General features: G+C 40.8%; 3 protein-coding genes across 7 annotated transcripts; 2 read left to right on the forward strand and 1 right to left on the reverse strand.

Moving 5' to 3' along the window:
* Positions 1-15647: 15647 nt before the first annotated feature.
* Positions 15648-75171, forward strand: larp1 (La ribonucleoprotein 1, translational regulator). Of its 3 annotated transcripts, none has more exons than XM_071904889.2 (21): positions 15648-16268; positions 38044-38108; positions 40032-40097; positions 46183-46254; positions 50165-50315; positions 52403-52537; positions 54318-54467; positions 57421-57583; positions 58321-58465; positions 59082-59256; positions 59728-59909; positions 60344-60439; positions 61062-61388; positions 63614-63737; positions 64983-65188; positions 66194-66300; positions 67030-67187; positions 68192-68336; positions 69801-69910; positions 70247-70374; positions 71455-75171. In XM_071904889.2, exons 1-21 carry the CDS (start codon positions 15857-15859, stop codon positions 71665-71667), a joined length of 3330 nt encoding a protein of 1109 aa, XP_071760990.2. In that variant the 5' UTR covers positions 15648-15856; the 3' UTR covers positions 71668-75171. The 3 variants fall into 3 exon arrangements, with proteins under 3 accessions (XP_071760990.2, XP_071760991.2, XP_071760992.2); XM_071904890.2 differs by having other exon boundaries at positions 59728-59894; XM_071904891.2 differs by lacking the exon at positions 46183-46254.
* A 732-nt stretch (positions 75172-75903) lies between these two features.
* faxdc2 (fatty acid hydroxylase domain containing 2) lies at positions 75904-94362 on the reverse strand. The gene is made up of 9 exons (XM_071904899.2): positions 94311-94362; positions 92822-92859; positions 89021-89118; positions 87504-87607; positions 85729-85850; positions 80416-80621; positions 79362-79467; positions 78564-78730; positions 75904-78199 (listed from the first exon to the last, which is right to left on the reverse strand). Exons 1-9 carry the CDS (start codon positions 94333-94335, stop codon positions 78043-78045), a joined length of 1023 nt encoding a protein of 340 aa, XP_071761000.1. The 5' UTR covers positions 94336-94362; the 3' UTR covers positions 75904-78042.
* A 5140-nt stretch (positions 94363-99502) lies between these two features.
* Positions 99503-121362, forward strand: macroh2a1 (macroH2A.1 histone). 3 transcript variants are annotated; one of them, XM_078286438.1, is made up of 9 exons: positions 99503-99587; positions 102066-102271; positions 104045-104151; positions 105549-105740; positions 107826-107933; positions 110619-110718; positions 114265-114354; positions 118289-118463; positions 119648-121362. In XM_078286438.1, exons 2-9 carry the CDS (start codon positions 102100-102102, stop codon positions 119811-119813), a joined length of 1110 nt encoding a protein of 369 aa, XP_078142564.1. In that variant the 5' UTR covers positions 99503-99587; positions 102066-102099; the 3' UTR covers positions 119814-121362. The 3 variants fall into 3 exon arrangements, with proteins under 3 accessions (XP_078142564.1, XP_071760993.1, XP_071760994.1); XM_071904892.2 differs by lacking the exon at positions 110619-110718 and adding an exon at positions 112448-112538; XM_071904893.2 differs by lacking the exon at positions 110619-110718 and adding an exon at positions 112448-112526.
* Positions 121363-126708: the final 5346 nt, after the last annotated feature.

The following is a 126708-nucleotide window of genomic DNA, read 5'->3' on the forward strand; positions in this document are numbered from 1 at the left end:
AGGTATGCAGCTCTGCCGATATGCAAGGACACATAAAACTGCCAGATTGATGGGTTTGCCGTTACGTTTTCTCCATACGAGAGACGTTTCCTGGAATCAAGTCGTCATCATGCTGCACCAAATGTCTCATTACTTGTGTAGGTTTATCTGAGTTGAGGTTATTTGTGGCATGGCGTAGACTGCTTGCTTTTTATTCAGTTTGTTTCCATTATTTTGCTTGCAGCTCAGTTTGTTTAGGCTATATTTGACTCATACCGGTGAGTCAAATATAAACAAGTGCTGCAAGCATACCAGCTATGTAAGAAATTAGTTTTGGTGTCATATAAACCGTGTGGGCTGGACATTGTTTACATGCATGACATAAATAAATCAAATCAAATAAACAATGTCTTATTTTGACTAATTATTATGGAATCTTACAAATCCAGGCTTATTACAATAAAAGTCTTATTTGTCTCCGTTGATAGTAATAGGCCTATGTTGAAATAGACAGTTGAAACTTTCAAACCAAGACATCCCACATTTGCTGCAAAGAAACAGTCAGCCTACTGAAGCCTGAAATGTTACAATTATATATTTGGCCACTAGATGGGGGCGAAGCGCTGTGTGTGTATTTCTTAGATTGATGGCCCATATTCATCAAGTTATGTTGTTATCAGTAGCCCATACTTGGGCAGTGAAGATAGGGTGAATTAAGGGTGATTGGGACAGATGAAGATGATATATAGATGAAGATATCGCTGCTATCATGTGAAAACTTGTAACACAAATTTTGGAGTAACTCCATTTTTTCATTTGAAGGATTAGCCTATGGGTTGGCGCGTGTATGAAGCCTTTTCAAAATCCATTGGATAAACTCAAAACGAAATGGTCGTCAAGCTAAAAACAAGGTGATCACTACCATGTAACTGTCTCTGAGCTTTTAACGTGAGACTCTTAGGCAGCACTCTTCTGATCGTTCCAGTTGTCACTTCTAAAATTGCACTTTTTTTAGACTTGCTTTTACTTGATGGTCTATAGGCTGTCCTCTTTTATTCTTTTTTTTTTTTTTTTTAAATATTGTTCACTTTTTTATCTATTGTTTACACTTTTTTATCTATTGTTTTTTTTTTACTTTTTAATCTATAGGCTATAGATTATTAGTAGTAGTAAGCCAGTGGTCACCAATACGAAGGAAGGCCAAGATTTTGGAGGTTTTACAACCAAACATTAACCTGCTGATTTCATTAATTAAGACAACTTTAATCAGAGAGGGGAAACTAATGAGTGAAATTATTATTTGTTTGGAACAAAATATTGTCTTTCTTTGGCCATTGATGGCACATCATTGGACACCACTGGCTTAAACAGACAGGTTCAAGTTCAAGTTCAAGAAAGCTTCAATAGATCCGCCCCACCATAACTACAATCTCTAAGCTTTTTTGTCCAGCACTACAGGCCTACTGTCTCCCCTCAACTGGCCAAAGTGGACTGCATTGTATCCAAAATTAAACACACAATAACTCAAAATAAAGGAATTTTAATATTTGAGGTTTATTTTCATAGGCTACATCTGGCAACAACTTAAAGTTCTCAAGTACAGAGAAAAAGGCAAGAAACAGACATGAAGTCTCTCTCTCTCTCTCTCTCTCTCTCTCTCTCTATCTATCTCTCTCTGTCTCTCTCTCATTCAAGTTCAAATTCAAATCTCCTTTATTGGCATGACAGAAAGGATCTATGTTGCCAAAGCATTTGAAAAGGATAAAGTCAAATAAATAATGGATAATAGACAAACAATTCTACATATCAACAATATCATGTAAAAAAGCATAGTAGCATATAAAAGCAATTCGATACATTCAATATAATAGAAGTCAGTGTGTAACAATATAGGAGATTGAGAGGGATGAGGGAGCATTTCTTACAACAAGACAACATTTACAAAATCATTCTTAATATTTACATTTTCTCCTGTATTTGGTGACATTTAGATACAAACTTTGCAGCAAGATTGATAGTTGTTTTTTTTTTCCTTTTTCCCAATAAAAGCTTGAGTGTGAGTGTGCATACACACGCATGTACAGTATGTGTTCATTCATGTGTGCATACATTAGTGCGTGTGCCAGTATATGTGTAGTATAGTCATTCTGAGTTATTTTCTGGGAAGTGAGGTTGGGCCACCCAGCAGCACTATCAGCAATTATCATGTATGGCACACCCCATCCTGATAGACAAACCTGCTCTCACTGGGAGGGACTGACAACAGCCACAGCCCACAGTGTAGTTTAGTTTAGTTAGGGACAGTTTTTGAAACACATGTTAAAAGCCTTATATCATGTCAAAATTATCAAGCATAACACAAAAGATCTACTTCCATTGAAGTCATTGGTGCTAAAACAATATAAGGTTTGTATTGGCAGTGTTTTCCCACAGATTCTTCCCAGCAAGCATTTGACAGGCAGGAGTAGCCTACAGGAGGCAGCCAAGTTCAACGTCAACCCAAACAAGCACAACATTTTTACAATATGATGTTAGGCCACGGTAAAGAGTTGAGCTGAGCTGAGTCGATAGATTTAAGATGAGCTGAGTTTAGGTTAGGTTATCTTAGCATGGGTTAGCCTTCACTTTGCTTAGCTTAATTAATTTAGTATAGTTTAGGACAGCAAGCATTTGATGGACGGTGATAATGTCAATCCAAACAAGAGCAAAATATATACACATCAACATCTATTCAACGTCAAAATGTTTGCTGGTTTGGGTTACCTGTCAGGATGACAGGAAAGTGTGAATGTAATAAACATTTTTTATATATTTCGAGGAATTGCTTTGTAGTGGGCCTGTCTGATGTTATTGTGGGCTGCCACAAAGAAGTCTATATACAGAATGGCATACACTGTGCCAAGAAGCATCCTGTAGCCTGCTGACTCATGGCACTGTTTCATCCACTGTAACATGCTGAGTCATAGCACAGTTGCATGCACTATAGCCTTGGTCTATGATATGGTTTTAAATTAAGTAAGAAAAAAGCTCACTCAACTCTGTAGACTAGGCTGCTTGGCTGGACTGTATTTCGCAGGTGCTAGATCATCAGCAACGATGCAAATATGTAGAAAAAGTGGTCTGCACTCTGACTGTGACTTTGATAAATAACTATTTAATTTATTGCATGGACATTTCGAGCAGAGCTCTTCCACAGTGTGCTCAATGTCAACATAAAAAATCAACATGCAGGTGGCAGTAATTAAAGAAAACCAAAAAACTACTTAATGGTTTTAACAGATATTGTTTTGCAGTCAACCTGTGGTGAGGTTGGCATAAAAATCTTTCATCATCATCAAGTGCCCCAGGGAACAAAAAAACTGAAATCTAATTCATACTCTAGAAAAAAAAATAAAAAAAAACATTAGAACTTGTAGAGTTTTTAGCTGTAATACTGGTCCCATTTTGCATTTTTTTAAATTGAAAATTCCTGCCTATTATTTATAGTAAGGATATTTGTTGGGTAAACTGATTTTTAGGGTTATGGTTGTTGTTTTAGCGTTACATTATAGCTGATTTCAGACCTGCACACAGAAAACACAATACTGGTTGCTTGTTAGGTTTGCTATCAAGGAATTTAAGCGCAGGGTCCTAAACCCCAAAGTCTCTGTTAAAACTCATTCTAATCAGGTAGAACAGGATCTTGTTCCCACAATCCTTCATTCAACACTTTCTCTCTATACAGTATATACACTGTATATGTGACTCACTGTTTGGAGGAGAGAGCTGTTTTTCAATATATATTTTTATACAAATAAAAGTTTTACTGGTACACTTCCCCCCTTTCCAAGTACAGTAGAACCCTGAATATGAGGCCTTCTACTCATGATGGTGTTGAGGAGTACGCCTATTGCTTAAAGGGTTTTGATAAGCACACTGGGCAAGATTGTGCATGCTGTGGTAATGTTGGTGCTTATTGAAAAAGAGGAAAGAGTATGTAGGAGTCAGGTCACTGAGTTCTGTCGCAACCACAAGCGTTGTCCCGGAATGGCTGCAACCGCAACAACACAGTCAAAGCAGTTCAGTTGGTGATGATTTCATTTTTTCAGATAAATTCTGTTCTTGCTTGGCCCACTCAACAGGGAGGTCAGAGGTCAGCTATAGAACAGTATCCTTACAGCTGGCTGAGTATTGCAACACTTCTGTGAAAAATACACTTTAAATACATTTTATTTGATATTTCACATGGATCACAAGAAGAATAACAACTGTCTTTGTAACAGGATCCCAATAAAAATGAATAATAAGGTTATGGGAAGTTGTGGCTGTGGCTCTGACCCTTGCACTTCTTGCTATTGGTTGCTTGTACTGCAAAGCTGGTGATAGGAGTTGAAGCTAATTCTACTGTTACACTCGTAAGTTGCTCTGGATAAAAGCGTCAGCTAAATGACTAACATAAAATGTTCTGAAAAATACATTTATTTTCATGAACATGATGTGGAAAGGTATACAGACAGCTATGTTCCCTAAATTGCCACTAGGGGGCGCATGTAGTTGCCACATGGTGGCTCACTGCCTGTTTGAATCCTCTTGAATTATTGCACATGGTTCTAGTAAGAGAAGGAGGAAACTTTATTGACACAGACAGAACTTGTCAGTTTCTCAAGCACAGTATGTATATGTTAAACAGGTGTACACAACACATAAAGAATAAAGAGTTTCTTTCCAAAACGCCCTAAATCCATTTTTGAATTAAAAAAAAAAAATCATTAAAATCATTACTAGAAGTTCATCATTCAATATCTCCAAAATGTAGACAGTATTTTGTCAACCAAGGATTAGGATTAGGATTAGGATTCATTTTGTGTTATTTATCATTTTGCAAGACTAGGTGTAACTTTTTTTAAACCATGGGTATCTCCTTTTGGAAAGAAACTCCAGTCTCTCATAATGTTGCCGCCTCTGTATTTAAGTGACTGAGTGCTCAAGATGAAGTCGGGTCAATTATGTTCTCCTGTCGATGATGACCATGAGGAAAACAGACACCAATATATACAAAACACAATCATATCTTCAGAATATTAACTTATTTATTTATCATTTAGATTTCCTTTAAAATATCCTGTTTTACTGTAACTTGCATCAGTCTGATGCTAAACTATATTGTATGAATAAAGGCATATGTTAGGTACAAAAGTTAAATAAAATCTATTTCACCATATTTTCTCTTTTTGGATAAGCACCCCTGTCCTACATGAATTAATATGTATCAATTAGTAATAGGTACCAATAATATGTAATATGTACCATTTACTGTTTTTCACCTCCCTTTTATGACTCTTTACTTGCTTTTATCTTTCTTACTTTATCAGAGCTTTTGCTGTTGATATTGTGTTATACTAATCCTTTGCAGAACACTTTGTAAATTTGTTTTGAAAAGTGCTATATAGATAAAGATTGTTATTATTAAATTATTATAGTAATTCCAAACATTAAAAATAATTCAACTCAATGTTTGAAAAGGTTATTTGACACTGACATTTGTTTCCAGTCAACTCTGAATAAATGAGCCAGCAGCCTCCTAATGCCAGGGGTTGAAATGAGCAAAAGCCACCAGCCAGATAATAAACAGATTTACCAATTAGGAACTCCAGGCTGTGCCTGGTATGTCTTGAAATTCTTCAACAACCTTGGCAAGTAGCCAGCTTGTGTCCAATCAGTTGCTTTTGAGTTGTTGTTTTGTTTTATTTATTTATTTATTTTTAATTCTACGTTATGAAATTAGGCTGGTTGAATACACGTTTTAAGAGACTCTGAGGAAGGCTTGGGGGCTGAAAACGTTCTGTCTGTCATGAGATTAAATTAAAATTTTAATTATTTTGTCAAGTGCAATCTCATTCTGCATGAGGATGGCACACAGACTAGTCAGAGTGCAGTGGCTTATTTACAAGTTGTTTACAAGTTATGTTTCTACTTGATATATACTTGCTAGGTTTATGAAAACCTAAATGTAACGCCCTGCCTGTCTCTCCCAGACCAGGTCCACAAAGGCCGGAGCTCGCCTTGCTTACGGAGCAATTCCACCGTTTAACGGCTTTCAATTGTGATTTGCTGACCAGTTGCTGACTTGAGTTTTTATCTCTGCGGCCCATTGCCGTTTCACTGGTGATTACACTGCTAAAGAGCTCCAGAGGGCTGGACAATGCCAGAGAGCTTTACATGTCACCAATGTCATCGCCTGCAAAGAATAGGATCCTGCCATTGATCGGAATATCAGAGTGTTTACAGCGAGGGGCCACGAAGGGGTAGGGAGGGTAAGGGTGTGTGTGTGTGTGTGTGTGTGTGTGTGTGTGTGTGTGTGTGTGCGTGTGTGTGTGTGTGTGTGTGTGTGTGTGTGTGTGTGTGTTGTGTGTGTGCGTATGTGTGTGTGTGTGTGTGTGTGTGTGTGTGTGTGTGTGTGCGCCTACATGCCTACAATACCTACATGAGACTATGATTGTGAATGCAAAGGCTTTGGTGGGTGTGGGTGTAGAGATTATGTGGTCTGAGGGTGTGTGACAGGCGCTACAGATTTAAAACACAGTGGTGAGAGGAGGGTTTCTGTTGGCAAGCAAACAATGATTGTGTTGGTGAAACAACTCTCCGCTTAAACATTCAGACATGTTTGGGTATCCGAAAAGAGAGAGAGAGACAGAGAGAGAGAGAGAGAGAGAGAGAGAGAGATTAATTCAGTTAAAAACACTCCTGCAGGTTGGCACTGAATATCCAAAATATCCAATATAGCAAACAATGATTGTGTTGCTGCTTAAACATTCAGCGATGTTTGAGTATCCAAAGAGAGAGAAAGAGAGAGAGAGAGAGACATTAATTCAGTTAAAAACACTCCAGGTTGGCTATTGGTTGGATATTCAGGTTGGCACTGAATATCCAAAGACACTACAAGTCAAACAACAGACTCACAACGCAGTCTGTCATCAAACTAAAACCATTATTACACACTTGTAAGTGGTTTTGCCACAGACATGCACTTGTATTCATGTCTACCTAAATGTAGCTAAAAGATAGAAGTGAAATGCACGTCTTAAGGCTTGTCCACAATAAGAGTTTCATTCCAAAATTAGATATCCACTATTTGGAAAAAACTCTCTCTATGGTGACATTTTGGCGCTAATTAGTCATTGCTGTGGTGTTTTTGCGCTGCACCTCCCAGGCAGTCAAACGGTGTGTCCAGTACTGTGACGTCTTCTTCGTTGGATTTTCTGTAAGAAATGTAAAATGCATCACTTCCTGTGCGGCAGAGGATTTTTCCCAGGAAAAAGCTACCAGACACCGGGTGTTTAGTACAGCAAATGTGAAAGCTGTCATAACTGGATATAGGTTAAATCACTACTGTGTTATATCAATTAGTGATAGAAAGTAGCAAAACAGACAATTATTTATATGAAAATGTTTTAGATTATTACGTTAAAGTTGTGATCTATCTTAAAACTCATCTTAAAATAGTTTTGAGGGCAGAATGGTGTTTTTGATAAATATTGACATTATAGGTGAACTTCAGGTGGCACTTTTTTCCCCAAAAAAATGTATATATAGGGTTTTGGAATGAAAGAGCGAAAAAGCAAATGAATGAAAAGTGCTGTGTAGATGAATGTGTTTTTACCCTCCACAGCATCCCTGCTACTGAGCACAGGACCAACAACATCTTCAGCACCTCCCTCTGAACCCAAGTCCCTCGAGCCTAATCCCTAAATGAGTAAACTGATCCAGTGGGATTGCCTCGAGGAAAGAGAGACATTTGTTCTTTGTGTGTTTGTGTGTTTGTGTGTGTGTGTGTGTGTGTGTGTGTGTGTGTGTGTGTGTGTGTGTGTGTGTGTGTGTGTTACAGTGTCACAGAGGCCAGGCCGCATGTCTGTCTATCAGCCAGCTGTGTGTTGGTGTTGATGTTGTTATGGATAGAGCCAAACAACACAGAGAGAGAGAGAGAGAGAGAGAGAGACATAGGCACAAAGAAAGAAAGATGTCTAACAGAAGGATTAGGTTGTATTGTCACCACTGGCCTGCCACCTGTGTTGTGGCTTGTTTTTCATCTGCAACAAACACCCCCATCCCAGGCACCTCTTACTTCTGACCAGTGATAGAAAGAGTACTAAAATATCCTAGTAGAGGTACTGTTACTTTGCTGATGTTTTACTTGTGTACAAATGTACTGAAGTAAAAAGTAGCTAATTAAAAGTTACTGTGTTATTTTTTTTAGAAAAGAGAACGTTGTTAGCTGTGATCTTTTCCATGCAATCTTCAAACTAGATTCTCTTAATTAAAGAAAATCTGGAAATTACAAAATAAAGTGCACAAACAAAGAAAAGTCAGATTCCTCTTCTCACTGCGAATGGCTCCACAATTTGGCCAATTTATGTTGGTCCAGCTTCTGTTGCTGATGGAAAGCCACAAAATCTGTCCTCTGTAATGGATGTGATCTAAAATGTAGCTATAAGGACAATACTTCAGTAAAAAACATTCTTAAGTAAAAGTAAAATTACTGACTTTAAAAAATACTGAAAAAACGCAGTACACAAAAGTACAGAAAGTACACAAAAAAGCCACTCAGTTACAGTAATGTGAGTAAATGTAATTAGTTACTTCCACCCTTGCTTCCGACTATACACCATCAGTATTTCACCATCCATATATGACATTTAGGGGTAGAATCTCCCGAACATGACAAATTCACCAGACACAGACAACATCTACCAGCTTTCATCTGGTTGCTTCTGCTAATTCCCCACCCATATGTTTTCTCAAGGTATGTTTGGGCAGGAATATGACATTTGAGTATTTGCTTTTCTCAGCAGGAAGGCGGTGGGGCTCGACGGCCACGTGAGCGTCTGACTAACAACCAGAGGCATTACACCAGTCAGTGGAGGGCTGCTGGTCCAGTCTTGTCCACCACACCCCAAGCAGCGCCTCCTGCATTAATGATGATTAGGGGTAATTTTGACTGTGGTTTTTTATTTGGCGGGTTTTGGTTCCAGTTTTAATGCAGGCTGCAGCACCTTGGAGGAGTTGGCAGGGGTGTAACATTATTTTATTTCCTTTTCTTTCTATATTTCTTTATTTCTTCACTTATTTTAATTTCTAATTCCATAGCCTTTCATGTAGTGAACCACCACTGATACCTATAGGCCAATGCTGCTATTGGATCAAACACAGGCCCCATTGAAAACACATTCCTCTATGCCTTGTTAGCTATAATCTCACTTCTTCGTTTTTTTGGTTTGTTTTTGTTTTTTTTGACTTTGCTTGTCAAAATTAGACGTCTGTCCAGAAAAATGTACTCATGACAGACTCCCTTGACAAGTGTTTTTTTTTAACATGAAATCAAGAGTGGGCCTAGATCCATCATAAAACATTGTGTCAGTTTAAGAAGAAGACAAAAAAGCCACAAAAGAGAAAAGAAACCCTCACCGCCCCATGGGACTATAGGATACTCTTTACAACTTTAATGTGGTTTAACATTACGAGAGATACTTCAGAATCTCAGTAGCTGAAAGCCTAAATGTAGTATGGTGGTATGTACTGACATACCACCACCTACTTAAAATGATGTCTGGCATAAATGTAAAACTTATTATTGATTATTGTTTAAGTTGACTGTCTGCTATCTTGAGCCCTTTGTTTTCAAAATAATAACAATATAGAGGACGTAACCATGTGTGTTATAATAAAAGGCAATTTTTATCAGCCAATCATTTTCTTTGCCGCTGGACTATGTTTATGTTTATTAATAAGGATCCTCATTAGCTGTACACATGGGTGTCAGCTATTCTTCCTGGGGTCCCATTAAAACACAATATACATCGGCTCATTGGCCAGCAGGAGACTGTGATGAAACTGTTTGATTCCTAGGTGTAAATGCATGTAAACCGGGTGATGCTGCAAAAGAGCATGTGCGCACAGCAAACCTTCCTTGGATAAATGAAGGTTTAAAAAAAAAACTGTTCAAACAAACTTAAAGGGGAACGGAACGCTACTTAATTTAAACAATCATATGTGTTATTTGTAATATCCAGCATAGCCCAATCAATAGTTGGGAAAATAACCAACGCTCTCCCAAAGCCAGAAAACAGACAGGTAACTAAACCCTTGAACTAGGAGCTGCTCCATAGAATATGAATGGGACTCTGGTTTTGTGAATGCGCAGAATGTTTGTTTGTGGGTTTTATGCTTAATGGAGTTTTATTTTACAGAAGTCTGGTCAGTTCTGAACCAGAAAATGCGGCCTAATCCCCAGAAAATCCACCAGGGTGTTCTGCTAGTCGCTCTTAACAGCTTTCCCTAATGCATCCTCAAGATATGAATCAATATGTGTCAGTATTTATTAATACTGACTGTTAAGTATGCTGAAATATATATATATATAATATACAGTTAGTGTGTTGGACATGCAATTTTTTATATGAATTTAAAAATTTTATTGACACTCTTTCTGCCAAGCTTTTTTTATTGCCACACAGGGTATAGAGTTCACTCAGTTCAGGTAAAAAAACAAAAAAGCTCTGGTATTTACAGCACATTGCAAATGTCAGAGCAACAGTGAATCTAAACCATGTAAAATGTAATGATACCAGCACAAATAACATGAACATTACACAGAATCACATACATATAATATCTGTTTAATCCACCTAACAACTGCAGTTCTTTTTAGACTTTCCCCCAGCATTGAAAGGAATTATTACATTAAATTAAAAGAAGTTAAGGCACATTAGATTCATTAAAAACAACATTCTGCCATTTCCAATCACTTACATGTTTTAGTTTTACATTTAACTTGCTCTCTCACTGTGTTGTTGCAGAGATTGAACCTTTGACATTTTAATCACCCGGCACTTCCTCTATCCACTAGGCCACTCTTCCACCGAGTCATGTGCCTCTAAAACCATAACACATTATATATCTAAAACAATAAAATCAATTGTGCAGGCAAGGTGCCATTACAAACGTGGGCTGGCTTCTGTTTTACTGGCTGTGGGCCGCATTTCAGAGGCTGATGGCTCCGCCCCTCAAGGTGGCACACCAGTGCACAGGTATGAGGAAGAGTTGTAAAAGGGGTGTGTGTGTGTGTGGGGGGGGTGGGGGGGGGGGGGTGGGAGGGGTTCATGGGTTATGTGTCAGAAACATAAAGAAAAACGTTTTTACTTTCCTTCTTTGATTTTCTTTCTTTCTCTTTTACTTTCTTTCTTTCTTTCTTTCTTTCTCTTTCTTTCTTTCTTTCTCTTTCTTTCTTTTTCTGACTTTTTTCTCTCTTTCTCAGCTTCTCCTTACATCTACTGTACATTTTGTGTCCTTCAGACTGACACACCCCTTTCGTTCAAACACAGAGGAATAAGTTTCTCATGCTGCACCCTAAATAATAATGCAGCTTTTTACAGTAATCTTTTTTTTTCAATTCATCATCATTCATCCTTTTTTTTCCCAATTCATCCTCAAGATACAAATCAATATTTATGTGTCAGTATTTATTGAGTTAAGCATGCTGATATATATATATATGTATATATATATATATATATATATTACAGTTAGTGTGTTGGACATGCTATTTTTCAAATATACATTTAAACAGGTAGGAATAAGAGGAACAAGTTTCTCACACTACATCCTTAATAATAATGAAGCCTTTTACAGTATGCTATGTTACTTCATGTCGCAGTCACTGCTCAGAGCATATTTCAGTGTTTAGTCATAAACTCTCAGGAAAATCCTGCAGGCTATGTGCGTCAGGGAGCGAGTTGTGTTGCAGCGCATGTGATGTTTCTTAGGACAGAGGTCTTTTTATCATGAGGAAGTCAAGGTCACATCTGGTGTAGTTCTCATGGACTCCCAACCTATAAACTATGACACTGCTGGGGTTTTTTTTGGTTTTTTTCAAAAATGTCATATGCAAATTTATTGTGAAACAGAGCCCCATGGTTTTCAATCTCAGAGATGATTTGTTTATTTTCATGTGGTCTGCTTATACCAAGCCCCTCAATGAGATATCTGTGGTGATTTGTGCTAGAAGGGCAAATGTTATTTAGTTTAGAAGTGGTTCATGATGTGATGTTCACTTCAGCTCAGTAACAGGCAGGGTTAAAGCAAACAAGACACACATATCAATCAAATCTATTTATATTCATATCTATCACACAGCAACTTTGTCAGAGTTAATTCAACTCAGACTGTAAAAATCAACACTATGCCAGTATTTGTGTAAATCCACACCCATCAGAATTAACTTAACACTTTTAGACAGTTTTGAACAGTGGCCCCAGTGTCATATCAGCTGTATGAGCAGATAAAGACTCTCCAATCAACACTTGTCCACTCCAAATAATTGTCACTGAAAAATCAACACTTATTAATACAGAATTTGCTGTGTGTGTTGAAACATGAATTGAATTGAATGTCCTTTAGGGCTATTCAGATTACGTAACTCTAGGCCCTGTGCAACCCATTTAAAACCCTTTGCACAATTTCAAAAGGTGCACAGTTGTCGTCCTGGAAAAAAAAAATGTTTTTTGTGTTTGTTGAAAAGTTGATTCATTAGAGGCAGAGTGGTTTCATCTGACAGCGGCAGCAGTATGGATGCATTCCTTTCAAGTTTGCCTGCCTGTAGCAGGCAACCTGGTACAGTACAGTATGTGCAGTACTGCAGCTTACAGTCTCTGTTCATACATGCGAAAGGCCATAGGGTCAACATGAAAATATGGAAATGTGATAAATGACTGTAGATGGGTGAAACCTTGTGGCTTCAGGCCAGTTGACTTTAATAATAGACTGGACAATTGGGGTTAGCCTACACCATGGGTCACATAAAGTTGGTAGGCCATATTCTGCATCAGTTTGCAAAGTTTTGTGCCTCTATCATATAATATTTCATGGGGATTTTGGGACAGTGACAAAAGCAATGGAACCTCGAACTGTAAATGGACAGTCTGATTCATCTGAAGCATTTTTCACCTAATTGTCTCCTTCTCTCAAGCAAAACTACACTTTCTCATTACTCCTTCCCTCTCTCTCTCTCTCGCTCTCTCTCTCCCCCTCACACTCACACACACACACACACACACACACACACACACACACACACACACACAGTATCAAATGGCACACGCAATTTCGACTTGAACTCCTATGACTATTATATAATCAATAACATAAAAAGGCCATTTAAGGTCACTCACACTCACGACCCCACGCGTGGATTTTAAAAAACATATGGCCGGGTGAATATTTTGTCCCATATATGTTGAATCTATAAGGTTTCACAACAGCCTATAGCTAAAACGGTCCGGAAAACGGTATAATTGGAGCATGAGGACACACGTGCTACTCCGGTATGGACACGTGTGTTTTTTGAATGTAGGAATGGTGAATCGGGGCATTGGGTGGATTATTTTTTCCCCTTTTCATGTATTGTAAAATTTAACACAAAACACAAAAGTGTAAATAGATAAATAACACGTCATGTGCTTAGGATATATGCAGTATACAAGCAGTTACACAAAAACCCGATGATTTGTACGGGGATTTTAATGTCTTCACGGTTTTGCTGTGATTACAGACGCGTTGCATTCAGAGGGCGAGACCAACGTCATCAAAAACTGCATGCTGCCTTCAGGTGCTGTAGGAAATATTGGTATTACGATTTGGTCTCCAAAAAAAAAATAGCAGAAGGCACACCCAAAGAAGTGCAGACTACTGGCGTGATAAACTATAGAAAAACAACTAGTCACACTCGTCCTTATATTTGCTGTGACATTTATTTTCTGTAGCCTACATAAAATTATGTGTAATGTATGTGTGTAACATAGGCTAAATCACGGTGCGAACTACAGGGGAGCCAGGGGGAGCTTGGCTCCCCTTAATAAGACATGAGCTCCCCTGAAAACATGATTTGTGAAATTTTGGGGGTCTCTAAAATATTGACAATATGCTATTTTTGCCATGCATTTTTATTTTTCTGTATCTTCATCATCATGGATCATGCGTAAAATTAGGCTATTATTGATGTATGATTCATGCATGAGGGTGATTCATCACTAATTCACTTTAATAAAGATACCGGCATGCATGCTATTCTTGCCATCACCATCGAAGCGTGGCGGCGCAATATCAAACTTCACTCACTTTAACTCAAAGATCAGAAAAAAGAAAACAAATTCTTAGTCCCACTCAGCCTGGCCTATTTTTGTTGGTATTTACAATGCTCATGCATGTGTGTGTTGTTTTAGGCTGGTGTGTTGATACGTGACCCTCGCATTTGATGTCTTAATTGTACCGAGAAATGATTGTGCTCATCTGTATGTGATGGGTAACTTCAACCGTTGTTGATGAGGACTCGATCCCTTGTAGGCAGCCTGGCGTGCTCTGTTTTTGATTTAATGCTCATACATTTGTGTGTTTATAGGCTGTTTTGCTATTTGACCTATCCGTGTCTTATTTGTGCCGATAAACTATAGAATATAGTACATCACTCTGCAGAGTATACTGTGCCCTGCTTTAGTCGGCCGTGTTGTATCATACTGTGATGTTTGGTTTTGATACCCGTGTGGAGGTTTGATGTGGTCATTAACTGATTATTATATATCAGATGTGCTGACATAAAGCAAGTAGGCCTACATGCTTGCAGCTATGGATATTTCTTTGCAACAGTCAGCCCTGTCTTTGAGGCACGCGCAAGCGCCCCCCGGTAAAAAAAAAAAAGTGAGCTCCCCCGAAAGCCATGGTATAGTTCGCACACTGGGCTAAATGTCACAGTAAACTTAAGGAGTGAGTCACTCATTATTTTTCTATAATTACGAGTCGATTGTGAAATGTCTTGTATGTGAAATGTCTTCTCATTCCCTCCGCCAAGGTGTGTTGGTCTGTCAAGTCATATGTCCAAGAGATAATGGTCTCATATGCATGTATCTATGTCTGAATGTATCTATGTCTGAATGTATCTGTGTCTGAATGTATCTGTGTCTGAATGATTTTCCTCCTTGAGGACAAATAAAGCTGTAATATAATTGTATCTAATTGCACATAAACGACCTGGCAAAGTGGTTAATATGACTAGGAAATTCAGGTTTTCTGATAATCAAGTTGCTGTGATGTTATATTTAGAGGGCGGTGAGAATTGAAGCTGTATAAACAACTCTATTTTGTTATTATATGTTATTATTTGGCATTCTATGTAGATAATAAGTTGAGGATACATCAGCTGTAAAAACATTTATATTGCTACAGAAGATACATGACAACTTTGGCCTACAGATTAATTGATGCATTAATAATATGCCTACTGCAGAGTTCCTCTTTGTTCTGCTGCTGCAGCACAAAGTAGTGCCCCTTCATGTGTTTGTGCTGCTTGATTTCTAAAACAAAAAACTAAACTAGATTTAAACTAGCTGAAAAAAATAAAATAGTTGCTTTGGTTAACGTTATATTTTGCTATTGTTTCCAACCATAAGCACATGAATGCGCCCTACGAGTCATATTTTATGACTTCGCGAGTCGGAATTCGGCGCTTACAAAGAAGCACTTGAAAGCAGCAGCAGCCCGAATGCGCGCACCCCATTTACGTGGTTACTCCCCCCTACACCGTACGTGCGCGCACCCTTCTATCGCGTGGTGGGGATCATCCATATTGCTGCTAGTGGTGGAGATAAGGTTGTAATTTTGAGAGGCTCTCGGACTCGTTTTTTATATGTTTTAAGTCAACATTCACCACTCTGCGTCTTAGACTGAAGCCCATTTGGTCTAGGGGTGGAGTGGAGAAGCGACAGAGACCAGCCGACTCCGAGGAATACTTCACATTTCGTCCCTTGAATTGAAGGCGAATTTGGGGGGGTAATCCTGAGGAAAAGAAGGGGAAATGGCCACTCAGGTGGAGGCTCTCCTGCCCGGCAACCCGCTTGTCAAACAAGAGGAGCACGGCCATGCGAGCAGCAAGATGATCCGCGGAGAGGAGGGCTTGGACCCGGCGGAGAAGCAGGCGGGTGTCGCCGACGAGGGGACCGACGCCAAGGGAGACGGCAACCCGGGGCAGGGAGGGCTGGCCGGCGGCAAGGAGCAAACCACCAAGCAGGCGAAGGAAGAGAGCAACAGCCAGGCGAAGGACAGTCTGGAGCAGGGGGTTTCTAACAACAACAACAGGCAGCAAGCCGAGGAGGGCGTTAAAGGCAGCAAAAAGGAGTTTACTGAAGCTCCCCCGCCCAAGGTGAACCCATGGACTAGGAAAATGAATGCGGTGACCGTGGTCAGCGTGAATGGACAGGCACACCATGGTTTGTACCCTTATATATCCCTATACACATTTATTTTTTTTAGTCTAGTTGTCAGTGATGTGTTGCTGTCCGTCCACCCGAGCCACAGGATGAGCCAGCAGCTGTCAGGAGTCAGATATGGTTTGGACAACAAGCCTGGTCGCCCTCTTGTTGCTCCCTGCCTCCGTCTATAGCTGGTTATATTTAGAGTAAAGGCCCCCATGCTATTCCTGGACCCGAGGGTGGAGAGCGGACTGGGTGGCTAAATAGGATTGGCTTGCAAGAACAAAAAAATCCCCCAAAAACATAATTTATCAGTCCTTTCCTTGTACATGGGAAGCCTGTTCTGCACGTTTTAATGACACGTTGTATTGTCATGCAGCGGTAAAAGTTGCTGGGTTTGTGTCAGTAGACTAGACGGGCTGCTGTTTGAGTTCAAGCTGAAGCTATCCGGGGTGGATTTACATGCATTAAGTTTTGGTGTGGCAACATCGCTGGCACGTCGTTGTATTTGCCTGTGTATATATATATTTTAGTCTTTTCGGCAGTATCTCTGCCTATGCTGGCTGTTGAGATTGGACTCTAAATTAGAGTCATAACGTTACCCCATGTCTTTACTCCAACAGCAGCTAGCAGTCCGGTTGTTTAGCCTGGTCTCCATGTCCACCCTCCATGTGTCCCATGTCCTGCCACCCAGTCAACCTTGCCCTCCCCCATTTGCATCCCCTTTCCAGATATTTAACCCCGTGTTTACGCTTTACACGCGTTGTTGGTGTAGGTTTCCACAATCATACGAGGCATTAGCGAGACTTTGGCCCGCGGCATGAACTGTATTAACTAGAAAAGACACAGGCTGTCTGTCTGTCTGTTTAGCTGCTTAGCTAGCTAACAATAGCACCGAGTCTCTTCTTGGCCTAGTCCGACGCCAAGCCCTTCCCCTTTAGCTGGCTAGCTTAGCTTTAGCTGCCACAAACGACTCCCAGTTACTTTGTACCAAAGTACACTGTCAGCTTTTACACTTTGCCGTTCCATTGCCAGGACTGAATCATGCAATCATCAAGCATCGGTCTGTTTAATGTTAAAAAATGAACACGTTTGTTATGGAACATCACGTGTTCTCTCCACGTGTTCCCCGAGAGAAAAGCATGGGCGCTGCTATCTTCACCAGATCTGTGCGACCTGTGGTCAGATCTTATATAATTTTGGACTGTCTGGCACGGAAAATGCGAGTCTTCGAGCCATAATCTGGTTGTCATGCCGTGTATTGTTTGTTAGCGCAGACCCAGCGCCTATCAAGTTAGCTAACGTTAGCCTGGAAGCTAGCTGGCTAGCCAGTGTGAGAGTCATCATGGCTTCCGCATGATCACTCACTCTTACTGATGCTCGTTTATGTTAGCCTCTCCAGATGATCCGAGCCAATAATCATATAATATGTTTTATTATGAACATATATTGTTGTCATCTCAAAGGAGAGACTGATGCCAAAATTAAAGCCATGTTAATTGATCCTGTATGTGATTATGAATGATGCAGAGGGAGGAGACACTCTCTCTCCTCTGTGTCAAGGCAACGTGGTTTCTTGTCTCTCTGCCATGTGTTTTGCCCTGATGTTGCTGTACATGCTGACACACCGGCTTGTGTGCAGGTACACAGGCAGGTCACTGTGGTATTGACCCCACCACACCATATTTGTGGTGTTTTTTTGTTTGTGTGTGCCAATGCGTGTGTAAACAATGCAGCTAATGCCTCCCCCTCCCCCACTCTGCACAGCCTGTACTCTGAAGTCTGGACCACTGGGCGGATGGATGGCTCCCAGTGTTGTCACATCAGCAAGTAACTTGGCCGATAGCCACAGGTTGTGATAACTAGGCAGTATTGCCCACTTTCCCTGCAGGGATGATTAAAGTCTCGTCTTATCTTACTGTCCTCGCACAATCTTTGAGGATAATAGGAACAGAAGTGTATTACAAATTGCCCTTGGTCTTCATAACGTCAGTCTTAGCATTTTTCGTTGTGATGGCAAATTAAGGCGCACTGTATAACCTTAAAGGGGAAATCCAACCTAATGCAGTGAAACACTTTAAAAAACAGCTATGGCGATGTGCTTTGCATTTCTGGGCCCATTTTGTTGTGGATAACTGACCAAACGTAGAAGATCATTGAAACATTTCCAGCACAGCTACAGTGAAAGTTAGGTTAGGTGGCTTTGGTGTCAGTCCCTCAGACTCACCATTTTGCACCACTATTCAACAATCATAAAGGGAGAAATCCATCGTAGAAGAGGCAGAGAGACCAATTTCTCTATCGACGGTAGCCTCAATAGACCAGAATGCAATGCAGCCACAAGACATGTTGAGTTTTGAGTAAGGGGCGACTCTTTTTCTCTACTGGGAAAACTCTTGTTCTCATGTGTAACCCACAGCTGAATTTAACAAGTTCATGCCTGTTCTCTGGGGGTTGTTTGAAGGCATCATGGGAAATGTGGACAAGCAGGTTGAGGGAAAGTAAGTACACCAAAAAAGTAAATCACAACACTTCATCACAAAGTAACCCCCAGAATGCACTGAACATCAGATTGATGATATATAGCAGTGTATCTGAAGGTGGATTTTTCCTTTTTAAATTTAATCTCATCTTAATCCCTCTCAGCTGGAACAAGGATCTGCTGATGGGACAAAATGTTTAATGATGGCAAGGAACAGAGGCATATTAAAATGCTGCTGTCTGTTTGTTGCCAAAATTGCCCTTGGTGTTACAGTGGCAGTCTTACCATGTTTGTCGTGATGCCAAAATATGGCAAACTGTATAGCCTTGGCTTAAGAGTCTTGCAGCCCTATGACGTCTCAGTGTTTCACAGGTTGTGACATTGTGTTAGTAGCATGTACTTGTTGTCATAGTCGTCAATCTTATGTGTCTGATGTGTCTTGCCTTATATCATGCAATCCCAACTGCAAACGAAATGACAAAGGCTATGATTTTACAGAAAAGGGCCACCCAGTGAACACCCATCATCACCCACTCTTGTTAGATATGAGAGGGGCAGTGACATAACTGGGGCTCTCCCAGCGCTGTTGTTGAGCCGAGAATACCAGACCAGTTTGATTTTATTACGAGGAAATCATGTTAATCTTGTAGTGTGAGCACAGCGGTAGACTAGAGTAAAGCGTGACAACACTGAAAGACACAAAGCTGTAAAGTGAGTTGGTGTTGGTCAGGGTGTCCTCAGCAATGCTCTATTCCTAGAAAGTCTGGCAGGATTGCTTAGTTGTTAGAAAGACTGTCCAGTAACCAAAAGGTCACAAGTTCAATCCCTTCACGAGCCGGTGTGCGTATGTAAACAGCCATGTGCACTCGCAGTGTGTCCTTGAGCAAGATTCTGACCTCCTACCTGCCGAGTTGTAAGTTGCGTCAGCTGAATGTCTAAAAATGTATTTCAGAGGCCCGGCACTAAACTTGCAAGATACGACGTGAAGACCTCTGTGGAAATAAGTTATGTGACTTTAATTTACCCTGTTGGGTTTACTGTTCTTTAAGGCAGGAACCTCACTTTTACGCCCACCGGCCACAGTGGCAGGTACGGTGTATCCCAGAATTCACCAGCAACTTTTAACTTTTGTTGCAGTAAACTGGGTTTTTAGAATGGAACTGGATAGCTGAAGGGTTGTTAGTTCCCCACCCAAATAGCTGGTAGTGTGGTGTAAACATGCCACCTCAGCCCAATAGAAAATCAGTAATAAATGGCGATAGACATGTAGCGATACCATCTGCAGGGTATTTGGCTGCGTTCTTCATACCTTGCCCATAAGCTCCTATTGAAACTCTGGTATGTGAAGACAATTTGCCCCAGGCTGGTCTTTAAAAAATAGTAGCCACAGGCTTAGTGGAGCTGTAAATTTCCAACCCTGACTGTACTGTAGGAGTTTGTGTGAGATTTAGGCCTACATTTTAGGCATTTGGCTGACACACTACTCCATTGTTGGTAGCTGTTGGAATTCTCCTGTTAAATTTTGCAGAAGCGGAGATGTATTGTGTTCGTTGCATCCATTTATGTGTATGTGTCTTTTGTGTTTTTTTCCGCATGTCTGTCCGCTGTGATAGCTTTGCAAGCATTAAATGTAGAGCTGTGAAACAAAAACCAGATTGTGAAGTGGGGCACTAGGGCAAAAATGAATACATGACATTGACCTGATTGATATTGGCAGCCATGCAGGGCGTTGTAGTCCTCTGACTGTCCTGCTGATACATGTAAGTAAAACTAAATTGGATTCAGCAGAGGTTTTCAGTGTATTTTGAATACATATGGCCCCAAATCTGAATACTTTTCCCAAGCATTTAGGCTCAATTCCCCTGAACAACTTCAATTCCTGATTGTGTTTTGGCCCCTGAGAAAGCTGGTAAACTGACCATAAATGTTAGTGGTGGTGTTGCCATTGCCAGCCTCTTTCTGGTAGGTTACCACAGAACAAGAGTACTAGTATGTTAAAGGCTGTTTCTGAGGGCAAGACTGAGTTTCAAAACTTTTTGTCCCAGGCTGAAAAACATTGTACTTTTCAGAGCTGTCAGTGGATTGGATGTCTGTTCTTCAAGGTCGCAGGTGATATGGTGAAATCTCTGTGAGAAATGTCCAAGCTGCTGTCTTATAGAAGAACAGAGCAAACATAGCTTTACAGTTTCAGTACACTGGTATGTTTTTCACAACTCTTAACACCACAGACACTAAATGATGAAACATTTTCCTAAAAGAAAGCAATGTACAAGTGCTTTATCCTGGGAGTGTCACCAGTGCAAATCATTTAGGGTGTTTTTGTTTTTGTTTTAGCTGTCATGTAATCATCTCAGCGTGTGACCCACACAACCAAAACACCGTCCCTAACAAAACTGGTGAAAGTCTGTGGCTGATGGTCAGAAGTAGTTTCAGGTAGTTTGCCTGTTACTCCCTCAGTGGGTTTTGGAAAGTGCCAGGTGGTTAATTTAACATGGATTTGGCAGTTGGTGCGCTCTGGGCAGAGCCAGCTGATCCTCAGAGCAGTTTTTGAGTTTTGGGACTAGCTAAACCAAATTTACTTCAAATGAGAAAATTGAGGTAAACATGTTCCAATTGATCGGACGCCAGGGTGCAAAATTAACTCTAGCCACCGGCCAAATGTGGCCACAGTGGCTGGTGGACAACAAGTTGGTGTTCTGCCCTGTCTTGTACCCACTGCTGTTGGCTGATAGTCACTCTACGTAAGAGGAGTAGAGTGAATTCTGAGCTGAAAGTTTGTTTTGACTAGTGTTTGCTATAAGAATCTAAACTTAATGTGTCAAAAATTTTAACAAAACTTGGAGAAGGTTGTCACTGCTGTTGTAAGACATCAGCGTTACATTGACTGTGTAACCAAACCACCACTTCTTGACAAACAAGTGTGCTAGCGCTTATAGCTGCTGGGTGGAGGGTATGCATGATTTGAGTTAATGAAACTACATTGATTTTAAAAAACTCCACCTGTTAACACCAAAGTGCTGTGGCAGCACAGTGTCAGAACTAAGAGAATTGCTGACCAAAATATTTAATTCATACGTTGGCTTAGCCACTAGAGTTAGAAAATCACTCAGCTACTTCCTGGTCTGTGGATGTTCAGTCACCATCCTCCAGTTGGTTGATGTTGTGTGACTTCTACCATACTGCCTGGTGTGTGAGCGCACACTGGATTTCCCCTATGAATTCCCTTAAGGTTCTGCGGTGCCTAAACGCTGCATACCGAAATTCCTCCAGGAAGCGCACATTGCAAAAATAAAAACTACACACAAATGCACAAATGAACAAACACACAGAGCCCGGCTTTTATAGAGGTGTTCGTCCAGAACACCTAATAATCCTTCACAAATTGTGGGTTCTCTTTGTCTTTGACAAAACGAGGCCGTAACAATTTGATCTTTGATCTCCACTGGTGACACAGGTTTCCAAAATGTATTCAGGAATATGTAGATATTGACTTGGGTTAAGTATAGGCTAATGTTGGTATTGAAAAAAGTACCTTTCTTGTTTGGGCATCTGAATGTTGTCTGAATGTATTTAGAGAAGCAGATGAGACATACAAATGTAATAGAGAGAATAATCTACTCTTATCACCTACTCACGTACATTTGTTCAGTAAAGAGAGGCATCATAAAAGTATTTTAGAGCTGGTATTCAATTGGAGGTATCAGAACTCATACCCAGCCCCAGCACAGGCTATTTTAAATTCCTTTTCTATTTAAATCAGTAAGTGGATGCCAGGGTTGTGCAAAGAATGTAGGCTGACATGTAAGGCTATCCTGTAGGATGTCTTGTTGTGACTCTTGGTCAAGGAATCAGGTCAGGAATGACAGGCAGGTTCGGCCTGAAACATTAGCATTCCTTTAGCGTGTGCAGGAACCTTCACAAACTGCAAAACTGCAGGAACCTTACAAAGTGCAAATTGAGCCCCCCTCTGTTTTAACTAAATGTGGCTAGAAAGAGAAAGGGGGGAGGACCTCATGACTGCCGCTGAATGAAAAAGCCCCTGTCTCACACATGTAAAAAAAAAAAAAAAAAAAAAAAAAACTTATACCATATGTTATTCAATTTAAACAATAGCCTTTTGTTTGTGAAACTTTTGGCACACGAAGGGCCACTATAAACTTAAAATTCCATAATAAAAATGAATACTACCAAAATGTGATTTTCACTCTGCAGCAACACTATGATGTCTTACTTTTTTTTTTAAACATGACAACATCCTCAAAAGAGCTCTGTACACATGGTAATCCTCACCAGCACAGCTTGAAGTTGTGAATGTGAAGGTCCCTGATTTATGTGATGTTTTGAAGCTGCCGGGCATTACCTGAAGCTTTCAGTCCTACAGCTTGGTTTCACAGATTTGGGGGTGGCACTTTAAAAATTAGCATGGACACCTGTTTGTCTCCCCCTCCATTCATTCTCTCCCTGTGAATCCTTTCCTCCTTGTTGTTGCTGTGAAGAGGCAGACCCCCCACCCTTGACGATCAGACACCGCGGCTGTTTGTAGCCCAGTTTTACGAGGTGTTGGGACCCGGCCGAGGTCACGAACCTGGAAGGAGTGCTGATGCGTGAAGGGCTAAAGTGGGTCCACTGTTGCAGGACAGACTGTCACCGCCGCCACTTTGTGAATGGGTGTTACTGTGTCGATGTGAGCCCAGCTGGTTGATCAGTCTGTGGAAATGAGGTTGTGTCTTCATGTTGGCAGGTTAAGGCGGTGTGCTGATGCCACTCTTCTGTTTGACAGAAACCCCTTTCACACATGAAACCTGCAAGATTACCATGTTAAGTTTTCCAGCAGCGCTAGTGGTTTCCCCTGTTCACACTACTAGCTAATATCTGTAAAATTTCCGCGTAGAATCCGTTGACACATGACATGGCGGTCCCGCATAGGTGAGGCAAGGTCGGATGTTGTGTGTAGGGTACGTGACAGAAGACGTCAAATGGCGGATGAGGAGCTCCTTTGGCCGTGTGCCAAATTTCTCCTTTTATTGTGTGCTTATTAATCTGCTTCTCTGCTTGGATGTAGCTCCCTTGTCTCAGAGTCCATCCCATTTCCAGACATTAAAAAAAAAAAAATTGCTCACTTAGATGGTTTTCAAACTTTCAACTCTCCTGGAGAATGAAATGAATGAAATGCCCTGCTCAAGTCTCTTGTGAGCGCGCTCGAGCCAGAAATCTCGCATCTTTTGTTCATAGTAGCATCGCAGGAAGGAAGATTTCCGTAATTTTTTGTTATCCGATAGCCTTTTTTGTGTCATTCTATCGGTTGTTTATTTAACATTCATTCGTGCCACAGAGGCAACTTTCGGGGTTTGGTTCTAACTTAGAAAATCTATGAAAGCAATCTGTCCATGGCCAAAAGATAAGATGCGATAAGATGCAACTGTAATGATCCCCTTGGGGAAATAAGGTCACTGCAGTTGCAGAAGTAATAGGATACAGCAGGAGGAAGTATATGCACACAAATAGAATATAAAACAAGCAATAAAAACAGTAAAAAATAAACACAACAAAAAAACAAGGCAATAAAATAGAATGTAAACAGAAGTTGTGGTGTTGCACAAGTGCATGCTGGTGAAAATTTAAACATTAAATGGACTGTAGTGGGTGGAGGTAGGGGCAGTTGTTGCATATAGACGATACTAGCAAACACTATTGCTCACTCAAACATGGATTACAAAATTAGCAATATGTAAAAAGTAGTAGTATGTACATAGTATGAAATTGTGGAACCATTATGAAAATATAATTTATATATGCAGTAGATAAAAATAAGGGATATATGTGGAAACTGAAGAAACAGTTATCTGAATTTGCAACAGCATCATATTCACATTAACAAGTCTACAGATAGCCATGTATGTATATAAAGTGTTGTGGCGTGTAGATTAGTGTTACAGAAACTTTACACCTTATCAGATATATAAAAGAAAACGACTACAAAATAGATGGAACCAGTGGAAATGCTAGTTAGCAGCCTGGTGTCCTTTGTAGTCTCTCTCTCTCTCTCTCTTCCCATGTCACACACCCTCTTCACACACATGCACTCAGCTGTTTTAGATGAGCCCTTGTCTTAAGTCTTCAAGTTTGAGCTGCTTTATCTGTCTCAGGGTTGTGTCTGGACTCGGTGATAGCGGCTCGTCCCTGTGTGAACGCTCAGGGTGTGGACCGTGAGCGTCAGACTGCGCCTGATTGTTAGTTGGTGTGTAAAAAGTTTGAGTAAGCTCTTGTAGCCAAAGGCCTCGATAATCAAGTCAAGTGGAATTTGTTTACAAAACGATTTTGAGGAAACAGGTTTGTCACAAAGTGTGTTACCAAGCAATGTAGCCCATAAAAGAGAACAAACGCATCACACATTTTACATATTTGCTTAGCGAGTGTACGTGTGTGTGTGTGTGTGTGTGTGTGTGTGTGTGTGTGTGTGTGTGTGTGTGTGTGTGTGTGTGTGTGTGTGTGAGACACTGGCAAACACTGGGACAGTTGGGAAAAGCAGAGAGAGAATGATAGACTAGCTATGGTAGCTCAAAGGTCTGTTAAGTAGGAAAGAAAAGGAAGAAGTGGCTGGTATGGTGGGAGTTGAAGTAGGTAGTAAGCTGTACAAGATAAATGGTTTTTGAGCCTGACCTTAAATACTTATCCTGTTACATAATGGAGGATATTTGAGAGTGAATTCAGAGTAGGCTTGCACAAAATTAAAAACGCATGCCACTAGAAAGCCATGTAGAACAGGAAAGTAGCCTAATGTTTGTGTTGCAACATTTACAGTGGATTGTTCTGGATGAATGGGAAAAGGTTTTTGAACGACAGAATCCGGTAGTGTGTGTGATCCCTCGTCTTTGCCCCCGAGGGCACGGCAAGAATTTACTCAAGACCAGTTGTTTAGGCTGCGTTCACACTGCAGCTGACAGTGTCCCAAATTTTGTTTTGTTTTTTTTAGCCCTCATAAGTAGTGACACAGATCTGATGTTTTCTAAATGGTGTGAAAAGCAAAAAATGACGGCAATAAATGTAATTAATTGGAGTGCTGTCCTGGATTCTTAGTTGTTACACATTTTTTGAGGATTCAGCGCCCACATAAATGACTGAAAGATCCAAGTGAGGGTTGAGCGTGTTTTTTTGGTAAATTGTTTTGAAAAGCAAAAAATAAGTCAAATTTTTTTTTGAACGCTGATCTGGACCGCATTGATATTTGGTATGAAATTGGATCCCGAGCAATACAACTTGTATTTGAACACTTAAATCATTGCCAGGACATTCACGATCAATAGAAAATTAATCAATTATAATTTTGATACAGCTTCACAAATGCGCATATTTGCTTGCTTTTCTCCGTTTCATGTCATTATAAAATTAATACTTTGGGGTTTTATTGACTGCTGGTAAGCAATTTTAAGACTTCCCTGGTAACTTGTGATGGGCATGTGTCATTTTATAGACTAAATGATTAGGCGATGAATCAAAAAAAAAAAAAAATAGATTCATTCATAATGAAAATAATTGTTAGTTGCAGCCCTAGTTAGCATGGAGGACAACGAGACATAACAATGGGAAAGAAAGCCGACTAGATGTATTTGGGGAGATGCCACAATTCAGTCAAAACTGAAAGGTGCATGCTGTAACTGTGTTGGTACAAAAACCGATGTGACGTCTTTTGTTAGTTACTCTGCGCACGCTTGTCTTTTCAACATCACTGTCAGTTCACATTGGTATGGGTTACATCCTAGAATAGATATGAACAGTCATCCAAAAAAAAACGTATACAAGCGGCATTTTGGAACTGAGCGTGGAGGCCTGCGGTGTGAACATGACCGTAGTCTGAACTGCCCTTGTCAGGCTAGATTTGACCAATCTTGTAGTGTGACCTAGGCTTAATGTGTGTACATGTTTGTATTCCTGTGTGTGTTACTGTGGCTCAGTGTGGGCAGAGCGATGCCTCCCTTTCTCAGTCGCTCAGCCCTCTGCTGTCTGAGCGTTTTACTCTGCAGGAGGTGATGTCACCAGACTGATCATGTGACATCCAGGGAGAGTCTTCGACGTGTGTGTGTGTGTGTGTGTGTGTGTGTGTGTGTGTGTGTGTGTGTGTGTGTGTGTGTGTGTGTGTGGCAGCCAGACAGGCAGGCCGTCTGCCGGCGTACGCTCTCTGACTGCCGTTTCCTCCATATTTGGTTCTTGCAGACGGGCCTCCCTCCTCTCCCATCATGCTGCTCTGCTACTCTGCTGCTGCTGCTGCTCTGTGGATATAATCTGTCATCCAGGGACAGCTAGTAGATTACTGTTCATTATGATTCACCCTGATTACTTTACTTTTCTTGATATTTCACCCTGCAGCCCTGAATTTTCAACTGTAAGAAATAGATGATCGTTTTTAAGATGCTTATTACTCCTCCTCATCCAGTTCCTATTTCCCAGTAATGAATGCTTACAAAGACAAAATGAGATATCTTGGCTGTCTTGAATGCCTTTTGGGGAGCTGTGTCAACTTAATAAGCGCTTGTCATGTCTTGTAAACTAAGCTTTCAAACAGGTTCTGACAGTTAGGCTCATTTTTCATCTCTCTTGTTCAGAAAGAAATTAAATTCCATCTCGGTCAAGACCAGTTACCATTTATGTCGCCATTTGTCACAGCTAAGCTTTAGGACACGGTGGATTTGCCACAATTGTGCTTGTGCATATGTTTGCATTTATTGGTGTGTAAAATCAGTTGTGTGTGTGTGTGTGCGCCAGATGCATTCACACCTGTACGTTTATTGTGTGACAGGGTTCTGTAGTGCTACTATTTTAGTGGCGTACACTTCTAAAAATAAATTCATTCTACCGAGGAAAATTTTTAAAACGTAGCACACTTGAGAGGTGCTGCCAAGTTGAACATGTGCTCTAAAGGGATGGGCATTTTCAATTATATTTGCAAGACTCTGAGATGTCTTTCCTCTGCTTCTGCATTTTTCAGTTGGCGCATATGTAGTCTTTGGAAAACCTGTCACTGTAGAGCGCTGCATTGTACTGAGGCTCTGGCTCACCAAGACGTTTTGTTTAATATTGGCTTGGGCAGGAAACTCTTTTTCCACTGACCACAGTGGCTGGGAAATCCCAAAATTCACCACCCACTTGGACTAATTTACCAGCCAACTAGATCTTTAGAATACATGATGGCCTTCAGGCAATGGTACGTGACGTAACCATAACCATAACCTAACTATAACCATGTACTGGTTTCCCGCTCTACCAGTGTGTTTATGTAAGACCTCAGAGCCTATGGGGCACAAGGTTTATTTATAGTCTTAAACAGCGATACCCTGTGGGGTTTTGAGCAGGTTTTGTCAGAGATGTGTGCTGTAGCACCCATGGGAATTTGGCTTTGGACTCCACCTGAGGTGCGTGTTCTATAATGTGTGTGTGAGAGAGAGAGGGGGGGGGGTGAGTGTGTGTTGGGGTGGGGGTTGAGCAATTAGAAATTACAGTAAGTGGAAAGGGAGAGAGAGGCAGGCTGAGAGACAGCCAGTGGAACAATGAGCCAAATTAAGCTTATGTTCCTGCATGTTGGGGTAATTTACAATTACAATCCCTGTGGTTGCTTGTTTGTTTTAATCAAAATTTGAAATGCGTCAGTAGCGTGTTTTGAACTTATTCTGTGGCAATGTAAGAATGATCATATTGTGGCTGTAAAACCTCATGAATTGAGAGAGAGAGATGGAAAGATAATGGTTAATGGAAATTGGTGGGAAAAAGCGGGGGTTGGTGGTGGCTAATGCTAATGGTAGCCTCTGGCAGTCTGATGTGCACAGCAAGCTGCAACAACCGGCTCTGACTGCTGCAAGGAAAGGAGGGGATGAGACAGAGGTAGGGCATGAATAAGCAGAGGAGGGAGAGGGAATGAAGAGAATGATGAAGCAAAAGTGAAACGACAATGAATGGAGAGAGGATGGGGGAGGGATCAACTGAAATAGGAGAGGGTGAGGCAGAAGAGTTTGAGAGTGAGAGGGGAGTCACTGCATGACTAATGTATAGTGGGAAAAAACAGTGATCAAAAGTGAAGAATAAGAAGGGGAAAACAGAATGCAGACTTTTCCATAGGTTGGCAGCAGGGTTGTGGAGGTGTTAGGTTGTCTATGAAACCTACTGTTGAGTAATAACTTGTGAAGCGTACTATATTACTCTATTCAAATTTTTAACAGTTGTTTTAAACAAATTCCTGTGTGTAGATATCTAACTAGGTAATATTTTGGCTGCATTTCATTTGGCAAGCTCAGTATCTCATTTGTGCTCATGCACTGAGTCTCACTCCATTATAAGCTAATGAGGCTAGCATTTGCTAACTTTCCACTGCAGCATTAGCTGACTGTTAGGCCTATATTCCCATTGGATTAGCACTTCTTTGGTGAAGCAAATGAAACATACAGCTAATTACAGATGGCCTCCTCAATATATTGTGTAGGCTACATTTGTAACAGTACATTTTGGAGTGACCAGCACAATTTAAGGGCACCAATTTGTTGACCAAGACACCGTGCTGTGTCATATGTGCAATGAATTGTGGTCATTGTAGTTCACAAACACACTTTCATAGCTTGACAGCATTCAGTCACTTTGGCCCCCATCTCAGACCCCACAGATTTGATTTTGACTAAACTTGGGAAGGTGATGCATCTCACCACTGCGTTTTGGTATTTTCAACATTACACTGGTTGACCATTGGGGTTGATACAATTGTAGGTGCTGATTGGCCCAGATGGGGACTCTATCATTCGTGGGGGGCGTCATGTTTACCGTTGCCTTCTTTGAAAACTGCATCCATCAGAAACACCAAGTTTGACCGCTAGCTTAGTGCATCACAGCACCCAAAATAAATAGAAAACAAGTCTACTTGGCCGGTTGGTAATTTACCTGGCAGGCAGCCTGAATTTTGTCTCTATATGAGAAACAGTAGAACAGGAGGTTGAGTGGGAGAGCATCTGGGCAGAGTGATGCAGCCCTGCAGCCGCATGTTGACAACCCCCTGCATGTGGAACTGGTTCAATGCAGCTTTATTTCTCTTTCATCCTCTCTGTCATTCATCCTCCTGCCCTCTTCTCTCCCCTCCTTCTCTTTCTCCCCTTGATCTCTTTCTTTATTTGCTACTTATCTGTGTGTCTCTTGTCACATGACCTTTAATCCTCTTTGATTCACTCATTCACTTCCATGCTCAACACAGGTGAATTCTCATTTTCTTAAACACACCTGTCCTTGAATTTGAGAATATAACGCTCTTATCAGTGCTCTTGTACAGTCAAGCACATAGAGCTTCGATAACACCCCGCCTTTCACTCTAACCTGTCAAGTCAGACTGTTCTCAAGGTGCTTTCACACTTGGAGAAAGTGAATAATGGGCTGGAAAAGCCACTTGGGCCCTATTATATAAAATGGTAGGGATGGGTGTAGTAGTGTTGACTCATTTTGTTTGGGATATTTTTATTATTCCTATGGATAACTTACCAAATGTAGACAGAGTTACCTATCACTGTCACTATTGCTGCCCCTACACATAAAACCAACAGCTGGATGCAACAAGTTCACGCCTGTTCTCTGGAAAGGCATTGTGGGAAATGTAGGAAATTGCTAACTGAAGTAGAGGTAAGCGAGGAAGGTTGGGTGAAAGTGGGTACACCACTTAGTAAATTACAACACTTCATCGCAAAATAACCTCTGGAATGCACTGAACATCACAGATTGATTATTGTGTAAAAGTATCTGAGGGTGGAATCTTTCTTTAATGTAATAAACTGTCAAAATGAAAGAAAAACTTATAAGCAGCATCCAATATTAACATCTGCCAAGCACCAAAATAATCGCTTGTTGTCGGCCATCTTGCCTTGGTTTCCTGGTGAAAAGAAGCTGACTTCGAAGTGAGCATGTTGTTTGAATGCACAGATAGTATAGCAGACATCCTGGCCCTGGGCTGCCCCCCCCCCCCCCACCCAAACTTTAAACTGTCATCTGATTTGCACCGAACACTGAACAACACTGTGAGGAGTGTGAGTGATGCATACATGCCCATAGTGGAGGAACCATAGCTGATAGCCATGCTCAGCTGTTATCTGATCAACTCCAACACCCAACTTCGCCAAACCTTCTGCTTTTGAGCAGACAAGGACCACTGAACGTTGGCCTGTCACCTGCCAAGGTAGACACACTAACCAGCCACAGTCAAAATTTAGCAACATTTGGCTGCTGGCTGGTGGATTTGTAACCAGGTTAGTGGACTGATTTTCTTTAAAAAAAATAAAATAAAATAAAAAAAATGTCAGTTGCTTAAAATTTACTAGCCATCATCACTGTTTAACCAGCCAGTTTGATTTAAAGAATTCTTTAAGAGATTATTAAAAAATAAAGTGTTCTGTTCCATCACCACACGGCCTTCTTGGTAGGAAAGTAATAGGTCATTGTTATAAATTAGGCTAACACGTGATTATAATCAAATGACAGCCAATGAGCTGTGTATATGATGAAGCACCATATTGGTAGGAAATGCATGTGACATCATGGGAATACTATGAATAGAAAGGAACTACCAAGTGATGGTGTTTTAACTGCTTGTAGGGCAGACAAACTTCTCAGCCACAGCCAATACTTACCGTAATTGGTCTGGTAATGTAGTGACGAAAAGTAACTCAAATGCGGGATGTCCAAAATTAGACACATGTATATGTTGACAATTCCACATTCTTTTAAATATGTAGTAGTGGGTGCAATTAGTCTGTTTTGGGGCTGAATCCCAATGCTCAGACTATAAAGACCTCAATCACACCCTTTTTTTGTTTTAGCTGATAGGCCCTTTTGGTTTTGTCCGTTTACTATTTTGTTTTATCAGGACCCCAGCCCTCGGTTTACATTCATCATTGAGATACATTGCCATGTATTAATGTTGATGTCAGAACTTCCCGTTATTGTTGTAGTGATAGCAGCGCTCTGAAGGTCATTTTTTGCAACACATTAGACATTCACACATTCACAATCAGTATTGCAGATATTGGTCTATTTTTAGCAAGGTTTTGGGGAATTGAGATATTTGTCTTTGTAGTTAATGTGTAATCCATTCCCTAGTCTCGAGCACAGAAAGTACAGGTGTACAGGTTGGGCCATCAAATACATCCAGCTAGTAATGTGTGGATTTTACAGGGAAAAAGTAAAACTAAATATAATTCAGTAGAGTGTTTGCAGGCCTAAAGCCCTCAAAGCTTTAATTAATGATGTGAATTGCCAGAGACATTTAATCATGATACTTGGGCCATGATATAATACTTTTGCGATTCTTAATGTTATCTGCTCGCATCTAATATTTGATACTGAAATAACTTCAAATTTAATACTTTTGTCTCACTTGACTTCAGTAAAAGCTGATGTAATCATACTTAAAGGTAAGAGGACGTCAAAATGAATAAAGCTTACAAGTAAAAGTTCTGAATCTAGTTACCATTCTAATACCAAATGAAATTAAATGGCAACTAAGGAGAGTAAGAGAAGGCATTCTTTCAGTTATCAGACGGAACTAACACAATAACACGGAGGAAACAATATTTTACTGTGCAGTTTTCCCCCCTGACTCTCAAGCTCCGTCAAACTCTTCTGTCACGAAGACAAGGCAGTAAGACTCAGTAAAGCCTAAGTTAGCATGTCAGCAGTCATCCCATTTCCTCCTATAGGCATTCAAAAAAGCCAAGGAGGAATTCGGAGCGGCGACGCCAACAACTCTCTCCGTTCATTATGTCAGGATGCGTTCATGTTCAAGTCGTCTGACAGCCAATACCTCCGACTGTCGAACGAACGCCGGGGCATTTCAGTGCCTCATTGGAAAGGTCAGGGTTTCATTCATGACGGTCGCATTAAAGAGCTGCAAGCTGGTGTGTGTGTGTGTGTGTGTGTGTGTTCATGCAAGCAACACAGTCTTGAAACATGCTATGTCATGGTCTGTAAGCAGCAGCGCAACATATTTCAAAGTAACCACATTTCAGATTAGTGTTGATGACACTGAAAGTGTTCATACTAAGCAGGAAAGAGTGGATAAATACTTCAGGAATTCACGCTGATTCCTTGACAGAATTCAGCACAACAAGGTTTCTAGATCAGATTGCTGAGAGGACACCGGAGGGAAAACTATGATGCAGGATTTTCATCTTGTTCTTTGAAATGTGTGTGTTATGACTGAACTGGGACTAAATCTTAACACGGTCTTGTGGTGTTACACCCCTGAGTGTAAAAAGAAGCTGAGCAAATGCTTAATCACCGTTTTGCCTGCAATATTAGGTGACAAGTCACTGGAGATATTACAAGAGTTATTGAATATTTTAGAATGAGACGGTTAGATTATGTAATGATATTGAGAGAAATGAAAACTTAAATGATCCCTGTGGGGAAATGAAAGGACATCATTGTCTGTTGCTCTTTTATCTAAAAGAAAAAGACCCTTAGACACCACCTCTATACTAATGTGTTGTGTTACAGTGGTTCAGCACACTGCCATGTTTTAACGCTAGCTGGTAAATCTGTCTACTAGCCACTTACGCACAAAATTAGTTGTTTAGTGGTTTGTCTTCTGCTCTAAGAATCAATTTGGCTGTTAAAATAGTGAAATTGGCAGATGAACCAGCCGCTGAACTCAGGAAAAAGCCTGAACAAAGGCTGCAACAGCAGATTTCCAGGGCAGCTAATGCTGGAGGGTCACTGTTCCTAAAATCCTAGAGAGGTATGTACGCTGGAAAGTGGAAACTGAAAATTTTCTATCAAACTTAAATTTCCCTTTTAGCATGATCCTGAGTTGAATTTGACTAAATAAAGTCTTGAATTTGCGCGAGATGGGAAGCTTTGGTACTCAGTTCCAGGAATCTTGTTTGTTCCCATCCGTTGTTAGTGATTTTTGGCTGAATGGCTGGTTCACGTGATGCTATCAGCCATGATTAGGATAAGCAGCAGACTGTGGAAGCAACGTTATGCCTACTGGGTCTGAGATGTTGAGTTACCATTACTGCTCGAATCAGCAGGTTTCACCACCAGAGTTTAAGAAGCTTACATTTAACAGCAAATTGTATGTAAGTAAAGACGTTGAGCAGCCAATTTCACAAAGCCAAGAGACATTTCAATGGTGCATGAGTTCCCAATGGCCTCTATATAGAAATGTTCTATCGACCATTTAAAAAGTAGGTGTGTTGGTGTGTAATGTGTTACTTTTTAAGCCGTCGATACGTTTCTGCACCATGAACCAAGACAATTTGCTTCTACAAGAGTGAGTGAGACAAGATGTGCTAAACTGTTTTCACGGTTTAGAGTCTCAATGGCCAACTACAGCCTGGTTGTTTCTGGACTAACTAAAAAACAAAATCTGTTTTAAATCCAGTCCAAAGGCCTGAGCTTCTGGTGCTGTCATCAAGTGACACTGTATGGAGACACTTCATTTAAAGTTAATGGAAGGCTGACTTTGTGGACTTCTCTTGAGCCTTTACGTCCGAATGAGATTTCAGTCCTAGTCGTGTCAACAGGTCTGAACATGTCGCCTAAATCTACACCCAGGGGAGTGTCCCGGTGTCCAGTAAAGCACTCTCAAGGAATAGCTTACCTAGCTTTAGGAGATTGTTGTTGATGGTCAAAAATCCAAGGCCAGTTAAGCTTGAATTAAGAAACAATTCTTCTATTCCAGCCAAACTTTCTAGATGAGGGTGCACAGAAACGGCCCTTTTCTGTTGTTTACTGAGCAGTATCTAAGTAAAGAAAAAGTTCTATCTTGAAAATGTAACCTTTGCTATCAATCTCTTACACCATAGCTGTGAATTTTCACTCCCTCAACTCCCTCAATCCCCTTCTCATATTCAGAAAGAAGCACTGTGTCTACTCTGTCACCATCTGAGGAAAAATCTCTTGTTTTGTTTTGGGATGTAAATGGAGAAATACACGTGTTTGCCAAGGACTTTTGGTCAAAATTCACAACCCTTTCTGACATGGACGATGGCTAATATTTGCACTTTAACAATGTGTTTGGAAATTGTTTTTTACAACTTAGTTGTTGCTTGCCAAACCACAAATGTGCTGCAGGGCAGTACATAATTTGTACTCATTTTAAATGATCATCCAGAGCAGATTATCAAGTTTATGTGGAACAGCCTGATTGGTTCAAACTTTGTCAGACACTTGTGATAGATAGCTAGGGCACACACCACATACTCACTACATTGTGGGCTCAAGTTGCATGACCATTGTTGTGTCTCCTAGTCTCGCAGTCACTTTGAACTCTATACTGTTGAATAGAGAAGAAATGCCCTAAAAACCGTCTTTATAAAAAGTCTTGCAGCCCAAATGCCGCAACTGAAAGCATGTCTTTTCAGTTTCAGTTGTGCAAATGGGGCGAATCTATGGCGTTTCAATTAGGGGGGATAGGAAGCTCTTGTCTATTGCAGCCTCACTTTATGATTTAGGTTGATAGGACAGGTGTATTTTTACATAAAGATCTTGCCTAATGCAGCTTTATTTGTGTTTTCCTCTCAACTTTGAGACGTATAGATGATTAAACCTTGCAAAGCCATTTTAACTATGACCACAAGCCTGTAAAGTCATGCACTAAAAGTATACATGCTTGCTTTAGTGCTTTGTGTAAAACGCCTGATATTCATTCAACAACAATGCTTCTTTTTGCCTTAGCATACTTTACTGCGTGGTTATGTCGTCATTTACTCTGCAAACATGACTCCAGTTGGTCACGGTTTTTGCTTGCTTAAAGGAACAAGGAAACATGAAGCCGCTGTACACCAACAGTATGCACGGCCACTAAATCTCCCTCATTAGCCCGTGTTCTTTCTCTGGTTTTCTCGACAGGTCTGGAAAAGTATGGAAAATGAACGCAATCATTTCCAGGCTTTAGAAAGTTCAAGAATCACACAATACAAGTATTGAAAAAACTGAAGTCCAAATACACACATGACGTTGTATTTTATGTAGTTGCAGACCAAATGTCATTTCACATATTGTGATAGTTGTTGTTGTGAAGAATAGTCCTCAGCTAATATTGTGCCTGTATGTCCCAGTTCACAGTCTAATCACCCAACCTCTGTCAGAATACATTATTTTGAACACCAACTGAAATCTTCAAATCCAGGCAAGGCATTCAGGTCTAAATAAAGTATGGCATTTTGAAACGGTAAATGTGTATGAAACCTACACATACAGTCTCTCTGGGTCTCTTGTAAGAAACAAAGCCCGGTCATTAGAAAACATCCCTAACTGAGCTGAATTGACTGATCATGCTTACAAAACAGACGGCAAAGTGGCATTTGCAGAATGTAGATCATGGCCTGACCTTTTTTTCTCAAGAATTCAAAGAATTGTACCACCACATAAGCTGATGAAGAAACTCTGACGTAGGAGCACAGTGCGGTCGTGTCCCGCTCCAGATTTACAATTTAAGTTCTGTGTGTGTGTGTGTGTGTACACATCAAAATCACTGGCCAAGTACAATAAATAAAGAGAGAATTGTCTTGATATTAGTGCAGAGAGATTATCGACAACCAGCAAAGTTTCACACCACATGATACACATACAGTTCTAACATGCTATACAAGACATGATATGGATAGTAAACTATCATATCACTCGGCACATACAAGTCTACATTTAGTACAGGTGTGCATATGAGTGAAGGGTTCAGCAATAAGATTTTCTGGTCCTGGGACATCGGGTGATCCCTATTGTTGATCCCAGGCATAGCTATAGGCATTCAAAGCATACCTATACTTTGGGCAGTCATCTGAGCAAATAGCATGCTCCTGTCTTGAATAAATTAATATCTCTGTCCAGTCCCTGAATAAGTACATATGCACATATCTGTATTGAAGACCTAGCACTCTCCCAGTCTTGGTTTTGTTAGTGGCTGTAGTCCACTGGGGCTTTCCCTCCCCTCTCTGTTACGCTCTCTGTATCTCTGGTTTTGTCCCTCGGCATGATCACCCTTAAGGAGATTACCAAGATTTGCTCTTGGTGCCAACGGCTTGGCGAAGGCACTGTGAGCCCCTTCAGCTCTCCCTTTTATAACTGCGTCCGGTGTGACGCTGCCGCCCAAGACGGCAAGGGGCAAGATTTCTGACACACGAGCCAGGCCCGCATGATGTTGTGAGCCTCGCTGGTCCGGTGGTATTGTAGTGAATATTCATGACCAGGTGCACACGTCAGGTTTTCGTCAGGTTTTCAGGTTAGTCGTCAGGCCAAATTATGCTCAACATAAAAATGCCAGTAGCAGACGGGAATAATAATTCTGTATAATCAATCATATTCATTAATGGACTTACATCTGAAACTGAAACTCGTGCACTTTTGAGGTACAAATGTTCCCAAAGCTCCTAGTTCCTGTCGAATCTCTTCTTCCTTGTTCTTCTTGGTCCAGACTGATTACTTTCTCTTAATGAGTCTGCTGGCAGTGACTGCCGGTTGGCTGCGTTGACGTGTGTCTGAGTTTGAGAGAGTTTTGGAGATTTTCTTCATCTGTTTCTCAGGTTGTCTCTTTGCCAGCCATGGTGTTAACTTTGGTCGGTGCACTTGACCCAGTAAAGCATTGTTTACAGTCTCTGTTTCCTCCTGTTGAATCAATGTGCAGCAATTCTGATTTTGTGTTCTAGTGGCATGCATGTTTGTTTGATACGGTCTATTGAAATTGATCTTAGTTGCTGTTGTTCCCAATTCTAAGTATGACTAGGCAGAATAATGATGATATTGGATCCTTGTTGCTGCTGGCTGTTATTTAGGCCAAGCTTTAGTTTGTTTTATTTTCAAATAATACCACAGCAGAATATTAAGTGAAGGAGACCTGGGGAAAGAAAATGTAGTGGAAGAGAGCCAAACAAACCCAAATGGCTTATTGAGAGCCTGCCCTCCCCAGATAGAAGAGACAAATAATGAAAAAGTAAATGAAAACAATAGAAACAGGCAAATTAAGTTGAGACAAAGAAGTCAATATGTAAGCAAGCAAGAGACAAAGACAAAACCAAAATGAAGAGAGAAAAAAAGCTGCTTTTTGTGCAGTATGCCTCTACTTTTGTTGTCATGTTATTGATCTGTCCATGTTGTTGGGGTGCCTGCACCTGAGTAGCAGACTGTCCATATGCTTTCCCCCCACATTTTTCAGTTTTTTTGGGACAAAACTCCTACTATTACTGTTTTCCTGCTTTTTTACACATCGCCGTCGCTTCCTTGTTTTTCTAGGTTTCGGCTATCGTCATGTATTCAGAACCTGTTGTAATGTTGACCGTCTTTAAATTGTTTCCACAGAGTCTACCGGCCCCACCAAGGTGGTGAGAGCGGGCAACCCACCCAGAGCCAGACGTGGAGGAAAGGTAATGTCGTGTGTGTGTGTGTGTGTGTGTGTGTGTGCGCATGCGCTTCCGTCTTGTCCATCTATTCGCCTGTGTGAAAATGCAAGTGTGTGTGCACCTGTATATACATTAGGGGTGGGTGATATGGCCAAAAATATTATCACAATATATGTTTTCATGTTGATTGATAATGATCACAATGTACATTTAATAATTGTCCATTTAAAGTTTGAAGAGTATTATAAATCTTGAAGAAACCAGAAAGTTCATAAGTTTACATAAATGACTTACTATCAGAGCCAGCTGGTGGAAATCCATGCAAACATTTAGCAGTGCCAACATGGCTTCACATTCAAATTGCCCCAACAAGGCAATGCAAACTAACCTATAACTTCTTATATCAGTCAACAAAAAAAGGCATACAAATAAATCAAAGGGAGGAAATGAACTGCTACAGTGTTACTCCTGTTACATCTAAACGCCTCGGTTTTAAACATCTCATGTTTGTTGGGGTAAAATACTGAAGACAGAAAAAAACCAGAAGGCACTCAAAGAGTGCAAACTTCCGACAACACTGTACAATTCTCCAACTTGCTGTTACACCCAAAGGCATCATTTCTTTCACTTCAATTTGAAGTTGAATTGATTTCTTGACCCGGCAAACATACCCTAAGGACTTGGGATCAAGTCTCTATCTCCATTGGTTTCACACAGTAGTGTGTGAACATACTGTATGTATTTGTGTGTGTAAGCACACATTTTCATGCAGGGCTTATGTTTGGCTGAGTCACGGCTCCTAACACTTCATCACTAATCTAAAGTTTCCCCCATTCTAGTTCAGTTGTAACAGGACTTTGATCCCTTTCCATAGGTTGTAAAAGGACAAACTGAGCCAAATGTAGACCTGCAATATCACTGCACTCAACTTAAATCAACATCTTGACTATTTTTAACTACTGTGGGCATTCTGAATGGCTAAATTGCTTCAATACTGCGAATATGCCATTATGCTATGAATATAAATTGTGCAAATTAACATGGTACTACACAATTATAGACAGTAAATTGTGCAGCCCAGTCCAAACAGAGAATCTCCCTTAGTTTGACAGCTCAGTGTGGGCATGCATGATCTTTGCACTGATGTTTATCTGTCATGCCTCAAGCTGTGTGTAGAAGGACATGCTTCCTGGAATGCAAATGTGAGTTCCTGGTAAGCCAATGGCACGGCAGATAAAGCGTACAAACTCTCCCTGAAGCGTTTCATTCACAACTTCCCACAGTTTATGGCAGATAATTGGCCGTAGTATTCTAGGTATGGGACCACACCTTGGTGTGATGAAATGAAACTTTAACGATCCCCTTGGGTAAAGTGCATTGGTGCAGAATCAAAGTCAAAAATCAACAAATCAAGAAAAAAGCAGACAGTAGGGTGTTGATAGCAATGCACTAGGTAAAAACAATAAATAAAGATAAAAAGGATAAGTAGCTTTCTTGGCTTGCTACCAAGAATTTTAGATTTGAGGTTTGGTTTCAGCAGAAATGTGCAAGGCACTTTTTCCATAGAAAGAGAATTGAAAAACTTCATTTCACTGGCTAAAGCAATGCAGAATAAAAAAAAAAACAACACATTGTAGCACAGACCAGCCTTCCTCAGAAGAGTGGCTTCCTTTTTCTACACTCTTTTGTATGTTTTTGTCACCTTTTCGTCTCCTGCTGAACAAGTTCCCACTGTTTTTTTATGTGCAGTTAATTTTTCACAGTGGGCTCTAATACATAGCCTCAGTTTTGACCCTATACACCCTCATTTTTGGTGTGATCCTAGAGAGACTCACCTGTCTCTGTGCAAAACCCACTCCACTGGAAATGATATCACCTAAGCTTCTCCACATGCCTGGGAAAATCCTGTTAATTCTGTTTCTGTTTGTTTTTTGATTTTTCATTCAGGTTGGAGATTTTGGCGATGCCAACAACTGGCCGACCCCGGGGGAGATCGCTACTAAAGACATGCAGGTGGGTGTTGTTTTTCTCAAGTTTTTCCATTTATTTAAATACGGAGTCTGTATGAGAAACAGGTTGAGTCACAGGTTGGTAGACGGGTAGGCTGACTGGTAAATGAGAGGTTGCCAGTTCTTTCCTTGGTTGCCAGGTTCTTTCTAGCCAACACCCTCCTGGTATCTGTGGTGTCTGCAGCTCTGCCACATTGCCCTTCAGCAAGGCACTGACCCCCAAACTGCTCCATAGCTGCTGCACTGGAGGCAACCTGACCTGTAAACCTTGTGTAAATTGGCTGAATTGAAATTGAGGAAACCCTTATACATATTTAACCTTTTTTTCCACTTTTTGGGGAAGCAAATGAAAAACAAATTGCAAGAGTCCAAAGCTACTCTCACAAACACACAGTTTAACACACACACATACAGAGTGTACACAGACTTGCATCCCTACACAGGTAGATAGACAAGACAATTCCACATTCTCTCTCTCTCTCTCTCTCTCTCTCTCTCTCTCTCTCTCTCTCTCTCTCTCACTCACTCACTCACTCACTCACTCACTCACTCACACACACACACACACACAGCTGGATCTTTGCAGTAGCTATTAACACCATTTTTGGTTTGTTTTGAAGGTGCAGCAGTACGTTCTGGCTGCAGAAAAACACTACCGTCATATCATTCTAACCACACTCCTGGCTTCTAGCCGAGCTTAACAGATTCTTGGGAAGGGCGATATTTTATTGATCGCTATAGGGAAATTCTGACCACAGGAAGGTCAGAGGTCAGGTCAGCTACAGAGCAGCTACCTGGAGCTGGTAGGGATTCAGTGTCTTGCTCAAAGACACTTCTTCAGCGGGGCGGATGCTTGCCGACACGGGGGCTTGAACCCGAGTCCTTCCATTTTCGTTGCTCCTTCACTGCATTGACTAGAATTCCCACTGTTTTTAATTGCACTAGAACTCCCATTTCTAATGTAGCCTTGGGTGATAAACAGACTTCGCTCTCAGTTTTGTTACTCTGAGACGGGGAAGGTTTTGTAGATTCACACACCAACTTAAAAGTAGTACAGCGAGTTTTTGGGAGATTGGCCCGTTCAACTTCCGAACGTCCTGTGACTGGAAAACTCGACCTCTGTGACATTCAAAGTCTGTCCTTGTCAAAATGCCATGGAGTAAGACTGCTCTATGGGCGCTGTGGTAGGTATTTGTCCCAGGCATATGTGAAATAACCTGTTCCTAATTAAGCTGTGTGTGATACGACTCTCACATGCTCTCAATTCATAAAATTACTGAACAGAAAACATCTGTTGATAAAGGGAGAGTAAATTCAAGGCCCTTGCAGACTGCACAACAGCAAAAGTTAGGCTAACTTTTACTAATGCAAAAAATGTTTGCTTATTTGCTTGGTGAAGTTTAGCTCAGTTTTTGCCTTTGTTAGTTCACGATCCAGTTCACACACCTTGGTGGAACTGCACACTTGTGACAGAATCGGTTTCCTTCTGTAGTACCCTGGTCGTAATCAAATACTGTCAAATGGAAAAGGTTGAGAAGCTAATTTGATGTAGGTGACAACTCAAAGGGCGTGGCGTTTGTCCTGAACCCACTTACTGAATCGAGCAAAGGCAGGTCAGTTTGTATCTAAGCACCTTCTATCACTATCCCTGCTGAGTGGTGTAGATACCAAATGCCGCTTTTATATATTAAAATCTTCACTGGCCAATCGGAAAGACCAGTTCAGCTTCATATAGGGTTGGGCGATAAGTCAGTGTTATCGTTTATCGTCTTTCAGGGGAATCATATTGTGAAGATTTTGGGATATTGTGACACAATTCCTCTGTCTAAATTGATGATAACAAGCACATTTTATTTCAAATGAGGTATGGTAGGAATAGTATTAGAAAATGTCAGTTTTGTTAGACATCATGTTTGTCACTTCTACCACTGAGAGGCGTGGATACTAAATGCCACTGATTGAATTTAAGTGTAATTAAATCCAATAATTCTTATTTTCAATTTCTCACCAATTAGAAATACTGTTTCAGCTTAGAGGGAATATGATAGGAGTAAAACTTCAGCTTCCTCCCTGCTAGACTTGGCTGTAGGGGATGTGCAGTTTGCTACAATAGGTATTTTAGTGGTTGTGGGTGTAATTACACAGCAGCTACACAGCAGCTACACAGCACGCCCAGACACACCAGTTGACGTCTGGTGCTACTGGCTGGTCTTTGTGTCCTCGGGCTGCTTTTTCTTTTTTTAGGGTTAGGGTTAGTTCAGGCTCGCCACCATGGCAGGGCTTCTTGGACACTGTGGAGACAAAACAAAGATGGCCGACCTCACAGCAGGGAGCTGAGGATTTAAAAAACAACCAACTGGGTGTTTCTTTTTCTCTTAAAAGGAGAGTCAAAATTGGAAAATCAGGCACCACCCACCAAAAAAAAAAAGAAATCATTAAGTCTTCATTAGTATACCAAGTTAACTGTATCAGAAACAGGCATCAGCTCAGGATTGGTCAGACTGAAACAAAACCCACTTGCATGTCTTTAGTGCAGTGTGTGTGGCTAAAAGGATTTTCCAGATGCAAACCCACAACAAATTCCGGCTGAAATTACGGAAAGTTTAATTTGTACAGGATCCGTATTATCAGGGGACCTGTGTCCGTAGGTAATTTGCACTGGAATTTTTACTTTATAAATTACAGACATGGCAGATTTACATGGGATTAAAATCACGCTGATGTCCACATTTATTGCAAATCACTGGACTAGAGCTGCAAATAACAATTATTTTAATTATCGATCATTTTTTTGATTAATCATTTAGTCTATAAAATGTAAAAAAAATAATGACAAATGCCAATCACAAGCTACCAGATCCCAAAGTGATGTCTGAAAATTGCTTAATTAGTCTGACCAGCAGCCAGAAACCCCCAAGAGTATTCATTTTATTAGCCTTGCTGACTCGAGATAGTCCACGTTGGTATGAAGCGTGCACTTGCCTGATTTCCATACAAAAATGAGGTAAAAAGTGAAAAAAATAAGGTTAAGAAGTGTGTGGTTGGTCCCACATTGGACTACAACGAGGCTGTAGTCACTTTTTAACCTTATTTTGGTATGGAAATTGGGCAAGTGCACGCTTCATATCAACGTGTGGACTATTATTTGGATTGTAAACTACGAGAGCATCGCATCAGAATTGAATTTTGAAATGCGTTAACGGCATTTCCGAATCTTGAGTCAGCAGGGCTATCATTTTCTAATGATATCAAACGGAGAAAAACATTTGTGAGGCTGTAACCAGCAAATGTTTTTACTTGATAAATGACTAAAACGATGAATCACCTATCGGACTTATAATAGCTTAATTTTCTGTAGATTGATTAATTAATCAATTAATTAATTGTTTTAGCACTTCACCGGACGTCCCCAGGCAATATCAGTTCCATGTGAACAGAGCAGGGGAGAATCTTCTCGGTGCCTGTCACCTACAGTACAATTATCCGAGGCATTAAGTAACACACATATCTGAAGACTGGTCAGTAACAGCACATGCAGACACAAATTTAGATTTCCACCTTTGATCACCTACTACTGTCACACACAAGCTGAACTCCAGCCTAGGCCAGCTCAGCTCAGGTGTCCATTGAACCGCTAGCTATGCGTCCAACATACCCCCCCCCCCCCCCCCCCCCCACACAGGATGAGTCTAATTTGTGCCCTCTTACAGTAGCAGCAGTAAGCCGTCACCCCCTCGGAGCAGGCCCGGGGCAGGTGGCTGCTTCTATTTCTGAAGCCCTGGAGCTAGATGGACGATAGTGTGTCACCCCTCCCCCTTATTTTAGACAGCCAGGTCTGAGCGAAACATGAGGGAACGCGCATGTTCCCGCGCTCCTGCCAAGAAGCCCGAGGAGGAAAATGTGGGTCACGTCATCAGAGCCAGGAATAACCGGTGGGTCCGGTAGCAGGAGCTGAGGGTGGGAGGGGCCGGGGTTTGGGAGACTGGGCCAAGGCCTGGGAAGGGATGTCCTTTTAGGGATCCCCTATGATAACAGCACCCCTGGATCCGTGCTGCGGCTATTCTTAGGGGGGTTGGAGTATGCCGTCCACCACGTAACATTTAAAGCTGTAAATCAGTCACTTAATTCCACAAATTACGCACACTGTGAATTGAATACTGAAATATGATAGTGGAGAGGTTTTTTGATTGCAGGGTTTAGCTTTTTTTTTTTGCTTTAGAGTATGTCACTGTGGTAATGGCTAAGTTTAAACTTGAGATTTTGATGCAATAAAAGTTCCTGTTGTCTGGATTTTACAGTTTTGATACTCTTAACACGTACTATAAGTCTGTCTTACAATTGAATTTGGTGTCATTTGTCCCATTTCAGAATTAGTTTCTCTACACTACCAGTCAAAAGTTTGGACCCACCTGATTGAATGTACTGTGTTCCTCATTCTCTTAAAGCCGTTTTTATCTAAAGGCTTCTGCTTAAACGCTTGAATTTTTTTTAGACAAATATAAATAGTGAAGTTGATCCTATGTATGAATTTCTTTCCAAAGCCTTTGCCTTTCCATCAAGGCAAAGGGCGGCTACTTTAAAGAATCTAAAATATAAGAGAGTTTTGATTTGTTTAACACTTTTTTGGTCACTGCATAAATCCATTTGTTATTTCATAGTTTTGATCTCTACCATTATTCTAAAATTTGAAAAACAGTAAAAATAAAGAAAAATATGTGTCCAAACTTTCGACTGGTAGTGTATGTATATTGTCTTATATCTTAGACAATTTCCTATTTGCAGCTCTTTGACCTCAGTTGTTTCGTCTGCTTTGTGTACAGATGAGTTGTGGTACCGCACCGTAACCGTCATCACTCACCCCCCGACACAAATTCTCTTTAAAAATACCCTGAAGAGTATCAACACAAACACACAAAGTGGACCATTTTTCTTCGTTTGTGTCAAATGAATCTGCGTGGAATCCGTCCCAAAGTTTTCTGAAATCCTGTTGATACAACGGTGGCAGTTATCCACTTGGCTAATTCAATATTTTCTTTTCTCCCTGGGGAATGAAGATAGATTCTCAGTGTAGTGTTCAGTGTTTGATGTTTGCTGGTTCGTACTACAGCTGTATTAGTCCCTCCATGTTGCATCTGTATTAGCACTGCCTTATTTTTCAAACTGTTCCTTTTTTAGAGGTGGAGCAGCAGTGTAGCAACAGTGTCATAAAAGCGTGACCCCCCTGCAACGGCTTCATCAGTGCCTTCCTGTGGCGGGTGACGGCACATTTGGCAGAATGAATCAGCACTCTTCTGATCTCACTATCATTGCCTTCATTTTTTTTTCCAGCCGTTACACCACATACCATTATTGATTCAGAAAAAAACTGCTTTGAACAGTCATCTACTTAAGTGGTTGTCCTCTATCATTTCACACATCTCTGTCTGTCCTTGCTGAAAATAATCCACTATTCTTCCCATCCGTGCAGAATCCAAACCAAAAAAAGTCATTTGCGGCTGTCTTGATATTATGACACAACATTAGCCGTTTAGATGATATTAGATATACTTTATTAATCCCAGAGGGTAACTCAGCAGACTGTAGAGACAGCAGATGCTTTTCACCCATCCACAGCTTGGCATTTTCAGTGTGTTTGATGGCAACCGGAAGAGGCATAATGCCCTGATGTTGTTGAAGCAGAGCAATAAACCACAGAAGAGGTTTTAAAGGGGCAATAAGTAGGAGTTTTTTCTGTCCCATAGAAAAGAAAAATAACCATAATATAACTGAGGGGGTTTGATAGGGTTATTGATCAATACCAATGACTCAACGATTACTTGGCCAGGTGTTGAGATTCCTGGCTTTTAAAACTCACTTTCTGATACTGTGAACTCAGTATCTAATTCAGTTTTTTGACCTAAATCTCCCCACCCATTGGAATTCAAGAAGAATTTCAAGAAACTCCCAAAAGATTACTTAATGCCCCTTTTAAATTTAGCGTGAGGGCACGCTGTTGAATACATGTATGATTGTGTTTGTGGTGTATGTGTGTGTACATCTCCATCCATCTCATTGCCTTCTCTAAACTGCCCTTCCCTCCCTCTGTTCAGATCGAGGTAGTGACACGGACCGTGTCCTGCCCACCGACTGTCAGGCAGGTCAGAGACTCTCGGAGATTCGCCGTAAGTTTCACCTGCAGCACAGCAAAACCTGCCAACCTGCCTACCTGTGTTCATTCAGTCACTGTGGTGTATCTGAAAGCTCATATTGCCTTCTAGTTACAGTCAGTGCTTATGCAATATTCTGAAGTTTAATACAAGTCAGATCCCAGGAAAATGAACTAATTGCAGTAGTGTTGTCATGATAAATAAAGAATTCTGACTTTGATACCAATGCTACGATTAATATCTAAAAATGTGATACTTCTACAATACCATGGCAGACAAGAAAAAACATCAAGCAATGTCACAGAACAACAGTCACTGAGTTGCTTTGCTAAGTTGCTTGTGTTGCCACACTTGGACAGCTGCGTAGCAACTTCTGCACAGGAGTTTTGATGTTAGTTGGGTGTCAGTCAGTAAACAAATTGGTTCCATATTTCACTCCTGGCACCGGCTTTGTCAACCAGTTTAGGTGGACTGGGATTCAGATCAAGAGGTTTTGGACCTCTTTTCAGCTTTTTGACTCAGTTGCATATCTGTCTTTTCCAATCATCCTCCTCCTAACTATTCCAGTCCACATGCCAACTGCATGTATACGCTGACATGGATTTTCAGATTGCAAAACACATTTGGTGAAAGTAACAAATTTTTCTAAAATTCAATATTGAATTCAATCTTTTGCAATGGTATCAAAGTAGTTTCAAAATTTCAGTTATTGTGACCACACTAAATTGCATAAAATTCCACACTTGCCTACAGATGTTGGTGTTTCACTGCAGACTGAATGTGTTAGGCTAGTGGTGTTGTCTATTTCTACTGCACACTGTTTAGAAGGTAGTTCGAGCTTTCTGACGCAGCTCCTGTGATGGCAGGTAGAAGGTGAAGTTTCCCTGGATGCTGATGGTTAAGAATAAGATCGGGATTGAGGAAATCTGATCCCGAATCAGCGCTCCAGGGCAACTTGTGATAGCTGCAGACATGGAGGAATGGTGTGGATTTTTTGGAATGAAATGGAATGGTTTATGATGTTTAACCTCTGAATCAAAACCTGGATGCTTGGTCTTCATTAACTTGATTCAACCTCACAGGGATGATGTTTTCAGGGTTCTATTGCCTTTCATTTGTTTTCTCCAACAGGGTTTTCCAACTCAATAGCCATTCATTTCTAATGGGAGAAAACTTTTCCTACTTTTCTCCAACTTTTTTCTGTTTCCTGATCACATCCCTGATTGCAGAAGCTCAGCACTGGTGCATCTCTTGTGAATTATAATACAATATATGCTCATATGCCTCATATAGCAATAATTTACAAGTTAAGCATTTAGCTTATCCAGAGTAACCCGCATGTGTGTACAGTAGAATAAGATTACATTCCCAGATTGCTAACCTTACCAGCAACTAGGGTTTGACCAGTATACTTTTTTAAAGGTCGATACTGATGTTTTTGGAATTAAACTGCTGATAGCCAATGTTGAATATCTTTAAATTTGGCCATTTTCATGCCATAAATATATAAGGATTCAGAATTCCCCCCCAAAATTTTACCCCTGCAAGGTGGAAAAGCTTCTGAAACAGCATTTAGACTGTGGGACACTAAAACTCTACGCTGAATTTAATTATTTTTACGGTCAGCACGTAAAAGCCATTTAATAGCAGGGAAACTGTTGCATTATGTACTGCCTGTAAATGGAAAATTTACAGAAAACTGTATTGAAAAAGATGTGAGTAAATAAAATGACTGTTTTTATGTAGCTGTGGTCAAGGAGGAACCTCCATCATACCTTAGGTGGAAAACATGACTTGCCGATATCTGATATTTAATTAAGAGGCAATATTGGTCCAATATATAACAGATATATCAGTCTAACCCTACAAGCAACCAGTAGTAAGGAGTGCAAGGGTCAAAGCCACAGCGGCCAGTTGATAATACGAACCCATATTGGTGAGTTAGATCTTCCAATCTTTTTCCATCAACTTTCTATGAGACCATTTCTCACCCAGTCTAAACTATGAAGGATGCGTTTGCAAGGATTTCAAATGTTTTCTCTCCAGCTACCTAAAAATGAATGAACTCCTGCCTGTGTGGATCCTTCTAAAGCACAGCAGCGTTGCTTGTACCCCTGTTGTTGTTTGGTGCATTTGGTGAGACTCACTGTTGTTGATGTTGTTGAGAACTACAGCGCATGTTTGAAGCGGGTCTGCTAGTGTAGAAAGTTTGATTAGATTAGGTTGGGGATAAAATACCTTGAAGCCAGAGCATGTTGAGGTGTGTGTTTGTGTGCAAACAGAATGGTTTGGGGCATGAAACGTGGCCTGCCTCCAGTTATATTACTAACTCAACTTTAGACAAGTGCTTTGCATGTTTCTTATGCAAACCCCCCCCCCCCAGAGTGTCAAACTTTGCAGATATGTGTGCTGCTGATAGCTGAGCCGCCGTAACACACAGGACCGGCTGAATTCTGTTTGATTTGAATAAACTCAAATATCAGCTCTGTGAACAAAGATAACCCAAAAGGCACCGCGGCGTGTACAGTGAACTCCCCCCTGTCCGTTATTGTGTTAGCTCAGCCTTGGGGCTCGGCTGGAAGGGATGGGTTTTGTTCCTGTTGCTCTGCTCCAGTCAGTCATTATAATGAGACTGAGCCAAAGAGAGGCTTAATGAAAGTCCCGAGCCACCTGCAGAATATAGATTGTCCCTGTTGCTTATTTTGACCCCCAGGATGTTTTATCTACAGTTTCAACCTGAAAGGAAAAAAAATACAACTCCTGCTGAGTTTGATTCTGTTTATATGGGCAACTTTAACGAGCTGTTATTCACAGTTGACCTGATTTAGTCAGCCATATTGCTTTTTCAGAATATATATATACAGTATATAGTGCATTTTACGCAGTTCATGCTAACTAAGGATTTTCCCCCCCGACGATAGCAGTTATGAATACTAAACTTCTATATCTGCTAGTACTGGTACTGAACTTGTTGGTAGAATATATAGGTGAACGTTTGCAATACAAGCTCCACCAATTAGGGTGTAGGATGTACAAATATATTTTTTTTTTCCACTACTGATGCGGATTCCATGTACTAAACTGAAAAGTGTTACTGGACTGGCAATACTGGACGCTGATCATATATTGGTGGAATATGTAGCTGAGTGTATGCAGGGCAGTCACAAATACCATACAAATACAGTAATATACAGTATATGCTAATACCCATTCCTATTACTAAGTTTCAAGTATTGGCCAATGCTGATAACTGATCTTATTCAGGTAGAATAAATAGCTGGGTGTATGTGATGCATTCCCCAAGAAAGCCCCATTTGCACTAATAATAATTTTAATAGTAACAATATTATTACCTGGGGATGTCCAGTAATTTGTAATAATTGCACAGACATCAATGATTTTCATCCTGTGTGACTCTGCCAGGTCTGTCATTTTGTAAAGTAAAATAACCTCCTGTGTTTTGGTGAAGACAGAGGTCACCTGATAATACTAATCCTGTGCTAATAAAACATCCTGTAAATTCAGCCATAATTTGTTTTTGGCGCACACTTTCCTGTTTTTCTTCCATTAGACACATGATTTCTATCTTCCTCCTGTCATGAAAAATAAAGGCAGCAGTATACTGTAGAGGGAAAGGTTTTGAATGCATTTTCGGTGATAAACTTCAAGTTGTGCTTTGCTAAATCAGGGGATGACAGTCTTGAACTGATGCAATTGTGTCCGGTTCAGCTGTGATTTCTGCAAATTTCATTATCCAGTGAGAATGTGCTTCAGTTTGGGGGGTTAATTCGTTAATTATTTGAGGTCCCCACATAATGCTAATCCTGCAGGAATTGGGCTTAAGCCTTTTAATAGGCCTTTGCTGTGTGAATCTAAGCTGCCTTTCCTAAATGTGTGTTTCTGTATGATCCTGCTCCTTCTCCAGGGCCCGAAGAGGACGGTAGCGAAGAAGGAGTTGAAGGAGAAGAGGGAGAGCAACGAGGAGAGCAAGGAGAACCTGAAGGCCAAGTCGGACGACTCCGGAGAGGAGAAGAACGGCGATGAGGACTCCCAGAAGAACGGACAGAAGAAGAAAGGTGAATATTGACTTACGTTTGGCGTTGATACAGGATCTGATGAAACTACTATTTGTGCAACAGTTAAGCCTCACAGTATACCATGGTAAAACATCACGTATTAAGGTGGGAAACAAACTTCAGGGATGTGATTTTTTGTTTTGTTTTCTTTAGCATTTCAGATTTTTTAGACTTACATCTCAATCAGTTGTAATAGGAGATTAGTTTTACTGTTTTTTCTCCTACTTTTTTGTGTTTCCAATCATTTTTGTCCTCAACCTGCAATGTTAGTGGATTAACTTTTTTTTTTTTTTTTTTTTTTTTTTTATGATACTTGCTGAAGTGGCAGTTGAAGTAGTTTTTAAAATTTCCAATCTTAGCAGCCAGAAACCAAATTTACCAGCCTGTCAGCTGCTCAAACTCTTTGTGTTCACTTTTCACAGAAAGGAAACTCTGTCCATAATTTTGGGGTTTTCCTATTCTTATCATCTCTGTGTCTGGGTTTTCCCTGACTAGGATATTTGGTCAGAAAAAACTCCAGGTCTTATTAAAGTCTTTGTGTTATGAGTGTTTGAAGATAGTGTGATATTAGCATTATTTTGTGTCCCCTTGTGTCATCTTAAAGAGATGCATTGCTACTTTGAATTTTAGTCTTTTAGCTGTCAATGGAAGGTTAAGCTAGCTTGTTGCTAGTGGTACCATTGGTTTCAATGAGTAAAGCTAATACGGCATTTTAAGGGTAGCTGACAAATGCTCAAAATATTTCCCCTATTTTTTGTGACAAATCTATGGTAAAGAAAACTGACTAAAATAAAAAATGTCAGTGCCACTTAAACTCTGTTGTAAAAGAAATCAACAACCCTCAGGAAGAGGTAAATGGAGGATGTGAGGATGACACAATGTGTGAAGCTTAAAGTGCCGTCAAGATGTTTGCACTTGAAGTTGAACACGCCTTCCTTTTTAAACTCGAGCCCAAAGCAAATGAGCATGATAGCTGGTAGCTGTTTTGGCAGCAATAAAAGGTTTAAATTACAGCCAGCCAGTCAGTCAGTCAGTGAGTCAGTGAGTGTTTTCTGACCTTCATTGACCTCAGTGAACGGGGGAACTTCCTGCCATTTTCTGATACTACTTTTCCTTTTTCTTACTTTCATTCTGTCTCTGTCTCTCGCTCTCTCTCTCTCTCTCTCTCTCTCTCTCTCTCTCTCTCTCTCTTTGTCCTTTTACCTACACAGTCAGCAGATAGAAGCAGGGCCACGTCACTTTAAACTAGCCGTGGCTTCCTCTGTCCCATGTGTCCGCTATCTGTCACGCACACACACACACACACACACACACACACACACTCCTACACACACAGACATTGTTTCAGACAGCAGATCACTGACGCAGCCTGCTGGCCAGCAAAGGAACTGCAGCAGACAGAATGCTGTTTTACTTACAAGAACTTAACAGTAATGATCACAAGGTTTCTTAAGTATGTTTGTGATTTATTATTATTTAGTCTAACAGTTGGTGTTTGATGTCCATTTGTGTCACATTGTTCTACTCACTTTGCAGTAAATGTTTGAGTAGGTACTGACCTTTTGAATCCGGATCTTATGAAACGTCTTTCCCCTGCCAAGTGGAATGCTGTTGCCAGAACCGCATGGAAAACAAACTTTTACATCAAGTGTATTATCTATTTTTATCATCCTTTATTTAGACGGGGAAGGGAAGGTACCTCATGCGGGACTATCACTGCAAACACATACTTCATCGTCAAGCTTTGGTTTCCAAAGATACCAAATATGTCATGCTGAATTACACGGAAATGTGTAGGAAATGGTGCACAAACATCTAGATTGTTCTCCATTTGTTGTAATGGTGCAGCCATAAAAAAATGGCATCTTGGGTTTGAATATTTCATCCAATATAAGCAGCTATAGCTTCAGTGAAGTGTTGGAACGAGCAGATACAGAATATTGTCGTACAGTTTGGGGAAAAACATTTTTTCTAACTTTGAAGCTACTAAAGAGGAAATTTAAGGGGACACTCAGGGGGTTAAAAAGTGAATAAATTACCCAATTAATTCCTGTTCTCCCTCTCTAACTCTGTTCCCCTCCCAACAGGCAACAAGCACAAGTGGGTTCCTCTGATGATCGAGGTGAAGTCGGAGGGTCCCAGGGAGCGCTCCGCCTCCAGGAACAACAGCAGGCAGAACGAAAACCCCCGCATGCCCCCCAACGCCAGGAACGACCTCAGAGGTGAGTCTGTGATGTCATCACCCAGGGCCGGCGACCACATCCCAACCCCACCATCAGTTTGAGCCACTTTTGGGCCGTGTGTGTTCAGCTTACTTAGGTGGCAGACAAGACATGTTAGGTGCCACAGACAATGCAAAGAGCGCCACAAAGTTTTGGGAAAGTATTTGGAAAATCAACCTTGTTCGTTTTTCGGTGATTGACATCTAACCTGACACTATCTGACTAGGGATGGGACAATAACCGGTAAAAAAACAATAATGGTTATGAAACCGCCTCTAATTTTCTTTACCGCGACCGCTGCAATAACTGCAGCTCTTGTCTGTCATCATTGATGTTTAATTTTCCCAAAAAGTTTTTACAAGCTAAACCAGCATTTTATAATTTTGTTTGACATGATGAGAAAACCCCACCCAACTGGTATTGCATGCACTTAGCACACTGCAGACCAAACCTGTTTTCTTAGACCACTGTGATGATGTTGTAAGACCAGATCAAACATCCCGTCGACACACTGACCAGTCATGCTGTAGAAGTGATGAGTTTCTCATGTCTCTTCTCTGACTAAACATCAATGGAGAGAACTTACACACCTCTGATCTCAGCAATGAAACAAAACATACACACATACACACGCCTTCTTATATATTAGCCTGATCACTTTGTGCTTTGCTTTGGCTTTACATGGTCAGAATGTCCTTTACTCTAGAGGTGGCTGAACAATAAGCTTCATACACACATTGATTTACTCACTACCTCAACAAAAATGTCTTGGCCAGACCTTTCTTCAAAGCCAGATGTGAAAATGTGACATTTTTACAGGAGTAAAACCTACAACCTACTGGTGCTTCTTTCTTTGTGGGATGAATTCCCTAGTAGTCAAACAAGTCACAAAAAATGCGTCCAAAAAGTCTAGAAACTCATTGCTTGCCCTTGAGAAAGACTGTATATTATTAAGGATCAGCAGCCTATATAGTCAGTCATGCACTTAGGTTAGGTTAGGAGGAGCACAATGTGTGATAGCAGATGTTGATTTTGTATTATGTGTCAATATTTCTGTGTTGTTAGTTAGGTGATGTATTGCAGCATATTACTGAAGTCAGTTGGTAGTGTTTAGTCATGAGTGTTCAGACTTGCATGACTCAGCAGCAGGATGTGGAGTGGTAAGTGTTCTGTGTAAAACGGTGTGTGCGATTTTACTCATCTGCTACTTGATACTTGATACTTGCTGCTTTGATATTTCATCAGATCATTTCACATCAGTTTTCGAGATGAAGAGATACACGGTGTAAATGGCCTAGTTTGTCACATTCATTGAGGAAATGAAATGTGCAAGCTGGTCATGACGGTGTAAACTGAGTCAGATTCAAAACTGGCTTAGTACAAAGTAAACTTGATATGGGTTTTGTTCTAGTTATCCAGTCTGGTTACCTGTTGGGGCTCATTTATTGATTTAAAATGATTCTATTATAAGGTAAAGTAATTTACAAGCTTCCAATTACAAATAGTCCAGCAGAATTGTCTGCAGTAACCAAGGAGGAATGTATTTTTGTCACAAGGTGCTGTGAGTTAATTTGATGAGAAATCAGCAAAATCGACCCACCTGTTATTTAGAAACAATTATAGAGAATTTGGTGCAGAGCAAAGCCATTAATCAACATATAAGAATGTTTTATCGCAACTTGGTTTGTATAAAACACTGTTTCATTTTGGCTTTGTTCTGCTAGTCCAATCTGGGAACTTGTTTGTGCTAATAGGAAGGTTGTTGTTGGTTTATTTCCAGACTGGCACAGTCAGAAGTACGAGCGCGAGTGGCGCGACGACCATGACGAAGTGTCCAGTGTGAAGAGCGAGGGGGCGCCGTTCCGTGGAGGGTTCAGAGGCCGCGGCCGTGGAAGAGGAAGAGGCCGAGGACGGGGCAGAGGTGGCAGAGGTATGTGTTCATCTGCGCACGCACACACACACACACACACACACACACACACACACACACAGAGCTGTGTAAAGAAAACATTAGCAAAACACTTAAGAATACAATTTTACCACCAGTTTTCTGTCCTCTAAAAATGTCCAAAAAAAAACAATAGAACCTTCTTTTCTTGGGCTTTTTTTATGCGGTCATCAGCCATTTTTTGCATAAAACAATACTGGCATGCGAAAGTGCCCACAAGGCCTTCACCCCAGTGCTGCTTGTGTGCCAGTGGATGTGGCCATGAGGAACAGTTCAGTGTTATGTATTCTGCCTTTTATTAAAAAATAAAACGATTAAAAAGGCAAAAAGTTGGGACTGGAATCAGCCCTTTTATTTCAAGTACAATAAATGTGCTGGAATTTGTTGTGGTGGCATTAGTGGGGGGCAACATCGACAATTCACATGCAGATATACATACACACAGGAACACATGGTATAAGGACAACAGGATCATATGCAGTGCAAGACACTGAACACTATAAGCACAAGTACGTATATAACACAAACACTAAGCTGTTTTTAAATTTAGCGCACTGCAGACCAAACCTGTTTTCTTAGACTGTGATGATGTTGTAAGACCAGATCAAACATCCCGTCGACGCACTGACCAGTCATGCTGTAGAAGTGATGAGTTTCTCATGTCTCTTCTCTGACAAAAATCAATGGAGAGAGCTTACACACCTCTGATCTCAGCATTGAAACAAAAAAAACATACACACACACACTCACACACTCACACACACATGCCTTCTTATATATTAGCCTGATCACTTTGTGCTTTGCTTTGGCCTCTACATGGACAGAATTTCCTTTACTTTAGAGGTGGCCAAACAATAAGCTTCATACACACATTGATTTACTCACTACCTCAACAAAGATGTCTTGGCCAGACCTTTCTTCAAAGCCAGATGTGAAAATGTGACCTTTTTTCTGGAGTAAAAAAAACAAAACTATAAAATTATTTTGATGGAGGACAAGAGCATGGTGCCATCTGTCTAACTGTTGGTGCTGCTTTCTTTGTGGGATGAATTCCCTAGTAGTCAAGTCACAAAAAACACATCCAAAAAGTCTAGAAACTCACCATCACGCTGCACATTGCTTGCCTTTGAGAAAGACTTTGTATATTGTTATGGATCAGCAATATTACCAACCTATATAGTCAACATAAAATGGAAAATGTGTAGGAACTTTGTTTCCTCTGACAAATCTGCTTCAAATAGCATTTTTAAGTCATTTGTATGTATTTATTTTTTACCCTACTAGGGGTTTGCTACCCAAGACAATACAGGGAATACTAGAAAGTTTTTGCAGTAACAAGGTTCTTTAAATCGCTTCCCTCTTTTTGTGTTTGTCGTACCTGACACTTTGTGACTTGTCCTGATGTGATGAACTCAAAGCAGGTTAAAACAAACACAGATTTTTTACCATTGAGCTTACTATTTGACCCAGGTCCGGTATGAAACCCGCCTCGCTCTAACTCTGGCCGGGCCGCACCGGCTTTGCCTTGACACTGGGTGGTTGGTGAACCCTGATCCGGCCCCCACTAAGGCTATAGTAAAAACAAAACCGTGGAATAACAACCGGAGTGTGTTGGTATGAGGCAAGGCCTTGGATCGCTGCGGGCCCGGGATCCAGGAGGAGAGGGGAGGCGGGCTTCCCTGAGGCCTGTTGGTTTTGGCAGGCCCTCCCTCTCTCTCTTTCCCTGTTGCTCTCATATATTCTTACTCTTTTCAGACATAAATTATCTTTTTCTCACTTTCTCCCTCCTCCTCTCTCTCTCTGTTCTCTCTCCGTCTCTCCTTGTTTTCTGCCTTCTCCTTCCCAACGCCCCTCCCCAGACTGCGGTAGAGAAAACTCTGGCACCCTTTCGTTTTTGGAGAAAGAGGGAAGAAAAGATGAGAAAGGAAAAAGAGAAAAACATGGAGAGAAAGAAAGAATGAGATATAGAAATTAGATGAGTAGATTGATCGATGGAAAGAGAGGTAGAGAGAATAAAAGTTGGAGAAAGTAAAAGAGAGAAAGGAGCAAAGTTGAACCCCACCCCCTCTCTTCTCTCCTCCCTCACTTTCCTCCCCCCCCCCCCCCCCACCCCACAGTGATATAAGCTTGGCGTTCTTCTCTGTCAGTATATCTTTTTTTTTGTGTGTTTTTGTTCAGTTTTTCGGCCCTCCCCTCTTCCCCAGAACACACTGTAACTTTCAGCAGCCTAAGAATCAGCACCAGGGGACGTTTTGTAGTTAATGCTGGGCAGATGAACTTTGTCTTTGTGTGTTTACTTTGCCTACTCAGCCTGCTACAGTTCAGCCCACACATGTGTTCATACATACTTGAACACACACACACACACACACACACACACACACACACACACACACACGGTTGTACTACTATACTTATGAGGACCTTCATTGACTACATTCACTCCCTAGCCCCACTTTTTAAATAGTTTTTATAATTAATTAATCTAATAATACTATTTTTTTTTATGTGAACGACTTCCATAGCTTCTCATCAGTGCAGTCAGGGTCCAAAGAATAACATGCATACTCAAAATGTTGTGTTTTCATTTTGTATGTACTATTTATACTTTTTAAATACTGTACAACTCATACTTGTATAATTATTTCTTCATATGCTGCCTCAGAAACTGACCTATTTAACTCATTTGTTGCCAAGTGCTGAAGGCCTCCATTATGGCCACCAGAGGGAACATCATGTCATCTGAAAGCCCTCTGTAGGCTGCATGGCATCTTTGAAAAAGGCATCACACTTTAATGGGCAACATACAGTCAAGCATGAAAGTTAAATATTTCAGAAAACTAATCTGATTTGGAGTTGAGGACCTCTGCTCTATATAAGGTTTCTCTGCTATTCTCTGTCTGTCCATCTAACTGACTGTTTCTGTCCTGTCAAGGCCACTACGACTACCACTACGGCTACAAGGCCTACGATATGAAAGATGGCGCCTACGGCCAGAAGTTCAACAGCACGGTGACCTATTACTACGACAACATGAGCAGCAACGACCTGTACTCCGTCGATCAGGACCTGCTCAAGGACTACATCAAGAGACAGATGTAAGTTCAGTGTCCTTAAAACAACAACTGGACAAATTGAAAAATCACACTGCTCACACTGCAGTTTTGTATCAGTGGTCATTTAGACCTCGACCTGGTTGTAGTGCAGGTTTGCAGTTTGGCTGCTGAAGACGTTGTGTGTGTTGGAACGGTAGTCATTGGCACCTAAGTGAAGAAGCGCAACAGTTTCCGTGTGCGCCAGCGCTCTCTTCGGGTTAAGTCTGTATGAAATTACCCAGAGGCTTTGATCTGTTGTTTGAAATCCTGTCAAATGCGGTCTGTTATTGATTAGGGGTTCCTTGGAAAGTATTTGGTTACTTAAAAACCAATATCTGTTTCCAATGTGAACAGTTTCCCTAATGTTTTGACTAAATGTTTTGTATCTCAGTCTGTGTTGTCCCATCTCTTCCTGTTTTCATCGTCCCTCTCTAAATGTGTCCATAGTGACGACTGTTGTTTTTGACTCAAACAAGAACCTGTTCACAGCAACAGCTGAAAATATTAGAGGATAGCGGACAGGCCGCTCCCGTTTTGTTTTAAATGAGACACTAGGAAAGCTTAGAATAAGACCAATCAAGCAAGACACAGGACAAAGTTCTGGCAGGCTTCAATCCCTGGACCAGCAGCGGTACATCTGGTTCCTGAGGCAGGAGTCTGGGCCACGACTCGACTCCATGTCTGGGCACCACAAAAGCTGATTCGTCAATATATTTTGTTCCCTCTCTGCCCCCCTGTAGTGAGTACTACTTCAGCCTGGACAACCTGGAGCGTGACTTCTTCCTGCGGAGGAAGATGGACCAGGAAGGCTTCCTGCCCATCGGACTCATCGCCAGCTTCCACAGGGTCCAGGCCCTCACCACCGACGTCAACATCATTCTGGATGTAAATGGCTTGTTTTCATTGTCTCAGAGATTCACCTTGTAAAAGTCAAGGGGTGATTGATGCGTTCATGACCAATGAACTGGGAGATTTATCCTCTCCAAGTTAAGAAGGATAATCAAAGAGAGTCTGATGTGATTAGTAGAGTCTGATAAGAAGTCTCACAATGCTGATGTTTTCTACCCCAAGTTAATGGAATACACTAAGATTTGGGGAAATTGGCCCATTGGTCAACTTAACTGATGAAAACATAACATTTGTCCCCCCCATACGTTGTTCGGTCTGGTGCTCCATGGTAACACAGGAGCATAAACTATGTTGAGTGATAGTAGGCAAATAACAGTATCTCAAAAGTGAGAAAATGAGAACTTGTTGCAGCTGTAAAACTAAGATAAGTAATCATAAATGATATGCAGCTAAATGCAACAGATTTAAGTTGACCATCCCCCAAAAAGTTGGTGTATTCCTTTTAAGCCTCTCATAGCAATACTATCTTCTTAGAAGCTTGGAGACATTCCTAATCCCACTTATAATGAACGCACTATTATCGTGAATGTTTCACTAATCACTAAATGTCACTTGACATCGGCGTCATCTTTTCCTTTTCCTCCTCTTCCAGGCTTTGAAGGACAGCAAGGAGGTGGAGGTGATAGACATGAAGATCCGCCGTAAGGTGGATCCAGAGAAATGGCCGCTGCCGGGCCTGAGCGTGCCTGACCACGCCCAGACCGACTTCTCCCAGCTCATCAACTGCCCCGAGTTTGTCCCGAGGCAGATGATCGAGCAAGCCACAGGTAAACACTCAGTTAAGCACTCAGATCTGCTAGTTGAACTAGGGATGGAACAATTAGAAAGCAAATCATCTAATTGCTGGATCATGTATTGGTTCGATTGCCAGAAAAAAAGTACTGAATTTCCATGGTTTATATATTAATATTTTTTCAGCTCACATATTTTATAATTATTGAACTTTTAAATAAAAAAAAAAAACAAACATCAAGTCATCTGTCCCAAAGTTTTATTGGGGCTGCATTCGGGTAAATTTGAAATTGTAGTTACATTTCATCTGACAGCAACACTGTTGTCCAATCTCATCCTCGATGGCTTAGCAGTCATGCATCATAATAAGTCTCACTCTTGACCTATGTTGCATGTCACCCCCTTCACTCTCCCTCATCTTTCCTGCCTCTCTCCGCTGTACGTTAATAATGCCTGAGAAATAATAATTTGAAAAATAAATGTATGTTTGTCTGTGTGTGCTGCAGGTTCCTCCAGGTCCTCCACACCGGTGAAACACCACACCAAGATGGACTCGGATATCTCCAACCTGAAGACCATGCCCAAGGGCCTGTCCGCCAGCCTCCCAGACCTGGACTCAGAGTCCTGGATCGAGGTCAAGAAGAGACCCAGGCCCTCCCCAGCCAGACCCAAGGTCAGTGGAGAGGAGGTGAAGTTCAGAAGGAAAGACAAGTATTTCAGGAAGAGAGTCGACAGGCATGATGAGCCTTAGTAACGTCTGCAGCTCTGTTTGTAGTTCTGAAGTCGTTAACTGTGAATGTACATGACCTGAATGAGACCATATATGATTTCCCTTATCCCCTTGATTGATTATGATACTCACATGATTACTTCGGTGTATTAAGTTATCCCTCTCACCTTCAGTCCAGCCTGTTCACCATGCGCCAGTCCGATGCACCATCCTTTTCTTTTAACTTTTTTTGTTTTTATGTTTGTTTTGTCCTTTTTCTCTCTCTGCCTCTTCATTTGGCCTTCTCTTCATCTTGTTCTTTACTTTCCACCTCGTTATCCATTCCTCCATCTGTCCTGTTTCCATATCCTCCTCCTCCCTCCTCTGTGGCCGGTGTTGGTTGACTGATGTAGACCCCCTCGTTGCAGCAGAAAGAGAAGGAAGACTTGATTCGCTCCCCGGTGCCCCAGTCCGGCCCCTCGCCCTCCCCCGCTGCCTCGGGCAATAAGGTGTGTAAGAAAATGTGTAGGAACCTGGTAAAGCCATTCGTATTACTCATGCTCTTCCCACTACTTCTTAAATATTATTCTCTCCAAAACCAAAACTTTGGACTCCCAACTACTTCTACATACTTTCTAGCTAGAGACCCTATTCCAACTTATTTATCAGGCACTTTTGAGTATGTATTTTTATGGATGTATTTAGTCTTTTGAAACACTTTATACATTAAGATATTTATATTACATTCTTATATTTCCAAATTAGTCATAGTACGGCTGCTGCACTCAGACTGTTTGGTGCGGTATCCAGTTATTAGATCATATGAGTTGATAAGGATGGGGTCGCACACGATAGATAGTTATTTTGTTAAGCACTTATTTTATTTCATAATGGACAGAATGTTTTTGGTCCTCCGGCCTTCATCAGTGTCTAATAGTAACTAAAGGCAAAAGATTAGTTACGATCTATCGTGTGCGACCCCATCCTTATCAACTCAAATTTTCCCAATTTAAATGAATAACAGAGAGTGACTAAGTGACATCTGGTGGTCAAAAAGGTAAACGTGTTTGATTGATTCACTTTTTCTAATGATTTCTGAACTCTTCTTGTTCTGATTTTCACCCTGATCAGGACGGAGCGGAGCAGGACGAGCCGGAGGAGCTCGACTTCATGTTCGACGAGGAGATGGAGCAGATGGACGGACGCCGCAACACCTTCACCGACTGGTCGGACGAGGAGACGGACGGCGAGATCGACGACCACGACGTCAACAAGATCCTGATCGTGACACAGACGCCGCCGTACCTGAGGAAGCACCCGGGGGGCGACCGCACAGGACAGCACGTGTCCCGCTCCAAACTGACCAGCGAGCTGGTCAAGGTGATCAACGACGGGCTCTTCTACTACGAACAGGACCTGTGGGACGACACCTACGAGCCCGAGTACGCCACCATCAAGGTGAGGTCATTTTACATGGGTGAACGTTGAATGGTAGTTACTTCTTAACATTGAGGTATGGTCATTTTACATTTGTGAACTAATAGTGATTTCAACGTTACTGAGGCAGCAGGGTGGCCCTTCGACCGGAGGACGCGGGTTCAAGCCCCTGTGTCCGCAAGCGTCCTCCCTGCTGATCCCCACTCCCCCACTTGTATTATTATAATCTGGATGAAGTTAGAGTCAGTCTGATTTATTTAACTTGTTTAAATTGAAGCCTTCAAGTCCGACCTAAACTGTAATAACTCTGTATAGTGACTCTGTCTTACACATGGTTATGACCCTATGGTATTCTGGTCAAGGGAGGACAACGAGACACAACAATGGAAAGAAAGTCCTATAGCAGCTTAATTGGTATTTGGGGAGATGCTCAAAACTTGAAGGCAGATACTATAACCAATATGTGTTCGAAATGAGCAGGAGAAGTATAGGTACATAAGTGGATGTGACGTATTTTGTTGTTACTCTGCGCACGCGTCTATTCGATATCACTGTCAGTTCATATCAGTATCAGTTACCGGTTACACCTTAGAATAGATATGAACAGTCAGATCAGTCAGAATTGGATATGAGCAGCAATTTGGAATTGAGCATTAAGGCTTGAACAAAGTCCTGTTGCGTTCTTTCTTGTTCCTATTGTATCAATCATGTGTAGTGTAACTGTGTTGTAATGTGTCAGCACCAATTAGTCAAATTCTTTCTGCAACTCTTATAATTGGTGGAAAAGACCTTCTGACAATAGTTATCCATCCAATACAGTTACCGGTGTTTCCCTTCCCATTGAAATGGAGCTAGAACTCGACTTAAAAGAATTTCATTGGTATTGTTTTCGGTTCAGGGTTTTACTGTCACCTGGTGTAAATGCTGCTTCAGAGGCCTTTCCTTACCTGCCTAGAAACACATCTGAGGGCAACACTGAGTCACCTAACACAACATTTACAGGTATATAACTCAAGGTAGCCTCTTCTGACAGCTTCCACGTTATGTTCACTGTCATATTGGAGGTGTTTCTGTCCAAGGCTGGATGATGTGTAGATATATTATTCTTTAGTTAGAGCTGTTTCTGGATATGGCAAACCCCACAGAACAGAAAGCTCCTGTCCAGGAGAGGGGATCTTTTTTTTTTGTTTTTGTTGTCACCGCTGCCCATTGTGGTATTGTTGCGCTCTTTGTGGGACCTTCACGTGCTCGCAGGCACACATCCAGCGGCGTGTGGAACAGAGGGCGCTCGTTTATAAATAAACCCCACGGACAAGGCCTCGGCCTGTGGGGTCTGACACACGGACTTCTGGGGGGAACAAAGATGGACGCTCAAAGATCCCAGGACACTTGGCTCAATGTGGAGGATAGTGTGAGTTTAACTTGATTAGCTTGGTGAAATAATCAAAAGTTGGGTGATTTGTACCCTACGCTTGTTCTGTATTAATAGTTAATGTGTTAGTTCACCACTACCAGGGGTTTTGAACAGCTGGTTACCAGCTAGTGTTGGCTTTGAGGAAAGTTCAGGGCTCTGGTGGACTGTTTGGTTAGTCTCTTCATATAACCCTGTGTTGAGTTAGTTTGTAGTTGGTCTACTCGGTGTAGAGAGCCTAACACTAGGGAAATCAACATGAAGGTGAAAAAGGTGTTTTTGATAGCTATGTTTTGCTGCTGTATCTCAGCCTCCAAACTCTTCCAGAAAAGGTCTGTTATGGATAAATCTGTGTTTACATTTCTGTTCTTTTCCCTGTTGTTTTTACTTTGTTTTTTGATTGAAAAAGGTTTATTTTATACATTTTGGGTACATGCACTAAAGATCTGATTCTGTTAGTCAAATCAGGGTTCAATCTAATGTAATTTTAGTATTACATTTTGTTTTAACAAATTTCTTTGAGAAACAAAGCCTTTTGTTTTGGATTGTACAGTGAAATTCTGTTAAATGAATCATTTTTTCCGAATCATGTGTTTCTAAATAGCCGATAAACCCTCCATATCCACCTGCACTGTTCTCAAGCAAGTTCATGTTGCCACAATGCACTTTGCAGCCATATTGCATATTAGCTTGCATTGTCACTGAAGCATTTTACCCCTCAGCCTAATTACAATAACAAGCCACGGAACAACTTTCCTATCCAATTCGATTTCTGGTAAGGAAGAGGTTTTCCCACCTACCGTCTCATTAATGCCGGATGTCGTTGGTTTTGCAGCAAGAGGTGGAGAACTTCAAGAAGGTCCACCTGATCAGCCGCGAGCAGTTTGACTGCCTGACCCCCGAACCTCCTGTCGACCCCAACCAGGAAGTCCCCCCAGGTCCCCCACCCCCCAAGCAGAGTAAGGACACACACATACACACACACGTACATACAAACACAGGGACACATGCATTTTTCTAATATATACTCACTGGACAACATAATAAGACCATGTGATCTTTCCATGAAATAAACTGATGAACAGGTGAATCCAGGTAAAAACTATGATGTCACTGATTCAGTGTGCTTCAGTGGTGAAGGGATAGATGCTGATGAAGGGCAGGAGAGGAGTGAAAGATCAACTTTTAGGCCTTAAGACAGTCGAGGCAATGATTATGCCATAAAAGCTGTAACTCTAAGAAGGTTGTATTCATATTTTTGTATGCTCATTGTACACTTAATTGTCCACATTAGCTCACATACGCAAAACACACACACAGACAACCACAAGTACACCACACTCAGCGACTAATGGGAACTGGCCTTTCTGTCTCTATTGCTGAAGTGGAAACAGCTCTTCACACATTAGCAGATCATCTATTATGAGTCCTGTGACTCAGAGCTCACACGGCTCAGTAATGAAAAAATGACTGTTGTGAAGCTGTTGGACTATTGAAGTTGTGACATCAGATTGACCCTTTCAATGACTCTGTTTGAAGAGTTTTATTCTAGGATGACTTGCCTTTGATTTCGAAAATATTTTAGTTGATGCCTATTCCTACAAAATCATTCCTGGGCTGAAAGCAAAGCACATTATGAGTTACTATTAAAGTTACAAAGTATCTTAAGATTTGAAATGTTGACTATTGAATTTCAGGTAGCATTTATTGAATGAATGAATGAATGAATTTATTTGATGATTAAAAACACATATAGGCTAACTGCATTGCAGTCATTACATACATTAAAAATCACCGAGGATGAAAACACAATAAAGCCCGAAGGCTTATTTCCATTGCGGTCCTCCAGTATAACACAAGATAAAAGCAAAACAACAAGACAGCAAGCGAAGACAATACAATCAACATATAAATAGCAGGCGGCGGGGTAGCTATGTCAACATACTCATGTTTTCTTGGTCATAAAAAGTTAGAATTAAAATTGAATATGCTACATGGTATTTTGTAACCATTTCTTTAAGGCCACTTGTTCCCCGAAAGACTTCTTCCCCAAAAGTCTTATGTAGCCTTTTGCAATGAAAACTAACATTTTTCTTATTAAGGGTTTAGCCAATCATCTGTTGGCAGCATTTGTGCCTCTACCCTATAACGGGTAAATATAATTTTACTGCGCCGTAACAATTCTCTTGTCTCTTTGTCCTCAGTTCCCACAGACGCCTTGGCGAACAAACTCTTTGGGGCCCCGGAGCCTTCCACAATAGCGCGCTCGCTCCCAACTACCGTGCCTGACTCACCCAACTACCGCAGTGCCCGGACGCCCCGTACGCCTCGCACCCCGCACCGGAAGGATCCCACCATGACGCCGCGCTTCTACCCGGTGGTGAAGGAAAGTCGGCCCGTCGATGCCAAGGTAAGATGGCGGCCGTGTTGGGGTGCGTTTCTTTGGTCCGAACCATAGTGGAAAAGCAAACCATGGCTTGTAAACAGAAGGCACATGGACTTATACATAGCTCATTTGTTGGACAGAATTTAGGTGACCTCTCATCCTGTGATATTAGAGATTTTGGCGACGGGGAGAGTTGAAGTAAATCCGATTCCCGTCATGTAATTTTAGCTAAGCATGATGGACTTTAACAGTAATTTACCTTCTCTGGTATTCAGACCAGTTACTAAAACATGAAGAAATTGCTGAATATGAGCATCAGTCCAGATTGCAGTTTGCCCTCGCTTCATTTTGTTATGCTAGGCCTTCCAAGCATGAGGAACTGCTGGCTTTCACATGTCAACATCCACAAAACCTTGCATTTCCTGTAGTTATCGTTTCCTGTAGTTGGTTTGGATTACATTCTCACTCCTAAAGAACTCCACCGCAGTTGGCTTGGAAGAGGGCTGAGTTGGATGGCATTAGTCTCACCTGAACTTCAGAGTAAATGCTCCAGAGTTAAAAAAAAAAACTAAAAAAAAACACTCACAATGCTTGGTGTGAACGCACCCTTATTCACTCAGGTTGGCTTCTACTCTGGGTGGATCCAAGATTTATGTTTGTCGAGTTCACTCTTGTTCAGTCATGAATGTCAAGAGTTACTTCTCTTGCTTCAGGGAAGGATAGTATACATTTGCCAAAAAATGAATTAAAGTCGACACATTGTAAGGGTCCTGTTGCAACTTATTAGCACCAAGTGTTGAGCAAACTACTACTTCATTCTTCATTCTTGTGGTTTACCATTTGGTCTGATACCTGCCTAAAATGTAGGAAGGGATGTTTAATCAGCTATTCTGCTTACCAAGGATAAAAACCATACCACAAACATACAACCATACGCTCTGTCCTGTCACCTGCAACAGGGACCAGGACCATTTAATTCTTGTTAACCCCCCTGTTAAACACTGCAATTCTCTCTCCGTACCCTTCCAGACCCCCAGGAAAAGGAAGACCCGGCACAGCTCCAACCCGCCCATGGAGTGCCACGTCGGCTGGGTGATGGACTCCAGAGAGCATCGCTCCCGCACCGCCTCTGTCAGGTGAGAGGCCATGACCTCCAGACTTGATATTTGGTTTACCATCAGCAAGGGGATATATAGATCAAATACGTTTTAGACAAAGACTACTTTCAGTTGTATATGGTTTTCAGAATCATTTTAGAGCTGCACCAGGCAAGACTTCCCCCCCGAATTGCCTGTAGATCCCCCCTATTTATCCAAATGAAATTCTGGTGTCGGGTATGGTCACTGGTGGGAAGTCTTCTCGGCCGGGAAGTGGATGAATCAAAACATAAGAGCAAAAACAGCAATGAGCAACAGTAGTGAGTAACGCTCCGTCCAGAGAAAGCTGGACTCACCAACGTTAGATCTTTTCCTCTCTCGTCTCTTTGGTTTCCTTTGGTATAAAGCAGCACAGACCGGCCGGGTTGGTAAACATGAGCGGTCTGTGTGCAGTTTACTGACGTCACATTACAGGATTTATGGGTATTGGAAGTTCAAATTTTTAAAAACCATTACCTCTTGCTGCCACTTGGAGTCGCCAACGTGTGAAGTTGCCTAGTGCAGCTTTAATTCCCCAGTGCAATGAATGTATAGGATTTTTTTCTTGGACATATTGACAGCTTGCAGAGTTTCCCGGTACATCCAATGATTAAAGACCTCACATACAGTGCGGTATCACTCTAGATATATTCCTTCAACATGGAAGTAGTTGTAATATTGTAAGTGGCTCTAATGACTCTTCCCTCTCCGTCTTCTGCCCCTCTCCAGCTCCAACGCCAGCCCGTCGGAGGGAACCCCTGCCCTGGGTAACATCGGCTGCACGCCCCAGTCCCTCCCCAAGTTCCAGCACCCATCCCACGAGCTGCTCAAGGAGAACGGCTTTACGCAACACGTTTACCACAAGTACCGCCGGCGCTGCCTAAACGGTATAGTCAACATTGATATGTGACTTTTTCTTTTTTTTTCTTTTTCTTTTTTTATGGCAAGCAAAGTACCTCTTAACAGGGTCCCACTGGTATTGGAGTTTCTGGAGAATCATGGAATTCAGACAGGGAAAGTCTGGAAATCTGTTAAAAAACGGGAAAAATCAAGAAATTTTACAAGAATATACTAGAATGTATTTTACGACTTGTTTCACACATTTATTGCATTAGATGAACCGGTTTTCAGCTGGCTTTAGCACAGCAAGCCTCAGCATAGTGGAAACCAGACTGATCAACTTTTCTGAGCTGAAAAATAACGTTAACAAACCAGGAAGGAATTCAATTTTTAGGTCATGGAAGCACTCAGACTTAGTTATGGAAAGTCATGGGATTTTATACCAGATTTGGCTGCTCTACGGACATATAGTTAATGCCACTTGTTCATTAATAACACATGAATTGTCACATCTGAAAACAAGGAAAAGTAAGTCCTCAAATCTTGGTAATCTTATTTCATTCTGTGTTCTGGAGGTAATTTTCACAAGTTTGAAATTATTGAGGCATAGTTTTGGGATAAAAATGCCAGCGGTTGGATGTTGGAGGTTTATTGCTCTTGGCAGTGTACATTATGAAAAATGAAAATCTACCAAAGTAAAAATATCACCAGAAGTTCTTTTTCATTGACTTGAAACAAATGTTGCTTTTTTATGTCAGACGCAGAATTCAGACACTATCATGTACTGTATTGAGGAATTTATTTTCAGTATTCTTTTTTTTCCTACAGATAAAACACAAAACCTTACGCTAAGTACGCTATAAAACGAGAAGGAAATATAGAAAAATAACAAAGAGCCCAACTATATTTTACTCTCCAGCAAACCGCTTACCATTTTAAAACCTCTTAGCTGCCACACTCTCTTAGACTTGCAGCACACACTCAACAGGTGTCCAACTCTTATCATTGTTCCCAACTGACCTCTCATCTCCATCCTCTTGACCAATCGCAGAGCGAAAGCGGCTGGGAATCGGCCAATCGCAGGAGATGAACACGCTGTTCCGCTTCTGGTCATTTTTCCTGAGGGATCACTTCAACAGGAAGATGTACGAGGAATTTAGACAGCTGGTGGTGGAGGACGGGAAGGAAGGATACAGGTAAGGAACCTGGACTGGAATGGTTGTATATTCTTTTAACATGAGTATATACAGGCAATATGTTGTAGGCAGTGTATGTGGCAATGTCTCAGATTGGCAAGTGTTGGGAAAAATCTGTAAAAAGTCGGTAAGAGGGATGGAAATTATTACTGGGTGATGTACTAGTCTAAATTGAAACACTTATTTTGGGTAAAAAATACATTGTCATCCATTGCCTAGGTTGTCCAGGAATCCCTGTTTTTGCAGTACACAATGCAGTGAACATAAGACTTGTCAGTTCCATCTGTTTTTGGTGTCTATTGATTTTAAGGCAATTAATTAATCGGTTGGGTAACTTCAAATTAGTCGGCACTGAAATAAATTGACCTGCCCTTCCCTAGGTAGGATAACATAATGGCGTACAATGAACAATTAATGTTATGAAAAAGTGTTTGTCATAATTGGTTGCAAAATGGTACAGCTGCATTCCTCAGTGTCGCCTGTGTATCATCCATCACACTAAGATATTCTTTGCTGCAGCTTCTTCTCTGGTTTTGGTACAGCTTATTGTTTCATCTATCCAAACCAAGACAGTTTTTTTCATAATTTTCTCCCACCGCTCATCTTAAAATTATTTAAAAAAGGCTTAAGACCCGTGGTGGCAGGCATCCGCCCTGCTGAAGTGTCCTTGAGCAAGACACTGAATCCCTACCAGCTCCATGCTGTTCTTTAGCTGACAGTGACCTCTGACCTCTCTTGGAGGCAAGAGGAAAGGGAATTTCCCCAAAGAGACCAGTACAATATCACATTATTGTTATTATTAAGCAATAATGTGGCTGTGGAAGCTTGCAAAACAAGATTTGGGTCAAAAATTGCATCTGTTTTCTCCTTCTTGGAGCTCCAGATGGGTTGATTGTATCTGGGCAGTTCAGACAGTGTCAGATAAGTTGACAATAACAAAAAAAGAATACTAAATTATACTTATGCACATTATAATGCACTTTGTGGTAAATCCCCCTCAACCATTAAATTGTAAGTCTAAAACAAATGCCATCTAAAACAAATGCCAAATTATTTGCAAATACCACTTGATCACTGTCTTAATTTGTGCTAAAACGTATTTTGATTACAGTTTTGAGTAGTTTTAGTCCAGTTGGCTCTCTGCTAGTGTCCTTTGGCACCAGAGTTTAGTACAGACAAGGGACTGGACCAAGAAATGAAGATCCTTTTAATCTCAGTAATAGCAATTGACTTAAGTTATGTACATTTTTCCACTTATTCTCTCAGCAGCAGAGTCTCTGTTGTTGGTTCAAATCCAAGCAACATTGCCCGAGGCTTCATCCTGCTCTCTGTTTCCATTTCCCAAACAATTTGTTTTCCAGTGTTTAATTATCTCTTCTCTCTGTGTGTGTGTGTGTGTGTGTGTGTGTGTGTGTGTGTGTGTGTGTGTGTGTGTGTGTGTGTGTGTGTGTGTGTGTGTTTCAGGTACGGTTTGGAGTGCCTGTTCAGGTACTACAGCTACGGCCTGGAGAGGAAGTTCAGGCCAGACATCTTCAAGGACTTCCAGGAGGAGACCGTCAAAGACTACGAAGCTGGTGAGACAACCTTTTCTCACCTTTTCCTTGCCTAAAACCTCAGAATGAGTTTCACTGGGTTTTTCCTCGTTCAGAGAAATAGGTTCATATAGTCTTCAATGTGTTTTAGAGTCTTCAACCCCACCTAACCCTTTACAACATCCAACCCACTGGTGATGGTACCATCAAATCTGCTATAAAGGACTGAGAAAATACTGCTGGTCTTATCATATGTGTTTGACAGCCTATTTAGTTCCTTTTGAAGCAGTGAAATTGAGAAATGGCCGTCATGATACGATGGAGTCGTGCTTATTTCTTGCTTGTTCTAACATACCGGTCTCCCTCTCCCATATACAGGCCAGCTTTACGGACTGGAGAAGTTCTGGGCCTTCCTTAAATACTCCAAAGCCAAGAACATGGAGATCGACCCCAAGCTGCAGGAGTACCTGAGCAAGTTTAAGCGTCTGGAAGATTTCAGAATTGACGTAAGTAGAATATTGTTGATGCTTGGCTGGATGCATCCATTTTTATTTTTGACCAGAGCTGCCCTCAGTTACGCCAATCCCATACAAGTTTTGGGGTAAAAAGGGTGGATGAGTGGGTTTGGATGTCTGACTCGAAGAAATCCTGTGCATCCACCCTGAAAAGATGCTTTCAGCTCATTGAATTACTCAGTTAGCCATAATACATGTGTCCATATGGTGTTTTAATAGTCTTGATGTCAGATGAGGATCTTACTTTCTGCAAATTGTGTTAATTATAAACTCTTCTAAAATAGTCTGCAGAATGGTAGCTACTGCTTAATTCTCATCTCTCATCTTCCCCAGTTTGTAATTTGCTTAAAATATAAGGTTTCATTCCAGAATGAATGTCGACCATTTGGAAGAAAGAGACACCTCGTTTTAGATAATGATTGATTGCGCAAAATAATGCAAATTATAACTCTATATTAAAAGATGTACTTCAGGTAATTTTTTTTCCCAAATGGATTTATAATGGGGCTGCCCCGAATATGCCATTTTACAGGCTTCCAATACTTCCGAACGAACACTCGAATACTCAATAATAGGCGTGCTTGTTCAAAATAATTTTTTTTTCCAAAAATATTTATTAACAAGGCAGTACAACCGAATCCTCAAAGGTTGAGGTGCAGGTTAAGTATTGCAGTTCAAAGTACATCCAGGGAGTGGAGACTTTGTACTGATAATGTTACAGCTGACAGACAAACCACATGAATGAATGTGCTGACGATCCCCTTTACTTTAATGTTGATTGAAGAGCTGAAATTACAACGCAGCTTAGTTTTCAAACAGTGTTTAAAACTGTTTGAAAGCTAAGCTGCATTGTCAGTAAGTAGGATTTTTCTTACCAATACTTACAGATTTCAGATGATTGATCAAACTTGTCGTGCCCCCATGGTATGCCAATTAAAAATAGGTTTGAATGTCAACCTAACGAACGAATATCTGAATTGTCGAATAGTTGGGGCCTCTACAGTGTTTTGAAAATGAAGTATAACTAACCTCAGCCAACTAATCTCACTCCATGGATGTTTTTGTTTGCAGCCCCCTATGGAGGAAGGAGGCCGCAGAAGACACTCGTCCAGCGGGGACGGGCGTCGCCGGCACCCCTCTCTGCCCTCCAGCCGCCCCCACAGCCAAGCCAGCTCGGGCCCCAGCCCCGCCCCCACCGCCCAGGGCCCCGCGGCCAGGGATGATGCCAAAAACACCAGCCAGAAAGCCCCCGCCCCCGCATCGGATGCCAAGGCGCTAAAGTAACTCCACGAACCCCCTGGGCCGCACGGATCAACTCAACTACGTCTTCAAGTCGCCGGTTCTTTCCGCACCACAGGAGGGGGAGGGGGGGTCCAGCCCTTCATGCAAGCATGAGAATTTTTTTTCCTATGACAACATGTGATTTGAGGAATCAGGAAGAAAAGTAAATAATAAGGCTCTGACAATTTGATTTCTTAAGTTTTGGGAGAGAAAAAAAAACAACCTTTTTTTTTGTCTTTATGAGACAAACGTTGAAGGAATGGATGAAGAGTCCAACACGTTTATTTTATTTTTTCTTTTGCAAACCATGGTCAATCCATGCAGTGGATTGTTCAGTGGTTATTTACTGTCCTGGAAATGGATTTTTCTTTTTCTTTTTTTTTTTATTTGAGGACAGAAACTGCAAACCGTGTGGACCCCCCTCTCTGTTACCGGGACCCCTCTTTTTGATCCACACTGTCCTGCTGGCTGAAAGATGTGATTCCTCACTCAGATCTCTGATTTACGATTATTATTTCTTCGGCAAGTGGTGGGATTGGAAACTTGGAAATAGTTTGGAAAAATTAGAAAGAAAGATTTGATTTTCTGTTAAGGCTGGACATCAAGAAAAAAAAAATTATTATCGAACCAAATGATGAAGAGAAAGAGAAAAAAAAGACTTGTACCAATCCCTCAGTATGGACACGATCATTGAAAGTTGCCTTATTTTAATGGTTTTACTGCTTATAACTTGTGCCCGCCACCTTAACGTCGATTGTACAGCATTGAAATCGCAAATCACGCAATATCGGTCACCATTTCCAGCAGAGGCCACTAGGTGGCGCCCTGTCTGCCAAACCCAACCCCCCCCCATGCCCCCCTCCCTCCCTGTCACCTTTCTGAACTGTCTTCCAAGTGTCATATGGTCTGTTACAAATCCTTTACTTCCCCCCTCGTCCCTGTGTTTGCAAGTTTGTGGCTTTTTGTGCTAAAACGCTTCAACTTGTGGGAAGTTACTCGGCCTTCCCAAAACGCTTCACTGGGGGTGTGTGGAGGGGGGCAACCCTTCCGATCTCCCTTTGGGTGCTTCCTGACTCTCTTTACCCCCCTCCTGCTGCCCCCTCCCCCGCCCCATCGGACAGGCTGCATCCATCCGTTCATCCATCCGTTCGACATCCATCCATCAATTGACCACCATTGATGCTTAAGGACTGGAATCATCAATCCGGATTACTTGAAGAAACGAAGGTTGTGAGAGGAGGGCTGTCATGCTGCGGGTGCTGCGGGGGAGATGCCGGGTGGGCGGGGCTTGTAGCAGGGCTCGGACTTTTGGCTTCTGGCTTCGCCGCGGCGGAGGTTCGCTCGGCCGACCCGCCGCCGAACGAGGCCGGAGCGCGGCACCGCCGGTCCGGTTCACCTCTTTCTGTTAGACATAGAATACACATACACATTTACAGAAACACACACACACACACACACACACACACACACACACACACACACAGGTATGGATACAGCAACATGTTCAAGCTGAATAGGAAACACACACACACACACACACACACACAGAGCTCGGTATCTTGCCTCGGTGTGGAAATTCAACAACCAATGGACAAATAAGTACAAGACTGGATTGTTCTTACACACTTCCAGTCAGTCTACAGTCAACTGAACTCTAATATCTAGTGTGGATAATTTAATCTTTATCCAACTCGAGTACTGATGATATCAAATAGAAGAGTGATTTTTTTTTTTTGTTGTTTTTATTTTTTTTTTTTCTCCACTAATGTAAATGTGAATTTGACAGATGAAGAGAAATGATTACGACTCCCTGCTACTTGTTTTATTGTTTATAGAACAGATTATATATTCGCCTTACATGTGTACGTACTTACTTTTTTTTTTTTTTTTAAATGATTATCTTTTAATGCTTTTTAATTTCAATTTTGCTGTGTTTCTAGCAATGTTATGGAGATGGGGTCTGTCTCAGTGTTGCGTATGTTTTTGTCGAAACATCTGTGGACTTCAGAAATGGGAACGTATAGTACACAACACAAAAGGGAAAATTGACATCAGGGCGTCAACAGGCATTCAATGCAAAAGCAAAAAAAACAACAAAATCCTTAGCTTACCAAGTTACAGTAATTCATGTTGAAATCATAGTTAATTTGCTGGATATTTTTTTTCTTTTCTTTAGAGATCACGTTGACAAATTGTGTGATGCTGCGGAGATCACTCAGAAAACATCAATATCAACTGTTATCATGAGCCAAAGCTGATGGTTGTATATTCAGCCTCCAGGGTTCCTACATATGTCTGTAAAGTCTAGAAATGCCTGGAAAAATAACTTGATTTATAGGTATGAAAAAGTTTGGGAATTTGCATAAAAATTTGGTAAAAGTCTGGAACAAACTGTTGTTCAATCTCAATACGCCTTCGGCTTCACAGTGACCTGAAATTACTCGCTGTGATATTTGTTGTGAATAATAATCTTCAGCTGTAGAGTGATATGGCCTTGTCATACTGCCCAGTCACTGTAGGCATATTGAGCTTCAACCAAAATCTGCAAATCCATTGAAGAAAATTAATGTCTGGAAAAAGTCTGAAATTTTGACATGAAGCTGTAGAGGAAACCTGTGCCTATCATTATTGTGAGTTTTGGTCCTTTTCAATCATTATCAATTGGCTGATTAGTTACAGTTCCTCCCTATCTCAGAGAGTCCAGGTGGCGGATGGTTGTCTCCCTATGTTAGGATGTCCAATTGTCATGTCAATGTTTTTGTTTTTAATTTTTTTTCTCTTAAGCCAGCATTGTTGGAAGCAAAAAAAAAAAAAAAAGCAAGGCTTGACTTTGTTTTTAGCTTCTTTTTTTTTGTTCCTGTCTTGTTGGCTTAACTCCAGGGAGCTTTGGGTCGATTTCGGAGGCGTACAATTGACGTATCACTCACTCAAGAATCGTTTACTCGAGGATTAAAGACAAATAAATGCAGAATTAAGAGTGGAAAAAAAAGAGAAAAGAAACTCCATGCATTTCCCAGAACCAGTGAATCCTTTGAACAGGTGAGCTGGTGTGTGGCTGCAGACTCGGCGGACGGCCACCAGGGGGCGTTCTTCCTCAGACAGCCACACGCCGCCCTCCACCAATGTGATCATCACCTCTGCGCCCCCCCTCCCTCGGCCTTTTCCTGGACCGGGATGCGGAAGCGTGGGAGGGGGGGGGGCAGGTGGTTTGGGAGTTTTCAGCCTTCTCTCTTAGCATCGCACCAGAGCTGCTGCTAGCTCTCCAAACAAACTCTAGGGGGCGCCGCGCCCGCCACTCAGCAGGTTTTCTCGGACTTGGCCGGACGGCCGGACACTGGAGAGATGAATGATGGATCGGAAAGGGGAGGAGAGGAGAAAACAGGAGGAGAGAGTGAAAGAGCCCGACTTGGGTTTGTGATGTTGCTCAGAGGAATATGGCTGGTTATGATGTCTGGAGACTGAAAAAAAAAAAGGACAAAATTCCATAAAGCCATATAAATAAAGAAATAGCTGTATATGAACCATTAAAACATGTTAATAGTTCATTACCATTACAATATCCTAGGCTTGTCATGAGGAAAAAAAAAGATGAAAATGAGGAAAAAAGGAACAAAAAAATATATAAAATGGAAAAATGTAAAATACTTGAATGAGATCTTGTATTATAACATTTAATATTCATAATATCTGCTTTGTAGGCTGATGTGATTCGCTATTAGTGTTATTTGTAATTTGTAGTAATTATGCTTTTCCTTAATAAAGAAAAAAAAACATAAAACGGACAAAAAAACCTTAAACATCTGCTGTTGAGTAATTATTTATTGTGTGTGTGTGTGTGTGTGAGAGAGAGAGAAGGAATGAATGAATGCACATTGCAGATACAGTGCCATTAGTGACACATTTCTGGTTTATTTTTATTTGTTGCCATATAAAATATTATATAAGTAGATCCATTGTAGGAGTTTTTGTGGATTGGTTTTAGTCAGGCAGTCAGTAAATCTTGTGAATTGAAGGAATTGTTTCAACTCACAGATGACCAGACTTGATGTACTGTATAACATGAAAAAATGAAAATATGTGTCAGAAATAAGATTGAAAAAGTATTCATCTCAAAATCAAGTATTTTCAGGATTTCAGATTTCTCAACTCTGGGTTTCTGGGAGATTACTGATTTCCTGTTTTATTTTGTGTGTCCCTGATCACATCCCTGAATAGAGGAAAAAATGAAAGAGACGTATCGTTTTTTAAAAGTTTTTTATTATTATCCAACAGTCCAGTCTAAACAATTACTGTAAAAGATCTATGCTGGCCCCTGAATCTAAATCCTGGGGTCCAGATTAATTTAGGCCCCTTTAAAGGACCATCTAATATTGTGTCAAAAACAGTGGGAGATGTTTTTATTATTTTCCTTACTAAACATTTATTTTGCAACATTCATTTTCAAACATAAAATCATCTCCATCACCGAGGCCTCTTGTAATACATAAGACACATTTAACATTCGAGGAAATTGATAACAGTGCTTTTCTGTGGGGGTGGACTACAAAATCCTGTTTTTGGTGTAAAAGACGAGACCTTTTCCCCTTCTGTCTGTGCATGAGTATACAACACTTCACTGTAGACCAACATTACAGTAGAATCCAACTCTACAGTAGAGTACAATAGAAGATGTGGGTCCGGACTCGTAAGCAGAAAGTGCTATTACTAAACATTATCATTAAAAAAACATAATACAATGTCTGCCTCTTAAAATTAATAAATTACCCAGGTCTATTCATGTGCTTTCAATACACCAATTAAAAATATAATAGAGTCCACTGTCTTTTCACCTAAGAGTGAATATTCAATAGAGAGATAATGAACGTCTTCCCCTTGTTTATTGTCCTCAACTCCTACTGCAGTTATTTTAACCCAATTAGAGGAATCTGATGCCGAGGAAAGATTATCAACATTTTCTTCATGTGCCACTCTTCCATTTAGAAAGATGCTGATGTGAAATGTTGAAACTTTTGGCTCCAAGGAACAGGCATCAGTCAAATCGACACCTTCAGGGACTATTTACATTGAAATCAGCATCTCTTCATATTAAAATTATCATTTAAAAAAAACACAGGACTTGCTGTAAATCTCCTTTGTGTTATTTAAGGTGAGTGTAGAAAGCTCGGATGTAAAAGGAAAGTAGGAGGAGGGAGAGCTGGCGTGTCATTGGGGTTGTCAGCGATGTAAATTCTGGCGTCCCAGAAGCACTGCGCTCCCTAGGCACTGATCGCACTCACTCACCTACACGACATTTAGGGTGCGTTCACACCAAGCATGTTCAGAACGGTTTAAAGGCTAAGGTCAGTGGTCTAGTGGTTAATGTTCTCCTTGATACTGGCAGGTTTGGAGTTAATTCTATGGATAAATCATACCAAAGCGCGTTAACACCAAACGCGTTTGGAGTGGTTTATTCAAACTTTGGAGCGTTTTGCTCCTTTAGTTCGGTTCGTTTGGGCAGGTGAGGACGATGCCATTCGAACTGCGGTGTGGTTCGTTAGGAGTGAGAATGTGATCACCTGCAGGAAATTATTATTAAAAAGGAGAGAGATGTTGACATGCAAAAGCCTACTATAACAAAATGAAGCGAGGGCAAACTTGGAGACAAGATGAGGTGAAATGCCTCCTCAACGTCTGGGCCAAGGAATGAATGCAGAGAAGGTAAATTACAACAAAGAGTGCAGACAAGTCCATCATGCTTAGCTAAAGTTACAAGGACTGGAATCAGATTTGTTTTGACTCCCCCTCCACCAAAAACTGGTCACTAAAACTCTGTCCAATAAACGAGCTACTTGTGAGTCCATGTGACTTGAACAACGTTAACCTTTTCCACTATGATTTGGAGCAAAGAAAACAAACTGTAGGTGTGATCGCACCCTTACACTACACTATCATTGCATCTACATTTAGACTTACTTATTGATACTAGAAAATGCGCTGCATCTTCGTCAGCAGGCCGAGCCATTGATCATCCCAGTGCCACACCAGAGCTTGAGTAGCTCTTTCACTTTTTCAAGCTTTTTTTAGGCAGGTGATTCCATATCAACATTTAAATCACATTAAATGAAAACTGTGCGTCTGATAAAGTGCAAAAACATTATTGCCAGGAGGGAGACAGAAACCAAACGGTGAAGTTGGTGGCGAGTGTGTCTAGGCAGACTGCGGGGGTTTCACAGTGCAGTCCAAAACCGATTAACAGCAGTTTCTTTCTTTCTTCATTAAAAAACATTCAGATTCTATTACAGTCATTTTAGCTTGATTGGGATTTTTTCACAAGGTTCCCACATGCGGCGCTGCTGATCCCAAGTTTGGGGAAGGCCTGAGGTCAAAGGTCAGAGGTCATCACTGGACCTTCTTGGGTGTGTCGGGGATGCTCTCGTTCAGCGGGGTGAGGCTGGTGAGCAGGGTGTGGCGCTTGTACTGCTTGGTCTGCCTGAACTTGGTGTCGGTGCCGTGGAGCCTGTCCAGCACACCGAGCACCCCGAAACACTGGTTGAACCTGGAACCAGGAAGAGAGTGGGAGAGAGAGAAAACAACAATATGTTAGTTGTTTTGTTTGTTTGATTGTTTGTTTGGTTGTTTGTTTGTTTGTTTGGTTGTTTGTTTTAATATTTAACCCTTCTATTGTATCTACTGTATCTATCTACCTATCTATCTATCTATCTATCTATCTATCTATCTATACATAATTTTTTTTTATTGAATTGAATTGAATTGAATTGAATTGAACTGAACTGAACTGAACTGAACTGAACTGAATTGAATTGAATTGAACTGAACTGAACTGAACTGAACTGAACTGAACTGAACTGAACTGAATTTAAATTTTCATAAAATGTAAAAATAAAAGTGGGCTGGCTCACTTGAGGTGGTGGAAGTCGTGGAACTCGGGGGAGGGCAGGAAGGGCAGGTGGTATCCGCAGTGGGAGATGGTGGTGCTGACCAGAGCCAGGGAGTACCACAGGCTGGTGGTGGCCAGGTGGGAACCCAGGATCACCGGCCCCATCACCGCCGGCAGCATGTTGGATAACTGGCAGGAAGAGGGAAGAAGAAGAAGCAGTTTTATTGGTCAAGTGAGTTTGCACATATAAGGAATTCAGCTGGATGGGCTGCTTTCGTAGGACACATTAACAGGGCAATAAGTAAAATTAGTACAAAATGACCCTAATATACAGTATATGCAGGGAGTTGATAGGGTTGTTTATCTGATCAATATATATATATATATATATATATATATACTTTATATATATATATATATAATAGTAAATAGAGGAAGGAATCAACAGAGATGGAACGAGTACTGAAATATTTTACACAGGTAGAGTAACTGTTATTGCAGTTTTACTCAAATAGGAGTAAAAGCAATTATCTAGAAATGTACTTTAAGTACATAGTCAGGTGAAAAACAAAGGCCAGCTCTTTAATATTTTTTGTGGATTTTCCATAATTGTCCCGCCCCAAAATGAACTGATTCATAGGTGTAGTCTTTATGCTCAGGCTATGATCACAGGAAAACTACTATCAATTATTCGGAGGCAAAGACCGGAATGGCTTTTTAACGGTGATAGATTTAATTCACTATTCATATGTCAAAAGAGAGAAAGTGTGAGAGAGAGAGAAAAAGGAAATGAAATGGACGCTAGGAAGACATCCTTTACCACATGCTCCAGAGGATGAGCGTAGATGGAGACCAGTCCAATGGGAGCCGTCCACTCATGGTGCTGTTTGTGGAAGTGCTTGTAGAGGGCAGGATGGTGGAACAGTCTGAGAGAGGAGGGGAAAGAGGATCAATTTCACAATGGTCATTACATATATCCAGTTTTAAGTGTTTATAAATTAATTGCTTCCCTCATCAGGCTGTAGACCCAAAAGACTCTTTATGACTCTGCCCGATCTTGACCCCTTACCTTAAAGGTGCTATGTGTAGCATTTGAGCATCAATAAATCATTAACCGCATTAATTTTGAGACATTAGTATGATTACCGTAAATAAACGAGACCATTGCTGAGAAGATTGGCAGCCTCTATCAGCCTCTACACTGACTTTTACATTGTGTGCCACCAAGGAGGATTTTGTGGGAAATCTGCTAGATTGCTTTATTGGCCACTGAGTTGGGTCATTAATCCACTTTGAGAGAGTAAGACTGAGGGGACATGAAGGCTGAACAATTAACCTTAATTTTTCCATATATCAGGAATATTCCATCTAAAGACATGTCTTTCCTAATTTACTTGATTTAGTGAACAAATACTGAAGCGGACAGATCAAACTCCTCTGATGAAAACATGTAAAAACACATTGACACCAATACAGTCCTTCACTTTCTATCCCCCGTGTAGAGGGTGAGTCGTATGTGCCGGTCTGGTCTATAATGAAAGAGCAAGCATCTGGTGAATTAAACTCAACTTTTGAATATTCCTCTCACGCTCTGCAGGAGGTTAAAATGAAAGATAGTTACTTGTGTTGCCACCACAGGACATATTTTGGATTATGGCTCAATCTACTAACTACTTTAGGTAGTGGAAGACTCTCATGTAGCTTCCCACCTAGCCAAGTGTAATGGTGGGAGCGGCTTGTTTATGCCCCAGAAGGGGGCGTGGCTTAGATGCAGGTCGAACATATCCCCAGCTCCAGTCCCCATTTTCCTCCTAGGCCTCAACCCTCAACCTCAGCCTCAGCCTCTGCTCTGAACCCTCCGCCCTGTCCCTTACCTGTGTGAGTAGTAAAACATAACCTCCTCCACGATGCTGCAGATGGCCAGCTCCATCAGACCCCAGTGGAAGGTGGGCAGCTCGGGGCCGCAGGGGTTCCCCCTCCAGGTCATCAGGAAGTAAATCCCCACCACCATGGGACCTGACAGACAGACCTGGTTGAAGAGGACAGTCTTCAGCGCATGGCGCAGCTTGACTGGGTCCACCTGGGCGGGGGGGGGGGGGGGGGGGGGGGGGGCAGAGGGATGAGAGGTAGGTCAAAACAGGATGAACTCTCAAAAAGAATGCACACTAATGTATAGGAAGAACATTCAAATGAAAAATTGGTTTAACAAGTAAATACATAAAACAAGATAAAAAAAAGAAATTAAAAAAAACAACAAAATTAGGTGTGAAAAAAAATACATACATAAAAGCAAGCCTACAAAAACCTATTTAAATATGACAAATAAAATGTATTATATGTAAATAATTATATGATTTGAAGGATTTTTAATATGTTTTTCAAGGAAACAAGACAGCATAACTAGCTGTTCTTTCAAAAGTTAAGTAACTGAAAAATCACTCCCAGTGGCCACTGGATTTGAGTTGGAGAATAGATACCAATTTCTGGATTTTCTGGATTTCTGAAGTAAATGAATGAATACAATTCTTTTTATTTGCTATCGTTGAGTTGTAAAAGTTCTGAGACATGCAACACTTAATATCTGCGAGGCATTTCATACAATGAGATTGAGGTCAAAAAACACTGGGAAGTGGCACAGAGTATAATCATCTTACCTGTGCAACGTCAACGATTTATTGAAGCTTCAGAAGCGCATCAATAGAAGCTTCAATAAATCGTTGAAGATGCACATGTAAGATGCTTTCAATCCTTCTATTTTGATTATACAATGAGATTGTTCATGGAGTTTGGGTCACCAGGTTTTAACTGAAGATGTCACTGGGTATCGTCTGCATAGCATTGGAAAGAAACATTGTGTTCACAAGTTAGAATACATACTGTAACTCAAAGACGGGTTTTTTCTAAATGATTCCCTTTCCTAAAAGGTGAATGAGCAGATGAAAGCTTCCTGTATCGGATAAAAATGGTTCCAGTTTGTGTGTAAATAACGGTTAACCTCCCATTGCCTCGACTCCTCAACATGGAACTTTGAACCCAGGTCATAAACACATAGAAATATCATGACCTTTGCGTGTGTGTGTGTGTGTGTGTGTGTGTGTGTGTGTGTGCATGTGTGTACAGATGGGTGACTCAAGTGTGTGTACTTGTGCACAGATGTGTATACAGTACATTACTGTGTTTTGTGTGTACAGCCACGGAAAAAACGAATTTGTGAGTTGTGTTAGTGAACACTTTGTTCACTACCTGAACAAAGTAATAAAATAAAATGAAATAAAATCACATAAGTAACCAAAATAAATAAATAAAACAACTTAGGCAAAAACCCGTTGTTTTTGCCTAAGTTTTTCCTATCAAATTACATTTGCCACACATTTAGACCACAATACAGGACTGGCTCAGTTTATGACTGATAAGGCTCAGAATTAAGTAATTCTGGGTCATGGTGCTATCTCTGCTAACACTGACTACAGGAAGCCAACAAACCACTTAGCTAGTCAGCAGAGATGGTTTATCAGAGAGGTTGGGGAGTAGTTCTGTCACGCTGGATAGGGGCAATCAGCTAAATGATTAAACTGTAATATTACATGTAATTGGGATAACAGTAATCTAAATGGCAAATGTAATCCATTGCAGTTACTTTATAAACGTAAATTAAAAAGGTGGGTAATTTATGACCTCCAGTCAGAGATCATCGTAAGGCAAACAACCACCACTATAAAAAAAAAACATTAACGTCATCATTATATTTTCAGAAAAGCATTGATTTATCCTTCTTTTCCTTAAACTGTATTCCACAAATAAAAAGGTGGGTAAACTGTCTTTAGGTGGGTTTTGCCCTCTGCTACATGACTGACTGTATATTCTGAAAAAATAGATGGATACTGGTTTGATCACTGAAAAACATGTTTGGATGGAAAAGGCATTTACATAGGAAGAGTTTGTTATTTCACATAATTTTAAATATATTCAAATAGTGTCTCCTGACATGATGAAAACAGTTCTATTCAAATTACAGTCTGTAACATGTTTTTTACTTGCATATTCTATTGATCATGGCGACAAAACAACCTAAAAGTAACTAAGTGATTTTATTACATTAATGAGCATGAGCTTGCTGTGGATTATGTGACGTTTACAATCACAAACCGGTTATCAGTAACCGGTTTAAGAACGCAACCAGCTCAGGTTATCAGTAGTGTCTGTCTTTATCTCTCCAGCGTCAAACAACATCTGTTAATCAAACACAGTAAGAGGACTTTGGTCAGATGGACAGGTGGACACGTCGCATCAGTAGGATGGAGGGAGGGAAGATTTCAAAGGGTGTTTTTCTGGAGTCGAGGTGATACACGCCTGTGTGCATGTACACATGTATGTGCACATACACACACACACACACCAGCATTTCCACTAAGACAAAAGTGTAATTTTCTGGATAGATGATGTCACCACTGTCTTGCTCTTTGTGAGAGACAGATTCCATTCATCCATCCATTCATCCATTCATTCATTCATCTATCCATTCATTCATTCATCCATTCATTCATTCATTCATTCATTCATCCATTCATTCATTTCCTATACAGTGCAGCTAATGTTATAGCTCAAAAATTGAACATTAGCTGTAAATAAAAAGTTGGGTAAACTGTGCTCTCCAGTTGGTGATTATCATAAGGAAAACAACCACCAACATACACAAAAAACAATGTTTTCAGAAAATGTATTTATTAGCCTATTATTTTGTTCCTTTAAAAGACCCTATGTTCACATGACTAACTACAGTATGATGTTTACAGTGAATTTAATTCAGAAAGATTTAAAAAGCCCGGTAAGCTCTATCAAGCTAGGTGGGGAAACTGATTTTAGATGTGTTTACCCTCCACTCAATCAATTAATGAAATGGCATAAAAATATTTAGTTCTGATCAGCGCTCTCAGCACTGACTGTGAACAACCGGAGTTATCAGAGGTTAAGAGCGGCCATAAAATAAATTTCCACTGGTTGCATCATCTATTTGAGGGCGTTCTCTCTGTAGACAAGCTGTTGCCAGAGCTACACATTTTACCAGCCTGCTTGCTTCAGGTCAGGCTAGTTTAACACTTTCTTTACAAGTAGTAGTACCTAGTAGTATTGGTAGTAGTAGCCATTGTAGCAGTTGTAGCAGTAGCAGCAGTAGTAGAAGTGGGGACTGCCCATTGTTCCGACGGCCCATTATTCCGAAACCCCAATAGTCCGAAAAATGTCCCATATTGGACCGAAAGACCATTTGTCTGACATCCCGAAGGTGGTTGTGTTGAGGCATGGGGTCACTGAGGTTAGGGTTAGAGCAAGTTTACGGTCAAGGCTGTCAGAAGCCACGGTTGTGGATGGAGCCAGGCATGGAGTTTTCAGACTATTGGGGTTTCGGAATAATGGGCCGTCGGAACAATGGCATGGCACCGTAGAAGTAGCAGCAGCAGTAGCAGCAGTAGTAGCAGTAGTAGCAGTAGTAGTAGTAGTAGTAGTAGTAGTAGTAGTAGTAGTAGTAGCAGTAGCAGTAGCAGCAGTAGTAGCAGCAGTAGTAGTAGTAGTAGTAGTAGTAGTAGTAGCAGTAGCAGTAGCAGTAGCAGTAGCAGCAGTAGTAGTAGTAGTAGTAGTAGTAGCAGTAGCAGTAGCAGCAGTAGTAGCAGTAGTAGTAGTAGTAGTAGTAGTAGCAGTAGCAGTAGCAGCAGTAGTAGTAGTAGTACTAGTAGTAGTAGTAGTAGTAGTAGTAGCAGTAGCAGTAGCAGCAGCAGCAGTAGTAGTAGTAGTAGTAGCAGTAGCAGTAGCAGCAGTAGTAGCAGTAGTAGTAGTAGTAGTAGTAGCAGTAGCAGTAGCAGCAGTAGTAGTAGTAGTAGTAGTACTAGTAGTAGTAGTAGTAGTAGTAGTAGCAGTAGTAAGTAGTAGTAGTAGTAAGTAGTAGTAGCAGTAGTAGTAGCAGTAGCAGCAGCAGCAGCAGTAGTAGTAGTTGTAGTAGTGGTAGTAGTAGTAGTAGCAGCAGCACTAGTAGTAGTAGTAGTAGTAGTAGCAGTAGTAGTAGCAGTAGTAGCAGCAGCAGCAGTAGTAGTAGTAGTAGTAGTAGTAGTAGTAGTAGCAGTAGTAGTAATAGTAGTAGCAGTAGTAGTAGCAGCAGCAGCAGTAGTAGTAGTAGTAGTAGTAGTAGTAGTAGTAGTAGTAAGTAGTAGTAGCAGTAGTAGTAGTAGCAGCAGCAGCAGTAGTAGTAGTAGTAGTAGTAGCAGTAGTAGTAGCAGTAGTAGCAGCAGCAGCAGTAGTAGTAGTAGTAGTAGTAGTAGTAGTAGTAGCAGTAGTAGTAATAGTAGTAGCAGTAGTAGTAGCAGCAGCAGCAGTAGTAGTAGTAGTAGTAGTAGTAGTAGTAGTAGTAGTAAGTAGTAGTAGCAGTAGTAGTAGTAGCAGCAGCAGCAGTAGTAGTAGTAGTAGTAGTAACAGTAGTAGTAGTAGCAGTAGTAGCAGCAGCAGTAGTAGTAGTAGTAGTAGTAGCAGTAGTAGTAGTAGTAAGAACAAAGCACAAGGGCATTGTTCACATACAAACAGAACAAAACAAACATCAGCATCATACACAACACTAGAATTTACAAACCAGAAATTACCAATCAGAAACTGAATTGGGCCTAATAGAGGAAAACTATGGAGACAGCAGCCAGATAGTTTGGTTGAGCTACTCTTAAGTTTCACCCCTGTCTGCACTATCTATCTGCTGATGGTGGGTGTTTCTGTTAAGGAGAATAAAGCCACATTACAGGAAGATAGCACAAGGGAAAAATGACGAAATCAGCAAAGAACAAAGAGAAGTAGAAAGTAATCACAAGGTGCAATGCAGAAAAGGTTCAACGCAGCAAAAGTGACAAAAGAAATTAAAGCAAGTTTGCAGGTTGCAAACTTGCTTTAGTTTATAGATCAACTGTAGGTAAGGTGCAAGAAATAAAAGATTAAAGATAGTGAAAGAGGGATATCACGGAAACCTGAAATCCTTATTCCCATAGGTCCAATCCTTATTCCAATGAGACTGGAGAAGATAACAGAATTGACAGAGTTCATAGAGGGGGCAAAAAAAAAAAAAATCAAAACAAGATAGAAGACAAAATGAAAGGAATCAGAAACAAGAGATCTTCCTTCCCATAGCTAAGGGGTGATACTGTGGGACTGGAGCCTACCGGGTTATTCTTGTCCACTTGGATGCGGTAGCGAGTGATGAAGGAGGGTTTGCCGGTGGTGTCCACCAATAGCAGCAGACCATTGGACACCCAGAATGCCACGGTGGGGGCCAGCATCGTCCCTGTTAAATAAAGCACAATAAAGCAAGGTCACTGTCAGGGAAGGACAGCCTTGACCTGGGCCTGAAAATTTCAGCCCACAGCTAAATGCATGAGTTCAAAATATTTTTGCTCCAACCTGAACTGAACCTAAGTATGGAAGCATAACATAAATCAATGTTAAAATTAAATGATTTCATTTTAAGTGATGTGTGGAAAAATCATGACTAATTCAAATTCAAATGCAAAAGCCCAGTTTTCATTTTCAAGTTTAGGTATGCACATTGTCTGCCAATATTAAAATGTAAAGGCAAAGTCCATTTTACATTTAATTTTCTCGCCCTCTATGACAGAACCCTGTCATTATTTAAATGTAAAAAGAAATCATTTTCATTTTAATATTGACCGGATAATGCTTCCATACTTAAGGGGTATATAGTAGCTTTTTGAAAGGCCCCAAATTGTTCATTATTTGCTATCATAAATTGCTACAAACAACTTAATCACAGTTTGTTTTGACCAAAGTCTGGGCCAAAACTGAAGAATTAAGTGCTTTTTCACCTGACCTGAGTCAAGTCCATCAGGTCCAGTTTGGGTTTGAGTATAAATGTCAAACTCTACAACCATCTGCCCGACATCCTAAGCCCAAACATGCTCATATAAAGCGATCAATTATATTTATTAAGTTACATTAAAGCCAATATCTTTCAAGATTTTAGCAAAGTTTGTCCTGCACCCTCAGATACTTTCAGTGACTCTGGGATGAAGGGTAATTGACATTAAAACAGAGAGAAATATTCATAAAAACATGAGTAACATCATGACCCTCAAACATGAATAAGTAAAAACATTAGTGGTCTTATTACGCTGAATATCACTTCACCTGTGCTCCATAGGTTCACTTTTACATAATACAAAATCTATAACTTTAAAAATAACTTTACTCATTGTAATGCACAGTGTATTGGACCGGCAGCACAAAACGTCTTAGATAATATTTGATTGCCAGATCGATAAGCATCATCCAATCTGCAATACAGCGGGCCAATTCATGACACAGCAGGCCATTTTCCCCTTAGTGCTGTACCTCATGGCCACATCATAAAGGTGAGTAAGCCAAAACCGGAGATCATGACTGATTTGTAGAATTGGAAAACTGCTTGCACTGCAATGCATAATTCCACTGTGGCCAGTAACAAATCAAGTTCCTCTTTTGTGCAGCCCTAGTCATTTTCATATCACAGATGAAATTAGGCGTGTAATCTAATTCGACACGAGATGAATAAAAACTTGGAAGAGCTAATGTGAACATTTACTCTGCTTGTGATAACCCTGATTCTAAAAGAGAAAGGAACAGAGAGAGAGAAAGAGAGAGAGAAAGAAAGAGAGAGAGAGAGAGAGATCCATAAAGCCATCCATCCTGTTCTTTCACCACTCCAAAAAAAACAGGTACACAAATAGGCTACATCTGGTGCTGCTTTCCAGTGTATCAATATACAGTTTATCATGCTGTTATCTTGTCCATGCAGGAAACTATTTGTTGACAAAGACCTCTGTGATTACAACTCCGTCAATAAATATGCTGTGAAGCAAATTAAGTGTACAAAATGTTCCCCTACTGATCAATCACCTACCAGAACATGTTGTGCCTATTGAAAATGACTGCTGTTTCTTACCCAGGAAGAACAAGGCAGCGTCATGACCCTCAAACTTCACGTACAGCTCGGTCCACAGGTTCTGCCAGAAATCTCCGGAAGCTCCCCAGAACCTCTGAAGATGCCTGGATCAGGAATCAAGGTCAAGTTCACAGGACCATAGGATAATAGGAATGTACAGATACAACACCATGAGTACAGTGTAGTGAGTAAAGAGATACGCAGTTCCACTAATGCTGGTGCAATAGCAAAAAGAAAAGTTACTAAATGGTTGTGTATACAATTCCTCTGACAGAGTTTTTTTTCTTATCCTGCCTGGTGCTTTAGAATTAGGGTTGGGGTCAAATTTGCTCTCAGCTCCAAATGACATCTTGAGCTGAGTGAACATAAAAAAGAGAGTCATTCATTCTCATTCTCAATAATTGCTTTATAGATTTGATGTAAGAATCTTTTTTCATGGGAAAAGCTCTCCAGTTTTTGAATTATGAAGCAAATCAACTTCCTGAATTGACTGAATAGAAAGGGCATTGACCCCAACGCTGATATGAAAGAGCACTTAAAGAAGATATTTTTAAGCCTGGTTAGAGCTTTTAAATGCCCACGGCCAGGAAAAATCTCTACAAAATGTTCTTTGTTGCAACAAATCAGCTTCTTCAATAAAGGCAGATGAATTGTGCTGTATGTATATTTTGTCTGTCTGCCTCTCTCTATGCCGTTCACTTCTATTATGTCCTCTCCTCTCCTCCCCTCTCCTCTCCTTTGTCGTGTCATGTCTTGTCTTGTCTTGTCTTGTCTTGTCCTGTCTTGTCCCGTCCCGTCCCGTCCCGTCCTGTCCTGTCTTGTCCTTTCTTGTCCTGTCTTGTCTTGTTTTGCTTTGTTTTGTTTTGTTTTGTTTTGTCCTGTCCTGTCCTGTCCTGTCCTGTCCTGTCCTATCCTGTCCTGTCCTGTCCTGTCCTGTCCTGTCCTGTCCTTTCCTTTCCTGTCCTGTCTTGTTCTGTTCTGTTCTGTTCTGTCTTGTTCTGTCCTGTTCTCTTCTATCCTGTTCTCTTCTATCCTGTCCTGTCCTGTCCTGTCTTGTCTTGTCTTGTCTTGTCTTGTCCTGTCCTGTCCTGTCCTGTCCTGTTTTGTCCTGTCCTGTCCCGTCCCGTCCCGTCTTGTCCTGTCTTGTCCTGTCTTGTTTTGTTTTGTCCTGTCCTGTCCTGTCCTGTCCTGTCCTGTCCTTTCCTTTCCTTTCCTTTCCTTTCCTTTCCTTTCCTTTACTTTCCTGTCCTGTCCTGTCCTGTCCTGTGCTGTCCTGTTCTGTCCTGCCCTGTCCTGTCCTGTCCTGTCCTGTCCTGTCCTGTCCTGTCTTGTTCTGTCCTGTTCTCTTCTATCCTGTCCTGTCCTGTCTTGTTCTGTTCTGCTGTGAGATAATGAATGCCCCCATGTGGTTAACAAATGCCCCCATGTAGGCCTACTGTATTGTAATACTGGTGGCAGTATCATCTCTCAGGTTCATCACAGGACAAGCTGTTGGTTTTAAGGTAAGGTGATATTACCATGTCAGCGAGTTGCCGAACGCGGCCAAGAATAAGAGTCCAGATCCGATGACAAAGGCTGCTTTCTTCACAGAGTCCCACAGACCTCCAGGGCCGTCCTGGAGAGAGGAGAAACACAAAATCTGCATGAAACTCTCTGATACTATGACAGTACAACACAGTGCAATCCCATGATGCTGTGTTTTCTCTTCAGCTATACCAACATTTCCCCCAGACACTTTATGAAGTGAAAACATCTCTGAAACAACAACTATTTGATACTAAGGCCCAACACTGAAAGCAGTAGCCTACAGATGAGAGTCTTTCAACCAGGATGACATCATGTTGTTTCAATGGTAGGTGAAACACCAATCTACACAAACAGAAAATGCTTTGATTGGCTTGTGTTTTTGTTTGAGGCATACAGCACCATCGGACCGCTTAGCGATAAGTCATCAGAGAGTGAGACTGAATATCTAAATAAATGAACCAGCAGGAGAGCGACAGTGACACTCCTCTGCCTTCTTGTATATCGAGTCAAATTACTTCTTGTTTCCATAGCCTCAGGACCGAGCCGTTCAGGAACAGTACAGATCCTGAGGCTGTTTGGTAACACTTAATTAGTGTGGCAATCTTGTTTAGTTACTCTGATGCACTTTAGGACATTTGAAGGAGGCCATACTATTAGTTTTATATTCTTTTAAATTAAAGTAGCTGGCTAGACGAAGGGTGTGTAGGCCTACAGTATGTATGATTCACTGATTTATTAGTATATGTGATATATTAATGTTTTTGTACTTGTGGCACCAAGGAGAGTTCCTAGCAACCCTTGGGTTCGAATAGCAATAAAGTTGACTTGACTTGACTAGTTGTCTAAACAATAAGCATCTAGTTAAACTATGTAAATGTGATGTGGGGGAGCATGCATGGGGTAACTACAAAAAAAGATGAGGCATCAACACAACTGACCAACAATAAATGTGCAGATATGTGTAATAAGTGCAGATGTATATCAAAAGCAGCTAAAAGACTCACAGGTTGACTGTTAAATGAAACTCTTTTTGATTTGGACTATATTGTCAAAAATGAATGTATTTATTGTCATTTGGGCAGTTTGCAATTTTGGCAATATATGAATTCACGCTTATTCTTCCATTTCATTAATAGTAAGATGCTCTGGTTTACTCACTTATCTGAAATGTTAAACGTTAAATGTACAAACGTGTCCCGGCCAAAAGACACTGTACAGTGTATCTAGTACAAGCAGAACCTGAGCCAGCCGCTGAGAGAGAATCAGTTCACTCAGTGGGAATTCATTAAAGGGATTGATGTCACCTTCAATAGACCTTTTAAAATGTCAGCTTTTACCACAGCTACCCTTTGCCCAGCCACGGCAGCAGTGGGAACAATGTTTCACAATGTAGTTTTGGCCCAAGTGTCCAGCTGCTTTTTTTTTTTCAGTGCTACACACACATCCACTCAGTTATACTGTAGGGATATGTGCACACAGATACAAATAGACAGATACATCCTTGAATATCTATCCTTATGAGGACCTTCCACTGACTACATTCATTCCCTAACCCCTAATCCTCTCCACTACATGCCTAACCTGAATGTAATCCTATTCTAATCTTAACTCTAAAACCAAGTCTTAACCCTAAACTAGCATCTTGAACAAGTAAAGACCGGCCAGAATGACCTCACTTTGCAAAAATGTCCTCACTCCGAAGGTCTAAAACTCAAACTGGTTCTCACAAGGATAGAAGAACAAGAACACACACACGCACACACCTCTGTATTTCTCAATTTACTCTCTCTTTCCACTCTTCTCTTTTCTCCCATGGCATAACAGAACAAACCCCTCAGTGTTGCTGCTCTCTACATGATCAAAACACTCTGGATAGTCCTTAACCTTTCTCACGTTCATGTGCGTAATCCATAATTTGCCAGCCTCTCTGCTCTGTTCCCTCTAGAGCTCTCCGTGGAAAAATGTAACTTGTCAGGTTGAGCCTGTCCTGATGAGCAACATGAATATTAGGACAGATTTCCCTGAGGCACAGGCGAGCAGTCAGGTGGATAGTTGTTTGGCTACACTTGGCCATGCTGACAAACTACTAGACACACACAACAAGACAAGGCTACTCAGAAATAACCTAATAGCATCCTAAAAGTGTATAGCCCTAAACTTTCTCCTGCCAAAGATCCACATCCAAACCTCATATATTTACATTTAGATCTACTTTGTATTTTTGCCAGTCATGATAGTAGCAATGTCAATGGCTGCCTCTGACTCAGACAATAAAATGCAAGAAAGTGTTCGACCCATTGGGGTTTATAGGGCCGATACCAATATTTTTGTCCACAGAAACCCAGACTAATGAAATGTTTAGGTGGGTTAGTAGCTCCTTAAAGTGACACAGAAATGAAAACTATCATACCATACACCTGTTTTACAATTTATGACATTTTTTTTTTTTTTTTAATCAAAATCTCATTACTTTTACTTCCTGGAAAACAGAAAATCTTAAGTGGTGATGTCATCATGTACCAGGAGGTGTAAATAAAGATTCCAACCAATAAAACATAGATTTTTGAACAGTCCCTCCCATCAAATACAACTGTCTTTCTCTCCCTGACTGATATCCCATTGGTTTACACTTTTGAATGATCCCTCCCTGTGTTACAGTATGTCCCGTCCCGATATGCTGTTTCAACAGGAAATACATCACATTAAGGAAACAAGATGCTCTCAAAGTTTCATTGGGACTTTAAGGCATGTTGAGGCAGGTTTCATGACAGGTTTTACAACCTGGCACAACTGACGCTCTTCAATAAAGTAGTCTCACACCACAGGTCTCTGGTCAGACATCTGGAAACCATCTTCTATAACAATAAAAATAATAATAGAAACACATTCACTAGCTGTGGTCAGGGAGGAACCTCCATCCTACCAACGGTGGATGACACTGACTGGTCAATATCCGATTTATAATAAAACATCAAACCAATATATTTGTCAAACCTTAGTAAGAATATTAACTTTGTAATGATAACAGGTTTAAAGAGAAATGGTAACAACGCCAGCCAGAATAAGACAGCTTATGTGTATCTATAGGGATGTTTATGATGTGGTTTAGGTTTTATTCACATTTTCTTATGTCAAAAACTTCAAATGGGACTCATTTTATTGTCTTCCCACTGCCCTTACAGTCCACCATCTTTATAATTATTATATTATTATAATTATAATGTAATTTTCTGTATTGTTACTTCACTGTCACTCTTTGATGATGATGATGATGTCTTTGTAATATTGTAAAAAGGCCTATTATTGCATCATGGCCAGCACAACAAAGCAGTCTGATGGATGCCGGCCTTATATGTCTTTTTGGTGACATTTCACTTTCTAATGGCTTTATCCCAGTATACTGACATGTGTTTTAACCTATGGAAAAGTATTACTGTACTGAAAATATCCTTAATATATGATGTACTTACAAGGGTACAAAGTAACATGTACATGCTTTTCCATATATTACAGAGGTGAATAGACTGGAATAAGTAAAGCATTACCCTTTTTTAAATTATTCAGAGTAAAACAACATCCACACAAACAGAAAGGACAGGTAATCCAACAGCAAAGACCAGACAGCCAAGAAAAGAATAAAATAGATAATAGAAAATCTGCAGGAGGGTTGCACCTCTGTTTACTGTGACTCATCGCATTGTGTTGTTGTTTGCCTGCCTTTTACCATCTATTTGTAATGTTCAATCAACGTAATAACAGAGCGTACAGTTGGAGAGGTGCTGCGCTCTTACCTGTCTGCTGCTGCTGGCTGTGACTGATCCCTTCATGTCTATAAACACAACAACAAAAACACTGTAAATGCTTTTTTTTTTTCAGGAACAGTTTCATAGCTACAATATATCCATACTTGGATATACTGTATCAGGCGACTTGGAGTGAACCAAGTCGCCTGATGTTCAAGAATACTACTTAAAATGAAAGAATAGGCCTATTAAGAAGAATAAGATTTCAGGAAAACAAACTATAAAACCCTCTAAAATTATACTATTTTGTAAGTTAAGGTCTAAATATAGATGATTGAAGGCTTTAATTCCAAAATGAGAAATCCCTGCTTTTACAAAATAATTGAGCTGTAGAACATTAATATGCAGATTTTTTTTTTTTTTTTTTTTAAGGATAATGCCCTAAACCCATGGCTGGCAAAATAATAGTGCATTTAGAAGCTGGGTATTTTATCTTTAATTTAATCATGATTTTTTTTTTTTTGTTTGTTTTGTTAGATGTATATCTAGTGTTTTGGAATTGAACTCTTCAATTTCAGTATGTTCAATTTCATTCATGTCAGCAATCATTTTGTCAGAGCAGATGTTCTAGCTGATATCGCAAATGGTTTTTGAAAGATACAACAATCTCTTTAATACATCATTAATCATTAATCATTTATAGGCTGCATAAATATTAAATACATCAATGACACTTTGCTCACTAAATGTATAATGTATTTGTCTTTCTCATAGACTGATTATCCAAGTAAGGCTATTTGTCTGAAATATGAATCCAATAAAATATTCAACAAAATGTTCAATAAAGTAATGACATTTTATCTACTTCAGTGCATTTTTTTTTTTATAGCATGGTACAATAATCAGTTGAGTGCAGTGCAGCCTGGAGCAAAATTTACAGTTGGGGGATTATGCATTAATCCTATTATAATCCGTCTGAACTTTTTTTTTTTGGTCAAATTCTTGGGGATAACAACTTGTCCTACATTCAGTCTCTTTTTGTAGCTCAGCAGGGAAGGGAAAGTTTAATGGAAAAAGAACCATAGTAACATTATGTACATTTTAGAATAATAGTATATAGAACAAATATTAGGCTACACCAAAACTATAAACTATATAATATCTTCTAGGAATATTACAGTGATACCATATTACGAAATAATAATAAAATACAGTAGTCTACAATAAGGTCACTCTAAAGTTATCATTGACGACCACAGACGCACTTTAAGTCCTTATAGGAATATTATAAGGATTTTTGTTTTTCATTAGGGAAAATACAGCGATAACAACACAGTTTTAACCCAATAGTAATGTCATATTTGATTGAACACCTGCAAGCTGTCCTATAGACTGATGTCAGTGATGTTACTGAATCTACTGAATCTATTTAACTCTCTGCAGAATCTGCAGTCTCTATTAAAACCCTACTGCACCCAAACCAAACAGCAAATTCATTTAATTTTGACACAAAAAGAAATGAAATGGGCCCACTTACTGTCGGTGCGCGTGTCGACCGTCATCTTCTCTCAATGCTTCGGTGAGTGCAGATCTCTATCATTTTACATAACTCGGTCCAAGCGTTTATTTACAGCAGCATACGACTTCTGATTGGTGGATCTTCGGTCACATGACTCACGAGAACACGGAAGTAGGCACCTCTGTCCTGTGTGGTTTTTAATGTCAGGATGTGTTTTCAAAGCCTTTTCCTCCAAGTCCACATGTATCGAGGTGAAGGTTGAAAACATGGGAGATCACTGCACCGATAGAATAGAATAGAATAGAATAGAATAGAAACGAGTAGAGTTAACTATTGATAGCCTGAAGTAATTAGTGCCACTCTTTGCTGTTTGATCATAGAAAAACATCCCATATCTTCATAATACAAAAATATAAAACTTAATATCAATCTACAACATAAAAGTCAATAGCCTACATTATTAAATAGCTTACAGCTCCGTGTGTGTGTTCTACCCCCAAATATGTTACTATTTTGAATGCAATTATCTCTCTTTCACTCTCTCTTTCTCTCTCTCACTCTTTGATTTTTTTTTTCTGCTTCAGTACATAGTGCACAATGTAGACTGCAGGGAATATTAAATGTAGCCTACAGGAGAGGAGAGAGGAGTCGATGGATATCTTCAAAAAATTGAATTAATGGTGCTTTCTTATAATTGTTTGTACCTATGTAATTTATTTTTTAGATTTTACATTCTGCATCTTGTCAGGGTCACAGCCCCAAATCACTCATGAGATTGCAGTAAATAATCCAAAGTCCCAGGACAAAGCCTGACATGATGGCCTTATAGGATTTATGACAAAAATGTTCCCAGAAATCTTATCTTATCTCTTCTTGATTTTATCTTCTTGATCTTCTTGATCTTATCTTATCTCTTCTTGATTTTAAATCTTAGGATTTAAAATCATTTGCCGTTAATTTATTTTACTAGGTATAGTTGTCATGTTTGGTAGCAGATTGGAGTTTTAGTTCTACAAACATTTCTCAGAGCCAGAGTTCCTCTAGAGGCAGCAAAATCTGATTGGTTGAGTTAAACCTCAGTGGGTGGGGCCAAAGAACCACATTTTTCAGAGCGCAAGTTACATAACTGGCAAATTTCAGCAGAGAAGGAATTACTTAACTATAAATAAACAAATTATGATGTTGGAAGGTCAGCAGCTAGTTACCTAGCTTACCTAGATAGCTATTGGCTAGTATGGCTAGTTTGAACTTGGAAGGTTTGCTAGCTAACAAGCTAAACTAGATAACTTAGTATGGTTGGATTGCACTGTTTTTTTTCTTCTGCTAGTAGCAAGAGTGCTAGACTTCCTCCGCTCTTACCTCTTGCCTTGTTTTTGAGCTGCCATTCAGTAAATGTTTCTATCCAAAGCTCTAACAGTACCGTGAGTAGACACATTTTTGGCCTTGGTGGTCCCACTGGGAATTGAATCCCAGCATTACTGCCATGCTACCAAAGAGTTATACAGTACAGGTTACCCCACCCACACACACACACACACACACACACACACACATACACACACACACATACCCTACCCTCTGCTTGTTCATGTTACAGAACAGAGAGACGTCTCCTTCACCTTTCACTTCACTCCCCCTGACCCTCAGATAACCTGCAGGCTTGTCTTGTCTGCTGTGGTTCCACTATCAGTGATTATTAGCTTACAGAAGGTAATTTAACGCTAACCATTACGTAAAGAACTGGGGAAGAGGTTTGCCAACAAAAAAACAAAAAAAATAGATCTGGTTTAGTCCCAAATTACATAAATTTCTTCTTCAACTACTGAAGGTGGGGAGATAACAGTGGAAATCTACAGCATGATCAAAATAGTCTTCCTTATTAGCCCACAGTTTTTCATTTTGTTGTTTTCATGTAAGTAATAGTGAAATTAAACTATTCCTCATTTTAATGGGGACCCTCTGGTAATCCCTGAATCCCCTGGAGGCCTGCAGACCTTTCATTGTATACTGTATAGGCCTGCGACAGGCAGCCTTTCATATTTCTTTTATATTATGAAAGAATCTTGATATAATATTATTAAGGAAACAATTGACAATTCATATTCATATTCATATTCCTACCTAAACATTACTGGGCCACTGTGTTGTTTTAAAGGTGTCAAACATAAAGTTTTTTTTTTTCTGTTGGATTGTTGTTACTTACTAAATACCCCATAACATGAAACATATGTTATAGATTATGGCAGGTTCCACTTCTATGATGAGGGTGTATAAGACAAACACTTTGATTTATACATTACTAATCAACACCAAATGTAGTTAATAAAGCTGCAAGTTCCACCAATTTGCCTCTTGAACCATCCTAGTCTGCCAGATTGACTATTTATAATCACATAATTATGTATTTGGTCATAACTCTGTGGTTGTTTGTCCAATCATCGATTTTATAGGCCACACACTTCAAATCCATTTTAAGATCATCCAATAGAGGGAGCCACAAATGCCCCAAAACTGATATCTCAGTCTGTGTGAGCAGAAGTGATGACATTTGACATGCATGCTGCTGGACCAAATATGGCTGTGCTTGGTCTGTGAGACTGCGGTCTATCACATAATGAGCTCCAACTGGGTTTCCACGATTACTGTGAAACTTGGTGTAATCTTCAGAGATAATTCTATGGATCAAAGCAATGAAAATAATTTGCTTAGAAAAAATCTGGCATACAGTATCTCACAAATGGAGGCCAAAAAGTGGCACTTTGAATGCTTGCACAGTTAAAATGATGGATGCACGCTGAACATTTTTATGGGACAATGTCTATTACTGTGAAACTTGCTATGACTGGAAAAACTTCAACATTGACATACCCATGTCATTTGATCCTTGAAAAGAATAATTTGTTAACCTTTCCATATAAGCTTCAACTCTGGAATCACCACTTTTGGTTTAATTCCTATTTTATTCTGCATTATACGAGATCTGATTCATAAATTACAGGGAATCATTAAAATTTAATCCAATATAAGTATAGAGGATGATTGCATACAAATCCAGGCTACTGAATGCTACAATTAAAAACAGAGTATTTACATCTATCAAATGTCAATGATTAGATTAGTACTAGTTGTTTTAATGCACAGCTCAGGTCTGACCTCCAGTGTGAAGCTGCTGTCATTGCATCAGTGCTGTTGGATTTTGGCACACATCTGTCACTGGCACATGCAGTTCCCTCGACAGACTGGGGGGAGTACAGGCCGGATTGCCTTTGGATTTAAATAAACGATGACCCATTTTGTGGTGCGTGTGCTGATTCAGGATTGGAGTTCACTCACATTTGCTCTCAGTGGAGCCAAGCGGCTGCTCAGCTGCCCAGTGGGAGTACAATATCGCCTGAAAGGAAATGCCCTGACATGCCCTGTCTGGTTTTTTTTTATTTTTTATTTTTTATTCCAATTCATTCAAATCATGGAGTTGAGTTTCTTCAAAATTTGAATATAAAAAGAATAACACTTTCATCATCCCTTAGAGTTAATCTTGTCATTATCAAATTAATTGTGGTTTCTATTTACGTTTTAAACTGATTGGGTTTAATCTGAATTAACCATCGCCCTGGTGTCTGTAGTATGTAACAGTGATTTCTCCTAAGAATATTCTAATGTATGACGACATGAGATTCAGCAAATTAAAGAGTTGATGGGCTGAAGTTATCTCAAATTTCCCATAACCTACAACAAGCGTGCCCAAATTGTATCAGACCAGCAGCCAAATGGGGCTTGACTCAAACTCCAAAGGTTTATACAGATAAGATGCAGATAAGATCATTCAATCACAACCGCTATAGTCAAATGAAATCACAATACCCCTGTCCACAGATTTAGGATCTGAGCTGCTGGAGACCCAAGATGGAGGAGCGTTACAGATGAGCAGAAACCAACATCAATATCCAGTCAAGAAGGGGCGTGTTGGACCAGAGAAGTCAACTCACTAAAACCATAAGGTGTGGCAAAGTTACCTAAACTTTCCGAGGACAAAGTAGAGCAATGACTGATGACTGTCAAGTTACTCTTATTGTGTCAATGTGACAAATTATTAGTAGAATACCAAACTGTTTTGCACAGCTTAGAGGAAACATTGGACCTGAATGCCTCTCTGATGTGACTTTTTTTAACGTTATGGCTTCCAAATAAATGTCTTGCAACTTTTACTTGATCTTCACTCTCCTTTATAACTACTAACTTTAAAACTACAAGATCAGATTTGGAGTTACTTATACGCTAAAGTATGTCACGTGCCACACCTTGCCATACCCAACTGACAGCCATGTGTCGCACATATAGTAGGTGGAGGCCATTAACACAATGGCAACTATGCTGCAACACTGCAATCCTATATGAAAACGTGCTCTAATAATGTGAGCCATTTCTAGTGTATGTGCATTTGTGTTGCTTAGGCAAATACTGTAGCTGGGGCCGCCCTGAGCACCACAGATGAATGAATAAGTGACACTTTTGAAAGGAGTTAATTATAGGGAGATAAAGGTGAAGTTTGCCCAATTGCTGGCACGCTGAAGCTATTCCTTACACCTTTAAAATCAATTGGATTCAATCAAGTTAGGATTGAAAGGTCAACTGATTCATGATGTAGGCTGCTTGTGTTGCTTGTTTGACTAATTTCATGTTGTTGTTGTCACTTATTTTGGTTGTTCCCTGTTTTTATTTATTTATTTATTTACTTACTTAATTTTATTATGTTTGGTCTCAAACACACTTTTTTTTTTTTTTATTGTTACTGCTGATGTTGTGATATGTCCTAATTGCAGTCATTTTTATTATTGTAATTCCAGGGAAAGCCCGCCTCTTTATAAGCCTACATGGCTTCTGACCTCTCCTGCACAATAACCACATTTCTTTTTTTCTCTCCTTCATACCACTTTTTGTTATATTTTGTGCAAATGAATAAACTCAGGATAGGCTGCAGGCTGCAGTAAAAAAGGCCATTTCAGAAGAATGTAGCCTGGTGTAAGCTTAGTATATCTGGCAGCAGTATTGATATATCATGTGCTCAGTTAGTCAATGTGAAGGCCGTGACAGTATAAGGTGTGTGTTGAGGGTAAAGATCACAGCAGCTTTATCTCTCCAATAGTTGCATCGCTCCGCACACATGGCAACGGCAGCGCTGGCTCGCTCCAATATTTAGCTCGCTGTGGATTGTGGGAGTCGAGGACACTGCCCAGGCTTGTTACCGGGGGGCTGCCTGCCACACAGGACCGGAGACATATTGCTGAGCCCTGTTCTGTAAGTAATCCACCGGGTTTGGTTAACGTCGTGTCGGGTCGGGTTCCGTTGCCTCGGGTTGCGCGAGTCTGTCTCCGTTTTCCCGACGGAGCCGTTAAGGTTGCCATGTCGTGTTTTTCTGGCATGGAGGCCGAGACCGGAGACCGAGGGAGCGGGCAGCTGCCGGGGCTCCGCCGCCGCTCTGCCGCGGTTTAATCCCGAGGAAAACTCGCTGACCGACCAGGAAAATGTCGTTAGGTCGCCTGACAGCTTCGGTTTACAGCGGGGTTTATTCTGCCGACGTGCAGATACAGTAAATGTACCTGTGCGCGTCATCTAGCGGGCTGTTCACATGCGGAAATGGTAGTCTTGTCTTGTCAGTGGCCAGCTGCTGAAGAAATGCCCAGTGTGTGTTTTAACCCACCTATACACCTGGCTGAGGAGCTGCTGCAGATGTTGCAGGGAAACTGCGAGCTTTTATCTCTCGGTCAATAACGTTGTAATTGCTACAGTTAGGCTCTATGTGACATGGCGTGTGTTTTTCAAAAAGGGGGGGAAAAAATTGGGTTGTTGGGGTAATCGATGCAACAAGAATGGCAATAAAGCAGGTTTAGGAAATAGCCTGGCCTACCGTGGGGCTAATTGATTACCAATACAGCTAATTGGTGTATAGGCCTATGGTTCAATACAATTTGATTTTATTTTAGTGCATTTTTACATGGTGTATGGAATTATTCATAGGCTTGACTTGAATTCTTATGAAGGCTTAACCTAATAAATCATTGCTATGCGCTTACTCTGTAATAATTTCCATGATGTCAGCACTGTTTGTTAATTGAGTAGGTTAATAAAATATCTGTTTGGGTTCTTATGAATCTTATAGGAGCGGTGACCAGATGCCAACATGCCTCTTAAACGCATGTGATATTCAAATTGTTCTTTTGCCTGAGAGTAATCTGGAAAAACAAACAAACAAAAACAAAAAACAGGTGAAACTGGATTACATAGCTTGGATCTGGAGTAATTATCACACCATTATGCTAAATTAATGGGAGTCATGGGGTAAAGCAACATATTCCATGTCCTCAGCCACTTTGGGTCAGTCAACAACAACAACACTTTGTTTGATGTTTTATGAGAATCATTTTTTTTCTCCAAATTTCCTCGTGGTTGTCCCGTTGGCTCCTATTTATCTGATGTTTTATGTCTGTTACCAGAGAGCCAAACTGCTCTGGTTTCACATGGTTTTTACACTACTTTCATAGAGCCATCTGAATACCTCATGCAGAAAAATAAAACCAGGGAAATGGACACATTCACAGGAACATTGATTTATGTATACTGTGCCTGTAAAAATAGACTCACATCAGATACTTAGTGGGACTCCAGGCTCATTAAAGCACATGTAAAACAATAGGAATAGATACACAACCCATTCTAGACCACGAGGCAGTGTATGTTAAGAAATGCTGACGTTATATACAGTAATATCCAAATTTAAAACAGAGGTGGTAGTCGTTGCATCCAGAGGATTTCTTATGAAAGCAGAGAATGAACTGCAGGAGATCTTGAAAGAGTGTATTTTGTCGTCTCATGCCCAAGAGTCTGGGGAGTAATATTATAGTTAGGGCTGCTCATTAGAATATGATACCTACTGTATCAGCACTGTACCAATCTTTTATATCAAATTTAAGGTATCGAAGGGTAGCAAAGCTTCAAAATGTTGGATTCTTACAATAAGAATGCAACATGTCTTTTTGCACTTTTTATTGAGGAATTCAATTTAGTTTGGTCTGATACTGTTTAGAAAAAAGTAGATGGCATATCTTAATGTCACACAGAAAGGAATTTACTCACATAATTAAAAGAAAGGCATCGAAATATAATAATTTTAGAGTCTTACAGATCATTTTTTTCTTAGTTTAAAGCTGTACTAGGCAACTTTGCATATTTGTGGCCCTCAAATGGCAGCGAGAGGCAACTGTTTGAAAGTTTTGAACTTCCAATACCCAGAAATCCTGTTAGGTGACGTCAGTAAACTGCACACTAAACTCGCTAATGTTTACCAACCGGCCGGTTTGTGATGTTTTTATACCAAAGGAAAACAAAGAGACGAGAGAGGAAAAGATCTAATGTTGATGAGTCCAGCTTTCTCTGGACGGAGCGTGGCTCACTGTTGAGGAGACAGATTGTATTTTGCTCTTAAAGTTAGATATGTCACTTCCTGTGGTGGATAATTGTACATACCTGACAGCAGAATTTAATTTGGGCAAAACGTGCAAGTCTATGGCGTTCCAGTTAAGAGGTGATGGAAGACCCACATTGTGTAATACAGGTGTATTTTCACATGAAAATCTTGCCTAGTGCAGCTTTAAGGATTAAAGTCACTCTTAACGTACCCAGTAGTTGCCGCTCATTCTGTATTAGATCAAAATTCTGAGAAGGAAAAAAAGTAATATCCAAATGTGTTCATGGATGTTCTTTGCTGTGTCCCGGCAGATCCTAACACTGGTAGCGGAGCGGAATCGGCAACATGTCCAGCCGAGGAGGAAAGAAGAAGACGACCAAGACGTCCAGGTCTACCAAGGCCGGGGTCATCTTCCCCGTGGGACGCATGCTGCGCTACATCAAGAGGGGCCTGCCCAAGTACCGCATCGGGGTGGGAGCGCCTGTCTACATGGCCGCTGTCCTGGAGTACCTTACTGGTGAGACTGGATTGGATTTATTTTGGGTAAAATATTTGCATCTGCGCGTATTTGAACACAGAAGATAACATATAGAAGACATTTTTTAATCCAGAGAAAGTTTGCAGAGTGGCATGCTCTCCCACTGAGCAAGTTTACGTTGATTAGCCATTTAAAAGATGTCTAATTGGGTATAGACGTCTATGCTAAAATGAGGCTACATAGGGTTTACGTCTACGTCTCAGACTACGTCTTCTGGGGTGAATGACAAAAATAAAGCATTATCTTGTACTTCTCTGGTGCATATTTTTCATATTTACAGTTTATGCATTGTTTAAATATGTAATAATGTATTTTGGTCTAAAACGGAGTCATACATTGCCAAAAAGATCCTGGGTTATATGAGAGCTAAGCATAAACACAAGGTTGTAATGACGTCTAGTGCTCAGTGGGCTTTTTCAGCAGCATCCTGCCTCACGCTCATTCATTTTCACTCACTCACTCCTGGGAGCTGAGCGGTCCAACTGCAGTCTTGTACTGTTGGCCGCTGAGCAGCTTTTCTCACAAGGGCACTTTGACTGTGTAGTTGTTAAGGGATCTGAGAGCATTAGTTACTTCAGGGTGTCTGCTGGTCTTTAAAAAGCCAGAAAAAGCCTTAAATCATCCAAAATTATGGTATTTAAAAGTAGTAAATGTCTTAAGTACAGTTTCAGAGGTCTCAGTTTTATCACCGTGTAATGACAGGGTCGTTTTTTTTCAAGTTTTATTTTTTCTAGGTTTCATTTCGATGCAAATATGAAACTAGAGGTATTGACAGATTCTCTATATTCAGTGATATCTAGTCAAAGCAGAGGTGGAAAGTAAGGCGAACAAAATGAGGCAAATGCCATGAATTGTGTAGTTTTGTGGGATGCACATTTTAATTTTCATATTTCAAATTTTTTTATGCATTATTACATTATTTGCACTTAGAGTTTGCAGTAAGTTTGTTCCACATGACTCTTTAATTAAGATTAATACACAACAGGGTTTATAGAACATGCCAAACATCTTGTTTTCGTCGCATATGCTTTAATAACCAAAGTTTGACATATCCCTAAATAATTAGGTTCCTGTTGTCCTTTTTCTTATACTGCACATTTATAGTTCTAGCACTGTCATTAGCTATGTTCAGTCATTATTGGGCTGTTTTTGACATATTTTTTAAGTTTACTTTGGTGGTTAAATTGGTTTTAAGTTCCAGATTGCATTAAAAAGGTCTCAAAAACTTTTAAATTTGGCTTTCTGAAACATGCAGACATTCTGTACTTATTCCGAGTGTGGTCCCTAGTGGGGAAAAAAGAGTGAGATATGACAATTGTGGAGAGTGCTGAGGGAACTCTTGTTTGAAGCCATATTTCCAGAGGTTTCTCAGTTCATTTATCACCTAATTGCCTGGTATTTGCTTGAGAGTTGCTTGGTTACATTTGAAGGCATACTTACACATCGAATCCATTAGGAGACATTAGATTCCCTCTGTTCTCATATGCGTATAAATTCATTCTTACTCTACACTGACTGTACAAAATATTAGCACCACATGAAAGCTACGAGCCTCAATTGAGTTCACCTATTAAATCGACTTCAGTCACGAAGGGGAGGGGAGCTAACGTGTGAAAAGATTTGTAAGCCTTGGAAGACATGGATTGTCCACAACGAGGTGCAACTCAATACTGTGGTCATACTATTTTCTGAACTCTGTATGCATTACAACAGTTATTGATGAAATCATCTTATATATATTTTTTTCTATAGCTGAGATCCTGGAGTTGGCAGGTAATGCAGCCAGGGACAACAAGAAGGGCCGCGTCACGCCGCGACACATCCTGCTGGCCATCGCTAACGATGAGGAGCTGAACCAGGTCAGTTGTTGTACAGAGATCTAAAAACATAATTTTAGACAGTCTTCATTCATGTAAACTGGACACTAGCAGGCACTTTGTATTCATTAGTTCAATATGCCCTGAGTTTCCTGATCCACTACTTAAATGGAGATGAAACGGACAGAAAATGCCTCTCTCCTCCCACTCCCCAATTTTGAAAAAGTTGTGGGTGACAATAGGATAGGAAATGATAACACGTCATCATTTTAAGAATATTTTTTCCACCACTAGTTGGTGCCAAAAAGCCGAGATTTGCACATAAAATCCAGGAAGACAATATTAAGCGATGAATGGATGGATGTGTTTCATCAGAAAATTGCCCTGAACATTGATTAACAGCTGAAAAAAGTAAGTTTAGGGTTTCACCCCCCCTTAAAAAGGATCCAGAGTTAGTGGATTTCCTACTAAAAGTTGTGTTACTTTACAGTAACACAGTCAGTATATTGAACCATCAGTGTAAGCATGACTGCTTCTGCTTTTTTATGCATCTCTATATGGAACATCGAGTCAGGATTTGTTATTGATCGAATGTGTCTCTCCCCTAGGCTGGATCCAACTCCATGGATCATTTATTTTCTCTTGTAGTCACTCTTTAACAACACAACCATTTGAATTTTGCTATTTGGTTTTGCATAGCTGTCTTTGGGGGCTGCTTTAATGAATTAAAAGTCACTTAAATGAATGGTATTTCAATCCTCAACCTTGAATGCTATTCAAGAACCAGGAACAAAGAATTGCTTTATTCATGTGGGTACCTGTAAAAAAACAGACTAACAGTGTCCAGCCCACAAATTGGTGAGCCCAATCCCATTGCTCAGTGCCTGTATAGTCAAACAGTGAAGCCACTGCCAGTTCCACAAATCATGAAATTCAAATTGTCACATGTTTAACTACAAGGCACTCGGCAGAGCGCAAGCCTATGCTGAACAATTCTCCAACTTGCAAAGCTGCAGCCTCCGGGACGGTTTATGTTTCCTAATTTTTGTCTTCTGGGTTTGATTTTCCAAGAAAATAACATGTGAATGTAACACTGTCTAGCAGCTGACTTGGAAGTCCTGGATGTTGGACCTTCCCACCAGCACATGAATGCAGCATCAAAGTTATGGCAAAAAAACGATGATCATCTATTGGTGGAAATCCCAGATCTGGATCACCACCAGAATCTATCTCAAATTGGGCCAAGGGCTATCTGTCTACCAAATTGGTTTGTTACTTTTTGAGATATCCTGCTAACAAACAGACAGGCATGAAAACATAACCTCCTTCCAAATTCATTGGCAGAGATGATTAATGAATATGAGTGGGAACCGAACACTGTTCCAGACTGTGCTGGACCCAGACAACTGAAGTCTCCTACTCTGTCTCTTCTGTCTCAGTTGCTGAAAGGAGTGACCATCGCAGCGGGCGGAGTCCTGCCCAACATCCATCCAGAGCTGCTGGCCAAGAAGAGAGGGGCAAAGGGCAAACTGGAGACACCCGTCACACCCGCCCCCGAAAAGAAACCCAAGTCAGCCAAGAAACCGGTGACCAAGAAACTCAGCGGGAAAAAGGGAGGAGGAAAGGCTAAGGTATGGCATCAGCTGAACAGGCATGTTTTGAGCGGTTTATTCAAACGTTTTTCGAACGTTTACTCCTTTGGTTAATTTGGGCAGGTGAGAACAACGTCATTCAAACTTGGGTGGCACCAAATAACAGCACCAAGATGCTTGAAAATGCGAGTCGCGGTCCTCTTCCAAGAGAACTGCGGTGCGGTTCACTAGGGGTGATAACGTAATCCAAACCCCAAAACACAAGGGTTTATGGGTATTAATGGGATGAATGCTGTTGCTTGGAAGCATGGCATAACAAAATGAACCAAGGGCAAACTGCAGTCTGGACTGATGCTCATATTCAGTTATTTCTTCATGTCTTCACAACTGCTAAAGTTACAGGGACTGGAATTTGATTTATTTTGAAAGTTCCTGGCCTAAGAGCAGCATTATGTAAGCTTGCGTTTATTTCACGTAATTTTAAGGCATTTCTGCTTTTATCAGACAGTAGGCAGTGCAGGGTGACAGGTAAAATCAAGAGTGGCATCATTCAACAAACGTCATGAACCAGATTCAAACTAATGACATAGTATACACTTTAGGTTGTTTAGCTGCCAGGACCCTGTGTTTATAATTTGGTTCGTTTTTCTGTCAAGTTCATGTTCAGAGTTCATGGGGATTTTGTACCTTTTTAGATATAATTTACTGTCACACTCAGTGTGAGATGCAGTGTGCTCAGATTGGCTCAAATTGACTTCAGAAAGTCAGGAATTACCACAGATTGCATCATATTGCAGATATGGATAGTTGCTTCTCTGCAATTCATGAATTCTGTTGCCGAATCGAACCTGATGCTGTTCTGCATTTATTTCTCTGAATTTATGTATTTTCAGTGTTTTCATCAAATCGTTCGACTTAATCCCAGTGTCATTTTCATTATTTGTTGTGATTTAAAATGTCTCTTGAAGAAGAAGCGATGATGAATTTTGATTGCTGTTAACTTTTTATAGCAATGGGGGGCAACATTTCAGCAGTGGGGTTCCATCTTGTGTCATGGTAAATTAATGAAATGATTAGTTAAAAAAAACAAAAACAGTCAATTCATTACACCTTATTTGAGACAATACTTGAAATACCAAAAAGTGAAATACTATTGAGTTGTAGTAATATGTCTCTAAATACAACATTGTACAAAATACAACACTGGGGAAATATGGGCAGCAGGGTGGTGTGGTGAGTAGGGAAATCGCCCTGCAACTGGAAAACCCGGGTTTAAGCCTCTCATCAGCAATCAACCACCCTGCTGAAGAGTCCTTGAGCACCTTAGTCGAGTCCAAGTCAATTCCAAAACCAGATCCAGTCAAGTTCAGCTCAAGACCAGGTCCAAAGAGGGTCAAAACCAAGTTAAGACTGAAATAAAAGCAAGTCGAGTCCTATTCAAACCATGATCAAAATGGGCAAGAAACATTACGGATGGACAGAGATGTACAGTAGATCTATCTGCAGAAGCTCTGTGACCTTCAACATCCAACTCATCCATGCTTAGGAATTGCATAGAATTCCTTGCATAGAAGTTTGAGAAGTTTTGAGTTAGTTTAGTTAGGCAGGAAAAAGTTGAGTCAACATCCAATAGTGGCCGAGACCAAGACGGTAACACTTTATTTGGATAGTCCATGGTGATACTCAACTATCAGGCGATTTAAAAAGTAGATGTTCAACAAAGTGCCACTTGCCTATTGGTGCATTTCGACAGAGTATGTAACCCTCACCCTGACCCTATTTCTAACATTGACCCCAACCCTAAGATTAACCCTAGCCCAGACATTGAATATCTATGGACTACATTTCACACAATTATGAATATCACTTGAAACTCAGTAGACTTTTTAGGGACACATTATAGTCACGTGATAGGAAGTTGAGTATTAACATTGGACTATCCAAATGTGTGACCACAAGTAGTCTCAAAATCAGACTCAAACCTGAGATTGCACTAGAGTACCACCGCCCTGCTACCAGCTCCAGAGCCGCTGTTCTGTCGCTGTCGCATTAATCAAGTGTCACATGATCATACGGCTATCATTTGGCTCATGGATAATGAGACTGATGGTTGTGTCTCCACAGAAACAGGGTGAGGTGAGCAAGGCGGCGTCAGCAGACAGCACCACAGAGGGAACTCCAGCCGACAGCTTCACTGTTCTCTCCACCAAGAGCCTCTTCCTGGGTCAAAAGGTCAGTTTTCTGTTAACTCGCTACTATACAAACCCTAGACGGGTGTAAGCTAACTATCTAAGTTGAGTTGAGTCAGTTATTGATTGATTGAAGTAAGGTATGCATTGATAACCCATTCCAGGCTACAATTAGGTTTAAAAAAAAAAATCACCAATACTAGCCCCTCCACCAGCTCATTGCTATACTAACACTAGACAGGCCTGTACTAACTACTTGAATTACTTTTACTGAGGGATTCACTGATACTTATGCAGGCTAAAATAGATTTTCAGAGGATTCCCTCATGCTAAAATGCAATGCCAAGGGCAATGTGTAATATATAAAAAATCAAAGGAAAGTCTTAAAGACTTAATTTTGTGTCTTTCTCAATGATAATGATAATGATCTTAGATATCTATTGTAGAAAAAAAAATGATCGTCATATTTTATTAAGGACCCCAAATCTAATGGTCTGAGCCTGTATTGTCCAGTAAAAGTAATGATCAGATCAGTGCTCAGTATCTCTCTCAGAATATATACACAGTTTTCTTAGTTTCTCTGTAGTTTAATCAGTTTGCTCTCCTTGTGCCTCTTACAACGTTACTGATAAGACACAAAAACAAATATCTTTTTGCCCCGCCACAGGTCTTCTAGGGGCCAACCACTTAAAAGTAATACACTGTACAAGTGTGTAAGCCTTAGGTCCATCTTCCTAATATTGAGTTCCACCTCATTTTGTGCAGTCCATTTTAAAAACCTGTCTCCTATCTTTGATCTGCATCTCCCCTTCATGACTGAGACAGATTTAATAGGTGAATAGGTGAAGAGCAGGTGTTTCTGATATTTTGTACAGTCAGTGTAAATTTCCAATATGCTGTACTTCCTAAAAATTCTTCTATACTTGCCTGTACTTCAAATCAGGGCTTAGAGTGCAGTACAAGAGAGCAGTGTACTAAGTTTGAATTGTAAAAGTACAGTAGCAACATCCATGAATGCTATGGGAACTGCATGTGTATCTTGGATTTGTTAGCCTCCCTGGCTTTGGCCCTGCTGTAATAACAATCATCTGCTTTTGTGCCCTATTGTGAGTTTATTTGCTGCTGATGTCACTGCATACTTTGGTCTAACGTGCATTCACCATCTAATATACTAATAGGTATACTAATATGCTAATTAATACTAGCTAATTAATAAAGGCTGCTGCATTAGTACACATATGGAATTGGGAGAATAGCCCATATTGTTTGGCTTAAATAGTCTGAGAAGTTTTATATAATACAGGTTGAGTTTGTGGTTAATGCACAATAACACAGACCCCTGTTTTGGATTCTTTGATGAACAGCCTTTGCTTGCTTTCCTCATCAATGAATACCTGTTATTTTTATTGAGGAACGTCAGAAAACATCACATGCTGCTGCGTATGCAAATACAACTTGTTTTTGACTTGAATTTTTGTAAAACGTTTATAGCCCTTTATACATTTCTATATGGATTTAAAAGCCTGAAATCCAAATTGAATTATGCAATGTTTCAAACACATACTGTATTGGTTTATGGGCATTTCTATAAAATGTTACAATATTTTACGCATTTCTAGATGGATTACATAGATTGAAATCCAACTTGAACTAATTTAATTGGGTCAGTTATTGTATTTGGATGCTCTCCAGTTGTAAAAGGGCACAGTACTCAATCAAATAGTTGTTGAAATCAATGGAAGATAATGAATCAAATGAATGCAATTAACCTCCCACTGGTTAGGAAAATGAACCCATGAATAGAAAACCGAGTATTTTGCTATTTTATAGTCTAATTACTGTAACTGCACAGTCCCTCCCCCTAGATTTTCCCTCATGGATTATTCAATCTCTGTCACACACTGAAGATCACTATTCTGCTCCACACTTTGTCTTGGGGTGATCTTGGCATTTTCTTATCAAGTCTAAAAGTGGTTGTATCAATTGAACTGGGATAACAGGTGACTAATGAATCTTAAACTCTGAAATACTAACAAGGATGTTGCCAGTCCATTTGAAATTCTTACCATTAAAAGGATACCTTGACATTTTGAATTTTTAGGTTTTTGTTTTGGTCAAGACATTCACATTTGTCCTACAGTCTTCATAAAATTCCAAGAATTGTTGGCATTCCTTATCGAAACTGTGGGATACAGCTAGCCATAAGCCAACTAAAATTTAGTATCAGACAAATCTAATTCACCAAGTACAATTAATATGCTGGAATTTGTCTTGGTGCACAGACATATACACAACTTGCTGTACACAGTAACAGTGTTTACTGACGTGATCAACAGGACTAAAGGAACAGTGCAAGACATACTGTATAATAGATATTAAACTGTACATATGACTCTGCACAGAGACAGTAGGCTGTACATATCACTCTATATTCAGACAGTAAATTGTACGTATCACTCCACTCAGGTACGTTCAGCATTCAGTCACTATGTTCATTCAAGCAGCTTGGTAGTCAGTATGGTCGCAACTGTAGAGCAGGTAGGCTGAGTGTCCAGTTTTGTAATAGACCAAAAGTCAAGGTATCCCTTTAAGTTGTGGTGTGAATCTTTTTTTAATGGCTTTGCTTCCTCCCTCCTTCCTTCTTGCCCCCCCTCCCCCTCCCTCCTCGGCATGCCCCCCCCCCCCCCCCCCCCCCCCCTCGCTCTCCCTGCCTCCTCCCCCTCCGCAGCTCAACCTTATCCACAGCGAGGTCAGTAACTTGGCTGGCTTTGACGTGGAGGGGGTCATCAACCCCACCAATGCTGAACTTGAACTTAAAGATGATCTAGGTGAGCCCCCCCTCCCCCCCTACCCCCCCTCTGGTCTTGGTGGGGTTTTGGGGAAAAAAAAAATCCTTGAAAGCTCAACAACTTGACGACCTCTCCTAAGTTAAATCTGCAATAAATTAGATGCAAAAACTTACAGAGGTGTACCAACAAATCTTGCTGGATAATGAAATTGATTAGCAGTCTTCTAAAGTGACTGCTTGTTCACACTGCGAGCAACTTGGTTGATGTGTCGCTCTGTTCTGACTGATTGTGAGTGGTGCGAGAGAATCTGATTACATCTATGTAGCGGTCTGCAGCTACAATGTTACGTCAAGTCAACATCGCTAGCTAGCGAGCGAGCGCTAATTAGATAGCATTAATCGTAAATATACAGAAAAAACTCAAATTACGTCAGAGTTCATCATCGACCCCAATGAAGGACGCAACCGTTCTCCAAGCATTGTTTTTTAGACATTGACGCTGCCATCTTTAAAATACAAGTTTTAGGGAACTGGGAAGCTTTGAATGTCCATTTTGCACTAGGCGGAACTATTGCTCACGAAACAAAATCACATCAGTAGGGAATCAAGGAACCATGGAAATCTCACTGGCTTTCGATGGCAGATGACTGCGAAAAGTTCAGCCGTGGCCAACTTTTCTCAGCCGACAAACTTGTTGACTGTCCACACATTGTCTTGAGTTTCCCCGGTCACTCAGCTCTGCAGGAAATAAATGGACTTCCGTTGCTCGCAGTATGAATACATGGTGAGGGTCCCAGGTGACTGGCCTGCTCTGTGGCTGAGCCTGCCCTCTGACCTCTTAGTGGAGGGGCAGCAGAAAGACTAATTTTATCTTGAGGATCAATGGAATATCATAAATAATATATAACTCTTGGTAGTAGAACAAGGGTTTCTGTGGAGACATTCAAGGATTTTATCAAAGCCCCTCAGAGCAGCTCTGCCTATCATATAGATATTTTAAGGTACACTCCAGGTTGCCCCCTTACAGTTGGCTACCAGATCTCATAATGCTTTGGATAGGCATTAAAGCAAAAGTCAAATTAATTGCATGGCATGTTTATGAGATATCTGGGCCAGGTGAAGCCTTCTGAATCACTTTAATTGACAAAGTACAATAAACGTACAGGCATTTGCCTTGTTGCTGCTCCAGAGACACATTGAAATAGAACAATAATTCACCATGGCAGCCAGAAAACTGACATGCAAATCCGTTAGCTGCTCACTGCAGCCGTACTGTAAGGTTGGTGGCCTGGAGTGTGATCATAAAATTCCCGGTTCTTCTTAATGCTCATGGGCGCTTTTCCAGAATACAGGATTATGCAATTAGCCAGACAACTGAAAAAATGTGGTTGTCTTGATGTCCTAATTTGTATCTGTAAAAATAAAATGTGAATATTGGGCTATGCACTCTTTTTTTATTGAAGAGTATCAACAAAAAATTCATGGTAGTTTGATTAGTTCCATGAAAGTTAGTCTGGCTTTCTGTGCAATCCTGCTTCGTAATTGGATAATCTGACCCGCCATGTTCCCAGTTGCCTCCTTTTTTCCTGTGACGTCATCAGCCAATAAGGAGCGCGTTCACCTCTCTATCTCTTTACTTCCTCTCTTTCTCTTTCATTCTTTTTTTTGTTTCTCTTCTTCTTCTCGTCTTTCCCCCATCTTGTTACATCACTCACTGTGTCTTTACCACCATGTTGTTTGCCTGTTGTTGTCGTTGTCGTTGTCTGTAGTTGCAAGTTGTCCAAGCCGACATTTCCATCGTGGATAGCGACGCTGTCGTTCACCCGACCAACTCCTCCCTCTATACAGGTGGTGAAGTAGGTAAAGGAACCATTGACACCACCGAGACCACGACTGCCTGTGTTTTCTCCCTCTGTATATCCCAGATAGCCTGCATTGTAGTCAATGGACAAAAGTCACAACAGCATTGCATTTTCTATTTTTACATTTTGACTGATGCTGTTTGATATACAGTAGAGTGACTTGCAATACATGGGAACCTCTAATGGTGAAGGCGGGTATTGAACCCGTTACCCCACTACACTTACATGCTCCATTGTGATATTTATGCCATTTGGTGGAAACTGTCATCCAAAGCACCATACAGTACCATGAGTATATGGCACCAAAGATCAGCCAATAGAAGATGGCAATTGCAATAGCTTGCTTTTAACCACTAGATAGAAGCAAACCCACAAAAGTGGACTAGGGTTTAGTTACTATTTAAACATTTCATGCTCTCCAACTATTAATTCCAAACTGTTGAACTGTTGGTAGTCATGTGGAAGACGCAGTCCTAACTGAAATATGAGGTACACATAACGGCATTTCTGTAATCGGGAAACCACGCTGCTTGTTGCTTTGTTTCACTCGACTGCAATGTGGGCAATCTGGGAGCCGCTTTGTTTCTTGCAACCCCAATCCCCCTGACTGTGCTGTCTGTTCAGCTAGTTAATGAGAATGTCCACCATGTTTCTATCGCAAACGAGACAAATTTATTTCTTGAGGGTTCAGATTCAAATTCTTGAGGGTTGATCAATGTGCATATGTCATTGAGAAGTTTTCTTTTAATGACAATAAATGTTTTTTTAACCACTAATTACTATACAGCAAGCTGTTGCACTACAAAGACCAGATTCATTATGTTATATTTGTTTGTTTGGATTGGCTATTACTCTGTTGCTTGAAATAATTGGAAGAGCCGGTTTTTACTAACTTTTCTTTTAAAGGCTGACATTAACTGTAATTATTGTGTTTTTCTTGCCTGCTTGTTTTTCATGTTATTGTAGCCAGAACACTCATATTTTTGGCTCTGCTGGACTCGGATCATCTACCTCCTCTCTGGTCTTCTGTGTGGCTTCCCTCTTTAGCTTTGATAAATAAATTTGAAACAGTGTGATCAATGTGGAGTGATTTCCTTTTGCAATTAAAATAAACAGGAAGAGAGCATAGTTAAATTTGCTTTCCCAGCGCCCCAAACCGCATTTCATTCGGCCACATACATTTTAGAAACTTTAGATATATTCATTTAGATTCTTAAAGAGTCTGTTTTACTTTAAATGTTTATGAAAACAATGTAAACAAAGCTTTTATAGCCTCAAGAAATATGAGGCTCATCTTTAGCTGTCTTGTACTGTCAGTGTTTGAATCAGAAACTCTTGTAATTTAATTTGAGGGTGAAAGAGCCAGTATGGGAAGACAGAGGGAAGCAGTTAGGGACTGAGGCTTTAATACAGTAGTTTAACTGACTCAGAATGAGTCATTTGGAGAATACCAGCTTTGCATGCTTTGTATGCTTTGTATGTGAGACTTAAATGAAATAACTCTTACCCGCCTTAATGCTGTGTGGGAGGCGGATGCTCAGATTCAGAGAGCGGCCAGGTGAAATGAGTTGCAGCATCGTTGTCTGCTTGCCTACCTGTCTGTCTTCATGTCTGCCTGCATGACCATCGCCCCTCCTCTCTCTCTGCCTGTCTGTCTGTCTGTCTGTCTGTCTGTCTACAGTACATGGGGATTTAATCACCCCAGTCCTCTCTTCCACCTACAGGTGGCGCTCTGGAAAAGAAGGGAGGGAAGGAGTTCACTGAAGCGATACAGGAGCTCAAGAAGAAAAACGGCCCTCTAGAGGTGGCTGGCGGTAAGTTTACATGGTGGAATATTATTATCCACCTCAACCAATGTTGCTTTTTCTAAACCTTTTGTGCAGAGGTCATTTTTTTTGTGTTATTGGTCATAAATATGCAATAGACATTTGTCCTGCTGTAAATACTAGGTGGGGGGAGAAATCTACAGAGTTCTGCTTGAAGCGGATTGACTTTTGCTTTGCTGCATCAGATGAATTTTCCTCTCAAGTTGAAAAAATGGAACTAGAATGAATGCCTCTTCACCTCAATTCAAGCCTCTAGAGCGAAGTTGCGTTCATCTCCTTCCATTGACTTTCCATGCATTCGCACTGCTTCTAATTTCTTTTTACATTCTGTCTCAACGTAGGGTTAGGCACAGCCCAAAGCGATAATAAACTGGTATGACTTATTTCCATTGTAGTCATTAAATGATTTGGAAAGTGCATATTGATACACTCAAGCACACTGGTTGCACCACCCAGCTCATATGACAGTGATGTCAGTGTGTCCTGTAAATCTCTGACCACACACACACACACACACATACAAACACAGCTAGGACAGGGCTTGGTCATTTTGGCCGCTCCTTCCACATGCAGCACATGATGTCAGAACACTGTCGTAAGGATAAGCTCTTATGCAGAGTGGACATGCACTTCATCAACACACAGGTTTCACAGAGCCCCTCTCACACACACACACACACCCTTTCACTCCCTCCCTCTGTCTTTTTCACCCACTCATTTCCCACTCTGTCTCCCTTTCATTCACTAATTGTTAGGCTTGTACCAATATAGCAGGACAATATTGGCCTTTGATTAAGTATTGGATATCAGCCAGTCAGTGTCGTTCACCTTCAATATGATGGAGGTACCTCCGTCATTAAATGATACTTTCTTTGCACATTTTAGTTACTCATTTAATTGTTCAATTATGCTTATGTAAATTGATTCCTCATTTAAGACCAAATGTATCCCAGAGTTTTGTCATCCTTTTCCATCCTGCCAAGAATAAAATTCTGGTGGGGAAATAATACTGAATAAAGACCAGGAAATGGTGCGCACAACTAAAAAAAAGTTAAAATGTCTTCAGAATATATCTTAGACTGACTGCAAGGTCCAACAGATGCACAGAATACTTGTAATGGCATGAAAATCTAATTTAAAGACATTTAATTTAGGCATAAAATGTCTTCTGTAGAAAACTTCAGTCTAAAAGTATAGGCATCGACCCTCAAAAACTGTATTGGTCAAACCCTACTGATTTTATCCCCCTCTCGCACAGGTACACTCACACTTTTATCACGCACATCCTGCCAAGAATAAAATTCTGGTGGGGAAATAATACTGAATAAAGACCAGGAAATGGTGCGCACAACTAAAAAAAAGTTAAAATGTCTTCAGAATATATCTTAGACTGACTGCAAGGTCCAACAGATGCACAGAATACTTGTAATGGCATGAAAATCTAATTTAAAGACATTTAATTTAGGCATAAAATGTCTTCTGTAGAAAACTTCAGTCTAAAAGTATAGGCATCGACCCTCAAAAACTGTATTGGTCAAACCCTACTGATTTTATCCCCCTCTCGCACAGGTACACTCACACTTTTATCACGCACACATGCTCTCACACTTGAATCTTTCACTCTCTGTGTCTCATTCACCCACTCTGTCTGTTCCTTCTCACTCATCATCCCTCTCTTTCTCTCTTTCTCACTCGTTCTCTGTCTCTCTCATTATTCATCACCCCCACACCCCACATCCCACATACCATCCCCTCTCTCTCACACTCAGCCAAGTTAACTCCGCATCCTAATCCAGCTCTCTGTGTGGAGCTCATAAGTAGATTACCAGGTGACTGAACACCAAGCCATGCAGAGCCTGTCAGGGATTCTGGGGATCTGGATCGGCTTGAGCGCCAAATCGCCATCCTGACCAGACCTGGTTCAAAACAGTTGTCGAATAAGTTCTTCAGTGTGTTTAAAAAAAAAAAAAAAAGTACTTGTTCAACCTTACTTTGCAAGCAGGCTTCCCACTTTCAAGGCTGAGCAGGTGCCGGGAAAGTGAGATAAAGTGCTTATCAAGTCAAACATAGTAGTTGAATACATTTTTTTATTAATATTTCAAAAAGCAGGTTGAGAGAGCTTTAGTGTACTTTGCAAAACATGGCTCATTTATAAGACAAAAAACACCACAGCAATGAGTGCAAATTTGAAACGAGGAACTTGCAGATTACCACTTTTAAAGATGGAGTTTCTGCTTTGTTTTCTTCTGTTCTGTTCTGTTCTGTTCTGTTCTGTTCTACATCCTCACTCCAGAACGTTTACATACTGTTCCTCACTCCAATACATTTACATGCTGTTCCTCTCTTCCAAACCATAAAACAGCTTGAACTTTGCAGGCAGTCATGAAAACGGTAATCATCGTCTACACACTTTCCTCACGACAAGATCACACATGCGGTCTGACTAGCTCTCACTCTCCTGTCTGAAGTCTCTCCATCTCTCTGTGCCATCTGGAAATCAGCTTTGTCCTCGACTTTGAGTCTGTTATCCAGTCCGGTCCAGTCACACGCTAGCTGTGGGCTAATGAACTATGACTGGAGGCTTTCTCACTTCACAGCGTCAAGGGCTTTGGCTGAGTTACAGTGTCTTACAGCAGGCGGTTTGATGGAAGACGAAACTAGATGTTTGAACTCCAGAGACCAACCATGTTTTTCAAATACGTCCAGAAATAGTCTCCTCTCCTCTCCTCTCCTCTCCTCTCCTCTCCTCTCCTCTCCTCTCCTCTCCAGCTGTCTGGAGAAGTGATTTCTCCAGCCCACCTCTGTATAATACCCTGGTCAAACCGTATTAAGCTCTTGGAGTTTTCCTACTTTTTTTTTTTCTTCTTTCCACAAAGCAAAGTGTTCTTTCAGCAGCTCGGGTCGTCCCAATGCAACTGCTGGCTTTTCAGTTCTGACAAAACTGGTTAATCAAATTGTTTTTAGTGGATGTGATGAATAGAAATCCAGCCAACAACGGCGACGTGCAGGACGGCCGCCATGTTCATCAACCCAAACAAAACATACACAAAATTTGTCAGAGTATAATATTTTGGCATGGTAAAAAAATCATCGTAACAGCTTTGGAAGCTCTTTTGAACTGATATCAGTAAGATATTTAAGGTCCCGATTTCACAAAACGATGCAGGTAGCAGCTGAACTACTACAGACGTCGTTTTAACTAATACGCTACAGTATATTTACACTGGATTTCAACATTGGTGCAGACTGTTGCATCAACATCTATTCAACGTCAAAATGTTTGCTCGGAGTGTTTAAAAGGGGACAACGACCCCACATGTTTTCACACTAGTTTATTCTAGCGATATTTGGTCTTAAAATTACATCTTTAGATATACGTCATCCAGTTTATTGAAGCTAACTCGCTACAGATGCTTCCAGCCTCAATTTATGCCTTTTAACATTACAAAGTGATGAATATTGACGATTTTACAGCTTGTAGACTGTGGCAACAGTTCAAGGTAGGTGTTTTGATTTGGTTCACTGAAGATCTCACAAATACCCGATTAATGTAGGAATCTGCAAGCGGGGAACGAGTGTGTACAATAATAGCATGTTTTTCCCCACTTAACCTTGCTTTTCTGTGTATTTACAGAGAATGCAACTTGTGATGCTGAAAAGAATGCTAGTAATCCTCTCATTCTCACTTCCCAGCTTCCTTTTCTACCTTTACTTTTTCACCATTTCTTTCGTCTAACCTTTCTTTTATTCAAGTCAGTTTCTCCGCTTTCTTCCCTCCTTCCTTCTCTGCTCTCTGTCTCCATCCTTATTTACTCTCTCCCTCTGTTCACTTTCTCTATCCCCTTCTCCCTCCTCCCTCACCTGTTTTCTCTCCTTGTGTTTCTCCTCTTCTCTAACCGTTCTTCTTCTCTCCATCCCTCAGCTGTGTTGACCTCTGGCTACGGTTTGCCTGCTAAGTACGTCATCCACTGTAACAGTCCAGGCTGGGGCTCCGACAAGTGTGAGGAGATGCTGGACAAGACGGTGAAGAACTGCCTGGCCTTGGCCGACGAGAAGAAACTCAAGTCGGTGGCCTTCCCCTCCATTGGTAGTGGGAGGTATGGAAAACACACACACAAACACACACACACACACACATATATACTCAAACATCCAGGCCTGACATATAGTAGAATATTATACGAGGGAGAAGAAGAACGTTTATTTGTATAGCACTTATCAATAACAGACTTACAAAGTGCTTCACATAAAACTAAAAAAGAAAAATAGCAAAAATAAAATCAGTAGACAGAATGAAAGTAGAGAAATTAGACACTACCTGCATGGCCTTGTACAGTTTATAGTATTCCCTGCAGTATTCTCTCCTTAACAACAAGCCTCCTACACACTCTTCAGATTGACATTGTACAATATAATTATCTGCTGAGAGTAATGTGATTATGTGAAGCATTGAATCGCTAATTATCAATCTACCCGCTGCCGCTCTAAATGAAAGGAAATGTTTTACATCTGGAAACATGAACTACAGCTTTGGAACGGCTTCAGTAACAAAGCAACAAAACATGGTCTTATGGTTCTATTGATTCCAGTACGTTATTAAATCGCTTTGGTAATATTTATGAAACCATTACTGTCCAATTTTTTTTTCATTGTTTTCAAGATACATCTTCATATCGCTTGTATACTATAGTCAGTTGTAGTAGGCATTTTCAGTAAACTTGGAAGGAACATTATGAAATTAAATCCCAGTAGAATGCCATATGATTGGACACATCATATGGCTATGGATGTTAAAATTTCATTATCCACTGTGATTAATTTGTTTATATCTTTTTTTGTCTACATACTGTGTAAAGCAAATATAGCGAGTGCTATGCAATATGAACTTTGCCATAATAACTATCCGTTTGCTCGTTTCCCAGTAAAGACTTCCCCAAATGAAAAGACTTAATTTATTGTTTTGTTTTTTTGTTTGTTTTTGTTTGTTTTCCGAGGACTCTTATTGTGCTATATAGAAAGAGAGTCAATATGCCATTTTACACATTATCTAGTTACCTAGAATTAACAAAAGATTGCTATGTTTTTCTTCTTTGCCATTAAAGTTTGCAAGTTAGCTAACTTGCGCTCTAAAAAAATTGTGGTTCTTTGGCTCCACCCATTAAGGTTTACCAATTAAATTATGTCTGCTCCAGAGAAGCTGTACCTCTGAAAAAGTGTCTCCAGTTTTTGACATCATTTCACAAAAGTGTCCCATGTACTTGTATTGTGTACTCTCTCTCAGGAATGGCTTCCCCAAGCAGACGGCTGCCCAGCTGATCCTGAAGGCCATCTCCAGCTACTTTGTGGCCACCATGTCTTCCACCATCAAGACCGTCTACTTTGTGCTGTTTGACAGCGAGAGCATAGGGATCTATGTGCAGGAGATGGCCAAGCTGGAAACGAGCTAAAAGAGTTTGCCTCCTTGTCCCCTTTCTTCCAATCATACCCCTTTCCCCACCCGACCCCCCCGACCCCCCCCCCCACCCCACCCCCCACCCCCACATCCCCTGCCTGGGTAAAGGCTGGTTTGGGATTTTTTTTTTTTTTCCTGCAAGAAAATAGGAAGGATGTTTACCAGTGATTTGTTTAAAAAAAACACAAAAAAGAAGGATCTTTATTAAGGCCGGGAACTTGTTTTGCATTATGTTTGTATTTTTCCTATATTTGTTATTATTTCTTATTTGAACTCTGGCGTTAAATGTAGAAATGCACTGTTTCTTCTGCAGTCCTTCAGTACAAACAGTGTCACATAAAAGATATCCATTGAGTGAGATAACTCGCTTTTAAAAGATATAATTTTCATTATATACAAAAGATGTTATCAGATAGCTAATCCTCAATTACAAGGCTTCCGGAGAAGTCAGATGAATACGGGTTAATGCATGTAATAGCAGCAAAGATAGCTATCCTCTTCCTTTTGAACTCAAAAACACAAGACAATTATTTCAGTGTATTATTTTTGGAATCGATTCTGCTTTTTGGAACATCTCTCTTGTTGATAGTACTGTATACTGAAAAGTTAAAGAAGAAAGAAAAGCTAAGTTTGCTATACTTTGGTCTTCAGGAGACTATTATAACGGAATATTGGAATGATTTTTGTTTTTGTGCTGTGTGTTGCAAAATCCTTTTGGTTTTTGCCTTTCTTCATACAGTGTGCTGCAGAGACCTTGAATTTCCAAAAAAAAAAAAATACTCCAGCAATTGGAAGAAGGGGTTAATTAATCTCATAAATTCCCATTATATATCTTATATCCTACATTTTACAATGTCACTAATCCTGGTACTAGAGTCATAAAACAATTTCAGTAAAAAATAATAATAACAATAATAATAATAATAATATATGTAATGATATAAAACGGTAGAACTGGAGATAAAAGGTTTTTGCAGGACACAAATGGTTTATATTGTGTGTTCCTGTCAATGTTTATATAGATGGAGTATTTGTGAAATGTTATAGTAAAATATTGGACTGTAACATAGATTTTTATTTTCTATTTTAATTTTCACACTAATTCTAAAGGCACAGGCGATTTGGAAAAAAAAAAAATTCGAAGAGATTGTTTTTGCGTGTTTTTGTCTTTGTTAAGCCATAAACCAACGCAATTGTATTCATTTTGCTGGAAGGAGTGGCGCTCTACTGTTGCTATGGTTTCTGTCTCCCAGCTACCACTAGATGGCTCTCTATAACCAAGAATTGAAGTTTCATCACAGCCATTTCCTGTGCCGGAGTAACCCCTTTAATGAGGAGGGCTACACAGACATTGGTTGATTTGAGTTGGATTTGAATTGGGATCAACGGACGTACACGAGAAACCTGATTGCTCTGCTGCATTTGGACTTTTCAATAACTTTCTTATGATAAATGTAAAATGCTTTCTAAAGAATTGCTACAATTGATGATTATACACAAGGTCTGTACACAGTCCGGTAATAAAATGCCTTTCAAAACATGGACTTCTTCCTGTTGAAATTATGAGATCATTTTGTATTTCATGCAGACTCTTAGGACACTGCCAGAAACTGTGCACCTCATAAAAAAAAATAAGTCTGGGTTCCTCAAAATGTGTGGAAAATGCATGTGTGCCAGTGTAAAGTTTTATTGTAAGAGAGAACTTCATTGTCCCCACTGGGAAACGTGTGTGTGTGTGTGTGTGTGTGTGGGGGGGGGGGGTCTTGAATGTAATAATAAATCCATCTCCGCTGTATTGAAATGAGTATAATGCAGAGTGTTGCAGAACAAATGGCAGATGGATGATGCAACATTTTTGATTTGATTTGATTGAGAGCCACACTCAGCTCAAGTATCCCACATACAGTTATGTCCTCTAGCCCAGTGGTTCTCAATGTGGGGTCCGGGGACCTCCAGGGGGTCCGTAGCAAACTGATGAATTATTAAGCTTCACCATTATTTAATTTACAAAAAGTTAACGCAATTAGAGAATGTAGAAGAATGACTGTTTTGATCATAGTCTGTTATGTCATGGAATTCTGGACAAAATCATATCTAACAATAAAAATATTGTCAGATTTGGGTCAGAGAGAAGAAATCTCATCAAGTAGGGGTCTGTGGCCCTAATGTGGACTGCATTAGGATCCTTGATATGAAAAAGGTTGAGAATCACTGCTCTAGCCTACCAAGCCGGTGTGTGTGTGTGTGTGTTTGTTGTATTTCTCTACTTATGAGGATAGAAAGATGAGGAAAATCCTCCAAAGTGAGGACATTTTGGCCGGTCTCACTTCTGTAAGGAGCTATTATAGGGTTAGGGCTTGGTTTTAGGGTTAAGGTTAGACTCAGATTAGGTTTGGCATGGAGTGGAGAGGGTTAAAGGTGTATTAATTAAAATGTTTACTGACCCATAGCACATAATGACCATGATATATGTGCGCGGAGGTTGATAGAGTTGTTGATCTGTACCGATGACTCAACGATTACTTTGCCAGTGCTTCGATTTCTGGCAATCTCCCTTCACCTACGCACATTTTCAACTGCTGAAAGGTGGAAACACACAAACAACTGGCATTGCAACACATTCTGTTGTTTGGCCGAAAGAGCAAAGGAAAAGACACTATTTTGCATTGTGAGATATTACCTTTACATTAGATGTTTCTGTTGGATCTCTGCTCTAATTTGCTATCTTACTTTTATATTTCTGTCCATTACAGGCCACCGTAAGCGGTGCCAGATACCTGTTCATGTTGCATCTCTTTGGTCGCCGATAGAAGTTGATGAAAGTTATAAATGACTTAATGCCCCTTTAAGGTTAGTGTTACGGGTTAGGAAACGAATCTAGTCAGTGAAGGTCCTCACAACTGTTTTAAGTCCATGTTTTTGTGTAAGGTATAAATGTTAGCGGGTTTGGATGCAGGTTCAGGTGCCATGCAGGCCGAGGTGAGCCGTCCTGGGGCTGCAGTGTGCCGGCAGGGCGCTGTGAGGACCACGGAGTCAGATGGGGGTCACTTTCCCAGCCAGCCAGGGAGGCAGGGACCCGGGACCTCCTCTGAGGGCGCCCATCTGAGGCCTAATCCCCAGGAAATACAGGCAGGTTTCACCCCCCCCCTCCCCCACTCCGTCCCACCATCCATCCATCCATCCCTCCCCGCTTCTCCTCGCAGGCAGAAAAGCTCCGTAAATTCAAAGCATCTGTACGGGCAAGGGCCAATCCGAGGGCTGCCTTTCCCAGAGCCCGCGCAGATGAAATTTTATTCTTTGCACGAAAAAGTTACAGGGGGAGGGGGGGAGAAAAAACACAAAATAAAGTAAAGCAAACAGTGGGGGAAGATCAAGGAGGAGAGGAGGCGAGGGGTAAGGAGCTGGTCATCAGAGATCTGCCCCGCTTTCCAGTGTGTTCATAAGAAGAATGTAATATTATGTTCTTCATGACTGGAGCCTTCACTGAAGTCTGGTAACAACAACAGTCTGTTTCTAACTGCTACTGATTTTGGATATTCTCTCCTTCTGCTCAAGTGTTGGTGTTAGTTGTTGAACCCTAAAAAAGGCTAGTGGGTTTAAGAAAAGGCCAACAAGCCGTCAATTGAAAGTAATTTGCGTGATTGTGATGATTTTGAAAAATTAACAACACTTGTTTGTACAGAAAGTGGGCAGGGAAAAGTCATGCAGTGACATTTTGAAAGCACAGAAATTTCCATTCTAATACTCAAAAAAGCCATTAATGTGGCTGTGGCTTGGCCTTCCTAGTGTTAATATCCTGCTGTGTATGTCATGATGTAGAGAGGCTCAACTGTTTCTAATGAATGAAATGATAGTGAAGTCAAACTCTTGCTCATTTTACTGCGGACCCCCTGCCGCCCCCACAGTGACCCCTGGGGGTCCCTGGACCTCACTTTGGGAAACCAGAGCGCCAAGCCACTTCTTATGTTAGAATAAGTTAATAATACAGAAACCTCCATAACCCCTTGCGGTAAAATTGGTTTTCAAGTCGAGCAGAAAACAAAGCCACTGTGAAGTATATTTGTGAGTGTGGTTGAGGTTTAAACAGTAGTCTTTGGTTGTTTTTGGTCAGCGCCGAGTCTGATGTGGTCGGAAACAAAGTCACACGAGAACCTCGATAATTTCCCAGAACTCACTAGTTGGATTTACACATGAGCAACAAAAATAATATTATATTTCACCTCGTTTGACCCAGATTGGATATTTTTATTGCAGTCTAAAGAGGAGAAACCATCGAATCTGAGTGCAAATCAGACCTGAGTCAAATAGTATGTGTGCATAATTTGTAGTGTTAATAGTGTTAATGTAGTGTGTAATCTATTTAGAGTACCAGGTGGGTGGGGTTTAACCACATCAGGACAGTTCAGATAGTGTCAGATAGCTGTTAATCACAGAAAAACGATTTTTAAATATGAAAAAACAAATGCTAAAACTGCAATAATTGCAAATGCAACATTTTTTTTCCCTGGGTAATCCAGCCAGATACTTACAATCAACTGCTACTCTGAATTCTCTGCCATTATCTTTCATCACTGAGCCAAAAGGGTGTTTTTTTTCACCTCCTTTCTTCCACAGCCTACTCACTTTTCTGATGTGAGCTGCTGCCTGCCAACGTGGCATTATGAGGGAATCTCGTACCAATCAAAACTAAATCTACAGTATTGGGGCAACTTTTCTTTTCAGCTACTTTCTTACAGAAGTAGCTGTAGTTCAATCCAATATGGCTGCCCTGCTCATACTCACAAGTCCTCCCTCTTCTCCTTAGAACCAGACATCCACAACAAGACTAGAATCCAACATACAGTATAGGCGAGGATCTGTCTCCTTTATAATTTGAGTTGCAGAACGGCCTGGTGATGCGAGAGACCATCCTGTAATCAAAAGATCGCAGGTTCAATCCCCACAACAGCCAATGCATGCCAGTCAACACCTGTGTGTCCTGCTGAAGTGCCACTGAGCAAGACACCAGCTGAATATGACCATCAGCTAAATGCCTGAACTGTGAAATGTAGCAGTTGTAGTTCACAGTACACAACAGGTAATCCGTTTTTACACTGCATTTCAACAGGTTACAATAAAGGGAAGCCAGCTCGATCTACTCTACTCTATGGCCGACCATGAGCCTGTGTCCCTTAATCCCATGATCCACAACCATTAAACAAGGCTAAAGAAGGGATATCCAACAGCTACCAAAGGCTGGGAGGGAGTGCCACCCCCTCTCTCTCTCCATGTCACTTTCAGTCCACAAGTCCTCGCTGAGCCTGTGTGACTCTGGGCCCGCTGTCTCCGAGTGTCAGCAGATAAATTAATATGGACAAGGAGGGCCGCTGCCTCCGACGCTCTCCCGGCACCTCGAAAGGGTTAAGTCGGATCCGAGGCCTGGCCACATCGCACTGTTGGGCCATTTAGCACAGGAAACCTGATAGTTTGGTTCCTTTTGATGGCCTGATTCCCTGGCTTAGGAGAATAAATTAAATGGAATCCCCGCCTAGGCCTCAGCTGCAACGGCGGGGCATACTGATTTAGGATTTTCATCTGGGGAGCTTTGCCCTCCCTCCCCTCCCTGCTTCCCTCCATCCCCCATCCACCCGCCGTCACCCTTGCCCCACAATACACATGAAAATGGTGAATGTAGTTTAAAAGATAGCTTTGGTGTGGCCGTGACGAAGCGTCAGTCCGCCTGTCAGTCACTTTGAGGAGTGGGAAGGGGACGAGGGGAGGAGGAGAGGGGTGTAATTGCTGCTCCCTTGGCTTTGGAGAAGAGAAAACAGAGGACACAGGGATGGAGATGTGTCACCCAGAGGCTCAAGGCTCTCAGATTCAGAATATTCAGTCCTGATACCGGCTGTCCCGTCGCACTGTGAGCGGCTTCAGCAGAGCCACCGGTCTTATGGCCGGGGGGGGATAACAAGCCTGTAATATGTGTTTAGACTGCTGATCTCTGAGTCGACGTCGCCCGTCTCTGTGACCGGCAGAGCAGCACCGGGGATTCGGAGGGATGATGAAACAGGAATGCATCCCCCTTGTTAAGTGTATATTTTAAAGCTGCACAATACAACTGTTGCAGTCTCGCAGCCGGAGAGGTAATTTGGCAGCGAGAGGAAGCTGTTTGAATTTTGAGGACTTTGATACCGACTCACTCACACTCACTTTATGCCAAAGGATGAGAAAGTCTTTGACAAAAAGCGGAAATGTCTTCATTGGAGTTAACTTAATATCTTATATTTTTAGTTTTCTTTTAAAGATGCTCATAAAACATGCATTTTCCAGTTTTGATTCATCATGGGTTCAGGACACTCTTCTCTTTGTTCACTTTGGACTAAAGGGTGTATTTTAATGTGGAAATCTTGCATAATGCAGCTTTAAAGGGCAAGTAAGGACAATGTAATGTAAGCCTGCCATTCTTGTTATTCAATTTGAATGAATCATCTAGTGTACAGAACCAAAAAATATCAATCTATGCATGGAGAAGCAGCGCTGGAACTCAGGATGTTGAATTTGTTTTATTACTAATAATCTTTCTTTCTTTCTTTCTTTCTTTCTTTCTTTCTTTCTTTCTCTCTCTCTCTTTCTTTCCCTCGGCCTCTTTCTCTCTCTATCACTCCATCTGTCACTGGCGGGCAAACACAGGCTGTGTGCTGCTCTTGTATGATACATGAGCAGCGGTGGGTGGTCGCCTCCATGTCTTCATCCACAGTTTGGTGAGCAGTCAAACCGGAACACAATTTCATTTCAGTGGGATAAAGCAAAACCCGTTCTGTCCACTGTGGAAAGTGAGCCGTTGGGCTTTAGTAGACTGTAAAGAATGCTGAAAACATCAACTTTACATAATGCTGCTGTCAGGTGAAAAC

This window comes from Centroberyx gerrardi, chromosome 11, assembly GCF_048128805.1.
Source record: "Centroberyx gerrardi isolate f3 chromosome 11, fCenGer3.hap1.cur.20231027, whole genome shotgun sequence".
Classification (NCBI taxonomy): domain Eukaryota; kingdom Metazoa; phylum Chordata; class Actinopteri; order Beryciformes; family Berycidae; genus Centroberyx; species Centroberyx gerrardi.

Coding starts and splice junctions, on each gene's coding strand:
- larp1 (XM_071904889.2), top strand. CDS start 15,857: ATGGCCACTCAGGTGGAGGCTCTCCTGCCCGGCAACCCGCTTGTCAAA. Junction 69,911..70,246: donor CGTCAAAGACTACGAAGCTG/GTGAGACAACCT, acceptor TCCCATATACAG/GCCAGCTTTACGGACTGGAG. Junction 70,375..71,454: donor TGGAAGATTTCAGAATTGAC/GTAAGTAGAATA, acceptor TTTTGTTTGCAG/CCCCCTATGGAGGAAGGAGG.
- faxdc2 (XM_071904899.2), bottom strand. CDS start 94,335: ATGACGGTCGACACGCGCACCGACA. Junction 79,468..80,415: donor ATGTTTTACTACTCACACAG/GTAAGGGACAGG, acceptor CTCCTCTCTCAG/ACTGTTCCACCATCCTGCCC. Junction 78,731..79,361: donor CTCATCCTCTGGAGCATGTG/GTAAAGGATGTC, acceptor TCTTCCTGCCAG/TTATCCAACATGCTGCCGGC.
- macroh2a1 (XM_078286438.1), top strand. CDS start 102,100: ATGTCCAGCCGAGGAGGAAAGAAGAAGACGACCAAGACGTCCAGGTCT. Junction 105,741..107,825: donor AGGGAGGAGGAAAGGCTAAG/GTATGGCATCAG, acceptor GTGTCTCCACAG/AAACAGGGTGAGGTGAGCAA. Junction 110,719..114,264: donor TGAACTTAAAGATGATCTAG/GTGAGCCCCCCC, acceptor TTCCACCTACAG/GTGGCGCTCTGGAAAAGAAG.